The following is a 144,179-nucleotide window of genomic DNA, read 5'->3' as shown; positions in this document are numbered from 1 at the left end:
GAATCCTGAAGAATGATGGCAGCAGCTAGACCACAAAAAAGGCGATACTTAATTGTTTCCATAACAACTGATGATCCTGCCAGCCGGGAAACAGCAGGTGAGTCAAACACAGGGTACATTAGAGGACAGAGGAAGGACCAGGGCTAATTTATATACTTAGTTGTACAACTGTGTCACTTGACAAGGTACGATTTAGGCTTAAAGAGAAGAGAATGAAAAGAGATCAGATGAGACTGATTGATGTTGTGACTGTTGTACATTTATAGTATAAAATATCAAAGCCATTGGCAGTCCAACTGAGTACAATGACTCAGTTGTTTGGTGAAACTGCATGGTAGATACAGTATAGGTCAATAGCTATCCCAGTAGACCTCTCCACATATGTACGAACATCTTCACAGGGTGTTTAACTTAATACAGATTTAGCAAAAAGTACAGATTTTCAACAGAAAAAAATGTTATATTTCAGACAAGTGACGTGGTCATACAATGAGATATATATATTGAGCTTTCCTGCCTCTAATGATAATGAGGTGTATGTGTCACCACAGGTCTGTGCCCTGGCTCGACTCGAAGGTGTTAGATAGATTGATCATTATTGCACAGTGAGGGAGTGGCCACCACCGTCTTTGCAATGTGGCGAGCCAACTAATAATGACCGAAGTTCCGGTCTACCACCGGATAATAATTGAATTTAATTATCTGTGACCACATGGTCTCTTTTGCGAGAACAAGCTAGTTATGCCGGTGGTGTGAATTCCATGCGAGATGTTAGGAAAAAGTGAGAGGAGAGCGAGAGAGAGCTCATCTCAAGTTAGCTTAAAAAGGGACAAGGCCAATTGGCCTTCGGTGTTGTCAATTCTATGATGTCATAGCATTTGACGTCCACTGCGCTGATCCAAATATGGACGGCCTACACCGTGTCCAAATATGGAGATGATTGACATCACATTGATGACATCAGAGAGCAACCAAATACGTCTACATCACAGCAACATCACGTCTCTATGTCACAGTGACAATGTGAAATGGGAACGGGAAAACCTTCCTTACAGTCCTCAATCCTCACATATTCACCCAATCGTCGGTAGTGTTTTGACTCGATGACCCTGAAGTCATTGTGACAGAATGTCTCCTGTGAACTCTCACATGATTTCAACAGTCAGTGAGACTGTGTAATTAATTGAAACAAATGCATGCCGTGCAGATGCAGTGTATGTGACAGTGATACTGAGCGATTTTCCATATATTTCGTAGAAACAAAGCAACAAAAATAAACAAATGTGTAGCAGCAGTTGGAACCGGCAGCGCTTCTTGCTTGGTCCAACTAAGCAACCAGCCCTGAGTCAGTAAGAGCTTGTGCTTTCTCAAAACTGACTAAAAAGGCTATCACACATTGAAAAACTTGTAACTAAGATATCCACTGCAAACATAATTTATTGTTAATGGACGTACGTTTTTAGCTAATATATTTGTTCATGCATTTGACCCATTTATTAACGGTAGCATCATGCAGCCAACTCGCTGACTGGCTGGATGGGAGTATGGACTTTACATAGAGTATAAATTAGCCTTTAGCCATTCAGCCAATTTCACGATGGCAGTTAATAAGCAGATCAAATTGATCATGACAGAGTTTGTCCCCTGCCACCTCCCACTATAGTGGACATGCGCATGTGCCGTGTTGTTATATCATTTACTGGCTGTAACGTGTGTATGTGTGAGGCAAGGATTGATTATTATCTGCTGTACAGTATGTTTGTGTTCTTCTGAATGTGTACGTGCATGGCCATGTGCCTGTGCCTGTGATTCAGCGTGTGTGTTGGGTATGTGGGTTTAGTATACTGTTGTGTGTATACATTCATGTGTTCTTGAGGGAGACAGCGAGTAAATAGAAAGAACAGCTTGCCTGAAAGAGGTGGAGAGATGATGTGGAGAGGCCCACATGGTAGGCTATTGGAGTTTGTGCTCCATTTCACCTGTCATTTGCTTGGAGAAGACTAGGAATCTTCCTAATGACCGGGGCCAGGGGCCCAGGGTGACACGAGGGGGTTAGACAGCATGTTGATTTCGTCGACTAATACTATGACGAAAAATGTTCGTCGACTACCTTTTTTGACTGACAAAAACTAAATGAAAACTAAGCTATGACGACTAAAACTATAAGACTAAATATATTGACAATTTTGTCAAGAAATAAAACTAGACTAAAATGTTAGGAAGGGACTAGTGGACAAGAAGGGACTAGTGGACAAGAAGGAAAAATATAATTTACTGCCTGTGCTGGTGAACTGCTGGTTCTGCAGGATAGGATATTATAATGCTATACTGTACACTGAAGGATGCGTTTATTTTTATTTCCCTCCTTCATACAATGTTAATTCAGTTAAGTGCTTGAAAACATATTCCCCTGCCTCAATACCAGTATTACAAAATATCACATAAAAGCGGCATTCTTCAAAGGGAAATATTGAACGTCCCCAAAATCACCTAATTACCACACCATGCAAAATGCATGAAGTATGGATTTCATATCACCTTGCTCTTTGGCAACATCAGTCAGTCAGACTAGTCAGTCAGGACTCAGGACCTGTGTTATTAGCATCCCTGCCAGTGGGGTGTGGTGGTGGTGGTGGTGGTGGGGTGGGACGATAATGAGAGGAGGATGTCCCGGGATCACCAGCCGAAAGCTTAGTGGCCCAAACACAGGGCCCCCCGACGGAGGGGAAAGGGGGGGGGGGGATCTAATGTCTGGTGATCACGCAGAAGGTGACAGACATTGATTATGTGCGACCCGACGGTACGTGTAATGACAGAAGAAAGGAAAGGTCAGGGTCAAATGGCGTGAAAGTGCAAGAAATGGCCGAGTATCACGCAATGTCCTAGGGAGAAGGATGCATCCACTTTTGTTTGTGTTTTGTTATTGTATTTGATCTTTGTATGGTGGAAGACAGCCATTAGTGAAAGACAGACAGGAAGGCAGAGCGGTTCCATCTTGGTAGTCTGGCGACTCTGGCTAATAAGCCAGACCAATATCACGGGCCTTGAGCCGGTCCTGGTTTACATGATGTCCGCCTGATGACAGTGAGAACATTGACCAGAGCATGCACTGCTGGTGTGCAAGTGACCCTATACTTTTGAACTATGAGCTAACATTAACAACCCATGTATGTGAGAACTTGAAAATAGATCTGGATTCTTATCAACCTGCCTGTTAAACCTTAATTCTTTGTTCCCTTTTAGACAATATAAGTAACTTCCTCCTCACTCAAGTGACTAGACTCCTTCTTGGAGAACATTCCTATTTTTGTCCGGGTGACAGAGCAGTACACATCAACAAGGGGCGAGAGAGACATAGCTGAGTGTAAACCACTGATTCATCGTTTGTCATTATGTGTCACATCTGTACCTCTTTAAAGCTGCTTTGTGTTTGCTATATCAATATAGCTCTACGTGTGTTTTCTTCTGATCAAATGCAGCTTAATACCACAATCCCAACAACTTCCCTCAGACATTATTGTCTCACTATACAGTACACCTGTTTTCATGTCTTCTGAGAAGCTTGTGAGGCGGTATTGATGAGGTGAAGCTTGTGCTGTCTTGTTTTGAAATGCTTACCTCAAAGGCCTCTGGATCTCTGCAGGATTGAGCTGAGCCATTGGGACTTCATGTGGAAAATCAAATGCCATTTTCAAGCACTTCCAAGGTGTTTGTCAGGAGCTGCTAAAGTTCAAGGCTTCTCCAAAAGGGAAAAGCTCTCCCTGCCAAACCACATCACCTTTCACCCTGCACTTGCAGATGCAGCACAAACATCACACACTGCACACACATCACACACTCTACTGTACATGTCATGTGTCATGTACGCAACTACGCACACATGCGCACTCACAAATATGATTAAAGTTATTCCCAGATACACATTTTGGCCAAATACTTTATGTCTAAGCCATCAATATGGATGAATGCGAACAGAAAGTATTATTAAGAGACTTTTCATTTTATGTGGCTGCTGCCTTATTTTGACCATTGTGAAAAGACATTACTTTAAATGCCCTAAGCGCTTCCAACAAGCGCTTGTTATCATGGAGACCTGATGATTTGGTCAAGGGCCACCTTTTGCAGTTCTGGCAGCTATGCTGTCGCTTTCCACGATATTCGGCAATAATATGGTCATGAGAAACCATCAAGAACTGAAGCTCACAGTCATTTGTCAAAGGACGTCTGACCTTTAGATCTCCCAATTATATGATTGTATGAATTATATGATCCACTACATCCACTCCTGGGATTTTTGTAGCCTGGTTATTGGTTAACCACACCCGAGGAATTGCATTTCCATTAATTTGTGTGGAAGAGTCTGGACCCTGCTAATGGAACAGGGACCCTGAAATATTGCTTTTATGGCTTGGCCCGTCTTATCGCTGCTTGCAGCTAGATTTATGTATTGTAATTCATTTTGCAGTAGTGTGCTGTATGCATTGCACTTCAGATGGTACCCGTCATTGAAACCATTACGGACCCTTTTCCACCGGGGTCGAACCAGTTCAGTTATTTTTTCCCGCCTAATATTGAACCAGTTAGTGTATCCAACTATCCACTGAAAATGGAATTGGTTCAGAACCTTAACAGTTGGTTCGGAACTGGAACCAAAAGATGACCGCCGGTTCAGTGAAAGCCCCAAGGTTCCAAGAATCTGGAACAGAACCAGTTCTAGAACCAATGTTATTTTGGTGGAAAAGGGGCCTACATGGAGGCAGTGGTAATGTGTTATTAACTTTTCAGTTGAATAAAAGACAGCTTGACTCTGTGTGAGGCAGATATGGGTCTGGAGGAGTTCCCTGAGAAAGAGAACTATGTACCCAGCCACGGTGAGCATGGCCACTCAGGAAAATCCTTGTTGTGTAAAAAGAATGGCATCCTCATTGGAGGTGAACCATCTACACTCTAATTAGGCCTGAAAGCTAACGGTAATTTCATCCGGAGTGTCAGGGCTCTATGGCCTGCATGAGAAGACTCCCTTCACAGAGGACGGTGATGGAGAATGGCGTGCATTAATGAGGGGAAGCACAGCAGGCAAGAGCAAAGAAACTATCACTTAAAGAGCCAAGATGGCGGCTAATATCCATTACCTACAGAATAAAAGTGATGAGGTGACACATTATAATAATGATGCATAAGTGCATGGTAAGCATTTTAAGACAAAGTCCATTTGTTCACAAAGAATTTGTGGGGACATAAATTAAGTAGTGTTCTCTGAAGCAGAGTTTGAAACTCAGCCGGGCTGCCAAATATGTCAGAAGTAATTTTTTGTACTTCATAGTTTTCAGAGAGATGCTGCGCCCAATTGCACATTCCAATATGTTATTTCCTCACTAAAGCAGGAAGAGAAGGTTTTTAAACCGTGCATGACTGCAACATGTCTGTCTGTCTGTCTGTGTTTCAGCTGCAGTTTTTGCTCAATGAACCTTGGGGCTGTGCTCAAAACAATGCAAACGTGTGCCCATTACAGTAGACCAATCTGTGTTGTGTAACTTTATGATTATACAAGAAGTCAGAATCTGAATTTATTTAACTTCATTGCACAATTACAGGTGTAAAAGAGGGGATGAGATCATTGTTTTGGAGGAGTTAAAATAGGTTAGAATAGGTGGCACTATGGAGGGCAGAAATGCTTCTCATGCAGGTGAAAAACATATCCAGCATATAAAAATCACTTGTGGGAAGTGAGGGGCGTCTTTTGCTTTGGTGCATGAATAAAGAAAGTCTATAGACGTCACAAGTAAAACAAATATTAAAAGTCCATAGACTTGGCTGCCACATGACGTCACAAGAGGCACACATAACGCCAGGCGTTGGAAGGCAGAGCGCTCTCAAAAATAGCATCTATCTATCTATCTATCTATCTATCTATCTATCTATGGCATGTCTCTGTGTGTGTGTGTGTGTGTGTGTGTGTGTGTGTGTATGTGTGTGTGTGTGTGTTGGCGTGTGTACGTCTGTAATCCACGTAACTCGAGAACCGTTCGCCCCACCGACTTCAAATTCGACACACACGTTCCACACCACCACCACAGGGAGCGCAGTGCTTGAGTCGGTCGGACCCACGGTTGTCCAGAACCGCCACAAGAGGCCTCTGCCCGGGCTCTGGACAGGGCCCCCTGCCCAGGTTCCATATATGGAGCTGGCCTGTTCTGACATCACATCTGTCCTTACATCTGCATATACTCCATATTTGGGCATGCCTGACAAAAACAAAACTCCATATATGGGCATAAAAGGGACACAGGCATAATAACTGGGTGGGGCATTAATTTCCAACTTGCATCGTTCCATGTAGGCCAGTGCCCAACGGACACCGCTCTATTCATATCAAATCAAGTTTCCTCTGCATGGTTAAAGTGACATGGATAATAAAACATAGCACATCTGGTATAAACTCACCGTTTCATGTATGTTTAAGTTGCAATACAGCATGACGACAGGGCCCAGTGCTTGTTCAGCAGGCTGACCAGGTGGAAGCTGTTCAGAGGTCTTGTTGAATAATGCCTGCATGTGCCACGATAAAGAAACAATTACCAATACTCACTGTGAAATGTAAGGATATTGAGGGAAGAACGCATCTTCCCTCAATATCCTTATAGTCCACAGTCAACACGGACAGTTAAGACACAAACATACTCTTGTCTGTTGACGATGACGATCTTGACAAAGTTGTGAGGAAACACATTAGCAGTGTGCCGTGGAAGTATTAATCTGTAGCAGGATTAATAGATATATTCATGAAATCTGCATGAAATTGATTTGAACCCTTCTCTGTGCTGTGAGACATACACAGTAACTTAATGTGTACTGTGTGCGTGCGTGCGTGCGCTTCAGATAGCTTGCGGTGAAAGGACTCTCTTCTTCTCAACAGGAGGTCGAAGGACAGCCACGTGGGGAGGGTGATCCTCTCTGATAAGGGCCTCCACATCAAGATAGGGACCCAGGAGACTGAAGTCTGGAGTCACCAGCGAGAACCTCTGCAGGCCTCTATTCTTATCACATTTACATTCTGCTTTGATGGCACTGCCACTCATTTGTGCTGAGTGCAGTGCTCTACAGATTAAGCCGTGTGGCCTGTGCTTTATCCACGTCCACACGTTGGCTGTGTCCTCATAGGAGTGACCACTGACCACAAAGCATGTCACTTCCACACAAAATCTATTTTGTTGATGCTAAAAAATGACATGTCGTAGTCAAACTGCGGTAGGGTAAACACAATTTCACACTATACGTTGATTTCTTTAAAAGAGAAAATCATTCATGATGTTCCATTTTCTTTGCTTGTGCATTTGTCTTCTGCTATCAGGGAACTGACAATCTAGTCCTCCACCTAACACCAGCCATGTCCTTGGAAACACTCCAATAAGAGAAGAATAATAGCACTAGAACAATGGCATCTCGATATTTGAACACAAAAATCAATCAGATTCTGAGGGCTGAGATTAACACTCGTCGGATGTACTGTACTGTATACTGTATATGTCCGCGCCACAAAGTATTCAAGTTCCAGTGAAGACTAACACTGCAATACTTCAGCAGTGATCATCTCAGCGGTCAGCAACAGCGCACTAGCTCTCCCCAGTCTGCCAAGGCAGCCAAGTGTTGTCTGTGCGTCCCAGAGAGTGAAGGAGGCATCACAACACATCATGGCTGCTGGGTGGCAGAGTGGCAGCGCACAGCCTGTGCCAGCTCCACAGTACAGGCCCCCATGGGCATGCAGACGGGACGGACACTTAGATCACTCTCTTATGGGAATGGCGAGGGGGGGGGACTTTGTCTGCGTGTCGGACTCCTTGGGGAGGCACTGTGAGAGTGGAGTGGTTGTGCAGGTTGCCTGCCCAGAGGGTTGTTTTGCTGAGAGAAGCAGGGGTAAACTATACAGTAAGTGTGGGCCAGTGTTTTGGGATAATTTAGTCGTGTGGTACATTCCCCGCTGCTGCTGCTGCCGCCTTCTCCCTGGTGCGGAGCGCAAAAAGCAGTCCGCTGAAAACCCCCCCTCTCATCGCCATGGCACCCCAGGCCCTGGCGTGATTGACACCCTGTCACATTACAGTACTGGTGGAGAGATCGCGCCAAGGACTGATACTGGGAAGTGGCTGGGGATGTATGAACAAACTGACACAAACACGCACACACACCCTGAGGAGCTCCAACACACACCAGCTGCATAATACGAGTATATTTCAGCCTTGGTGTGAGTGTGTGTGTGTGTGAGTGAGTGAGTGAGTGAGTGAGTGAGTGAGTGAGTGAGTGAGTGAGTGAGTGAGTGAGTGAGTGAGTGAGTGAGTGAGTGAGTGAGTGAGTGAGTGTGTGTGTGTGTGTGTGTGTGTGTGTGTGTGTGTGTGTGTGTGTGTGTGTGTGTGTGTGTGTGTGTGTGTGTGTGCATCCTAGCGCGACAGGCAAAATATTTCCAGACACTGGGTAAGGTGCACAGAGGGGCGCAGATGTTTCACACATCATGTACTGTACATGTGCTTCAGACACCTGCTATTTTAGGCAGAGGGGTACTGTACAGCAGTAACCACTCCAATGACTCCTCCAGAGACTGAACATCCTTCTCCATACAGAGTAAGATGACTATAACCGATCGTTCCCCCCCAAGGGACAACTCTGTATAAGAACACGGCTAAGGTTCATGTACTGCCGAACGATAAGGCGGCAAAGAGGATTAAAAATAGATAAAAAGAAGTCCTCTGAAAAGAGTTAAATGTTGACATCATCCATTTGATCTCAACGTCGTGTTTAATAAAAGCAGCAGGGGGAGGTCCCATTGCTTTTCTCTCCGTTAGGGTTTTAATAAAAGATTGGGAAAAGAATGATCCGTCTTCGTCAGGGGGGGATGACTGCAGCACAGCTTGCAGCTTTAGATATCAGTACTGCTGAAATCGTGTGCAATGTCCTACTGTACATTACACAAATGTATTATTTTCCCAGTGTATATCCAATGTGTTCAATCTCTCTACCACCACCCAGACCACCACCAAGTGCCCTGGCCACCACTTCACCGCTGTGGGGACATCATTGCTGGCTTTCAGATACACCTGGCTGGGACTGATGCGAGAAGCCCTCATCCGAGCTCGGTCGTTTCCACAACCTTGAGTAGGTTACGGTAAGATACACTATACTTAGTCAAATCAGACCAGACCCTGTCCCCGAACTACACCCGAACTGAGCTCATGCTTCCTTTAATGCATGACGCCGCTTCGCATCACCTGGCGTAGGTAGGGCGCAGCGCGTGGAAGGAACCCGGTGTTGGTGTATTGTAGGGTGTAGTTTAAAATAATTATGCCAATTGTTACTTTTCACAAGATAACTTATCACGGCTGATATACAGCTAGTCTATTTATAGTGTGATGGTGTCGCTCACTGAGAACCACTCAAAAAGCTTGTACACTTGTACATCAGCTATTCTCAGCGAGCGACACTGTCGTATGACAGAGTTATAAGTTTAGCATTAGGTGGATGTCCGTTGGGCTCCGAGCCATACTCCAAGTAGAGCTTACTGTAAATGGAACTGTCACAGGGAACTGCTGCCAGCAGTGGACTGCCAATGTTTGACCACATGGGTGACTGTGACTGTGACCCAAGTGAAGGGACCGGGGCAGGGTCGGCATGCCAATAACATCTCAGTGTGGATGCCACACCACAACACATGTCAAATCCCATTCCCAACGGGCACCTGTCGGTCAAGGCCAACGGCCAACGGAAGATATGCTTGCCCTCCCAGAGAGCTATTTTCTTCTTGGTGGATGTCTTGATAATTAAAATAACCTTAGTTTTTTATAGGATTATTTGTTAGGTATTATATTTGAAAGTGTAACAATTATGACTATTTCACACACACACACACACACACACACACACACACACACACACACACACACACACAGTCAACCCAGTTTATATATACAGTCAATGAGAGCAACCCGTTACCATGATTTTCTTTATTTGTTCCCCTCAATTATCTGGCAGCTATACGTTTTGTGTAGGGTCAGGTCTGACGTCAAATCCCCATTAGAAAGCATCTGGGGTCCACTTTAAGGATTGATATTCATCCACCTCCATCTCTCATACTGAGAAGTGGTGGCTAATCTCTCAAGAGTTCACCCCCCCCAACCCCCTATTGGCCTTCTTTCCTTTTCCTTAACACCGCCCCCCCTCCCTCCCCCTCTCTTCCTGCCTTTCTTCCCTCCATTCCCCACTGGAGGCCTGCATTAAACATAAAGACCCTGCATGGATGAGTGCGTCAACAAATTACCACAGCCAATAAATGGGAGAAAATGATCTGGCCCTTCTATATGGCCATGTCTCTCTCATTTTTCCCTCTCTCTCTCGCTTCTTCCCCCCCCCCCCCCCCCTCCTCCACCTCTCTTTCCGTCCCCCGGCTCTGCAACACCCCACACCCTCTTCTCACTTACCTTTGGTGTCTTCCATAAGGTTATTGTCCAGCCTTTTAAATAAACATGATTTTAGCATTGGAATGAATGTCTCCTTATTGCATTTAGTTAGGGTGTCTCTCCTCATGCTTCACTGGTTGTATCAATCAACTCTGGGGGCCTCTGCGGGGAAAAAAAAGAAAAAGAAAAGGAGGGGGGGGGGGGGGGGGGGGGGAGAACCTCAGCTAATACACATTAAACCACTGCTGCTGTTGACCTAACCTTTGAGAGCGTCTCCTAAGGAGACACAGTGATATTTGCACTTAATAAAATTATGCCTACCAGGAGAATATGCCGCTGACATTTGCCATTTGTCAAGTTGAGGTGGCAGCAACGCTTTATGAGTCATTAGCTCTACAGTCAAGAGTCTCTCTGGCCTGTAGTCATCTGCCTTATCATTACATGAGAGGGCATTCATCTGTTTGGGCCACATTTCACTATTACATTGCACGAGCACACCATAGGAGCGTGCGTGTAGTGTATATAAGCCCCGGTTCTATCTTTTGTCTTGTACTGTATTCACTAGAGTTCAATGCATTCCTCTGTTATAATGGAGCCTTGCCAAACCACATTAGGGCTCAAGTGTTAACATTTGTAATTTTACACTCTGCAGAGACCTGGAGTGCATAAGACCTTTGGAGCCATAGAGGGCCTATAGCGGGGTGCATACGTGATACGTTGGTTAGACCGCTTCCGACATGCGCCGCCCACACACACACACACACACACACACACACACACACACACACACACACACACACACACACACACACACACACACACACACACACACACACACACACACACACACACACACACACACACACACACACACACACACACACACACACACACACACACACACACACACACACACCAAAAAATACAGAAACATCCACTTGAAATCTCCGTTTGTCCATGTCAAACAACAGAAGGCCTTGATCAGTAAGTCATTAATTCTGTTAAGACCTGCCAGTCTACAGTGCAGCTCGACCACCTGCAGCTGTCCTCGTCATACCGAAAAGCTGACACGCAACTTTATCTCAATACAACATCTTACCCTCATTACTGTGCACATGACAGCACTATGTTCATACAGTACAGTCTTTGCTAAACAGGGGATTGTTGGCACAATATCCTTGGATATTATCTATACATCTACTGTTTATAATTGCGGTTTTTTCTATCCTGTCAGTAAATGTCCAACTTGCATTGCTTCTGCTTAGAGTTGTGCATGTGCTCATTGCTCAGCACTTTTGTTGAAAACACACATAATCAGGTGTGTGAAGAGATCAATGCTTCTGAAACTTTGTGAACTATCCCACTGAGCAATTGTCTGCTTTTAGACGGTTAAATGAAAATGGGGTAAAAATAGTCTAAAAATGAATGTTTTTTAGCGGTCTAGGCTTATGTCGTTTCAACAGACGGTCTATATTTAGACCTTGATTAGCCAGGCTAATCAAGGTCTAAATATAGACCCAGGTGCGGGGGCAGCATGAAGGTTGGGTGGGGACGGACCAGGGCTCTTCCATAATGGATACAAATCATGCATGTTATGGTTATATTCTTGAAAATTGCAGCCAATCATGAAAAAAAGCCTATTACTTTAAATTGGACTACTATAGGGCAAATAGCCTACACATACTGTATAGCCTACAGAGCATATCAATAAGCAAATGATGTCATGTCCATTGTTCTGTCGTAGTAAACAACCAAATAAACCGGCTGTCGAGCCAGCCAATGGAGTGAGGCGCTCGGGGAGGGAGGAGCTCCTGCCTGAGCCGTTCACACAGGATGCGCATGCAGGGGCGTGCACACATAGACATCAAAGGGGGCTTCAGCCCCTGCCCTTTTACCCGTCTGTAAAACAACTTGCCCTTTCCAGACCCCGAATGCAGCGTTTACCGTTTACTACATGGTGAAAAGAAATGCAAATGCCACTCCTCTCCATGCCATACCGGAAGGCAGCATGAACCGTCTCCTGAACTGGAACACAGTATTTTTTTTTAAAATTAGTTTAGAAATCCATGTCTTATACACCGCATCTCCACTATAGCTAAAGCGTGCTGGGTTCCGCCCCGAAAATAGCTGATCTACGAGCTCTCAACGCGTCGCAGCGCGACGCGTTGTGAGCTTGTAGATCTGCTATTTTCGATATTTTTGTCCAAAAGTGCCCTCTTATACGGGATTTCAGCCCCTGCCCCTCTAACACTCTCTGCACGTCCCTGAGGAGGCGGATAGGCGGCGTCTTGCCGCTCAGCTTGGCGTCACCATCAGCGCAAGCGGCGAGCAAACGGGGCCAAAAATATAAACATATTGGCAACTATTTTCGTTTATATACTATTGTAATGGCCAACGCATTGCTTATAAGAACAAGCCAATGCGAACGGCTGGACAAGGAATTTTACTTTTAATGGCAGGTGCATACGTATGTACAACACGACCACAAATTAACTCAACATCAATGAGAAAAGCGAGAAGGGGTTCTCATAACAAACTAGTGCAAACTAGTGGCATCACAGTCATGTCACAGTGGGTTTTTTTTTTACCAAAACACACAATGTATCAACGTAAAATCTCAAATTAACACCATGACACATCACTACATCTAAAGTCTGATAACATAATCCCCAACATATTGTCATCATACTCAAATAACAACATAAACCACACATTTATACACTTTGAGCACAAGTCTGACAAGCAGTAAACCATGATGGCATTGTTTGCCACACGTCTGCAGAATGGCCTGTAACACTCCAGATCAACAGACCGATCAGCATGAGAAGCAGCTCACAAAACCCAAACATGTAAACTTGTAAAGCCATTCTAATGCAGCTGACTGATTTTGTTTGCGCCTGATGCCATGATGACACATTGAGGTTAGACAAACACACTCAATATTTGCGAGTCATGGTGACATGAGGGTGATGACCCCTGCAGCTGATGCTGATTGCGGTCGTAGGTATTCAGGTCACACACACACACACACACACACACGGGAGGACGACTGCAGTACGACGTGTTAGATGTGAGCGCACCAAAGGCACGCAAGCTTCTAGTGTTATATATAGGGGATAAGAGAGTCTGGGAACTCACCTTCTAGAAGAACCATGGAAATGTATGACAAGCAACATGGTAGCCATCATGTCTTAAGTTGCGCTCAGGCCAGGGACACTCGACTATAGAGAGGCTGCCTGGGAAACAGAAGGTTCAACAGTCTCCCCTAAGCAAGACACTTAATCCCTAACTGCTCCCCGAGGCGCTGCGCCCATACTACACACTGCTCCATGTTACTTAGGATGCAGGGTACCACATTTCACTGCATGCTGTATGCAAATAAATAAACAGTGACAAATATCACAAAGACCATATCTTAATAACTAACAATTCTAGATGTTGCGTCCTCAAAATGTGAGGTCGAAATGTGTGGCCGGAGCGCGTCTTCAGATATTGCGCGCTGCGATTGGCTGGAAGGTGTGTCATTCTGCGCTGTGATTGGCTGGAAGGTGTGTCAATTGTGACACATGAGACAATATAATTGGGGGGAGAGAAAGAGAGGGAGAGAGAGAGGTATGGGGGAGAGATAGAGAGAAAGGGGGGAGAGAGAGTGGAGCTGAGAGAGAGAGAAGGGGGACAGAGAGAGGGAGCAGACAGAGAGAGAGAGATAGGGATTGGATATGTCATATCCCCAAATGGGTATGGACTAGTTATTTCTAATTACAATAATGACGACAAGCGTTGATGCAGCGTTGAAATAGGCCTACCTATAATTAGGCCTTTTGTAGTACATAATCAGAAGTGACACAACTGACTCAACTCCTCGCAACCAAACGGTTGCGAGTAGACGCATGTAGATTGGAACTTGGATCGACTTGCGTCGACATGCGCCACGATGCGCCAACGTGCAACAGGACATGTCACACCGCTGGGACGAATGCTAAAACCGCTCTGTTGCGTCTCGCCCGATTGCTGTGGTTTGGGCTTTACAAGACAACGAAAAAAGCACGAGCAGGCCCAGTTGATCTTCATTTTGGATCAAGAAGCAAGCAAGAGGAAAGATCTATGCAACTATGGAGGAGGGTTAATTATTGGGACAGACAGGAGCAGGGCCAGATTTACAGACAGACAGACAGACACTAGTCACTGTGCATGGTGGGCTTTAGACTGGATTATTTCCACAGCTCCCCCACAACACAGCAGGCACTGTCTGCAGTGCACACAGCAGAGCAGAAGCTCTCAATGTTTTAACCATAATACAACTAAATATACAACAACTAAACACAAATGAAATGGCGCAAATGATGTGCGAACATTTGAGCTGTGGACGACGGTTTATAGAACACACCATGTGACAACAGCGTTCTCTTTTAATTTAATTAACAACGACACTCTGAAATCAAACGATGTGTAAGGGGGTGGGGGGAAGAACCTCACAAACTGTAAGTCGTCCGTTTGTAGTGTATAGTTGTAACAAGTTATGCCATTCTGCGGCCAGTGGGGGTTACTGTATCCCTGCATCTCCATCCCCCAATCCAGGGCTTTTATATGGCTTTGGGTCCGAGGCTCCCACTGTAATAACTAGGTAGGACACAGCGGGAAGGGGTGGGGGGGGGGCGATGACAGATACATACATTAAAATCTTCCGCCATTTCCAGAGGCAGGGGAGGGAAACACGAGCAGGCAGGGAATGACTGAGATTAAAGGCAATCTTTGATCTCCCCAATAGGATGAGGGGCCATGTTTGGATGCTCATTGAGTTGGGGAGGAGGGTGGTGCATGGCGGTGTGTGTGTGTGTGTGTGTGTGTGGGGCGGTTGTTCTTTTGTGTGCATTCACAATGTCCCATAGCACACAATGAGGGGGTCCCAGGAAGGAGACTACTCAAACTTGAGATTGACCTTTTGTAGTGTGTGTGATGTTTTTTTCTTTTCTTCCCATTTGTTGGTGTTTGTGTTTTTTGAAGATTCTATTGACAGGTACAAACTCCCAGAATGCCATGGCATGATATCAGGGTGTTGCTGCATGGACAGGCAAGCGCACCCCTTTCATGCCAACAGTATGCAAAGTAGTTATAATATATTTCTCACCTCACTCATTTCTTTTCCATTTGTATTTTTGAGGGGCGCTAGCCCCTCCAACATCCAGCTTTTAGTTACCGTCCAGAAATGACGTCTTAAACAAACATTAAATTCCCATTGACAATGAATAATGGGGAATTTTACGTCATATAGTGTCTGAGCAAGTAGGCATAGTGGCTATTTCACGTCATGATGATGTACGATGATAAGAGTGCCCCTCTTCACACGGTCTGACTACATTGCCTATACTCATAATGCCACAGCCATTTATGTCCCTTCTCACACACACAACCACAATTCTTCTATACATTTGACATAATGACAGACTTGCGAAACATGACATTATAAACTAAATGTCTCCCTGAGTGCTACAGTCACATATATGGGTCAGAAAAAATTAGCTCCCTGTGTGACCTATGAGATTACAGTTTGTCTTTCCTTCCTCTCTTATTAGTCATTCTGTACTACAGTATTGTTTATTAGTTTGAGCTCAGCACCCCCTGCAGGCGGCCTTTGCGCCCTGCGTATAATGTCCTTGCCCCTCTCACATAAAATGCCTCTCACTCGAAACCCTTTTTGCCGCAATTAGAGGCCTTTCTACTTTGATTGTTGGGTAATTGAATTGGTTTGAGCTCTTATGATTTCCTTTTCGAATATGCCACTCGTATTCCATGCTTGGCTCCAGATCAGAGAGAGCCCGTCTCCCCAGTAATTAAAGAAGGCAAAGCCAGGTGTAGATCTGGGACAGCTAGGCAACCATAGCCACAGATGAATGGAACTGATTAGGTGTTTAGTGAAAATGAGAATTTCTGGCTCAGAGACAAAGTGCAATCTCATTGGTAACAAAGCCTGAGAATTATTTTTTCCGCATTCTCTTTCACAAACAAAGCCCGGTCTCAAAAGTCAAGTGGCAAAAAGAAAACGGAGCTTGAATAGACAGCGATTTGAGAAATATCTCAACCACAAAACAGGCAGTATAGTTTTAACCATTTGGAACTAGTTGATCAATCACAATGCGACACTCTGCAACATGTTGTGAGCTTGTAGATCAGTGTTTTTCAACCAGTGGTCCTTGAGAGGATTCCTGGTCCCCAGCTAAAGGATGGAGAGTTGGTAACCAAATGGACCCTTATAGATCTTTAACTCTTGAGTGAAAAAATGTCTACACAATTAGAAAATGTAGAAGAATTGTTATTTTCGTTTGCCTGTTATCTCTCCTAAATACAGCATATGTGGACAAAAACAAAAAACTCTTTCGTTTTGGTTCTGAGAGACTAAACCTCATCAAATGGTGGTCCGTGGCTAAAGTTCTGAATAAATAGTGGGCCCTGGTATCAAAATGGTTGAAAACCACTGTTGTAGATGAACGTTTGCCTATTATAACATACCTAGAATACAGTTCATGTGGTCAATACAGTACAATTCTCTGTGGCAAATCAATATATCCTAAATAGTTTATTAGATCCCAAAGCATTTTAAATAAACACAGACGTACAGTATGTGACGTGTGTTGGCTAATTGGAAGGGTGGTGAAGTGGTGGATTGGCACATTGGTTTTATTTTTGTTTCCTTTGTTGAGTGACAGCTGTGCTCAGGTCAAGGTCACTGTACTCAAGCCAAGAGACTGAGTGGGAAATTAGACTTTTTCTCTCTTCGTTGAGACCAAATGGATTTTAATCAACACATAATGCCAGTTGTTAATTGCTTTAGCTGCCTGCTGCTAAAATAATTTGCTATTTTTTTATTGTAGTAGTAGCCATCTGTTTCAAAACATGGGGACAAGATTAGGCCCCGGTCCTGGGGCGGATGTTGACATGAGATACAGGCGGCTAATTTGCACCGGCACCACCTTATTTATGAGGCCAACAATGTGTGGGAATGGTGGGGAAAGATGTTATGTTAACCCATTTTGACCTGAGATCAGATTTTAAAAATGTCTTCTACATCCTGACAGTTTTCTGAAAAAGCTATGTTTCAGTCGTTCTTTGATTCTTCAAAAATAGCAGACCTACAAGCTCGTAGCGCGCCACTGAGCTTGTAGATCTGCTATTTGTCAATAGCTAAAGCATAACATAATGCTAACACCAAAAGGGGTTCCCGCCCCAAAATGGATTAAGGGTTGAAAATGTGTAGATTCTTATTAACATTTAATAATGTCAAACAGAATACACTTAGATACAAGGACTAAAATGAGTTGCCTTAGTTAAAAACACAATATAAAAATATATTATTGTATCCACATAGAATGTGCAACTGTGCAACTGTACATCCCCCCCCCCCCCCCCCCCACACACACACACACACACCACCACCACCACCATTTATTTTGAAAATGAATAGAAGACAGTCATGGTATCTTTGAGACAGTTGATTGGCCTCAAGGAACAATGACACCCCTTATGAGGTAGAGCTGGTAGACCCTTCTCTAACCCCTGTGTGCATTCAAGGCAGCAGCAGACACTCTCTAAATTATGTCTGTAAGAGGCAGTAGGATCTTCAGTGTGAGAATAGACCTTGCCTTCCCTTCAACCCCTACATTCAATCTAATCAGTCCCACTGTTAGGACTCACATTAGAGGCTGAAGAATTTGACTCTGTTCTTGCTGGGACCCCATCGGAGCAGAGTCATGAGGGCCAGTGTCAAGAGGCCAAAATGTTCTCTCCCTGTAATTAATGGTCTTCTAGTGTTCCCTTCACTCAGCACTCTATTGTGGTATGTATTTGTCTTCTTGACTTAACATTAATTCTCGTGTGTGTGTGTGTGTGTGTGTGTGTGTGTGTGTGTGTGTGTGTGTGTGTGTGTGTGTGTGTGTGTGTGTGTGTGTGTGTGTGTGTGTGTGTGTGTGTGTGTGTGTGCGTGTGTGTGCGTGTGGCTTGCTTTTGCTGCTGGTGAAAAAGAGTCTCAGGTTGTATATGACAGTGCCTCTGTTGCTAGGGTTTGGAGGAGACATCTCATCAGGAGGGTGGCCAAGCCCATATAAAAGCCATCATGTGCTTTAATTACAGGTAATGTCCGCTCGCACCCCACTCTCATGCTCTCCCTCTGCTCTCAAACACTTCTTCCCTAATTACCAAAGTGCCTCAATTAGGCCCTAAATAAGCATCGGACACGCACGCAAGTGAGAGATGGGCAAATTACAATGGGCGAGGGTAAAAACAACAGGCCCCTGCAAGAGCCACGCGATGCCGAGGCAATTAAAAGACAAAAAAAGTGTTCCGCCATGCAGGGCAAAAATGAGAAAGGACAGAAAAAAGCCCTTTGATGAGCCAGTTCGGAGCTAAGTGAAGCTGAAGAGGGGACAGTCCAGGGGAAGGACGAAGGAGAAAAGGGGAATTAAAGGCAGTTGATTGGCAAGAGTGCAAGACAAGAGGACTGATGTCACACTGTTTCCCTACAGGACTGTGCGCCGAGTGGGGGCCCGGGGGCCGGGGTGTGCTTGGACACTATTGTCAAGAGACAGAAATGTGTGAGTAAGTAGATGTCCTACAGGCAGCCAATTCTCTGAGCCCCCCCCCCCCCCCCCCCCCCCCCCCCCCCCCCCTCATTAAGGGTGACCAAAACCGGCTGCAGCCCTAGTCCATTAGTAAATTCTAATATAAACCAAACGACACTGTCAAACTACAAAGATGGGCAACATTGAAGAACACATGGTATTACAATGAGGGAGATCTTACAGTGCAACAGTATGTGTATCTAGCATAATGTGCACTGCACCTGTCCTGTCCTGTGTGTGTCAGTGGCAGCGCCTGCCAAATGTTTCGTGGGCGTGGGGAAATTTGCGACGATGACTGACGTGACCCAAGTAAAGAATAAATCATATACACACAGTCACACACCTAACCATATACTACATTATAAACTACACTATACAATGGCAAGTTGGGTGACAGCTGACTGTCAGCCTCCCTCCCTCCCCCAAATAAATATACAATCAAATTAAAATACAAATTATATAAAAACACAAATATCCACACAAATAATCTTCTGCATCTCTGTCTGTCTCCACAGCAGTGGGTGACTGCAGTATCAACTGAAGTATATCATGTTCATCTTGTCCTATGGGCTGTGGACTCACACTGACCTCACGGCTATAAGCCACTTGAGCTCATCAATATCCACAGCTGGCGCCTCGCAGACCACAAGGACTGTCAATGTCAATCAGGACGGGCAACTCACAGCGGGACCGCTCTCTCCTGTAGGAGAGCATGTTAAACAAGCAAAATATTATTGGTGAAAAGAAACGTATTAAACAAAAGCCAAAATACTACAACATTGACTAAACTTAAATGAATTGCACCACACTGTAAGTTGGCTACTGCAGTAGTCAACAGCAGTGAGTAAAAGCAGAGGTTGGGCAGAGCAACGCATCGAGTTCTCCAATCTCATTTAATGTGTAAAGGTAACTACCGGTATTAAGCATTGTCCAGGAGATGGCAGTATCGTCCAGGGTAGTAACCGCAATGATGAGGGTTGTTTATATAGAATTCAATGATTAGTAACACCTGCCCATCCAATTACCTCCTTTGTTAGCTTTCTGAAAATCTTGTGTCTAATGCACAGGAAACATCAGAAACAAAGCAGCCTGTAGACTACACTTGAAACCGTGGAGAGGTTGATGCCAAGTTCACCCCGCATCAGTGACAGAGGCATGCTGGGAAAGTGGGACAGGGAGATTGAGATGGTGGTGATGATGGATGGGGACACCTACCTAGACCTGGAAGTGCACCCTGTCCCTAAAAAGGGAAAAGTGTTTTTCAGGTAGGACAGTCTACTGATCAGCAGTGGTGTATACAGAAACAATGTACATTGATCATACACTGTACTGTACACTGTACAATAAACACTTATTAGAAAGGACAGACATTATTGACACAATAAACAAAGAGAATACAAGAGAACAAAGGCAAACCTTTTTTTATATATAAGCAGCTGTAGAAACTATACTTTCGAGTTGTTAAAATAGCTTCTGCTCAGTATATTGGAACTCCCATCTGTTTTTCATGGTTTATGGTCTTTCATTGAATGCTCTCCAAACGAGATGTAAACAGTATAAAATTAGTAATGGTAGCAGCTTCCCGCCTTCCCCTGCAACGAAGAAAAGCATCCCTCCCTCTCATGGCCATAAAATCACAAAGATAATCAGCTCCATGAACACCAAAAGTGCCTGCATAGAAAGTCTTCCCGCTGCAGTAAAATGCCTGGGTTCTTCTGTACGCAAAAACAAACTTCTCAAAAAGAAATGTCTGAAATCACTCCCTCACTATGGATTTATAGGAGGGGAACATTGGAGGAAATCTTCCTTATTGGGCTTTTCTACTTTTATTTGGATAGTACAGTGTACAAGGGTGACAAGAAACAGGTAGAGATGGGGGGTGACAGGCAGCAAATGTCGTCAGGCTGAGGAATCAAACCCACGACTCGTCAGGCTGCATGTGGGATGCGCCAGTGACATGCAGAGTCTGTCGACGGTTTTAAGAAAATTGTTAAAAACGTATTTATTTCGTCAGCACTTTATTTTATGATATATTTTTACTTGATTTATTTGCATCTCAATGTTTTACCTTCTATTGTTTGTTTCATGCCCCGTTTTACCTTGTTGTACAGCACTTTGTAACATTGTTTCGAAAGTTGCTCTATAAATAACATTTACTTACTTACTTACTTACATAGCCGCTCTGTACAAAACGGAACCTTACGGGTGCATTTGGTTACATTTGTATAAACTCTTGAGTTATTCTGCCGAGTGTGAATGTGAATGAGTCGCAAAACCCGGCCCAACAGATGCAAATATCAACCTCTGTGACTGTGAGGTGTGATGACAAGTAACAGTTTAGGACAGGTTTCCACAGGGCAGCGACAATATAATATTACGGGCCTGCTGTACCTCATGCTATGACTGCGTCTACTGACACTGTGTGTGTGTGTGTGTGTGTGTGTGTGTGTGTGTGTGTGTGTGTGTGTGTGTGTGTGTGTGTGTGTGTGTGTGTGTGCGTGCGTGTGCGCGTGGCAGCATGGAGCCTTTACCTCCGGCTGAGGGGGGTTTTCCTGGTTGTTAGTGTTGTGGTCTTCGCTGGGCATGGTGGTCTCTATGCTGGGAGGGTTGAGGACGCGACTGAGCTCCTGCTGCTGGCTCTTCTTCAGGCCTTCGATGATGCTGCACGGCTGCTGCTGTTTCTACAAGTGCATGCAAGAGCCTCTCGAACGCACCTTCTTCACACAGTGTGAAGAAGTATGAAGAAGGTGCGTTCCGACTGAAAGATAAAATATTTGTTCGAGCAGCGGTGTGTTTACACATAAAGTCAAAGCAAAAAACACGCCTTGGCGCGATGTTGCATTGAGTGGCAGGAACGCAGCGTTCCATCACCTCGGTGTCTTCACTCCAGCTGGAACATCCCACCTGAGGCGATGTTCGCTTCCCTCCATCAACGTTGACATTTTTGGTCTTCGGTGGGAACACACCTTGAGTGTTTGGCATAAAAACCTCCCTGTCTGCCCCAGACAGGGAGGTCAGGAGGTCATGCCAGACACTTCACAGGGATCGATAATAGTTTAGTAAATAATTACATAATGGGACAAAAATTGCAGCCAATGCACTTTTTGTCCAACATCCTTGGAAAAGCTTCCAAAGTAGTAAGACCATAAGTTGAACTACTTCTGTTTCTGTAACAGCACATCTCCTGAGGCAGCGAGGGCCGTTAACCTCTTCATCATGAGTTCAAGTCATTAAAATATAATTGAACTTGTGTCCCATAGTGGAGATTTACTTTTAAACGACTAAACCCTATAGGCTATACTTTGTTGACTGCGGTCCCCCAGGATTATAAACTAAATTAATTGCACCACATACTGTGGCTGCTGCTGAAGTCGACAGCAGTGAGTCAAAGCAGAAGTTGGGCAGAGCAACGCATCGAGTTCTCCAATCTCCATTTATTTAAATGGTTGATGTGGGGGAAAATAATAATAAATTAGAACGGCACTCTGTCGAGTGCCTACTTGCTTGTTGCACACTAGTAGGCCATTTATGGCCTACTAGTGCGTAAGCAGAGCGTGCAAGTACTGTCGACCGCTACAAACTGTCAAATATCAGCTTCTCTGTGAAGGAACTTTTGAAATGTTGAATTAGCTATTTGCTATATTAGCTATTTGCTACCTACGTACTTTATGCAAGTAAAAAAGTAGTATTATGAAGTATGGTACAAGTTTCTATCTATAAAAGAAATAGTTTTATCGATTTAGAATTATTCTGGATCCCTTTTTAGTTTCTCAAAGAAAAATAGGTATATAAGGTATATAAACTGAAATAAAATATGTTATCACGTATACAGTATAATTATTTATTTTAAATTGTCAATGGCTTTAAATTGACTTAATCTTGGACTATAGTGATATTAATACTAAATGCCTCTGTGTATGTATGTAATTTGTAAGTTGATTAGCGGTATACTGTGGTTACTTTGCGCCACTTTTGATGCGTATGCACCGTCCCAGCATACGTCAGGGTATAACTGGTATAACTAGCTCTCAATGATGACGTAATAAAGATGTGGATTAAAGGACCCAATGCCAGAGTGTAATTGGTTTTCGATGGTGACGTATTGACGATATGTTTTAGTGTCGGGAGGATTAAAGGTAATGCTCCCTATGTATACATGTATGTAATCTGGCACCACTGCCGTATCAGGCATTAGTCATTACATAATTTGCTGGGACGGTGCATACGCATCGAATATCGTCCTGGGTGAAACTAGTACTTGCCCGCTCTGCTTGCACAAGTAATAATAAAAGAGATATCTGTAAATGTAACTATTAAGCATTTGTCCAGGAGATGGCAGTAGCATCCAGGGTAGTAGAAGGACATTGACGCAATGATGAGGGAGGCCCTCCTGTTTCTGTAGTGTGAGGAAGCACGATGAACAAGTACACCCCCTGGACATGACGCTGGTATGTCGCAGAGACTTACCCCAATCCAACCCTTGAGCCAAGCAGGGGGGCACTGAGTCTTTGGTATGACCCAGCCGGGTGATCAAACTGGGCTGAAATTCTAAACACAAGGCCACTAACACTGTATGTAAACGATGCTACCTCTTAAGCACCCAATGTCTATTTTATACTTTCAACGGTGTTGGACAAAAATAGCAGCGCAATTACAAAAATAAAGAATCAAATACAAAATGAACATTTCTGAAAATCTTTCAAAATGTTTGACAAATGACATAGGGCCGCCAAGTTGAAAGTTAACTGACAGATTTAAAGTGAACATAAGGAAACATCAGAAACATCAAACAAAGTAGCCTGTAGACATCACTAGAAACTATGGAGAGGTTGATCCCAAGTTCATCGTACACCAGTGAAGAGAAAGTTCACCCTGTAAGTGCAACCTGTACTTAAATTGAGTATTTGTATTTCTGGATACTTACTTTCACTCCACTATGTTTCAAAGACAGTCCACAACATTTCTAAGGGGAGAAAACAAAAAAACAAAAAACATATGAATTGACCGCTTTTCAAATCTTGTAGGGGAAATAGCAGATCGATGAGTTGTGAGCTTGTCGAAGTATTGTTATTTCTTGAATATGTCTGTAGTAATATTTCCAGTAATTTGTATCTAGTATAATTATACTCTGACTCAAATCCTGGAGTTGAGTTCTTTGTCGACCACTGCTGCTCAGAGAATCCCCATTTTGAGCAGGGTTCATGTTTGTGTTAACTAGGCAAAAATGCAGACCTGACTTTACTTTTCCTTGTTTCGTCAGTAATAAATAGACAATGTCAAATACCGGTTGTTGACAAATGGAAGTGCAGATGTTGACTGCTGCTTGCCAATATTTTTGTCTGAAAAATATACACATATTCATGTTGATTTAGATGCCTAGACACCGTAGGCCTTTATTAGAATAAGTCAATACTTTATATAAAGGAAATACTTTATGTATATTTTACAAAATATATCATGTATGGTTTTTTTCCACCTCATAAGATAGATGCAACATATAACCTTTAATTACATTCACAGTCATGATTTGAATCTATATCTTGCTTTCATTTGCTTGGTCCAAAGAACAAGACTAAAGATTAGATTAAAGATTAAAGTATAAAGTGTGTACAGTATATGAATATATAAATTATACAATAAACACTTAACATTAGAACAGACAGATATTATTGGCACAATAAACAAAGTGAATACGAGAACAAAGACAAAGTTTAGATATCTGAAATAAAAGCAGCTGTAGAAACTATACCTTTGACCTGTTAAAATAGCTTCTGCTCAGTATATTGGAACCATGTTTTATGACAAACATGGTTTATGTTCCTTCATTTAATCCTCTCCAAGCGAGATGTAAACAGTATAAATGTGTATTGGTAGCAGCTTCTTAGTTCATTCCTTCCCTGCAAAATATTAAAGCATCCCTCCCTCTCATGGCTATAAAAATCACAAAGCAAATCAGCTCCATGAACACCAAAAGTGCCCGCATAGAAAGTCTTACCCACCGCTGTAAATGGGTTCTTACGGTATGTACGCAAAAAACAAACTTTGCTAAAAATCTCCTCTGCCGTGTCTGAAACCACTCCCCACTCACTATATACAGTACAGTAGTGCACTATAGTGATTAGGGACCACTCTGTATTTATGAAGAGGATCATTGGAGAAAATCTTCTTTATATATTTTTTAATATATATTTTGGGCTTTCCTGTGTTTATTTGGATAGATGGTGAGACAGTGAGTGACACGCAGCAGAGGTCGTCAGACTCGGGAATCGAACCTACGACTCGTCAGGCTGCATGTGGGATGCGCCAGTGACAGAGCCGCTCTGTAAAAAACTGACAACCTTACTGGTCCATTTGGTTACATTTGTAACTCTTCGTGTTCAGTGTGAATGTGAATGAGTTGTTGATTTCGGAATTCGGACACAGCCCTAAAGTATTCTCTCTCTCTCTCTCTCTCTCTCTCTCTAAACCCCGACAGATACAAACATCAACTCTGAGAGGTGTGGCACGCCTCCCTCTCTAATTGCAATTGACATCCTCGCCACTTTCGTCGCTCTCCACGGTCAGCTGACGCGTCCACCACTTCTTCACCTCCGACCCCGAAGACGCCTCGTCGTTGACCGTTGGGTTCATCTTACACACAATCGATTTGACACTGGCCCGACCTGCACCGAACACACATAGGCACGCACGCACACACAAAAACATGCACGCACGCAGAAATAGACCATATATAGATTTACAATTATAATTACAACACAGGAGAAACAATCCTGGCTGCAAGGATAGAAGTGGGCCCCCAAATAATTTAATATAAATATGTATTATAATAAAAAATATATTTAAATAAAATTATATAATAAAAATTATGGCAAAACTAAACAAACGACATGGTATGTTTTCTGCAAAACCTTGGGAAATTAGTTTTCCTTCTGCTTGTGATAAATAGGAACTTAAAGAATATTGATAAGGGACAGAACACAATCGATTGATTTATCATTCAAAATAACATGCTCTGACAACACCCATCTGACAACAAATGGCTGTAGTGTTAAGTGGTCAGATGGGTGTGCCGTGAACCGATTTTCAAGTGGACCCAGATCCAGAAAAGGTTATGATGAACCACTGTACATTCATTTTGTTCTTTTGATTCGGTGAACGGGAACAAACTTGGTCACTTCCTCAAAAGCTACAATATCATTCCTGGAGTCATTTAGTTTCCTCCATGTGGAATGCATGGTGTCACGAGCTTCAGTCAGTGAGTTGCACAAATACAAACGTATTGACTGACTGGCTGAAGAGAGACGTTCCTCTTTCATCATTGGAATGAACTACGTGAGGAGAGCGGAATCGAAAGTACTGAATGGTGAACAAATTATTGGAACAGTCTTCATTTTCACAGCAAATATACATTTTATTGTGACGGTAGGTCGCAGATTACTATGAAAACCTGCAAAACCTGTCAATCAGTCACGCCTCGTGACACGCTCCATATATGGCTGTCTCCATACTGTCTTAAGGCCTATTCATAGTCTGGATTTTCGGTGGTAAGGTGACCACCGCTCCGGTGGTGAGCTGACCACCGGATCTGAAATAACGTTGAGCGGTGGTGAGTAAAAAAAGAGAGCAGGGCTGGAGCGGTGGTTTGCTCTTCACCGCGGCTCGTGACGTCATGTTGTAGTTCGGTGGTCACCCCACCACCGTAAATCCAGACTATGTATGAGCCTTTACTGGTTTAGTTTTAGTCATAGACTTCTGAATAAAACAATTGATCTACATTTGATTTAGTCGACTAAAATGTATTTTCGCAGGCAAATAATGCCAGATTTTTGGATCGGCTACCAAGAATAGCCGATCTACAAGCTATTTTCAGAGCGTGACACCCAAGCGCAACCAAGTGTAGAGATGCGCAGGAGCTGGGATTGATCCACAGTCTCCCACTCGCCAGATCGACAAACAGCCTGTCGTGGCAGTAGGGCTGAGCCCGATTGGCAGGGCTGTTGTGGGCCGGGTCTTGGCTGAGTGCTACAATCAACCCCCCCAGTCTTTGGAGCACGTCCTCGCCCTTCACACTAAATGCCGCACACAACGTCCCTCATGTCCCTCACGCAAGGATCCCCATGCTCCAAGTCCTGCCGACTACGCCAGATTGTGGTGATGCGCAGGAGTGGGGATTGAACCCCAGTGTCCCATGCACTCACCAGACCTGTCTTGCCAATAGTGGACTGTGTCTTGGCTGGGTGCTACACAAGCATACTGTAACTTGTCTCAGTCCTACTGAATCACTTCTCCACTCTCTTCTCCCTCTCTAACATTTTCGCCTAGCTATTATTTGTCCCCATCCATTACCGCAGCACTGACCTGCTGGCAGCCGCCACTGTCCCAGCTTCCTCTGTGGTCGGCCCAGGTCTGAGGAGTCCTGCCGGTAGCCTCCTCTGTCAGACAGCGTTGGGCTCAGCAGCTGCTGGAGGCCGCTCAGCTAAACACAACGGAAAGAAAGGCGGTTCACTACTTACACCTGCGGGTTATTATATCGTTGCTGTCGGGCAGAAACCTCATATCTCTGTACCATTTCAACGTTTTTTTTCTCTCTGTAAACTAATGTCCTACTTTGTCATACTATAAAAAAAAATCAAAAAAAAGATCTACAAGCTCAAGTTAAAGTGGAAATGGTTATGGTTAATAAATATTTAAGCAATGAAAAATATTAACAGAGAGCGTGACTAAACTACATTGGATCCATTGGAACATGGGTTATTTTTTCCATTTCCTGAAAAGTAACAGTTTTGACAGGTTTCCTTTCCACCCGACAGGGACAATATCACACGCCTGCTGTACTGTACATCAAGCTGTGAGTAACGGTCTACTGGCTGTGTGTGTGTGTGTGTGTGTGTGTGTGTTCGTGCGTGCTTGGCAGCATGGAGCCTTTACCTCCGGCTGAGGGGGGTTTTCCTGGTTGTTAGTGTTGTGGTCTTCGCTGGGTATGGTGGTCTCTATGCTGGGAGGGTTGAGGAGGCGACTGAGCTCCTGCTGCTGGCTCTTCTTCAGGCCTTCGATGATGCTGCACGGCTGCTGCTGTTTCTACAAGTGCATGCAAGAGGCATGCGGTGTGTGAAGAAAGGTGCGTTCCGACCCGAAAGATAAAATATTTGTTCGAGCGGTGTCGTTACACATGAAGTCAATGCTTCGGTGGGAACACACCTTGAGCGTTTGTCATAAAAAAACTCCAGACGTTTAGACAGGAAAGGTTTTACAAATTCAAGTTTGAGAGAACGTGTAGGAAGTGTATAGTATTGTTTCAGCATTGTCATTTAGAGCAGGGGTAGGCAACCTTAGGCACGGGTGCCAACATTGGCACAGGGGAGGGTGGTCACTGGCACAAGTGTGAGTCTAGAGAGCTAATTTATTTTCAAATTAAATAGTAGTCAGTTAAACTGCATCTATATACACATTACGTCCTGCACATACTTCTACATTCATTCAGACTCCTCTCACTCTGACTGGGGAGAGACTGCGTTTGGGAGATTACTTCTCTCAGAGTCCAATGACCATTACATCCTAATGTATTAACAAAAGACAATAATACGGCAAAATGAAAACTTTATGTCAAAAAGGTTGCCGACCCCGCTGGTTTAGAGGCTTTGAACGTAACAATTTCATTGTGCAGACTACTGATTGCGGACACCACACGTGTTTCCAGGAATGCGTTTGTAGACCGTGTGTGGCATGTGTGTGTGTGTGTAATACACGTGCATGTTGTCATGAGGAGATATTATGTGCAAAGTGTACCTGTGGGTGGGTGTTTGTGTGTGGAGGGAGGCTCCTACCGTACGGATGCGTTTTAGGGTGTTTGTGTGTGGTGGAGGATCCTACCGTCCGGATGCGTTTTAGGGTGTCTGTGTGTGGAGGATCCTACCGTACGGATGCGTTTTAGGGTGTCTGTGTGTGGAGGATCCTACCGTACGGATGCGTTTTAGGGTGTCTGTGTGTGGAGGATCCTACCGTACGGATGCGTTTTAGGGTGTTTGTGTGTGGTGGAGGATCCTACCGTCCGGATGCGTTTTAGGGTGTCTGTGTGTGGAGGATCCTACCGTACGGATGCGTTTTAGGGTGTCTGTGTGTGGTGGATCCTACCGTACGGATGGGTTTTAGGGTGTCTGTGTGTGGTGGATCCTACCGTACGGATGCGTTTTAGGGTGTTTGTGTGTGGTGGAGGATCCTACCGTACGGATGCGTTTTAGGGTGTTTGTGTGTGGTGGAGGATCCTACCGTCCGGATGCGTTTTAGGGTGTCTGTGTGTGGTGGAGGATCCTACCGTCCGGATGCGTTTCAGGCACTTCTTGAGCCACATGCGAATGGTCTGTTTAGCCACCTCTTCTTCTATGGTGTACTCCAGCTGTTCCCTGGCCAGCAGCTCCTCCACCTGGAGAGACTTCCTGATGTCCACCGAGCGGTACGACAGCATACTGCGGAACGCAAAGCAACGCACAGTTAACCCATTCTCACCTGAGATCAGATTCTAAAAAGGTCTTCTACATCCTGACAGTTTTCTGAAAAAGCCGTGTTTCTATGTCAGTCGTTCTTCGATTTTTCAAAAATAGCAGACCTACAAGATCGTAGCGCGCCACTCGGTGGCGCGCTATGAGCTTGTAGATCTGCTATTTTTCAATAGCTAAAGTATAACATAATGCTATTTAGTATGCCCTTTTGGTCAAAACCATGGACAACTCCCTAGATTAGAAGATACGAGGCATTCTTTCTGAGCCGTAAAAAAGGAAGAATCAGAATTTCCATTTTTTTGTTTGATATCAATAAAAAAGCGCTACGACGTGTGTGTACACGTCCCCCGGAACCAACGGTTGGATTAGATATGACGTTGCGGTTTGTACGCGGTCCTACGGTCTGAATGGGTTAAAATGATGATGGAATTATAAAAATTTCTTTGCCATCCCGTATATATTTCCTACGCTCAGATGAACGCACACCTGAGCACATCGTGGAAGGTGACATCAGCTCCGTTGTGTAGTCTCTCCATCTCGTAGCACATGTGTTTGAACAACAACTTGTCCTTGTCCAGATCCACCTCTAGCCGACCTCTGAGTAGACGGAGCAGGAACTTCACTTTCGACGTTGGGATCAGACCCTGGTCATGAAAGGGTCACAGGCACGAATGATGATTGAATGATGATTGACTCTGCTGCCCGTCTACTGTGACTTGGCCAGAACTGAAGAAAAGATTCAACACGGCAGGACACCGCCAATTAACATTTTATTGAACCAGCAGATGAAAAGTGGCTCTGAGTGAGATTAGGGTCTTTCACCACTCCACTCATCCTTTTGAGCTGTGACTGTAGGCCAGGGCTATTACATCCCGATGATAATTATAGACGTGGTGCGTGGATAAGTCGTCATTTCCCCCATTTCCTTCCATTACGACTAATTCCTTTTCACCTCTTATTTTGACTCCTTTTTGTGTCTAGTCTAGACCTTCCCTTTACATGCAACGTCTTGTCCCGTTACACCTCTCTCCCTCTGCTCTCACCTCTCGTTTGTCGTCGACCATGTTCCAGATGATCTGGAAGTGTCTCAGGTCATTGTAGCTCAGCAGCTGGTCCTCCTCCGTTGAGTAGAACAGAGAGAAGTTCTCCACAATGATGGCTGTCACAACCCGGGGAAGAAAAGGATACGCATAAAAACACTCTTTAATTAGTAGCACATACTGCAGGAATGCCAGCTGTAGTCAATTGTCGCACAAACCATCTGGAGGCGTACTAGATGATTAGCGCTCATGTCAGACTCTGCATGAGACTGTTCTGAGACTTCTGACTATAATCGTGCCATACCGGGATAAATAATCGTCTGGCACGATGACAAATGTGATATGAGTTAGTGGCCAGGCTAATGGTGTTCTGGATGAGAGCTCCCAATAAAGTGCTCATATTGAAATGATTTGTTCCAGCTAAAATTAAAAACATTAGATGTAAAGTACAGTAACCCTTAGGGTACCCTTAGAATACCCTTGGTACTGTCATGACGCTCACCTCATCATCCAGTGCAGTCACCTACATCGACAGACACGGTCCATATAGAAACACTGATGATCACATTCAGATTTCTTTTTTTAAAGATTGTCTTGGCTCACACCCAAAACCGATATATTTAGTGTCTCTCTCTTCCTGTCTTTCCCCTTCCCCTGCAGTGGGAGGGAGATCATAATGTCTGCATGGTAATTGCCCACAATGATAAGTGGTAATAGCAGTGTTAAATTCAGCCCAGGGAGCAATGGCAAGGCTTGTGCTTTATGAGCTTCCAGGGGTTTATGGCACGTTACAGCCGGAAATGAAATAACGGTCTTACAGATGACATGGAATAGTGCCCTGTATTTGAATGGCTTTTGTGCACACACACACACACTCACGCACCTACAGTACAGCAGCATGTTTATAGATACACACACACAAACTCACCCACGAGCAAGTTGAGCATAATGTAGGCAATGATGACGTAGAATGAGCAGAAGTAGATGAGGGCCCCGGCGTAGTTCCCGCAGTCCGTCTCCCAGTAGCGGTGTTGATCTGGGGTGCAGAACGGTGCCTGCACCTGGGCCATGACAAGACAACGCAAAACACATTTCACTGCAACGTTCTGGGCTATAATAATAGTAGATAATAGTTTAGTAAAGACTCTCGTGTGGCTGTGTACAACGCCACACGTAAATTACATACAGTATGGTGCAAAACATTGCAGCCATTGCACTTTTTGTGCCACATCCGTGGCAAAGCTTACAAAGTATAAAGACAATAAGTTGAACTACTCGTTTCTGTAACGGCACGTATCCTGAGGCAGGATATCATCAGTTAAAAACTTTAAAAAATAATTGAAGTTGTGTCGAACTATATTTGACTGGGGTCCCCCAGGATTCTATACTAGGCACTGGCAGGTCCCCTCCTTTTCACCTCTACACCAAGTCTCTTTTCAACAAAATGAATGTTCCCATAGTATTTTAGATAAATTGTCGAGAATGTCGACAATTAGGGAATTTAAGGTCCATGTTGGTATACACATGGACCTAATAAGTCGTTTTTTAAGTCATTTCTTTATAATTTTTTGTACTGTTTTGTCAACCATGCCTAATTTAAATAGTAATCAGAACAAACAAAGAGGTAGGAGCGCAGTAAGCGCAAACAATAGTGGGGAGGTGCTGACCACGCGAGACAAAAGGAAGGAGAGGTCGCACAGCTCGTAGTCACAATGCAAAAAAAAAAACGTTTTTATTGAAAGACCAACATTTCGGCAAACAATATGCCTTCTTCAGGGTATGTTATACCCTGAAGGCATATATTGTTTGCCGAAACGTTATAATTAGTAATAACATAATATGATTCTTGAATCTATCTGTCACTGATGTGTCAGTGACGTATGCTCGCAGTCAATCAATGTTGTGTGGCAGACCTGCTGTCCTGTCTTACCATGCAGTCATGCATGATTTTATTCCAATCTTCCCCCGTGACAATACGGAAGAGGACAGTGATGGCCTTGCCCGCTGTAGAGAAATTAGCATGTCTGTCAATGGGGAGAAACATATACAGTACCAGGTCAGACAGTGTTATAGGAAAGATCTTTTACACAGTGATGTAATTGTGCTATATCCTTGCTGCTAGTGCTCAAATGACGACGTATAGGCATACTAGAACTCTGTGTGTTCGCGGCTAATCTCGCAACTCACTAGACTGATCCTATAGCCAGCTTTCTGTGTCTGTGTGTACCATGGATTTGAGGATGAAAAGTGAGGACGCAAATTGTGATTTGTCGGAATGTGATGTACTGTATGATGATAAGAGTGCCCCGTGGTGTGGAGCAACACCATTACTAGACGCCGTTTGTTGCATTGTTGGAGTGAACAGTCTTAAATTGAAAGGCATAATGTAAATCGATAACCCTACGATGGGAAAACTGTATTGGGAAGCCATGGCTAATGCACTTCTGGGATTCAGGACTACAAACTGTAACACTATAGGCATACATGCGACGTGCGTTTAGGACCACAAACTAAACTAATAGATTAGCAGGATTCAACTTTACTGACAACAATACCAACCACAAAGTAAAAGGCAAAAAGAGAACTTAACACAAACTTTAACACAGCATAGGCAAAAAGTGCATAAAGTGTCGAAGCGGTCAGGCTAACCTATTGATGTTCTCTCCGTATTTGACTGTTCCAAAGAGAACAACCCCGGCAAACGCATAGCAGAGGAGGAGGAGGAACATGCCCACGATGATGAAGAAGCTCTTATACATGCTGACCACCACAGTCAGCAGAAGCATCTTCAATGTCACCTACACGCACAACGTGCATACGTGTGCACGCACGCACGCACACACACACACACACACACACACACACACACACACACACACACACACACACACACACACACACACACACACACACACACACACACACACACACACACACACACACACACACACACACACACACACACACAAACACACACACACACGCAAATGTGATTTATTGCTACAATGCACATTGTACCTTTGACACGATGATGACAAGATGATGGATTGAGAATGGGGTCGCTCAGGTAAAAATATACTCACGTGCTTTCCACATATTGTGAAGAACCTGAAGACAATCACACATGTACCCATCATGTAGGTGTAGGCATTCTGTGGGAGGAAAGGATACACAGAGGAGGGAGCACTCATTACACATCATGAGAGAAGCATAAGCAAACGACTGATATCAACCCATAGAAAGGAACCGAACTGTCATCAGTGCCCATACCCGAGGCGGGGTTGGCGAAAGGGCCTTTCTGTGTGTGACAGTGTGAGGGTAGGTACCCTCACAAAAAACATGCCGTAATCCTGGTCTCTAAACTACCTCCCCCTGGCCAGCCGTGGCGCCTGATGGAGGGGAAAGGAACTGGTCGGAATAACATGTTCCTTCCACGCGCTACGTCCGGGCTGGGGAAACTGAAAAGAAGCAGCTTGGACTCCTTATGCATAGAAGGAAGCATGAGGTCAGTCCGCTGCCCCCCCCAGGTTGGCAGAGGAAGTGTAGCGCCCAGGATTACATTATAGATAATTGACACTGGGTGAAAAAATGGGTTGCGAAATCGTGGGATAAAAAAATAAAAGAAAAAAATAAAGGAACGAACTGTAATACAACTGTGCTTGCATGCGAGTGTGATTCTGTGCAATGCTATGACATTCTTTATTATAGAATTCTAATGGGAATATTATTTTTTTACTTCTTACTTTATTTGTTATATATTATGTTTTAATGGATCTTTCTATGTCAATTTTCCAGCGACTTCCGTTAGGCTTTCTCTGATATGAATATGCATTAGCTAGAGTGAGTAACACCATCCCCCTGAGCCCCTCGTTGGCTGCATGCAAAATGTCAGGTGAGCCAATCACTACGACTGGCACTATTTCAACGTATACAGTAGTATAGTATACCGTACGAATCATCAGTTCAAACTCCATACATTCTCTGGTGCCAGTTTCTCCCCACCCACACAGGAACAGGTATTCTCAATTAATTTGTTCCCGTTGAATGCTTTGCGTGGGTCGCAGAAACATTAGCTGGCATCGTAAATAAACAACTTGCGGCACTTCAGATGAAGATCTGTGTTTAATCTTTGGGAATTAAAGGACAACTTTAGTTTTTTTCAACCAAGGTTCATGTTTTAGGTTGTTATTAGAGAAACTAAAAGGTGAATGTTAATTTTCTTTCATTTGCTGCTTTCTTTCGTTTTAGGGATTTTCGCCGTTTTTGACAGGGGGGCGGGGGCATTCGAGCATGGGGCTAAATATTTATTTCTTTACAATTTTTTATGCCGATTTATTATTTTATAATTTACTATAGTCCTACTAGACACCAAGAAATTACATCTGGCCACAAAAGATCACAGGATCTATTGAATGTGACAAACTGACATATTGAGCACACAGTATAAGCCTTCCCCCAGTAGGCTACCTTCATATTCAGTAGATCCTGTGATCTTCTGTGGTCAGATGTAATTTCCTGGGGTTTATTAGGACTATAGTAAATAATAAAAAAAGAAATCGCCATAACATTTTGTAAAAAAATACATATTTAGCCCCATGCTCGAATGCCCCCGCCCCCCTTTCAAAAATAGCTAAAATCCCCAAAACGAAAGAAAGCAGCAAATGAAAGAAAATTAACACTCACCTTTTAGTTTCTCTAATAACAACCTAAAACATGAACCTTGGTTGAAAAAAACTAAAGTTGTCCTTTAAAGAAAGACAAAGTGGATGCCGGCCAATCGGAATTGACCAAAGCATTCAAATTAGGGTGAAGCGGGTTTTGTTTCTGTAAATATGATTGATTCTGGTTGTCTATGTATTGTATTGATCACCTAACCATTAAGGCAAAGTGCAGCACTATCCAGATGACTCCCAGTGATGTGACCAGCAGGTCATAACGATTCCGTCGACTCTGCCAGTATCCAGCTGGAGACATGGCTATCAGCTTCATGGTCACCTACAGTAGGTGGAAAAACCACCATCAGAACATCAGGCATACAGTACATCCAGAAGAATATTTCCAAACCCAGATGGGTGTTTGAGAAAAAAGGTCGCTCGCATTCACACCAGGATGCTATACTGCGATTAAAACGAATCCCGTTTGTCGGAAAGTGCGCTGGCAGGTGTGACTGTGAAGGCTCATTGGAATGCTGGTGCGGATCAAACAATCCCATTCTAGTTCGCCAAAAAGCCGGGGGTTTCGCTTCGCTTCCAAGCGCACCTGACTTCGATTCGCTGCATACATTTTATTGTGTAGTTTATGAATTAAACATAAGTTCCTTGCTGCGGTTGACACAGCACAGTGTAAACGCAAACGCGGCAAATAAAAAAATGCAATAATGATGCTACTTCACCCCCCCCAATCACACCGAGTCTAACAAAGTACAGGTGAGATCTTCTAAATCTTAACAGTTTTCAGAAAATACCTACGTTTCAGTGGTTCTCAAACTTTTCCATAACAAGGACCCCCAACATGATATGTATTTGGCCATGGACCCCAATCCGAAAATGATTTGTTCCAAGGCCCCCAGAGGCAAAATAAGAATGTTTGCTTTAAAATATATAAAAAAGCTGATCTACAAGCTCATGGCGAATTACGCCAACCAATGTGATATATATATACTGTACTAGAGATATATACAGTAGGTAGCTAAAATCTAAAATGACACAGATGCTATTTCTCGGTCTTAATGGGTTAAGTTGAGTAAGGACAAGGAAATGGGCTTACCTCCAACACAAAGATTAAGGTCATGACAACTGACATGGTGGCTAAAGGAACCGTCTCCGCATGTTTCTTCTCCGCATCCCACTGGAGAAGACATGCATGTACACAGGCTCAAACATCAGTAGGAACGCGACAGTGATGTTACTGTCTTCAATAGGCGTATATCTCGTTTTTGTGTCCGAGCATAGGCATGGTAACTGCCCGTCTTGTCTTGACTGTCCTCCGAGCTCTGCTGGATAGTCTGATGCGAGGTTACTCCGTGTAAGTACGGTATGATACAAGAGAACTGTAACTTGTAACTTTTATTTTTGTAGAAGAGGCAAACTAATATTGTGTATGCCGTTTGCTTTGATGGAATAATTGATTGAACATGTGTGTTCTAAATAAAGTATTTGTGTTGATTATTGTGTCATTTATTTGTATACAGTGTAAACTTGAAACATTATTGTACTGTAAAAAGGCATATAGTGCACCGTACGTGTTCAATCAATTATTCAATCAAAGCCAACAATATTAGTTTGCCTCTTCTACAGAAAAACGTACAAGTTAGTTACAAGGCTGCATTCTGTCATTCTCTTGTATTATTTCTCATCGCGGAGGACAGTCAAGACGGGCAGTTGTCGATAGGCCAATCAGAGGCAGGCGGGGCGTTACCATGCCTATGCTCGGACACAAACGAGACATATACGCATTCAATAGGGATCAGAGTTGTGTACCTTGACAGACAGCAGTACGGACTGGGCCAACACCAGCACAGCGATGCCCCGCTTGAAGAAGGGGTGCTGGGTGATGTCATACATCTTGGCCCGGAAACCCCCAGTTTCTATCAGTGATACAAGGAACCATCTTAAAATAAAGGCCTAAGTAATATTTTCAAGTTTAAAAAAAAAAAACAGAATAAACTGAACCAAATGATATTTGATAATCATTTCACACAAAAAGGTTATGCCAATACAACATATACACGCGCACGCACACACGCACACACACACACACACACACACACACACACACACTTCTGCCAATTATTACATTACATATTCTGCCAATTATTTTTTTATTAAGAAGGCAGACTAATACATGGTTTTCTGCCAAGGAATTTAAAATGGTCCAAACAGCCATTCAAAACAAGGACAATAGCTCTGGGAACATGTTTCTTCAGTGATAATTCATCATGACTTTATGAGCCAAACACACAGTACCTGGTTTTCCCCTTACGTAAGGGCATTTCCCCTGAAAGGACCACGAGCAATTGTCACATTTTACAGCCGGCGATAACGTTGCAGCTTTATGGGGACATTATCTTCTCCCAACGACATCTTCAATGGACATTTAACCACTGCACATGCATGTGGCACGGTTATGCCTTGAATGCAGACCGAAAGATGTTCCCATTTGCAAGACACAGCACGGCTAAACATTCCAGAACAGGCTTTCCGATACCAAAATCAATATCCAATACTGGAACTCGAGAGCTCCGTCGTTTATATCATGCACATCTCATGTTGTCATGAGAGCCAGTTCTGTCTGTGCTGTGATGATTTGCCAGCAGCGATTGGGTGATGTGGATGCTGGATGTGGATCAGAGTCAGGTTGATAGTATAATATAGTATAGTTATGGTTATCAGCTGACTAAGGGACATTGGTTTTCTGTTAGTTCTGTACCAACTGGCCGTGTAGAGGGGGCTGTTCCCCCATACTGCCATATACCTGCCTGGGACTCCTCCAGCTCTACTCAACTGCTCCAGTGGTAGGTGGAAAGAACGAAAATGGTATCAATGTATTCTCTTATATGTATTTATTTTATTTATAGTATAACTTATCGTAACTCCCCAGTCCCCACACACTTGTATGTGTACTATTGTCACTGATCTTTTATTTATGTTTCCACCTACTGGTTCACCTGCCCGTAAGGAGCTTCTGATGCAGCGTGAGCTGGAGAGCACTCCTCGTTCAGTAATAATGGTGACCAAGCTGCATGAAGTGCAGGCACTGCAGAGGACTGGAACCCACAGTGCCCGCGGTGTAGGACAGGGCCATTACCCCTGTGCCACCCAAGCACCTGTACCAACTTATATCCTCACACTGAAACATGATTGATTTAACGCTACAAACCGAGAAGGTCCTATCAAACTATCCTTGGTGTTCATTTGGCGTCACTCCATAAACTCAGTGTATAAAATGCCATGGGAGGATTGTGGCATGCATGCACAAATCACTGTCTGAGCTATTCACGTTGATCACCACCTGTCCTTCTATTCAGACATTCTTTCTTTACCGCTGTCAGGCATTGTTTAATTTAATGTGCATGATGAACCCACTGCTGTCAATTAATCTGCCAGCTCTGCCCAATGAAGAAACAGGCCTCATCAAATGGCGATTAATCACTGCATGCGGGTTCTGCGTAACTGCGTGCAAATTTACACATGTACATCCGTGCACAAATGCCCACCTTCCCACCCAGACATACAAACGCAGTGCATGATTAATCGAGAAATAGAGCAAAAATACTTGCAGTGCTTTAGGGCAAAAAGTATAATTGTCATAATCATTCATTTCTGCTGCTGTAATGGAGGCCATTAGACTTGCAGACTGCATTTTCAGAATTCTGCATGTTACAAATACCAGACTGTACTGTACCTCGGAACTCTGTGCCAACTGCATATAGGTGGACTCGTGTGTGTGTGTGTGTGTGTGTGTGTGTGTGTGTGTGTGTGTGTGTGTGTGTGTGTGTGTGTGAATCCAAATAAAATACTTCAAATGATCAGACCTGGGCGTGGGGGCAGATGGAGAGGCTGGGCTATCTTCAACCGGCTCTTCAGATCCTCCCACCTCCTCTGGTCCACCGTAAGCAGAGCGGTTCCCTTGTAATAAAAACAATAAACAGTACATCAATGACCCGCGCTGCTCTAAAAACACACAGGCCATTGAGACATCTGTGGAGGATCGGAACCTTGTTCTCATTGAAGTTGGCGATGACGACGCCCACGAACAGCGTGAGTCCGATCATGCAGCCAAGGAACACAAAGACGTGGATGTAGATGCCATGGATCTGCAAGACACACACACAGATGGAAGACAAGGTCGCGTTTGAATAACCCATTCTGACCTGAGATCAGATTCTAAAAATGTCTTCTATACAGTACATCCTGACAGTTTTCTGAAAAAGCTATGTTTCTATGTCAGTGGTTCTTCGATTTTTCAAAAATAGCAGATCTACAAGCTCATAGCGCGCCACCGAGTGTCGCGCTATGAGCTTGTAGATCTGCTATTTTTCAATAGCTAAAGCATAACGTAATGCTAACACCAAAAAGGGGTTCCCGCCCAAAATGGGATAACATAGCAATCTCGCCGGCAGACGGTATGAGTCAGTACATGAAAAAACCCCGAAAGAGAACAGATTGATGGGAGAGATAGATAGGGCCAATGCTTGGTACCGGTCCAACGCGGTGAATGATGACGTCTCGGACTTCCACCCAGCCTTTGAGTGACAGCACCTCGAACAGGGCCAGCATGGCGTTTCCCACGTTGTCGAAGTTAAAGTTACGGGGGTTGGCCCTGGCATGGGACGGCATGGGAGAGCACAAATCATTAAGCTGTTTTTACAAAAGGGGAAATGTCAACTGTAATGTCAAAATAGATTCGGTCACAAAAACAAAAAAGAATAAGAACATAAATCTTTACCAGACTCTTGGTACCCAGAAGCCTGGCTTCTTCTCCCCGGGCTTGAGTTTCAGGTTGAGGTTTTTGGAAACGCTGACGTTGATTCTGAATATACCGTGGCAATCCTTCTACAATAATTGAAAAAAAGAAGGTAGTGAGTGAGATGCACATCCTTGTGGTACAGGACAGGTATAAGTTGTAAAGAAAAGAAGCAGTCCGCACAGACAGCTTAAAAGTAAAAAAAACAAAACAAAAATCAACTGGCGCAATGCAAAGCAAAGGCACAAACAACAGACGTTAACGAGGCTCATTGGATTATTGATCTTACTTGGCACAAACGCCAGAATGACATGGCTCATTGGACCATTGATCTTTACAGTGACTGTAATTCTACGGCCACTTTTCCACTTCTACTGTACCCGTTCCGTGATGTGGGGGTCATTGCACTTGGCGAGCTTTCCGGCAAACAGTTGAACCCCAAAGCTTGCAAACACCAGCATCAGCGTGCAGAGCAGAATGGAGACCTGTGTGTGACATAGGAGATCGACTGAGAGTTAAAGTAGTAAGTAAGTAGCCTTGCCGAGCCATGGGGCCCATAGGGCAGGAGCCTATGTCCTGTTTCTGTAGCGTGAGGCAGCTTGATGTACAAGTACACCCCCTGGACATGACGCTAGTATGTCGCAGGGACTTACCCCCAATTCAACCCTTGATGCTGAGTGTCAAGCAGGGAGGTACTGGGTCCCATTTTTAGAGTCTTTGGTATGACCTGGCCCGGGATTGACAAAGGAAATAGAGCATGCACCTCCACTCTAGCCCAGGTGCTAGACAAAAGGCAGTACAAGAGAAAAAATAGAGTCTGCAACACTGGTATGAAAAACTCAGCTCCACTGGTTTATTTGATTCAACGTTTCGATCCCTTAGGATCTTCTTCAGGAATAGTGTGACAGGGAATGGGTGTGTGCCTATATACAGGAAGGGGTACAACTGATTGAACTGGCCCGGGATTGAACCCCGAACTCCCAGTCTCAGGGCGGACACTCTAACCACAAGGCCACTGAGTTGGTGAGAGTTAAAGGCACATGGTCCACAGCGGGACGCCCGGAATGCCTGGGCCTGAACGGGAGGCATGGGAAATCTCAGACACATCTGGGGGGAAAGTCCAGCAATCACTGCATTAACCAGGGGAATCTCAAGCGTTATTCAATAGTCTGGATTTTCAGTGGTGGGGTGACCACCGAACTACAACATGATGTCACGAGCCGCGGTGAAGAGCAAACCACTGCCACCGCCGCCCCAGCCCTTCTCTCTGTTTTTACTCACCACCGCTCAACGTTATTTCAGCTCCGGTGGTCACCTCACCACCGGAGCGCTGGTCAACTCACCACCGAAAATCCAGACTATGAATGAGCCTTCAGGCGCTACATCTCAGCTCCAGAATGTAAATGTAAAGTTATAATGAGTGAGTCAGTGTATCACTCTATTTATTATTGTAATTTATTACACAGCTTGAATGCTTGATTCTGATCAAATTCAGCAGGGTGTTATTTCTGGATAATGACCGCTCCGCTCTATAATGATGGCTAATCAACGCCAGCTTTGATCAAGTGCCTGCCTCAGAGCACTCAGCTCATATCAATGCGCACTTCCGCATCAGCGCCGAAAAAGTGGTACAGGCCCGGAACAACTTTTAAAAGGAACTAAAGGACATATTTTGTATGCTAAATAAAACCCATGTTACTTATAGCCCTTTTGTGTAATGTCAACTGTCTATTTATTATTTTATGTAAGTAGCCGTGTAATAAGTGGGATAATGTCCGGCTAGCTGGTCATTGTTGGGATATAATTCACCTTCAGGGTGATTAACCATGTACGCTTCGTGTCGGTGGTTACTCACCCCGTCAGTGAATTATCTCCCAACATGTGTGAAGCCTCAGTTGAGGTACTAACCAAGACACAGCAGACATCAATCATGGAAAAAGGAAATGACGACTGCTCCAAATTGAATTGCTTCCTAGAATAGCCGATACTGAGCAGTACCTTAACTGCTAACTGTTTGGCCCTCCTTTTAGAGAGGCAGGCGATTTGAAGGCCTCTCGCAACCAACTTGCGCACGTGCCCTTGGCTACCAAAGATAAGAACTGAAAGTTTACATCTGTAGCCTAACTGTGAGATGGTCTGCGCTCTTGCTGGTGATAGTTAGCACTTTGGCTTCCTCCCTATGGTTTTCATTAACAACAATGACATCAGGGGTGTTAGCTGTAATGTTAGAGAACACAGGATCATCATTACACATGCTACACATTATGCTTGGCTTCACAGTAGAATGCAAGTTCCATTTGTTTCAGAGAAGGGCTGCACTGACCAGGAAGATCTCCTTGAAGCCCTTGAGGACCTCTCGCACCACCTTCCTCATTTGAGGGACCAGCTTGAAGATCCGCAGCGGTCGCAGGCAGCGCAGCATCATCAGCAGCTGAGCCCCCGACTCTGGTGGGACGTTGGCAGGCAGCCAGCACAGGAAGAGCAGGCTCACCTACAGGATGGGAGGGAGATCGCCAAAGGTAAAGAAGGTTCAAGGTTAAAGTTTATTTAGTGTCCCCGAAGGGCAAATTGGGCTGCAGCATAGACAGTACATTAAACAATGAATGAAACAGTACAAACAAACAAACAGTTCACATACTGTAGCAGAGTACAAAGGTGCACACAACCATTAAAGTGCAGGCGTTAAAGTGCTATGTGATAGGTCATAAAACGTGCATGTGCATAGACGTAGGCACGAGATAATACAGTAAAAAGTGAAATGTGCTTATCATAAGGTTATCTCCTAGATCTACCCACAGCAATCCCAATGTCCCTTTAACCTGTACCGTAAATATGTAGCATCTGACTGGTGCTAAAGTGTAGTGTTATTTGCTCACGTTGGCAGACTAGAAATAGCCTTTATCGGCCAAACAAAAAACTAAATCAAACAGATGCGGGGCGGCACTGTTCTTTTTGCAGTGCCACTGCGACACGATCTGAACTACACCCGGGGGAGCAGCCATGCATCGACTCTCATCCCGAGGCTAGACAGCAAGAGATGCCAGCTCAGGCTCAAATCCCTGTTTGAATCATCATTTATATGCAAATAACAATCACACTAGGAAAATGGGGTTATTTTGGAAGGCGCTGATGCAGAGGAAACGCTGGCAGAACACAAACAATGAGAGCGATGATGAGTCTGAACCAAATTAAGTTGTTTACAGTCATTAAAAGGGGATCTTCGTGAGCTTTGCAACACGCGCTCATTATCCCGCAAATGTAATCAAGCAGCGCTCTTGTATTCCCCGTCTGATCTGCCTTAGCCCATTTTGGGTCGGGAACCCCTTTTGGTGTTTTAAACATCATGTTATAATTTAGCTATTGAAAAATAGCAGATCCACAAGCTCATAGAGCGCCACCGATTGGCGCGCTACGAGCTTGTAGGTCTGCTATTTTTGAAAAATCGTAAAAATGTGGCACAAATCTTTGAATATAATATACTCTTTCAAAGTGAATGTTTTTAACTCAGTCCAAAATGGGTTAGGAGACTGTCCATAGTGTATTTAGTAAAAAAAAAGAAAAGTCTAAGATCAAAGCACTCTCACTCTCTAAACAATTCCATTTCAGAACCCGCAGCCTGCATGCTTCACGTTCCCGTTTCCACTGCGGGAGGACTGTGGATAACTCACCAGGTAAATGAAGATGTCCATGACTCCTCCAAAGTCTCTGATGACCGCCGTCGGGGTGAAGAACAGACCGTCGGCCATTATCTTTAGATTCAGCTCGAGGCTCATGAAGATCACAAACACGTACTCTCCGATCTGTAAACATACACAAAGCATCATTCATAATGTCATGGTGACGGCTAATGAGACATTCTCATCTCATATTCTCATCGGATATGAACACTAGGGCATTCACTTATAGTCATTTTTACTAGTTTACTAGTCGACTATAGTTGTTTAACTATTTTTTTTTCATAAATATTTGTACAAAACTTTTGTGTCTTTAACTATAATCTAGTACCTGATCTTGAGGTCTACAAAATCGGGAAATAAACAGGATTTTTCTTATCAACTAGTCAACTAGTACCAACAAGGTCGACTAGTGGATTTACTAGTTGAATAGTCGACTAGTTGCTTAATGCCCTAATGCAGGGGTTTTCAACTGGTTTTGATCCAGGGACCACCATTCTGACTAGCAGCAGCCTGGGGACCACCACTGTTGTGTCGGGTGGCACCCGACACAATAGTGGTGGGGCATTCATGCACCATGGGTTAAGATTGTTTTTGTTTTCTTCTTACTTGTTACTCACTAATCACACTATCACAGGCTACATTCATGAGCTGGACAAAAATGTATTTGTATATGTAATGTAAAGTATTTTATTATCAAAAGTTTTACTAAAGTGCCATTTCACATTTGACACTTGGTGCATTTGACAGTCACAGTAGGTTTGTTTCTGACAACCCCCCCCCACACACACACACACACACACACACACACACACACACACACACACACACACACACACACACACACACACACACACACACACACACACACACACACACACACACACACACACACACACACACACACACAGAAACAGAATATATATTTTTATCTTATTCTATTTTAATAATCTTCTCTTTATTTTAACCAACCTACAACCTGCACTACATTTTACTAGGGCCTTATACAGTACCTTTCTAACATACAGAGGGAACTGTTCATTGTGTACCGTCACTTTAAAAGCGTAATGTATACATCATCGTACGACGGTGTCACAACCTCACACCGGGGCTCCACCGGGCGTGTTGCGTCGTGTGCGTCAAAAAACGAACCAGCCAACCGGGGCAATTTTAATGCAGTCACGCAACGCAACACAACGTGTTTAACTCTATGGCAGGGAGATTTGACTTTCCCAAACGTATTATTATGTGCTTGCCTTGGGCAGCAAGCACGGTAAGCATGCATGCGTTGGGTGGAAGAGCAGGATGGTTGTTCCGCTGCAGCAGCTGATGACTCCGTCAGCTTTTCTTTTGGTTTATTTGACACCTTGAGCACTTGACTTTTTGAAATGTTAGATTCGACTTAAGTTATTATTATTATTTACAAGTAAAAAGAGTGCAAATAAGTTTTATATTATATATTAGAAAGGTAAAAAAAAAAAGTAAAGAAAAAAAAGGCAAAAATATAACTTTTCTGAATGCCTGGCTGCGGACCACCAGCAGTACCTCCACGGACCACCAGGGGGCCGCGGACCACCAGTTGAAAACCCCTGCCCTAATGCATACTATATATGCAGATCGCAACTCGCACATAAGACGCTCCAGACTTCATGCGACAGCAAACAAAACTACTTTTCTTCTACTTTTTGTCTTTTTTGCAGCAAGCTTATTTTCCCCCTTTATATTTTTGCTGCTCTTGCAGTTTGGCTCAGCACCGAAGTTGGAGGATGTGCGTGCGTTATTTTGGAGCTATACATAAATACATGCATTGATCATCTATCAATTTCCATGCATCAAATGTGACCAAATTTGACTGAGAGTCTGCCATCGCGCAAATTCCAGCTTTTCAGGAGATTATTATAAAAAAAAATCAAAATGAGTTTATAGCACAGGCAGACTTTTCACATACTAGAGCATGTCTGAAATAAGTGTCAGAGCTGAAATCGACATGTAAATATGAAATAAATGCTTAAACATGTAGCTACAAGTGAACCTTTCAAGCCTGTTTTCTCAACTCGTTGTTTTCTGCAAGACATTATACTCTATAACTTAGCCATATCTCCAAAACTGGTGGGCCAAACTGAACAACCAATATGTCAATTTGAAGCTATGATTCCCTGCTTTCATATGACATGAAAACGAAAATTCAAAGAAATCCATCCATCCGCCTGTCCATCCAGTTGTATTACCTGTAATGAAGGTGCCTGCATGACCCTCGTGAAAGGAGACTCAAACAACATAGATATACAGGAGCAAATGGTCACGAGAATCATCACCCAGTCCAGGTAGGTCACCAGACCCAGAAGATCACTGCAGGAACACACACACACACACACAAACAAACACACACACACACACACACACACACACACACACACACACAGACACGCACACACACACACACCCTTCAAATCAGACTGAGCAACACACCAATGCTGTTATAATTTTAAGTAGAGCAAGCCAGCCTGCATAACTCCAAAGTATTCTTAGCCTGGCTAATAAGCCAGACCGAATCAGCCGTTGGCAAAAAAAATTGCCTGCCGGCGGATTACGGTCTGGAGAGGCTCAATTGTATGCCCATTTCCTACGCCAGAGAACTGGTGTGGCCAATCGGGGCACGGTATGACCTTTGACTGACAGTAGCTCTGACCAATTGCGTCAAAGAGAAAATGTTTGAACCCGCCCCTCGGGAAACAAGATCCATACACAGCATCTCCAGACTCAAATACCACACGACAGTGTGATTTGAGTCTGGCTTATTAGCCAGGCTAAAGTATTCTAGCATATAAGTGATTTTTTTAGGAAGAATGGATCAAAGTAGTGGACCTTGGACGAATCGACAATTCATCACACTTACTAAAGTTGGTAGTATTTGGTGTTCTTCATTGCACCCGTTATTGGGTCTGTTTTGGACCTGAGTAGATAGAAATATACATGAGTTTAAAGTGTACAAACATCGGTTGCATGTTGGCTGACGTAGTATGATAAGAAATGTCAAGTTTAAGCCATACAGTATGTTATACTCATGAATCATGTTATACGCATCATAATATGGTGTTGCTCGCTGATCTAGAATACTGTAGATTAGCTATTTTCGCTATTTTGGAAAGGGAAAATGTTTGCCTATAATTATGTTTACGATAATATCTCTATGCGGTGTGTTACGGATAATATATACAATTTAGAAAAATGAAAATAACATAAAACTTTCAGTGGAACAGTTTAAGAGCCATAAACGACAAGACGTCTAATTGCCAATTATGGACGACAAGACGTGCTCCCTTGGGAAAATCCATATTTTGTTCCTCTAATATGGTGTACAGGTGACGACATGCACATTACATGCATAATAGAATTACAATTTTCGGAATAACGTGTTCCTTCCACGCGCTACGTCCAACCAGGGAAACTCCCCCCTGTCAGGTGTAAAGGAGCAACTTGGACACTCAGGCATGAAGGAAGCATGAGTTCAAGTCCGTTGCTCTCCCCTTGTCCCCCATATATGGGGACTATAGGTTGACAGAGGGTGTGTAGAGTCCAGGATCACATTAGATGATTGACACAGGGGTGAAAAATGGGTTACAAAATCGTGGGATAAAAAATATATTAGAAAAAGAAAATAAATTGTAATTTATTTTCTTTTTCTAATATATTTTTTTATAATGGGCGAATTGGCAACCAAAGCCCAAACTGGTGACCACCAGGTGGCACTGAATTAAGGCAAGCGGGACATATCAAAGGGATCATGGGGAGGCCCCCGGCCTTACGCGTTGAAGCGAGCGCGGACCACCGTCCGGCAGAAGGTCCTGAAGCGGTGCTCTCGGCCCACGATGAACAGAGGCTTGTCAAAGTACGGATGGTTCTCCCTGAGCTCCTCCTCCTGGACCTTCCTTCTCAAACACAACACAACATGGGCCACAAACCCTGTGTAAATGCTTTATGTTTCGTTACGCTGACTTTGAAACTTCAAATGCCACGAAATTAGATACATTCGTTAAACCCATTTTGACCCGAGATCAGATTCAAAAAATGTCTTCTACATCCTGACGGTTTTCTGAAAAAGCTGTGTTTCTGTGTCAGTCGTTCTTCGATTTTTCAAAAATAGCAGACCTACAAGCTCTTAGCGCGCCACTCGGTGGCGCACTATGAGCTTGTAGATCTGCTATTTTTCAATAGCTAAAGCATAACATAATGATAACACCTTAGCATTATTTATTTAGCCCAAAATGGGTTAAATAAAGACTGATTGATTTTGAAGAGTGTAGAACGTAGATTTGAACCGATGAACGCGATAAAACCATAATTCACATGATAACACAATAGTCTGTAGAGACTTAAACACGGCTGGCAAACTTAGTACATTAAAAAAAAATGCTTTTTTTTATTTCCGCACAACATTCTATTATTAGTTCACACTGTATTAGCATGTGTGTGGGTGTGCACACCGTTTCATCTCGGCCTGTTCCTTCTTCTCTTGGATCATCTTGATCTCGCTGTCTTCCCTCTGTGCGTTGCGATAGCGTACTGTACTGGAGTGCTAGAGTTTGGAGAACAACAGACTGGCGTTTTACAACAATGCTCCAACTCTATTGAATTACCTTGGACGTTATACAAAGCAAACTGCAGTACATGTTCGTGACCGTGGGGGGTGCACACGTGCTTACTCACATCCTGCGTAAGTGTCTCCAGTGACTTTCCTCGGCTGATCCTCTGACTGGTAGAGCCGTGTCTCAGAGACCTGCCAGATGAATGGCAAAGATAGACAGAGAGAGAGAGAGAGAGAGAGAGAGAGAGAGAGAGGGATAGAGAGAGAGGGATAGAAAGAGAGAGATGAGCCTACAAGTGTCTTGTCAATGCGTATGGATCTTAGAGTATATATGAATAGAGATGACATCCGAGTTCTCCTTCCATCCACTTGCATTAAGTTGCTCAAAAGCGCATGAGGCGATTTCACTCCTCCTTCCGGGTAGGAACAGATTGCATTCTGGGATGGATTTGCCCCAAACACATGAACGCGCTGCCGTTGAACGTGCTCGAACGCGCACGAACGCGCACGAGCGTGCTGCCGTCGTGAACGTGCACAATGATAGTCAACAGACCAGCGCGTTCATGTGTTTGGGGCCAGGCTGCAATACCTTCCTTCGGCCACTATGTCCATTTCATGTTCATGCCTTCTCTATTCATATGTACTCTAAGGTATGGATGTGCATGTTGATCCGCTGGTCTCAGACCTGCGTTCCTGTCGGATGTGGTGCTGGACACTCAGTATGGAGCGCTCCTTGGCAGGCTGGCCCTCAATAGATCCACTGAGCATCCGCTGTCTGGTACAGGCCCTGGGAAAGGCACACACACACAAAAACACTGTTTTCTCTCGCTCACACATCATGAAAACCAATCCGATGTATACGGTATCTATAGATCTAAATGTCAACATGACGTTCTTATTGAACCTATAACTACTTCCTAATGACCGCTCTGAGATTGGGAGGTCAGGGCTCAATTTCCTGGCCGGATAATACTAAAGAATAAGATCCAGTGCCCTTAATTAATGGTACATTTATTGCATATTGTGCAGCAACGGACAATCACAACACAATCGGCATAAAGCCTTCCTCAGCGTGTATCGATACACGCCGAGGAAGGCTTCACGCCAAAACGCAATAAATGTACCGTCAAAGGACTTTGGAGTGCTGGCTATCTCTCTCTTCAATAGTGATTATTTGTGAGCCGTGCACCCGGTAATCTGCATTTTTTTGAGTGGTGCAACCACTCCTACAAGCGGCAATGTCCGTGTACCTGTGTGTGTATGTACCTGTGTGTGTACCTGTTTGTTTGTATGTATGTATAAGTGAGCACGAGTATGTGACTTAATAATAGCAGTAGGGGGCGCCAGAAACAGTGAGAGGGGTAGTGCTGTGTCTCTAATGAGAGAGAGTGAGAGAGAGAGAGAGACGTACTTGCATATCAAGCCAGCTCACACTACGGAAACAAATAAGCTCCACATTACTACTTCCTAATGACAGAACACGCCATGGTTGATCGTCACAAACCCAAAATAAACCATTTTGGCCTTCTGTATGCAGAACTGTTCTACAACAATTTTACGATTTTTCAAAAATAGCAGATCTACAAGCTCAGTGGCGCGCTACGAGCTTGTAGGTCTGCTATTTAAAAAAAATCGTACAATCTTTCAATATATATTCTCGCCTGCCTATACGCAAGTATAGGCAAGTATAGGCAGGCATATATCATGCGTATATGCGTGCGTGTGTAAGAAACACAGGAAAACAACACGTCGTAGCAGAACCAAGCTGTTTTGTGAGGAGATCGCTGTGTCGTGTGACTTATTTATGGATATACTCGTGTTGTTGTTGTGTTGTTTATTGGCATCGAGCACCCATGCATGATTGATGGCATTGTGTGTGCGTGTGCGACCGTGCGTGCGTGTGTGGTGATGTGGATGTGCATGTACATGCGCGTGCCATGTGCGTGCGTGTGTGTGTGACTGAGACAGGGCCAGGTGACTCAACGGAGCTGTCGTTCAGATTAGACGAATGAAGGGTTGATGAGAACCAGATTGGACACGGTGCAGTCAAGCTAATCTGCAGTCAGTGCCAGCGTCTCCGTGCCAAACGGCAAATTATCCATTTTGCTTAATCGCACCGACAAATGAGTCTGAAGTGGGCGAGTGTGTGTGATGTCTGTAAGAGATTTGGCTGCGTGTCACTCCCCGTCTCTCTCTTCTCTCTCTCTCTCTCTGCCTGTTTCCTGTCATTCTCTAATTTATAATATCAATAAAAGCAGAAAAGCCCAATAAAATATCTTGGGGAAAAAAAGAAAAAGAATTGCAAAGTGGACCTCAAAGAATACTGATCAGTCTAGATCTAGAACATCATACAACTCTCCTGGCCGCCCACCTAATAAAACAAAAGCACAACAACCATGACACCAGTATATGAGTGAAGATTGGATGTAGTCTTACCGCAGGATTTTATTGACGGTGTTCTCTTTTTCCAGGAGATTGCGTGCGCGTATACTGAATATTGACCTGCGGAGCTAATAAACAACACATGTGTTACGAGGATTAACTAAATGAACACTGTAAGTACATTTTGGTTTTGCTACTGTATTTGAAAGGGATTTGTCAACATCATGTCTGTCTCTCTCTCTCATATATACATATATCTCTCATACATAATATATATATATATATATATATATTAGGGTTGTCCAGATACACATTTTTCTCTTCCGATCCCGATACCTCATTTTCTGTGTTAGCCGATACCAATACTGAATACCGATACCAGTGTTGTGATCTCGTGTTGTGTTTATCTAGCTATATATATATATATATATATCGTGTTGTGTTTATAGCAGACTCCTCACTCAAATGTGCACTTGCAGTTTGGGCAACTCGAAAGCAAACTCCACATGCCCCAACATTTCATTTACCTGCCATAGGGCTGTATTTTGCGTGTCTTAAGTACCAGGTCTTATTACCTAACTTGAGTAAACTAAAGACCTGGAGGCGTGATCAATGCCATTTGGCTATTCTGAGTGGCCAAAGAGCATTGATCACGCCTCCAGGTCTTTAGTTTACTCAAGTTAGGTAATAAGACCTGGTACTTAAGACACGCAAAATACAGCCCATAGTGTCGACCCCTTAGCCCTGTGTCGGATCGCTGGTTAGACTGGCATATTCGCCGATATGACAAATAAGGGCCAATACTGATACTTTTCCGATACTTCTTTAATAGATACACATAAAATGTACCTTCTGGTCGATGTACTTGTTGTCTTCAATGGCTGAGCGTTTGGAGTGGTCGCACGAGGATGATGAGGCCGATGGGAGACGGCGGAACAAACAGCTAGTGTCCTGCTGTTGACGATCAATAAACTGCTTCATAAAGCTTTCCCTGGAACGCACGCACGCACACGCACACACACACACACACACACACACAGTCACACACACACAAATCAACCAATTTGTGCTGACATACCTACAGTACAGACACCGCCAATAATATGTACAGGCAGAAAACGTGCCACTTTACAGCGTCAGTATAAGCTTGCTGTGCTCACAATACATCACAATAAAGCAAAGTTCAAGGTTTGTGATCAGGGTAATTTGTTTTGTTTTGTTTTTATCACATCCCAGACGAAACACTAGACCTGTGCCCATACAGTAACAGTCATAACTACTCCCAGGTTTAACCCATGCTGGGCGGAAACCCATTTTGGTGTTAACACTATATGTTATGCTTTAGCTATTGAAAAATAGCAGATCTACAAGCTCATAGCGCGCCACCGAGTGGCGCGCTACGAGCTTGTAGGTCTGCTATTTTTTTTAAATCGAAGAGCGACTGACATAGAAGACATTTTTAGAATCTGATCTCAGGTCAGAATGGAAAACTGTCAGGATGTAGAAGACATTTTTAGAATCTGAACTCAGGTCAGAATGGGTTAAGCTTAGCTGGGGCTGCTGAAGCCGCAGCAGATGGGCTGCTGTATGTGGACTAGGATGTCTGTAGGGGTTGAAGGCCCCAGCTGTGCACTAATCAGCCTCTAAAATTTGATCATCTGAGTGGGACACACTTCAGCTCTGCTGCTAATCATCACTGCATATCAAAATGATAAGACCACCCCTCGAACATATTGATGGTTTCAATCTGCCTTGGACAAGTCGGACGCCATTTTCTCATCTTCATTCTGAACACAAGCACTGACCGTGCGAAAGCAGACATGGCTGCTCGCTCAGTGCAACGCTTAAGAGATAATGATCTCAGAGACTTGTAAAAGATCTGTAAAAGTATCGGACTGGGTGAGCTTCCCCCGTGTTGAGTCAAATTAAGCCGCAGGCTCCACTCTCCTGGTGGTGACCCTTCCGTCAATTCCTTTAAGTTTCAGCTTTGCAATCATACTCCCCCCCCCCCGGAAACCAAAGACTTTGCTTTCCCGGGCACTGCATGTCGTCCTCGCCTGTGTGGCTTACTTACCTGATCCTGGGTACAGTGAAGTCAGATGGGAGCTTGGAGACCTTGACCATTTGTGGTCTGTTGGGGAACTTCTCAAAGATACGGAGTCTGAGAGGAAGCTTTTCTTTGGTGTCAGCATTTGCTTCACTTTGCTTCAGCTAACGTATGAGAAAGAAAGAAAGAAAGAAAGAAAGAAAGAAGGAAAGAAGGAAAGAAGGAAAGAAGGAAAGAAAGAAAGAAAAAGTATATGTATTAGTTAATGTACAGCACTACACAATAGGCCAAAAAGACTCAAGTAAACATGTTGCAGGTGTGGGGAGGGAGAAAAGAATACAGGTAAAGTAGGTGGAGAAAAGTCAGGGCTGGTAACTGGGAGAGTAGTAAGACGATGACCTTGGAGCTGTGTGTGCGTGCGTGTGCGTGTGCATGTGTGCGGATGTGTGCGTGCGGGCGTGTGTGTGTGCTCTCCAGGAAACACAGCCAGAACAGATCTCTGACTGACGCTTTGGGGGAGGCAGACATAGGGTTGGCCTGAGGATGGCAGCAACACACTTACCTACAGCAACACACACGGCACACTACAGCACAGACAAGGCAGTCCTGAGGTCCCACTTACTTTCATAAAAGAAGGATGAAGGATGCAACAAAAGGAGGGAAGAAAAGAACAGATTATGCTGGAATGGTTAATGCAAAAAAAAAAAAGAAACAAGTAAATGGTTAGAAATAATATGCATGCATGCATGGCAGGCCGGGGAAAGCTAGCACAGACTGGCGTGGGGCGGTGACCTGGCAGAGCAAATTAAACCAATTGTTTATGTTTAATAAGATCTAGTAGGAAGGGGTGTGTGGGCGGATGAATATTTCCTGGCATGCATTCTCTTTCTGGGAGCCTTGGGAGATAACCCTGATAATGCGATTCAGATTAGGCCAGGAGGTGAACCGAGTTTTGGGCCCAGACGGTGAACGAACGAGGGCTTATCATAAAGATCAGGCGACCCCGCGGTCCGCCATATTGATTGGGCCGTCTCTCTCTCTCTCCGTCACTCCGTCTGTTTGTCTGCTTGTGCATCTACCATCCATTTCTATGTGTGTGTGCGTACATCTGTGCGCGTGTGCATGTCTGTCTGTGTGCGTGCGTGTGTGTGTGTGTGTGTGTGTGTGTGTGTGTGTGTGTGTGTGTGTGTGTGTGTGCTGCACACTGGTATTTCTATTCCTGGTTGTCTGACTCCCTTAGTTCCTGACTGTCTGAAATCACCCTTCTGTTTTTAAGGGATAATGGGTTTCACTCGGTCTATTTGTGCATCTACCAATGTATCCCCTCCATTTCTGTGTGTGTGTGTGTGTGTGTGTGTGTGTGTGTGTGTGTGTGTGTACATCTGTGCGAGTGTGCGTGCGCGCGTGCAGGGTGTGTGAGGGGGCATGACAAAGGACAAACGATAATCTCCCTATCCATTCCCCCTCTCTAGCAAACTAACATGAAGGCTATGTGGATTTCATCTGCCTCGAGCAGATGATAGATGTGAAAAATGGAATTACGTCGTCCACCTTTCCCCAGACAGGCTTTTCTGTCTTCTCCTCTCTGTACCCAGACAGGCTTTTCTGTCTTCTCCTCTCTGCATACAGAGAGGAGACAGTCAGAAAAAATAAATGGCAGAAAACTGGCTTTCTAACATTGACATTATGAAACAAAGTTGTGGAGGAGATTGCAGGTATTAAAACTAGTAGAGTTGGGATAGCTTGGGACGCAGCAGTCTAAGTGGAATCAGTGAGGCTAACGTGGCTAGGAAAGTTAATAAAACATCTTTTCATCTTCTCTTCTACTGCGACATTGCGGCTATATAAAATAATTCCACAAAAAAAGAGTTGAGGCGACCTCTTTGGCATAAGGTCAGAGACGGAATATAAAGCGAGGCTTCTCCTCTAACGGCGCAGTTTGCTGGAGGAAACTTTGCTGCAGAAAGAGTGATGAAGTAATCTCAAACGGCATAGCTTGACGTTTGTATGTTGAATTGAATGCCCCACAACCGCCGTGCTCGAGTCAAAAGGTGTCACCTCTAATACTAGCCATGTCTTGTATATGGAGAGTATAGGTCGCTGCCTTCAGGAAGGAGATATGGCGTTCCAGCGCGTACAATAAGGTCAGACTGAAGAGGTCTTTTGTTCATCAATCAACTCAAATGTGTATGTGTGTTGCATACAAGGCCGCTGGGTGCGCAAAACGAATTTCACAGTGAGAACTGACAATAAAGTACTATATCATATCGTATCATATAAAACCCCCGGACAGTCGGACACGCATGTGCACTGCGCACACCCACAAAGACACACCCACCCACACAGTGCGCCGATAACGTCGACCGACCCTGCCTGTCCCGCGGGGCCCTAATCAATTGAGGCCAAGTCAGCGAGAGATGTACAGTGTGGCTCCGGTTCAGCAGCCTTCTCTGCAGCAGTATCCCATTACTGTTAAGCTTACAGTAGGCTACCATAACCCAGAGGCGGTGGGGGGTGGGCTGGGGGGGGGGGGGGGGGGCTCTCTCTATCACACATTCTTTCTCTGCATTTCTCTCATGGTTGGTTTGCTTCATGCTCACTTTCTCTGTCTCCCTCTCATCCTGTCTCCGTTAATGAATACTGTAACCTATCCGATGCCGCTCGGTGTTAGGCCTGCCTCCGATCACACTGTCACATTCTGTGAGCTGCTTCCCTGTTCCCTTATCCCCGCTCTCTCCCCTTTAATGAACAAAGTAGACAGTGTCTCTATAATACTTAACTTATTATTTCAGTGCAGTTTATCTATCCCTTCATTTATATGGGTCTCTGGGAAGCCACATGCATGCCATGAGAATGAATTTAATTTCGATTTACCGTCGGAATACAAAACTTTTATCCACTCGACCGTGGGATCATTTAGTAGCCCCCCCCCCCCCCCCCCCCATATGTAGGTGCATGTCTGTCATACGCCTTGGGGCCGTTAATGTCCTGAGATATAGACTGTAATTATGGGAGATAGCGGGGTAGTCGGCGGCAGTCCAAATGTAATACAGTCCCTCGAGTATTGATATTATGTAACGTTGTTTGCACAGCGAGCGGGGGCACAGCACGGTGTCCTTATGAACCTGTATCTGCTAAAGGTATCATCAGGGCCCTAAAGCCTCGTCGATATGCTGGGATCAATAATACAAACATGTATTAGTAAGAGCTTATGGCATAGAGCACATGCACAGCACAAGCCACTCGCTATGGATTACTTTACGGCTTTAGGTAATTTCAAAACGGGGAGGAATCACTTTCTTATGAAGGAAAACTGGGCAGATATGAACAGCATAATGATGTGGAAGCACAGCGATGTTTAAAACCGTGGTGCGAGACTGTGAGTACAGTATGTTTCTGCCTTTGCAAGCGTGTGTGTGCGAGTGTGTGTGCGTGCGTGTGCGTGAAATAATGGCATTCTTTTCTTTGAATTTGAGAGTCTGTTCATATTACACACACACAAGTGTGCATAATTTGCATGTGCACAAGAGAAAACATGTCATGTTTCTTTGTATTAGTGTGAGTGGTTAATAAATCAAAGACTGCCATATAGCTCAAGCAGTGTAGCCTAGCAGTACTAAAGTACTTACTGTACTTTAGTACATTCTATCCGTGTGTGATTTTATGTAGGCTTTACTTGAGAATGTGTGGATACTTACAGTATGACTTTCACTCTACTACTGTACATTCCTATAAGGGAAGATTACATATCTCTGCTGTCGGGAAGAAACTCCAAAAACTTTCAGGATATGAAAAATATAACTTTTTCAGGAAATTCAGAAAACCATATTTTTTTAAAACAAAGCAATACTGCCTCATCAAAGTTGGTGTTGTGACTATTCACACTTTCTTGCATGAGAGGGGGAGAGGTGGTGGAGTTAGCTAACAGGCGCTCCCAGCCTGTGGAGCGGTGCGCTCCACAGGCTGGGAGCTGATATCATTAATCCATTCTGACCTGAGATCAGATTCATACGAGGTTTCCACTGGACACACACTGGTCTGATTAACCCATTCTGACCTGAGATCAGATTCTAAAAATGTCAGTCGTTCTTCGATTTTTCAAAAATAGCAGACCTACAAGCTCGTAGCGCGCCACTCGGTGGCGTCCTGTGATTAATCTCTGTCCTGGGCGACGAGCGGAGTTATTTGATAGGACGGAGACCTCCGCTTATGCCGCTCGGCGTGTTAACGTTTTTTGGAAAGAAAAATATAAATTCCAATATTATTAAATATTATAAAACTCCTTCAGTGCCACATGACACCCTTGGACGCCTTTATGGAAAAATAAAATAAAATATATAAAAAATATTTTCAATTTTCAATTCTTTTTTTTTTTTTACTTCATCCAGATTTAGAAAATTCCTCTAATCTGGTGTTCAGGTGATGATATGCACATTACATGCACAATAGAATTACAATTTCTTTCTTTTATTTATAATGGGCTTCGGTGGCAACGAGGGCCAAAACTGGTATCCACCTGGTGGCACTGGATGAGTTGTTAAAAAGAAAACGTAAGTTTGTAATTTAAAATTTGGATAGTAGTTTTAAACGCATGTACTTAGAAGCAAGTACTCCCTCAAGTACAAATTTAACAGAGCTTTCTTTCTGAAATAATAGCAATATTTGACCAGGAGTATCTATACTTTGACTCAAGTACTGGGGTGGGGAGTACTTCCACGCTGCCTATAGCAGCGGGGCTGAGACTAATGTGTTTTGCCTTCAGAGCCATTCAGGTGTCAGGCCTGGGCTTTCTTCTCCCAATTCAGACCAATTTCAAGCTTGGTTGAGCTGGGAGATTTACATTAAGGGATTCCAGAGCTTTGTTAGCCCAGGGACCAGAGGTGCAGATTGAGCACCTGTGCTGGTCTTCGGTATAAAAGAACAGCTACCTTGCCTTTGCGACATGGAGGATCCATGTATGGGTGGGTCTAATAATATGTGTGTATATGACACGTACAGAAATAAATGATCTGTATCAATACATCTTTAAGATTCTAAAAATGTCTTCTACATCCTGACAGTTTTCTGAAAAATCTATGTTTCTATGTCAGTCGTTCTTCGATTTAAAAAAATAGCAGACCTACAAGCTCGTAGCGCGCCACTCGGTGGCGCGCTACGAGCTTGTAGATCTGCTATTTTTCAATAGCTAAAGCATAACATAATGCTAACACCAAAAGGGGTTCCCGCCCCAAAATGGGTTAAATGAGGAAATATTAAGCAAAAAGGAGTGAGAGTGAACGCCAGGCTGAAAAAAACGAACAGAGAAGAGACCCTTTTAGAACTATTATTGACAAAAGCAACATGCGGAAAACATTCCATTTACATTATTGTTAAGTCACCCGTCTCAATCAGTGTTTAGATGTGAACATTCAGAGCTGCTGCCAGGGGGGAGCTCGCTCTTGCACGGACGGGGGATACCTGGCAGACAGGCATGCTGAATTGGCAGAATGACAAAACCACTTCTGTCCATCTTGAAGGCAGACGCCACTTAGTATCGGTTGTGTAACGCAGCACTATGGGTTCTTTTTGTGAGGCAGCTGCATCCTTCACTGATTCCACCAGGGGTATGAAAAGCCTTTGGGAAAGGCTGGCTTGTCAGTACCATAACGCTTTCACAAATTATCTTGCTGTTGTCGGCAAATAACCACAGAGCCAGAGAGGTAACAATGTGGGGGGAAGAAGGAATTCCAGAGAGGACATCATTTGATCTGAAGAAGGGTTTTTTGAATGTGCCCTGGATGGTGTTATCAAAGCCGAATCATTTTAGCTGTGAAGCCTTTCATCACAGTGAGTATTGACTATTGCATTGAGTGTGAATGCAACACTCTACTGCTATATACTGGCCAGTTAACGAGTCCTCCGAAAAAGTGCCTCGGAGGCGTGTGAATAATATAATGTGTGATATCTGTCAGAATGGACAATGAGACAATGGGGATCTGATGAATGGTCGCCCACGGAGCCATGCTGCCCACCCGCTACCGAGATATGGAGCTGGTGGGAGGACATTAATTCAACACAATTTCAACCATGCAAACACTGACACCTGCTGTTCTCGGCTACAGCTATCCCGCTCTGCTCTGTGTGTGTTGTGTGATCATGGAACAAGCAAAGTACCAAAGAAAAGTATCAAAGTGTGTGTTTATGTGTTTACAGAAATGCAGTGGAACAGCAACACATCATGCATTTGGGTGACAACACACAAACATGCCAAGATGGCCTCCGTTCATTTTTCATTGTTGGTTGGGCTCAGGGCCAGCCACTGGACCAATGGGGGAGGAAGGAGGGAGGGAGGGTCGCCCCCTTGCTCTCATTAGCCGGGCAATGAGCCGTCCTCCGGGAGTACATGTACTCCCCAGACCACGTTACTGAACCACACCTCGGACACCTCACAACACAAAGGCTCACCTTGCTTAACCTGGGACCAAATACAAGGTAATACTAGGTGGTCTAGAACCTGAATTGGTCAAACTATAGTCCTTCTTACCCGTTTTGAATATATGAACAGCAAATGATGTTCACCAGATGGGGCAGTATAGAGAGTACTCTGTACTGCCCCGTCTGGCGGAGTCCATTCTGACCTGAGATCAGATTCTAAAAATGTCTTCCACATCCTGACGGTTTTCTGAAAAAGCCATGTTTCTATGTCGGTCGTTCTTCGATTTTTCAAAAATAGCAGATCTACAAGCTCATAGCGCGCCACCGAGTGGCGCGCTATGAGCTTGTAGATCTGCTATTTTTCAATAGCTAAAGCATAGCATAATGCTAACACCAAAAGGGGTTCCCGCCCAAAATGGGTTAAGGAAGTGTAGGCTACAGACAGAAGGACAGACAGAATGACTGAGTGACAGACATTTTTCGGTGCATTTCTAGATAGATAACAGCATGTGGAAAATGTGGAAAAATTTGAAAAATGGCAGCCATGGTTACCACGGGACAAATCTGTGATGGCCCTCTATAGCCAAAAATGTTCCTTATGGCATGTTCCAACTGTGTGCCAAAGTTCATGCTTTTATCATGAAGTGCACAATTCCATCAAAATACTGCACGTAGATGTTGGATTACTTGCTATTGTGGATATACACCAATACTACCAATACTGGGGGGGAGGGGGGGTATATTATATGTGTAATATGGTCTAAATGCTGCTCCTGGTTGTGAATTTATACATATGTTCAGATTGGATAATTCATTCAAAAGGATTACACACATGGAGATGGAACCCCACTACGTGTCATTCTTGTTTTCGGGTGGGAGCTAGTGTTCGTCCGTCCGTCCGTCCGTCCGTCCGCCCGCCTGTCCTTTGGATATCTTGCGAACCACACATCCTGACATCACACTTGGCAGGTGTATTGCTTGGGGGACGCCAAGGAATGCAGTGTCAAGATGATCCATGCTGCGGCCATGCCCAGAACAGGCACTGCACCACTTTGAGTCATTCTCAATTTGAATTAAGCAACTGCGGCCCACTGTGAATCGTTTTAATTGTATATTTTTCAAACCAGCCCAGTGGCAATTTTTCTTCTTGTTGTGTCTCTGGAGTGTCAGAATCCTCCGGTGGAAACAGTGAACTGAAGGTGACATTCAAGTGCTATAAGAACACATTGTCCAGGGGAATCTCTCAAGGCTATGCTATTTTCTTCTCTCTTCACAGCACTCTCTTCTCCTCCTCCTCCGTCGCCTTTCTCCTTCTCCTCTTAAATCTCCAAAATGAATGCTTGGTCCAATAAATCACACAAAATGTATAGGAACGGGGCTTTCACTGTTAATTCATAAATAATGGTGGAACATTCAGCTGGGGGCTGTAATACAATCACGTTGAAAACACATTTGACCTGGCTGCTTTGTCAGACACACTAAGTGGAGTGTACGGTGGAAATAACCAGCCAGAGCCCACACACTGGCATGTTAGACAGACTGACTGAGCGCGCACGCACACACGCACACGGACACACACACACACACACGCACACACACACACACACAGTAATGGGATCAGATGTTATTTGGGGGAGAAGAGCGATCTATCTATTGTTGCCAGGGTGACTCGGTATGAGCCTGTCACCGCCGACTCCTGACTATACCCCTCCCAAACCTCATTCACATGCTGGACTGCACCTCCTCGTCCCTCCTCTATAGGCCCCTCCACATCTCTGCTCCTCTTCCACCTGAAATCACTCTTGCGCCGCTCTGTCTTCTCTGTTTATCTCCCTCACTAGTCAACAGCAGAATGTCCTCGGCCTCCACTGACAAATTAGGGACAAGAGGAAGACGCAGGACTGGCTGGCAGCCTGGCGGCAACGGCAAACTCGTGTTCAGTCTCTGCTTACTTGCTTAAGGTTGTCCATCATGTCCGATGATACATCATGTGACTGTGTGTAGTCCAATCCGTGACCCCACACTGTCTGCCACACACAGAACAGGTATAAGGCACTGACTGGGGGTGTGGGGTGTGGTACTGGCTCCATGTCTCCTTTGGCGTTTCCTGGTCCGTCGATGGCCTCGGTCCTCCTCATGCTGGTGCACTCCTTGTTGGAGGAGGTGGCGCCAGATGGAGCGTCGTTGAGCTGCAATGTCCTCCAGCTGGGTCGGGTCGGGTTCAGGCCGCCTTTCCTCATGGCTTTAGTCTTTAGTCGGTCTCTATAAAGCACCGAAGTCCTGACGTCACTGTCGGTAGAGGGCGTCAGTCCCCAGGTTCATGCATTTTCTATTTGCATTGAAATCCCCATAGGGGGGTTTTAGATCTCTTCATATAAGAACTGCGTTTGAAAAATAAACCGATCACCCCGGCCTTTTCACTCATATGGATATGAAGCATCGACTGAAGGTGGAAATGTACAAATATACCCAAAGAGTAACAAAATAAGCGTTAGAAACGAGTCAAACAACCCAGAGACTACATTTCTGGGTAGGCGGGTGGCTGCATCTGCCCGTCGCACAACAGAAACTGAATGTTAATTACGTTTATTTTTATTTTTATTTTATTAATATTTAATGTTTCGTGGTTAGTACGAGTCGAGTCACCACCAGCTGAGCTTACGTCAACGAGGAATCTCAGGAACGCAATGTGTTTGACAGCTGGGCGTGACGTATATTAGCAGCGACATTGCCTTCATATGTAGTTTCAAGGCTTTTGCGGCCACATTAATTCCATTTTCTCCAGAAACTGGCTGTATCAAATATGAATGGACATCATTAACGACGCACAGCCACCCCCCTGACAGAAAGGCAGAGATGATCGGTTTATTTTTCAAACACAGTTCTTATATGAAGCGATCTAAAATCCCCCTATGGGGATTTCAATGCAACTAAAGAAATACATGAACCTGTGTACTGGCGCCCTCTACTGAAAGTGACGTCAGACTTCGGTGCTCTATAGTGCTTTTTCGGGCCTCCTGGCGAGCGACGGCAAAGATGAAGCTGGCCATAGAGCACTTCGTGTGGTAGGCGTTCTTCCGGCATCCTAATGATGTGGCCTAGCCAGCGAAGTTGATGCTGGGTGACTTTAGTTATCCTCCACACTGCTGCAGTTGGTCTTGCAAGAGTATTTCAGTGTGGGGGACTCGGTCCTGCTAGGATAGCTGACGTGGAAGGCCTCAAGCATCGTGGGGTGGTGGCTGTACAGGGTCCACGCTTCACAGCTGTAGAGGAGGGCCTGCAGGTAAACTGCTACCTTAGTATGGAGCTTAAGGTCTTTGTTCTGGTCTCTGGAAGACCCTTCTCCTGAGTCTGCCAAAATTCAAGTCAGGTTCTGGGATATAGTCTCACTGGTCAGCCAGTTGGCCTAACAATGAACTAGCCAATCACAGGACAATAGTTCCTCAGGGCTATGGGATGTATATCCTAATAACTGAGGGACATCTCAGTTAGTTATTGGATACTGCAGATGACTGACTGATCATCAGGCTATGGGATCTAAACTCTAGCTTTCCCTCACACACTGCAAAAGGATGATAGAGCCAGCAACATATTTGTGTTCATATTTCAATAATGTGAAATTGTTTTCTTTTTAAGTTTTAGTTCTCCCACAAGAACTATGACTTTTGGTTTAAGACCAACCAACAATGCATACCTTTATTTTATAGCCATACTCCCCCTCTGAATTTGAATATTACACCGGTCATTGCTGCTCTATGGTGCTATACAATACTGTATCTACTTGAGTCACACACACTCAATGCTTATAAACCACACGTACAGAACACAGAAACGCACACATCTACATAGTCTTAGCCATGACGTCCACAAGTGAATCCAGTGTGTCCTTGAGCCAGACATGGATTCCTAACGAGGTGTGTCCGCTTTTCCGACCAGTCATTGTTCCAACAAGCGGAAAACGACCGGATTAAGGTTGGCGAACATGCGCTGCTCCGTGCTTGCGGTTATGGTTAGGGTTAGGGTTTGAGGTAGGTTGTCGTTGTCGGACCAATGACTGGTCGGCCCACTGCAGAGGGGAAATGTCACGTATGTGCAAATGTACTGAGCGCACACACACACACACACACACACACACACACACACACACACACACACACACAGGAGTGCCACTGCATCAAATATTAAATTCCATTACAATATTCCTATGGTAGTTTATGCTGAAGAGACCTTTACTGGACACTGTGTGTCTCGTCGTATGACAGAGAATGCCACAGGCCATCCTGTCTGTGTGTCCGTGCGTGCGTGCGTGTTATTTGTAATTTATAATTTCATGTATTCAAAATACAGGCTTATGCATGTTTATATTATTTTATTTGTCTGAAAGCATTATTCCAGTTTTCTCTTAAGAAAACTATCACTCAGATGTCTGATGGGAATCGAGTTGTGTTGCTGGAAGGGGGTTCTGGGCAGTTCAGCACTATTCCTCAATAGTGTCCGTTAGTGTTGACCATTATTTCCAGACTCGGAATAGTCACCTTTCAATTCAATTTTTTCCGATTACGAGCATATAGACTAGAAATTACCATTTGAATACGATATGTCTGTCCCTATTTATTTGAGCCGGAGAGTGCATCTCCATGGAGGAATGCAGCCATTGTTGTTGTTGCATATTTTGTTTATTACAAGGGAGACTAAAAAGAACAATGGGTACCCTTCTAAATATGCTGTACTTCATCTTTACTACCTTTGAAGGATTTATGCTTCGACACTGGCTGCATCTGCGATACAGCCTGTCCTGTATTATCTCTCCACTCTCGGAATGGCATTTTTCTTTAGGAGAAGCTGCTTTTTCTTTCAGCTACCCTTTTTGGCTAGCAGTAATTATTGTAGTAGTTATTGCTGTCATCATTGTTACTATGCTGCTGCAATGTCTGCGCTATAAGTATAAACTATAAACCACCCGTAGAAACTGAAATCAGTTGTTGATTCAGCTCAATTAGTTAATTCAAACAACTAGAAATGTGATAGGTCAGATAGACAGACAGACACACAGACAGACATCAGCTTATGTAATAGAATCTTTGTGCACTTGACCAGTGCCCGGCTGTAACGATGGAAGTTGGAGGCCCATGCCCCACCCCGGCTATGCAAAACCCATTGTACCCGTGTCAGAGTACCCGTTCCACCCATCTGTCTGTGTCCCTTTTATGCCCATATATCCTCCTAATCACTCCCAGCAACATGGTCCCATTTCCCGTCCTTATAAAGTTATTCTTAAGTTTCCAGACGATCGGAGAGCTCCACCAACTGATGCATCTGGTGACATCTAAATTCAATGTCGTTGTTGAACAGTGGCGAGAATGACCACTAACAAACCTACGCCCACAAATCATATCAGCGACCCAATATGAACGACCGTCCTAACGACTTTGGAATGGTTCTAATGCACTTTTTAAGAACTCCCGTACTGTTTCCACCCAGTTTTAGCAACAAAAGCGGTTTGATTGTCATTGTCTCCCCGTTTGAGAGGATTTAGAGAGTTCAGTAAATGAAAATCAGGCGCAGAGAAAGAGATAGCTAGCAAGAGAGAAAAAGAAAAGACAGAGAGATTTCCCACGAGATACCTCCATGGTATGTTGTTCAAACGTGCGTCTGTCTGCCTGGATGAAGGACAATGGAATGGTGACGAAAGCAACATCATCTTTCCTTCTCTCTCTCCTATTCCTCCATCTTTCCCCTTTCTAACTTGTTTCATCCTCCCCATTTGAACAGTCTCTCCAACCTGTTCCACATGACTCAACTGGTTAACCTGAGGACCCGTTGGATTGCCAAACATGCAGTAACATGCAAGCAAACAGATCGACAAAAGAGAAGACAATACACTGTCCCCCCAGACACTAAGGCCCTCATTTATCAATTGAGTGTAAAATCTGCCCCAAATTCGAGTGTAGGTTTCGTAGTACACCCACGTCGCCACAGCATTTATAAAGTGATCGCAAACAGCTGATCCGTCCTTAATTTCGTTCCGACGTTAATAAATGTGACGGCTGAAATCTATCTGGCACGCCCTATGAAATCAAGCTTTGCCCTCGTTTTTGCGATACGATCTGGAAACCATGGTTACAGGGGGAAAAAAGTCATACACTCACTCATACACACACACACACACACACACACACACACACACACAGATGCACGCACGCACACGCAACTTGCAAGCTCAACTAACTGTTGTGTTGTATCTTAAATAAATAAATAACAAACACCTGCATGAATTAAATAAAGCTGTAGGCCTAACCTGTCTGTTTCCCTCTCACCTCGCTTGACTGGCTGTCATGTCCACGCACACACGCACACACGCACGCACGCAAGCACGCACGCACGCACCTCAAGGCTACATCAAGGTTCAAGTTTATTTAGTGTCCCCGAAGGGCAAATTGGGTTGCAGCATAGACAGTACAATAAACAATGAATGAAACAGTACAAACAAACAAACAGTTCACATAGCAGATACCAGAGTACAAAGGTGCACACAACCATTAAAGTGCAGGCGTTAAAGTGCTATGTGATAGGTCATAAAAGTGCATGTGCATAGACGTAGGCACCAGATAATACAGTAAAAAGTGAAAAGTGCTCATCATAAGGTTATCTCCTAGATCTACCCACAGCAGCATTCAGTGTGCGAATAGAGTTTGCACACTGTTTTTTGTGGCACAATAAGGGGCCCACTACACACTGTAGTGGGTGGGCAGCATCAGATCGGATACACAGGGCTTTGTTAAGTACCTGTTTCTTAAAGATCTGGTCTAGGCTGTGAGCCAATAATTTTAGAGGGCACTTTTACAATTTTCCCTAGGGATTTTTTGTCTCTGATGCAGAGATTACCATACCAACAGTAACAGATAATGGAGAAAGAAATGACGGACTCGATGTAGGCACTGTAAAACAGTTTCATCAGAGTCTTGTCGACATTGAACTTAGCCAATTTTCTTAGGCAATACAGGCGTTGTTGACCGTTTTTATGCATCACATCAGTATTTAGGTCATCAATAATTGTGCCTAGATATTTGTAGCTGGGTACATTATCTACAGTCTCTCCGTTGACAACACTCTTCTGGGGGGATTGTGGGGAACGTCTAAAATCTATGCATACAGTAGCTCTTTTGTTTTTGAAACATTAAGCTGCAAGAAGGCGTTGTCACACCAGAATAGAAAGTAGTCTACCACTTGCCCGTGACAGTTCTCATCATTGTCAAGCAGGCTGACGATGACCGAGTCGTCAGCGTATTTAATGATGAATCTATTTTGGAAATGGCTAACACAATCGTTGGTAAAGAATGTAAAGAAAGGCAGATAAAACACAACCCTGGGGCGAGCCAGTAGAAGATGTCAGGAAGCTAGACAGTATCTCATTAACCCTTACACGTTGAGATCAGTTGGTTAAGAAGTCAAGAATCCAGCCCACAAGACAAGGATCTACACCAAAGGAGTTAACCAGTTTATCAACCAAGACATGGGGCTGTATGGTATTAAATGCTGAGGAAAAATCAATAAAGAGCAGCCTAGCATGGGTTTTACTACCTTCAAGGTGTGCAGGAGATTAATTAAGGTGGCAAGTGCATATTGAACACCCCTTCCAGCCCTATACGCAGACTGGAGGGGGTCCAGTAAGCGCTCAGTTTTTGCCACGAGCTCGGACTTGATTCGTTTTTCAAATTGTTTCATGATCAAGGAAGTTAGAGCAACAGGCCTGAAATCATTGAGCGTTTGGGGCTTTTTGCTCTTGGCCACCGGAACTATAGTGGACTGTTTCCAGAGGGATGGCACCTTCTGCTGGAAAAGAGATAGATTAAATATATAATAAAAGATAGGGCCTAGTTGTTCAGCGCAGGTCTTTATCAGGTGACCCCCAATATTGTCTGGGCCGGGACTTTTCCCAGGGATTTTGTGGATTTTGTGTGCAGTGCACGGCGAAGGTGATCAGTGAGACTGCGCACCGCTGTGATAAGTCCTGTGGGTGAGTGATGCCTGCATGAGAGATAGGCTGCCATATCGTCAAGGCAGTCATAATCAACATTCATGAAGTGATTCGATAATTGATGAAGGAATCATAAACATAATGGATGAAGGCTTGCATGTGTGCTGGTATGTGTTGGCGACGCACGCCGCGGTCCCGTCCTCCCGACCCCCGAAAATGATCTCGCTTTTATCTGAACTGCCAAAGCACTTATTTAAATGGTGAATGATTAAGCCCCTTACGCCTATAGCCTGCTACAATTGCAAATAGGCAAGCTGTATGCTTGTCATTGCCACTTGGAAATAAAGGCGTGCAGTCCATTTATGCCTTTTTTAATAATATCACAGTGATTATATAGGCATCTGATGTCATGTTATATTGTTTTTAATTGCACGATTTTAATTACTTTTTTTTACATCGTTTTATAATTCATATTAGGAGTGAAAACATATATGTTTAGATGCCTGTGACAGCGTGTCAGCAGTTCAGACAATGCTGCTCCGCTTGTGTATGACAGAAAAACAGCCGAGGACAAAGCGTACGACAGCTCCCGAACACCCATATTTTGGCGTACGCACGGTTGAATGAGGGCCTAAGGCTGGAGGCACCTTGCGACCCATGACGCCATAGATGAAGGCTTTAACAGGCTGGGGTGCGCAATAGTTTGGGTCCTGAGGGGGACTGGGGCTGTGGAGGGAGGTTAGGAGTGGCAACGTCTGCTTGGCTACAACATCCAGTAGACAAACTACCTCTCGAACAATTCAAGGAGATTAGAATTTCTTTTATCCACTTGTGGGAACAATTGTCGGAAAATGGCGCTTTGGTTTGGTGTCCCAAGTTACTCTGCACAAAGCAAATAAACAGACAGAGCCCCCCCAAAAAAGAGGAAAGCAAAGAAACGAAAAGAAAGGCAATCTTATCATTTGCCAGGAAAATCTAATAGCTGGTGCATAGAAGGTGAACACATACACATGTATTGGTATGAAGATTTCATTTCTTCAGTTAGGTAGCTGATGATGCGGAACAGTTCAGAGAGTATGCTTACAATAATGTCTAAAACAGAATTACACCTGGGGAGGGTGTGTGTGGGTGTGTGTGACTGTGTGTTCTACTGTATGCTTCCCTCATAACTTCCATTAACCTCAGCTGCCTTTCTTTCTGTCGCCCTCGCATCATCTCATTAAAACGTCCCGAACAAACCTCATTTCTCACAATAAATACATTATCCTAATCAGCACTGATGAGTTTACCATGGCCTGGTACTGTGTGTGTGTGTGTGTGTGTGTGTGTGTGTGTGTGTGTGTGTGTGTGTGTGTCATTAGGTTCTTCCTGTTACCCCTGGTTCCTGAATAAACTGGCTGTTCATTAGCTTCACCCCGACTTACACTTGCTCCCCTAATTAGTAATGATCCCTGGGTGTGTGTGTGTGTGTGTGTGTGTGTTTTGAATGCAAATGCTAAATTAACGTTGCTTTCTAAGTAGGTGATTTGCAAAGCACAGATTCCTGACTATGTTTTGCCTGGGCGACAGCCCACACATCACACGTCCTGGACTAAAGTGCAGGAGCAACAATGCATTTCAACGAGGAGGCCAGTAAGCGCACTGATCTGCTTGATAACTGTGAGATTAGCCCAAATAGCCCCCATCACATCCCCCTGTCATCTTCTGGCCTCGACTCCAATATGAAAGCCAAATCAAGACGAATGGTCTGTCAGGGTTGACAGATAAAGTCCTTCCCCTGTAAGGCTGTGCCGTAATCGTCAAATGAAATGATGACAGATGGCTTTCAGCTGCATTGCCTTATTGATGATGTCATTATCAAATAAACAACGTAGTGCATGCCGTTGCTACTGTAGCCATATACACACCTGGCCATGGCCAATCAGAGGCAGCATAATTATCCCATTTAGACCTATGTTTGTATACTGTATCAGTGGTGCTCAATATTTAATGTCAAGGAGCCTTGATTATTACATGTAATTGGCCGCCGACCCCCATCTGAAAATGTGTTGTTCCAGGGACCACAACCCCCCAGAAGCAAAGATTTTAGTTCAAAAGATTCGCTCTGAAAGAATATATATATATATTCAAAGATTTGCGCAACATTTTCACGATTTAAAAAAATTGGGTTATAATTCTACAAGCTCGTAGCTACGAGCTTGTAGAATTATAACCTAATGTTTAAAACACAAAAAGGGGTTCCCGCCCAAAATGGGTTATACATGGTTGAGGATGTTGTGGATGTTTAAATCCTCGTTTTTAAGATGTGTTGGAATCAGTGTTGCCTGGTAACCGCACCCCACTGTTCGGCTTCATTAGCACGTTGCTAAGCATCCTAAAACCAAGTTATACTGTATTATACAGCGTTATGTTGTACTGTATGGAGAGAGTAATTATGGAGGTGGAGCCATACTGTATATATTGGGAATGGGGCATATCAGTACTTCAACTACTGTACGTCAAGTATAGCGTAACCTCTGTGGTACAATAATGTTTTCTTAATATGGCTCAGCCACCTGCTTATCCTTTTACTGACCTTATCAGTATACTCATGCTGTTTTAAATGGTTTGCATTGCTATAGCGCCTTTTACAAAGTGCCTCGAATCTACCTGTTTTGATTTCAGCATGGGACACGGATCAATTACAATTGATATTTCCAAATGTGTAAAAGACATTTTAACTTTTAGTAACAACTACTTTTAGTAACAATTACTTTTTATGGGGTTTCTTTTTCTGAATCACTCATTAATTCATCCTTTCTTTCTTTGATTCAGCAAAGCAACCTTTTAATTGGTCAAATTGACTAGACAATAGAGGAATTGATAATAAACTGAAGGTGTAGATGAGTTTTACACTGTGGCATATAGAACTGGCTTGAGTAATGCAAGAGACTATAAGCAAAGGTTAAAGTACAACTCTCCCTTGGCTTAAACAATACAATGTTGCTTGGTTATAACAGGTTGTGTGAGTGTGCCTGGGTAGCAGCTTGAAAGGTAGAGCTCTTTACTTTGAATCACAAGGTTCTGGGTACCAGAACCAGACACCAGACACTTCCAACACAGTGCATGAGTAGCACTAACAAAACCCGACACATGGATCCAGACTGGTGCTCAAATTGCCCGACCCCGTCCGTCTGCAGACGAAATGAATGCCCAGAGACACGAAGCGACACGTTTGATGTCAGGTAGTTATTTTACAGATGGAAGAGAAAGGCAAAGTGGGTCTCAGAGGACATTACATGTTTGACTGGTCGCAGTGTTAATATTTCCGACACACGTGGACCGTGAGGGGGAAATGGAATGCTCAAGCATGATACGCCGTCAACATTGATTTTCAAAGACGTATCACCCTTCCCACAGTGGCTCCCATATCAGAGCCCAGTCTGTCAGGGTCCTGCCATGCACTCCCCTTGAGGGCAATGAGCTACACCACCATGTACGTACCTAGCATTTCTATGCTGCATCCTGTTTACCAGCGTCGCTCGAGTGGCTTCCTGGCTCCAAACTCTTTAATAATACTTTGAGAGAAAATAAATTCTCTGATTTGCATGAACAGACTTTTTGAATAGATTATTCACCTTCAATTTGTTGTTCCATTATTTCCGACTCATTAGAACGTAGCAATTGTCTGTAGGCTCGACCGACTGTGAAAAGGAAAGGATTAAAAATGCCAGGAGGAACATAATAACATAATGTTATGGCTTCTTATGTTCAGTCAAACGTTCAGTCAAAATAATGACGAATATCCCCCGATATCCACAAAATGGCACAGCTTTAGAGCAGAGGATGGAATGTGTCCTGCAGAATGGTTTGGGTTTTACTTATTGCTTTTTACTTTTGGCTATTAATAAATACTTTTTTATTCAATTTCCCTTAACCATCCCTCCATCATTGATCTGTACCTGTCCCCTTCCTTTTTTCCATCTACACCAAATATTACTAGGGCTGAACAACAAGTGACACGGAGAGTGGACGTTTCGGTATTCAGACCATCACAAACAGTTCATTTCACCATGTCAGTTTTCACCTCGTCCCTTTGTAAGAAAAATACTATTTTATTTTTGCATCCAAAGAGCCTCAATGTTCATTTTCCAGTGTGCGAGGCCATCTTGTTATTAGCCATGCGGGATTGGGCTGTTGCCAAATGTTTGTAGAATCCCTGACTTCCAGGAGGGCGATCACCATCTATGCTCTATTTATAGTCACCCTCTGCATTTGTGATTGAGGCGGCCGTAAAATAGGCAATTTTACACTCACTGCTCCAATCACTCATCTGTGGAAGGGAAATAACCAGTGCTGGAAAAACCCACATTCCTTTTACTTAACCCTCTTACTGCCAACATTGATTCAGTCACTCCGTCACTCACTGTCTCCGGATGCAGTGAGTGCATAACTTTTATTTTGAAGACCCCATGTGGCTATCAGCCACGATTTAGTAATGAGCCACCAACATCGACGTTCTGTTGGTGGCGGGGGGGTGGGTATGTTAATGCACGTCCGGGCAGGGACCCAAGTGGGAATTATCATTATTGGTAATGGTAGATCATGGTAGATCAATGGTAATGGTAAATCAACAACCCAATTTATCACTGAGCAGTCACGGGTGTCCAGGAGCAGACACCCTAAATTTTCAATTTAGGCATTTAGCAGACGCTCTTAATCCAGAGTGATTTATATTAAGCAAGAACAAAAAGCATGGCAATACATCACATACATAAAAAGTAGTTATCATGAAACATGCGTAAGCTAATAACATAACAGTGGAATATCTATATAATGAAACTATACATATAAACTATACATACTATACTATACTATTCATATACTATAAAGTGCTATGACTACATAAAATCACTTCCGGGAGAGGTGGGATGTCTGGCAACGTATATGTGTGAGGGCCACGTACTGTAGCAGATCTCTACATCTGCAAAGTAACTTGTAACTCAAGTTTTCAAAGTACAAAGTTCACCTCTGAGATGTAGCGGAGTACAAGTATAATTGTACAGAAAATTGGAAATACTCAAAATGCATAATACCTCAAAATGGTACTGTACTTAAAATATATTTTCCACTACTGTGCACTTTCACTATCGAAATATGTGTCTGCAACAGCACGCCATTTGCATTTAACTCTATATCTACCGCTAGCTGTTAGCATGAACCCCAGTTCCCAGTGCCAGCATACGCGTTGCCGTTCACTTTAAAAGACGTGCGTGCATGCATGCGTGCGTGCGTGCATGCGTGTGTGTGCGTGCGTGTTGTGGCAGCTTTTTCACACAGCAAGGTCTTGCTTTTAACGCTAATTGTTTGATGACTCATCCTTGTAAAGAAAAGCCCCACAAAATGAAAATGAAGAAATCACTCAAAAAGTAAAGAGTGCCTGCCTACATGTGGGCGTTGCCACTCTCCCACAGAGAACTAGGGGGGCTTTGTGTTTGAATCAAAAAACTGTGACAAAGAACCAAGCAGCAATGTATGAAAAGTGACTTGAAAAACACACATGCCTCCATGCGTGTGCGTTTCTGTATGGCACTTTTCACAGAGCATGCAAGGTCATTTTTTTAACACAAATTGTCTGATGACTCACTTTAAAGTGAAAATGTAATAGGGCTGCATGATTCTTGCTAAAATGTGAATCACATACACAGTTCTTTTAAGGTGAGACACTACAGGTGAATAGGGAAAGAAAGTTAACTAATTGCTATCACAATGAAACTTCTCCAGTTGATTACTTATATTAAGACTAAGGCCCTCATTTATCAACCGTGCGTACGCCAAAATATGGGTGCACGCCGAAATTACCGCAATTGTCGGCATTTACCATTTCCTCTAAAGCTTGAAATTGCACGTGTGCCAGGACAAAAATCACGTCGGGAGCTGTCGTACGCTTTGTCCTCGGCTGTTTTTCAGTCGTACACAATCGGAGCAGCATTGTCTGAATTGCTGACACGCTGTCACAGGCATCTAAGTTCTAAGCACTCCTGTTTTCACTCCTAAAATGTTAATATAAAACTATGTATATACATGTAAAAAAAAGAAAAAGAAAAAGAAAAAGAGAGATTTCCAACTTTACAAGTAATTAAAATTGCGCAATTAAAAACAATATAACATGTTTACAATGTATTAGTTTGTGCTTAATCAAGCAGTGCTTTACTGGCCTTGTTATGCGAGCGCACTTGTGAGATGATTTAGGAGCGCATGCGGCATGACATCAGATGCCTATATTATCACTGTGATATTATAAAAAAAAGGCATAAATGGACTGCACGCCTTTATTTCCAAGTGACAATGACAAGCATACAGCTTGCCTATTTGCTATAGGCGTAAGGGGCTTAATCATTCACCATTTAAATAAGTGCTTTGACAGTTCAGATAAAAGCGAGATCATTTTCGGGGGTCGGGAGGACGGGACTGCACATACCAGCACACCATGCAAGCCTTCATCCATATGTTTATGATTCGTTCATCAATGATCAAATCACTCCATAAACGTTGATTATGACTGCCTTGACTACATGGCAGCCTATCTCTCATGCAGGCATCACTCACCCACAAGACTTATCACAGCAGTCTCAATGATCGCCTTCGCCGTGCACTGCGCACGAATGGGTAAAATTAATATAGGCCAGCCTACAAACGTATTCCATTCATGGCGATGCGATGTGTCATGTAGCCTTGAGGTGCGTGCATGGACATGACAGCCAGGCAAGCGAGGTGAGAGGGAAACAGACAGGGGAGGCCAGAGGCCTACAGCTTTATTTAATTCATGCAGGTGTTCTTTATTTATTTATTTAAGATACAAGTTGGGCTTGCAAGTTGCATGTGCGTGCGTGCGTCTGTGTGTGTGTGTGTGTGTGTGTGTGTGTGTGTGTGTGTGTGTGTGTGTGTGTGTGTGTGTGTGTGTGTGTGTATGAGAGAGGGGGGTGAGGCTTGTCGCAAAAACGAGGGCGAGGCTTGATTTCATAGGGCGTGGCAGATAGATTTCAGCCGTCACATTTATTAACGTCGGAACGAAATTACTAAAATAATCATCTACATCTGTATTTTGAATGTTAATTTTGCTTTAGTTTGAATGCTGCATGCTTTATTTAGTTCTGTCCCGATTGTCATTCAAAACAGAAAAGGTTATGTAACATTAGCTGTGAGATGGCATATATTATCATTATCACTAGTTGTGAGAAGGCATATATTATCTTTATCACTTTCTTAAATGCCTAATTTTGAACAGTGTTGACATGTAGCCGTGTATATTCTTGCATTGCTAAATTATTTCATGATAACATTCAGGGTGGTTGTATAGTTGTATTTTATCTTGCATTGCTTCGATGTTTTTCAAACCACTGCTTGCAAATGATGACATTTGGTAAATCCAGACTGGATTGTACTCCTTTTTAAGTACAGTATAAGCAAAATTTTTATCTCTCACCACAGAGATACCCCCAAGTCGCTCATTTCTTTAGCTCTTTGTCATATGCTACACTCTGTAAGACGCAGTCTAAGTAGGCTAAATCAATGCTTAAGCATCAAGCCTACCCTTTGTGATTGAATGTGCCAAGTACCATGCAGTGGACACTGAGGAAAGAAACTAAAACTATAATCTCTCAAAGTCTGGCATATCAGCCCACTGACCATGACCATACTAGTGCCAGGGGTCTGGCATGTTTAGTCCATTCACTTTACAGCCATTTTACAAAACAATGATGGCAGAATTACAGTATTTATATAAAAAAGGAAAAACAAAAAAATATATATATAGACACACACAGCAACTAGAATTTTACACTGAAAATGAAAACACAGCCATTCTCTCTTTTCATTCACTAATCTCTGACTAAAAAGTGTCAGAATACATTATATATATATTGTATCTGAATACTGAAGGTGTTAAATTCCTTTCATTGTCTAATATGCATCATCTCGAGCCAGTAGGCTGTGTTCCACTCGTATCTGGATTATCATCACAGAGAAGACGACCAAAACAGATATTTCTTGCTTAATACTGTGTGTGTGTGTGTGTGTGCGTGCGTGTGTGCGTGCGTTAGAGCACCTCTAACACCCAGACTGTCACAATGGCAGAATTGCCATGAAACATACTGACCACTTCCATGCTCCCCAGAGGTTGAGACCTTAGCATTACAGCAAAGCTCCACTGTCACGTCAGCGTCAACACAGGGGATGTTCCCTTTCTAAACAATGAATGTTGCGTTGCGTTGCGTTGCGTTGCGTTGCATTGCGCTGCGCTGCGTTGCAATGCAGCGCAATGGCTGCCCTGGTTCTTTTTTACGCCGGTCCGAATGCAACACAACATAGTAGGTGGACCTTTGGCATTAGAGTAACCCCATGACTTTTCTTCATCTACCACCCACAGGAAAAAATATAATTTTGCACATATACAGTAAGATTTCAAAAAAACGAATGGGTTGATTACACAAAAACTAGTACGAGTATAGGGTCTAAGGAACAGAGCAATGTCTAGTGGTGGCTAATTTCTGAACTAAAAGTAAATTAACTACCCAGAGTTCCACAGACACTAATGAAATGTCCCCTCAGTGCTGAGATTAGTATTGTGAGCCAGTGAAGATAGGAGGAGGTGGTATGTGTGCGGCACTCACTGCTTGGCACAATTCCATGGAAGTCAAAAGGCAATTAGCTTCAGTCATTTGGGGTATGTTGCTAGGCAACAGGGTAGTGGGACCTTCAAATAATAAGTGACATAATAGGCCTGTACAGTACATTTCGTATAAGTGAACACAGCTGATTAATAATAGGAGGAGTAAGTACCTCTTTCAAAGTAAAGACGGTATGGATATGCATTTTACTCATTAAAAGTATGTATTGTGTAAATGGAATAGCCAGTTTATTTGCATCACAAATCTCCACTTCATTTAACCTGGTATGGAATCCCTAGCATTACTTAATTATATAATAGAGCTTCAAACTATACCTCAAAGACAGAGTTTGGGGAAATCAGAAACATAACTTGCATTTTTCCACAGTTCCCTTGACTTCTTGTTTATATTAGACCAGAGGGGGCAAAACTCCAGAAATAGTTTTCTTTACTTCCACAGGCTGACAGCCGCCGCGAGCAGGGTTGAGGCGTATTGGAGGGTAATCCCTCCTGGACGCTATTGGTGAAACGCCTAAATTAAGGGGTCCCCCCCATGTAGCCCACCCTGACCACTACTCATTGGTCAGGGGCATTACAGTCACATCTAGCTTGGTGACTCCCTCAATGACCCCATGAGGTCAAAGGGAATTACATGTGTATTCCATGTGAATAACACAGTTATGCAGTGTGATGTGTTGTGAGCTTGCAGATCACTTGTTTAGTGTAGATGGAAAAATAAAATGCGTTCATTATCTGAAGGTTAAAAAGCATTTATCTTATTTCAATTGACTTTTCATATTTGCCATTTCATTTGAATTGTGGCAATATTGTGAAAATAGCCAATCTACAAGCTCGTTGTGAACTTGTAGATCGGCTATTTTCACAATTGTTGCCTCTTTCTTTATCATTTAATAATCTGGCCAACCAGTTTTTTATAGCATGGTTTGCTGATTACTTTTGAATGTTTTATAAAAGTCTTAAAAGTCCTTAAATTGTCACTGACAGTGAAGTGACACCGCCAAATCATGTGGGGACCCACATGTTGAGAACGACTGGTAGCCTATATGAATTCTCAATATTGCTTGGGGGGCATGAGAAAACGGAAATTATTTATTGGGACATCGTAGGGTGACCAGATCCAAACTGTTCATTTGAGGGACAGAAGTATCACATGTGTGGGATAAGTGGGACGGGGACCCCGTCCCACTTATCCCACACAAGCCATACTGGAGTACCGGGTTAGCAACTTATTACATGAGTTGCTATTAATAGCCTTGATATCATAAAATCATGCTTTATTTTTAAGCTATTTTAACATGCTTAAAACACTTGCAGGGAGAGACAATGAGAGAGCAGAAGGCCAACTATTATGGGACTAACTATTAGGGCATTTGAACATTGTGATGTAATCCCATGCTTTTTGTTCTTGCTTAATGTAAATCGCTCTGGATTAAGAGCGTCTGCTAAATGCCTAAATTGTAAATTGTAAATTGTAATTAATGCAATTGCCTGCCAGTCACAATGTGGGACAGGGTCTCAACTTGTGGGACGCCTGAAAAGTCTTGGAAATGAGGGACTGTCCCACGCAAAGAGGGACATCTGGTCACCCTAGGACAGAGCCAAAGAGTTTGATCAACCCTCAAGCCCCCCCCCCCCCCCCCCCCCCGCAGCCCCACCTTATCTTAGTTTTACCAACATTGTTAATGTGAAATAGTTTCAATATGCTTATTTATTTAAATTGTGATAATTGCTATAGCTATTGGAGCTCTGATGGTCCCAGACAGACAGGGGACGTAAAGAGGACATTATGCCCGGGTAGAAGGCATGCTCGCTGGGGGTGACTGGGAGGAGTGACTGGTGTTGACATCGCGGATCGTCTGACTCTGCCAAAACGGAACAGTTACCCTTTAAAAAAAACACCTCCATTCAGTTTCATTGTAACTGAGATTTTAGATCATAATTCATAATTTTTTAATACCGTATTTAGCTATAACGAGCACAAATGATCGATGCTAATTGACAGTGCTAGTCTGCTACTACCATAGACCGCAGGGGAAACAATGGCTACTCTCAGCCGCACAAGAGGAGATTAGACCCCATCCCTCCCAGAGAAAATCCCATAGCCTGGAAGGACGATCGGCCTGGCTCGGCCAATGATTGAACGACTCGTTCGAGTGACTGGTGGCCCGCAGCACGGGCGTGGAGAAATGAGAATACTAGGTGGAATAGTCCTCGGGCCGATTGGCTTGCATTTAATGATAGACTGGGGCCGAGGCCAATCCGCTGCGGGGGAGGGCCCGGAGCCAGCCAATCACGGGACCGGTCGTAGACCTGTCTACCTAGAAATCTCCCTCCCCTAGTTCTCGCTCCATTATCCACGTCTGACTCTGTTTCCACAGGGAGCCATCAGGTTACATTGCCAACTACAGTATGTGATTGCTACATTATTAGCCACATGCAGAATTCAGGAAATAACAAACATTGTGCAACAGAAGTGATGTGTTAATGTGTAGATGCGAACTCTAGTAAATCATACTAGACTACACAGAATATCTCCATCTCCAGAGCCTCATCACAGTTCAACGTCCCTGATGACAGGGCAGGGAGTCGCTGGTGCAGAGAAAAACATTACCCTGCTCGTTTCAATATGTGGTCTGTGGTCAAGCTGCCGAGGTCTGTTTCTATGTGGTCTGTGGTCTGGCTGCTGAGGCTTGAGTTAAAAGGTCAAGTGGGTCAATACGTATACGGAGTGAGGGAGTGTGTTCCCTAAACCTCTGAAATCAATGAAAGCACATAATCTCTCTCATTAATTACACCAATGCTAGTGGGTTCAAGTTGTTTTGCTTTCATCTAAAAGTGGACTGCTGACATGCCCAAAACCAAAAAGGGCTCTACAGTATAGAACAAACAACCAGGTGCTCAAATGAGTACAAAGACTTTGAACAAATTGTCCTTGGAACAATGGGAATGAAACTAAAAACATCTTTCAAAATCATATGTGTTCCTTCCTGGTACTGGAACCTACTTCTTCTACTGTGAGTGTGTGTGTGTGTGTGTGTGTGTGTGTGTGTGTGTGTGTGTGTACTACTAGGAGTGTAATGATAATTTTTTGTATGTTTTTTTTGTGGCTTTCGCCTTTATTTTATTATAGGGGAGGGATATAGATTGAAAGTGGGCTGACAGGAAATGGGGAGAGAGATGGGGGGTGACATGCAGTAAAGTCCGTCGGAATCGGGAGTCGAACCTGCGGCACACTGCCAGACTGGATTACCATTCAAATGTGAATAGTGCAGGTTTTTTAATGGAAACCCTTATATTATTATGGATATTGTGGCATGTCGCTAGGCAACAAGCCGCCAGGTAAGCATGCATCCCGAGAGAGCCAGTGGGAGAGAGGCAGAGTGCAGCCGAGAAGACCACGCCTATACCACTCGGCCAGCTGGTAGACGCTCGCTACGTACCCGCCTACATTCTGTCTCAAGTTCATGCCTACTCATCAAGGCCACCTGTGCGGCCAGACACGCAGACAAAATGCAGACGAGGCTGCCTCTGCCCTCATTTCCTCTCTGACGCTCTGAGGGAACAGGTCGGGCCAGGCTCTGGCGGTAAGCGACTCCACTCGCATTCACACACACACACGACTCACAGCATTGATACAGTATATGTGAAGCAATCACTAATCCCCACGTCTCTCTTCCACATATAGGTAACCTGCTCCCGATTGTGAATCGGAATTTAGACCCCTCCCCTGGCTGGATTGAGACGGGGAACGAAGTACCCGTCATTGTGTCACAGCTAGGAGTAATATTGACATTGTGAGAGACATTCATGTGAGCCTCTTGTAGGGATAGAGCCGGCCAGCGCCACCCGTAGGGACAGACGGGAAAGCGTGGAGCTCCCACAATTGAGTGACATTTGTGTTGAATTTTGTGCGTTTCTGTTTACTCTCATTATCAAACCCATGCCCACGGGTCTGTGAACAATAAACAGCCGATTTGGCGAGATCCTGTACCCATCTGAGTGTCCTGGTGTTGTTCAGTCCCCACAATATAAATAAGCAGTGATTCTCAGGCAAATTCATGGACATTGCATTTGAACCCATGATGGACAAACCCTCACCTTGACATGAACACAGAAATGAGAGAATACACACATGTATTGATAGACAAAGTGTAGCTATATGGAATGGAAAAGTAATTAAACCACTTTTTTTCCTGTTTCTTCTTAAATGTACTTAGTATTGATGCAATCGATTATTTCCATTGCAAAACGATTCGATAGTGATAATTCCGATCGTAAAATACGATACGTTTTTTTCATTAAAATCGTTATTTCGATGCAGTTACTGTATCATTACACCCCTAGTGTGTAGTGTACCATTGGCATGTGAGTGCATTGGATGAGGATCTGGACAGACCTGTTTGAGCTTCTTCAGGTCTTCATCCAATTCCAGATTGTCAAGGATCACGGCCACAAAAAGGCTGAGCAGAATCTGAAAGACAGAATGCAGGAGATTCTGAAACGTAGGAGCGATAACACACATACATTTTTCCCTCTTCCTTTCAGAGCTGATGATGCCGACGGTGTGTTTTGTTGTTTGTTCCATCCTTGAGTTGAATGCGTGACTCATTCCAGAGAGCGCCTGTGCCATGTGACGGCTTCCTGTGCAGTGGTGGACAAATTACTCAACCCCCAGTACTGTATATATACTCATAGAGCATATATCTAGAGAGAGAACCAGCTCAGTGGCCTTGTGGTTAGAGTGTCCGCCCTGAGACTGGGAGGTCGGGGTTCAATCCCTGGCCGGGTCATATCAAAGACTGTAAAAATGGGACCCAATGCCTCCCTGCTTGACACTCAGCATCAAGGGTTGGATTGGGGGTAAGTCCCTGCGACATACTAGCGTCATGTCCAGGGGGTGTACTTGTACATCAAGCTGCCTCACGCTACAGAAACAGGAGATAGGCTCCCCATGGCTCTGCAAGGCTACTTACTTACTATATATCTAGAGAACGGATTGAGGAAGTTGCTCAGTGGCGTTTTGAAGCCACGACGAAATGACTTCCGGGTAGTACCCCTCGAGCGTTACGATATGATTGGTTGGCTCCTATCGTAGTACCTCTCGCGCTGTTCTTGTGGTACCTCTACGTCCGATCCCAGATTCATTCATGAATGTAACCTGGGCCTGCAGTACCACTTTTGACCAGTAGGGACTGCGGCTTCAACATTGCCCAGCCATTCTGCAGGCTTGATATTACTCCACTAACTGTGGGCAGATCTTCGTCTCGTCTGGAATACTCAGATAATGAATACAAAAACTAATCATTATGTGATTTTGTAAAAACAACAAATACAAATAAATAAAAAACTACTATCCCAACTTATTTGCAACTAAATGGACCTGGGAGGACCTCAGAATGATGATGGTCATTGTAAAACTCACCAGGGTGGCAAACAGGTGGTAAAGGATGAAGTAGATTGCGACGACAGGAGCCCACATGTGACCCACGGCTACTAGTGTCTGGTCCATCACATCGATCCAGCCTTCCTGCGTTAGGATCTGGAACATGGACATGAATGCCTGCAAGGGAGAAGGAGAAGTTAGAGAAAGTAATGGAATAGATGGATGGACGGACAAACGGACGGGCGGGATAGACAGGCAGATATAGATGAGAGAAAGCGCATGAGAGACCATGTAAAGAAGAGACAGACAGAGAGAGAGAGAGAGAGAGAGAGAGACAGAGGGTGAAGGGAACAGGGAGGCACTCTGTTTTAACAAATGCCACACATCCGATGTACATAATGACCATCTTGACCTTCGGCGTTCAAGATGTTTATGAGTGAGTGACTGTGACAGGAGCCTGTGGAGCAAGGCTCGTTAATTGTCTCTCTCTCTCTCTCTCTCTCTCTCTCTCTCTATTGAAATGCACACATACATACACACACATCAGTAGAGGTCAGATGAAGGAGTGTGGTGCAGCCAGCTGAGACTTGGAAGGCCATGGAGTGATAGTTCTAACTTCCAGACAGACCCCAGACTTTTCCCAAACCCAACTTCCTTCACCTCCTTGCCCTCCCGGCATATAGAAGATAAAACCCAGCAACAGGTCTGCCTGTGACTGCCAAACATCATTAACTGTGATGTGTGTGTACATGCATGTGTGCGTGCGTGCGCGTCTGTGAATGCAAGACACAGTGAAAGAGATTTAGAGTAAAGAGTAAAGCCTGATTTCAGTTGGAGATCTACAAGCTCAGATCTGCCACTGTGTGAGCTGGTAGATCGGCTATTTTCGCCGCGTGTGGCGAATGAGAAGCATAATAATTATATTAAAAAAAAAACATATATATATATATATATATATTATTTCATACTGTTCAGCAGGTGAGCAACATCTGTTTACGAGCGATCTCCCTCATTCTGCTCCAGCAGAATGAGGGAAGAGGAGAGAAATGGGGGTTTGGAACGACAAGGCTAATGAGAGAGAAATGAGCTTGTTGTGAGCCCTTAGAAATCAAAGGAAGGTGGTGGACGGGCTCCACATCTGTTGACACGTTAAGTACCCCATCGTCAGAATCTGCAGGTCTCCCATAGCTTGACTGAGGGAGGGTGTGTGAGTGTGCGTGTGTGTGCAGCATATGAATTTCCGATGCTTCTTGCATTCTGTGTGTTGGTATAAATCTGTCTAGAACCATTTTTTCGCCTTCATGAGGGCGAAAAAAAAACCTGAGGGTTTTGTCTGAGGTCCTCATGAAGCTGCAATCAGTATTATTGTCCTATACCCACATTTCTACTGATGAGCTAAAACGGAAAACCTTTTGAGCTTCATGCAATACCTCTTTCTCAACCTAACTTTCTCCTGGCACAAAATATGTTCAGATGGTGGTCTGCTGACGGGCACAGAGCACTGTGGTCAATGGGGAGCGAGACGTACTGTAACATTCGCTCTGGATTACGAGCGTTTGCTAAATGTCTAAATTGCAGCCTCACATTTTGACGCGAAGCATTGACTATTTTAGAAATATTTTGAACTTTGAACTTTGTATATTTTAATGCAAATATATATATATATATTTTTTTAAGATATTTTTTTGCGGCTTACGCCTTTTATTGATTTTTGAAGGGACAGACAGTAGGCTGACAGGAAACGGGAGAGAGATGGGGGGATGACATGCAGTAAAGGCCGTGTCGGGTCCGGGAGTCGAACCCGCGGCACACTGCGACTGGATTACCAGTCCGGTGCCCAGACCGTTACGCTACGGCCTGGGCCGCAAATACTTTTGTATTTTTACTTTTACATTTTTGAATAGAGGACTTTCACTTACCTAACGTGGCATTTCTACATTGTGGCATTGCTACTTTTGCTCAAGTCAATAACCAAGAGTTCTTCTTCCACCACTGGACATTACCCTGGGGAACGTGGTGAAGCGGTCCAGGTCCTCCACGAAGCAGAACATCTGCAGACTGATGGCCGACATGACGATGAGCAGGCTGGCCGTGAACACCACCAGGCTGCCCAGCTTCTTCCCCGGGCCAAAGATCTTATAGACAAAGTCCTCCAGAGCCGGAGAGATCTTTATCAGGCGCACCACGCGTAGCACCTGTAGGGGGAGGGGGAACAGAAGATCCATTCACTTTTTGAGCGGTGCCTAACCACTCCAATGACTGGCCTGTGTCCGTCCGTCCCTCCGTCCGTCCCTGGTACGAACAGACATGGGTGGGTGGCTGGGTGACCTAAAGTGGCACTGTTGAGCAGCCTAAAGGCCTATTCATATAGTCTGGATTTTCGGTGGTGAGGTGACCACCGGAGCTGAAATAACGTTGAAAAACAAAGAGAAGAGCTGGAGCGGTGGCGGTGGTTTGCTCTTCACCGCGGCTTGTGACTTCATGTTGTAGTTCGGTGGTCACCTCACCGCCGAAAATCCAGACTATGTATGAGCCTTAAAGGGCCATTCACACAGAGCACTACCAGCTCAGTTCGCACGGTTGTGATTTTTCCAAGTGCAGATAGTCAAAGAGTCAAAGTGAGGGGCGTTCTTATCAGCGTACATCATCATGACGTAGCAAGTCTATTTGCTCAGACACAGTATGACGTAAATTCTCCATTCATTGCCAATGGGAATTTCATCTGTGTGCATAGGACAAAAATAGCCGATTTGCTTGTCCACATATGAAAATTCTCGATTAATTGTCAATGGCAATTTAATGTTTGTGTAAGATGAAAATCTACACTAATAGCTGAATAGCGCCCCTCAAAACCTAAGCAGCCCTGAAGAGGGTGTTAATGTTGTTGTAATAGCTTTCATCAACTACTGGGAATCTGATTTATGTGATTTAAGCACACATTAAAATCGGAGAGACCCTATTGAAACGGATCGAATGACTGTGAATGAGTATTTGTTATATAGAAAACAATCTCACCTATACACCCATAAGCAACTCAATCAATAGAGCACGTACTGATCTGGAAGGAGAGTGCATTGATCTTTACCCCCAAAGTAGTCTCTCGAGACAGACGGTTGACTCTCGTCAAAAAGAGGGCGCTGCTTTTCCTTCGTTTTGCCAATGGCTTTCCAGATTGCCCCAAAAGTAATAACACAGTGATGCTTTGTTTTTTTTCTATTTATTTCACTATTTGTCCTCTTTGCCCAGTCCCCAAAATTGCTTGTGGTGACAACATCCATCCTTAGGTGATGAATCTTTGTCAGATTTTGCTCAGCGAGGCAGAGTTGCCATCGATTTAGCAATCCCTACCTGGAAGAACCCTAGCCCAAGATTTATCTTTACAATCCCATAGAAGGACAATAGGCCCATCTGTGATCGCCACCATCTATTTCACATCAGAGACTTCTGCTCTGCAACTAAAGGTCAAACCGGCTAGCTTGTCAAAGAGTTTGTTCAAGTTAACCAACCTCAGTCGACGACAAACTTTGCGAAAGTTTGTTTTACAAAATACAACCCAAATAAGTAATCTCGTCTGACTCTCCACATTACATAACCTTGTGTATGCTGTGTCTGCCTATTGAGGCTGTCGGCCGGGGGCACATGGATGGCTCCGATTACTGTACTCATAGTAGTCTGAACCTGTCCGCCATGTCATTATACGGTGTCCTGCATCTCTCTTTGGGTCACAGACTCACCGCCTTAGAATAATTATGAGGACCATTTAGATCATTAGGATTCTAAACACACACGGAAGAAGAGGGAGAATGAAGAGAATGGGCGTGCTCCAGGGTTATAAATAATGCTGCCATGTTGTGAATGTGTGAGAGAGTACACACATAGTACGGTACACGATTGCGTGTGTGCGTGTGCGTGTGCGTGTGCGTGTGTGTGTGCGTGTGGATGACAATCGTTATAAAGGCTGACCTTTATCAGTGAAACACCCCTTGGATGGATACAAATAAAAACCAGTAACACGTCTTAACCGTTTCCCCTGCGGCCAGGGCATTTTCCAGTCAATGACAGTTTTTTAATCCTATCCTCTATCATGTTTTGAAATCAAAAGCAATGGAATTGTAAGTGACAGCGACATCTCAGTGCTGTGACCCACTGAAAGCATCACAGACGCATGTGAAAAGAAAAAGAAAACACTAAAATGAGGTTACCTTTCTTTTTCAGATCTGTACCAACGATCCCAAATAGAAGTGAGCTCTGAGAGGTTTTGACACGTCCAGCTGTCGCCTCCAGTGTGGCTTAGATAACGGAGGTGGACGATTACTTTACTCCAGCAATAAAATAAAATATAAAATCCAAAATGGGAAAACCTGAAGTAGACATGACAATATCTTTGTCATCACTTGTTTGCGATTGCCTCTACGGGCGATGTGATAGTATAATAGTTTTAGCCAACTTTAAGAGGACTCACTCAACACTCAAAAATGCACTCAATTGGCAAACATGGTCTATTATAGTCCCTCTGGAATCAATGTAGCACTGAAGGTCCGTATTGGAAAACGTTAAACAGCTGAAAAACATCTTTAAGGAATAAATACTAGCCACACTTCTGTCGTGCGTGCGTTAGGCCGTGCGTGCGTGCGTGCGCTCTTGCACACGCGTGTGTGTGTGTTTGTTTCAAGCAATAAAAAGAAAGCTGCTGTTGGCAGTATGACACCATACCAAAACCCATTATGGTGTCAAAGCAAAGAGCACTATCAAAGTATCATAAAAGGACCAGGATGTGCTAACCATAATATCTGACCCTGTGACCTTGATGTAGGCAGCACTGTGGAGAGCCTGTTCTTTAATGAGCACTGTCCACAAGTGCTGCCCTGACTGACACTGCTTGGCTCTCTCAGCAGCTGCCACCCACACGCGCGCGCACACACACACACACACACACACACACCCCACCCAACACACACTGTTCACATAGTAACTAGGCTTCACACATTATTAACCCCACTTAGAGAATGATTAGGACCAGAGAACAACAGGGGCCGACTTGTCGCTGCTCGACTCATTTCCAAAGACTCTGGTGAAGAAGAGCGCAGCACTCAGGCATGGTGTTCCGTTAAATAATGAAACAAGAGGGCCGCACAGCGAGCTTCCTCATAATGAACACGTTCAAATGTATAAAGCAAAGGCCTGCACATAAATACGCCGAAGTCGAACATGAAAATCAATCAGGGTTTCAACTTTAATCTCCCTGTTAGCCATTCTCTCAGCACAGTCCTTTGGAAGAGGCGTGGAGATTGAACGAAGGGCAGATTAACCACAGGCGGCTGATATGATTGATTTGTATTCATTAATGCATGGCCACAAGAGTCAGTGCAGGGAAATGCCACTAAATGATTCAAAGCATCGGCTCTTGACTGGAGAAAAAAAATCACTTGGGAATCGGGATGTGGATGATTCAACTCATTAGGCATACTGTGAAATTTAAGCACAGTAACTTTGTGCCATGTCCCATGTGTGAGTCCGTTGCACATCTTAGGCCGTTTTCACACGCAAAGTCCGGATCAAGGACCAAGGACCAAATATTTGCATTTAGATTTTGGTCCGTTTGGTGTTCACACTGGACTTTGTAAAGCGTACCAAATATGTAAACAAATGACACGTGGACATGTTAAGCGAACCAAATACGGTAGTAGAAAAGAGGTCATTTTACGATGGAGGGAAAAAGAACATGAGGGGGTGCGGGAAATCACGGTCTACCCGACGGCTATTTTGGCTATCATCCTGTATTTGGTCCTCTATAAAGTCCGAATGCGTTCACACCAGTAACGAACCGCACCGTGGTTCGTTTGGAAGTGAACCGAGTCCGGCCTTTTTTGGCGGACCATGGTTCGTTTCTTTGATCCGCACCAGAGTTTGGATGCACGTTCACACCAACCGAACCAAAGGGGTGTCCGGTGTGAAAGTGCCCTTAGTCTGTGTTTGCTTTGCATCAGTGTTGTTTTTGGCAGCATAGTCTCTTGAATAGTTTATTTAGTTTTAGTCACATTTTAGTCACCTGGAATGTTTTAGTGTTAGTCTAGTTTTAGTCGACTAAATATCATAAGATTTTAGTCGACTAAGTCTACAGTTGATTTAGTCGACTAAAATGTATTTTGGCGGGCCTTGATTAACTTAAAATGACAGTAAAATGACTTATACTGGATCTCTTGTCCACTAGTCCCTTCCTAACATTTTAGTCTAGTTTTGATCTGTTGACGAAATTGTCAATATTAGTCTTAGTTTTAGTCATCATAGCTTAGTTTTCATTTAGTTTTCGTCAGTGAAAAAAAAGGTAGTCGATGAACATTTTTCGTCTTAGTTTTAGTCGACGAAAACAACACTGCTTTGTATGTGGGTGCATGCGTGTATCTATGTGTCCACACCTGAAAGTAGGTGAACTGGGAGTGATAGAGGTACGGGTAGATGTGCATGGTGGTGCCGACCACCAGCAGGGACTCGAACTTGTGCAGAGATGAGCTGATGTAGCCTGTGAAGCCCAGACACCAGATCTTCAGCAGAGCTTCCAGGTCAAACAGCACAGTGAAGGCAACCTGCAGGGGGGTACAGAACAGACATATACAATTTACCTTAACCCATTTTGACCTGAGGACGATTCTACAAATGTCTTCTAAATCCTGACATTTTTCTGAAGACATATTTAATGTCAAGGACCCCAAAAATATATGTAATTGGTCACCGACCAATGTTGTTTCAGGGACCCCACAGCAGCAAAAATATGAGTTAAAAACGTTTGCCGTGAAAGAACATATATATTCAAAGATTTGTGCCACATTTTTAAAAAATCACACCAGTGTGAACCAAGTGGTGCAACTCCCGTCTATTGGTTCTCTGTATCGTTCCAATTTGTATCGTTCCAATTTCTTCTCTGTATCGTTCCAATTTCTTCTCTGTATCGTTTGCGTCCAGCAGGTGGCAGCCATGTCACATACTTCTCTCGTTCCAATTTCACGCATGCGCACACCACTCGTGCTCACGACGGATACATGATACATACGGACATTGCTGGATGTAGAAGTGGTTGCACCACTTAAAAATAGCAGACCTACAAGCTCGTAGCCGAGCTATGAGCTTGTATTTCTGCTATTTCCCGCCCCAAAATGTGTTAATCCAGAGAGATTTACAGTAAGCAAGGACAACACAAGGCAATACATCAAATGCATAGAAATGGTAATCTAAGATCCTAAGTAAACCATACCAGTTGGGATCTCCACAATAATTTCTATTCGTTCAATTCTAGTCCGTTTCATTCTATTCTATTTCTAATTTTCAGACACCTGCTTGATAAAATGCTGCTGCAAGTATGGATGGAAGCTTGGTGACAAAGGCTATGAGCCTGTACCGTCAACAGACCCCATCACACCAGACTATCTTCTGCAGTTGCAGTCAGTTGCGACTGTGAGGAGGACTGTACACACTTATTCATATTTTACAAAATCATGCTTTCTTTTTAGCACCTTAGTTTTTTATTGAGTTGATATTTTTTTATATAGTGATTATCATATATAATTTCACCCTTATTTTACTGTTAATTATTTTTAAGGTGTGAAAAAAGTCTGATTCTCATTCAGTTACATCAGTTAAAGATTGTTCCATCTACTTTTTATATTTTAATATGACCCCCCCATCCATTGAGATGGGGGGGTCATAAAATGGCTTATTAGTTATTACACAAAAGCAGGCATGGCCGATTTTATGGCCAGTGAGTCATTTTTACTGAAGACGAATGGTTGGAACAGATTCAGCACCCCCCCCCCCCCCCCCCCCCCGCCAAAAAAACCCTATTTACACATCACAAGCTTATATTGGCCAATTTTAAAATGTCCTACTTTTAGCCTAGGCCCTCCGGGTACCCCAACTTTGATTGAATCCCACAACGTTTCCCAAGGGAGTTGGCTTGGAACAAATTGATATGTGATAGTATAGACACCTTTATGAACACATCTGTGAAGAAAGCTAGTGGTATGCATTTTCTTTGCAGATTTGCAACAAAAAATTGCTAACTTTACCTAACTAAAATGGAAGAAAAGGGAATGAGGACCCCTCATGCCTAAACTAGTTTGCCTTTTTTACCATTTTGAAAAACATTTTTGAATAGTTGAAATAGCCGATCTACAAGCTCACAACGTGTTGATGTAGATCGGCTAGTTGAACAATTTTAATGTTTTTCAAAATAGTAAAAAAAAAGGCAAAGAAGATTAGAGTGTGTGCGATGGTGCGTGGCAGAGCTGCTGGACGCGCTGTGGGTGTGTTTGTGTTTGCTAACAAGACTGTCATGGTGGCGGCGGCAAATGGATATATTCTCACTACTTCACCTTTGTCGAGTACAAAGAAAAGAAGGTTTCAATGTACGTTGTGGGACTACCTAGAAGACTGACTGCATACCCAGACGTATCCAACGGCAGTCCACCTCCTCCCCTGGCACAGCGAATGGGACGTAAAACCTGTGCGTGCGTGCGTTTGTGTCGGTCCCGTGTGATTGCGTCCGTGAGGTGCAGCGTGTGTGTGTGTGTGAGAGAGAGACGGACAGACAGACACAGGGAGAGGCTGCACACACATAGACGGACAGACAGACACAGGGAGAGGCTGCACACACATAGACGGACAGACAGACACAGGGAGAGGCTGCACACACATGCATGTGTGTGTGTGTGTGTCTGTGTAATAATCAAACCTATTAATTAATTGCCTGGTTTTGGTCTTACTTTGTTTATGAATACAGACTCAGAGCATAGTATAATGGATGTCTTATTTTTATTTATTTTAAAGATATTTTTTTGCGGCTTACGCCTATTATTGATTTTTGAAGGGACAGACAGTAGGCTGACAGGAAACGGGAGAGAGATGGGGGGATGACATGCAGTAAAGGCCGTGTCGGGTCCGGGAGTCGAACCCGCGGCACACTGCGACTGGATTACCAGTCCGGTGCCCAGACCGTTACGCTACGGCCTGGGCCATGGATGTCTTATTTTACTTAGTTATTTTTTTACTTAGTTATTTTACTTATTATTTTAGTACTTTTTCCACCACTGTATAACTGTCAATAACTAAAGAACGGAACATCGCGGTGACACACCTGCTGGCAGTGTGGGCAGACTGTTCTAGAGAAACGCTGGCAGTGAATTGGGGAGAAATTTTAAACAACAAAAATAACTTTTCTTTTCTTTACTTTTCAATTGGTGCAGGCAGCTGATAATAAACAAATTCTAAAATGCAGAGCTATAGAGCAGCACACAGCAGGAAACGGGCACTAATTCAACATTTTACTGACACCAATGCGAAAAGCAAGTGACACAACATTCCCAAGCTCTGCTTCACTTTCTCTATGTTATAAAAGCTGTCAACCTTCAACGTCTCTCAATAGAAGGCAAGTCTGAGCATTTACTTGATGGGCGTTTACTTGATTTAATTTCTAAATTGATTTAAGGACTTGCCCAGTAAAAATGAAATGTCTGCACATCACTAGCCGTGGGATAATGGATATCAGGAGATGCATACATTTCTGTGAAAAATTAATGGGGAAAGCAGAAGGGTAATAGGATTCCTGTATCACTGTACTCTGCAGGGAGTTTGTTATTGTTAAGTCAGTTATCCCTATTCACTATTTTAAGCCAGCCCCCCTGGGTCCGTCAAAACATGCTGTACTCCATTTCATTTGAAAACCGATACCTGCACTTATTATAATTTCCCCTTCACAGTATTCCTGCAGGTTGGTACACATCCAGGGAGCCGGATGGCTGGATGATATGGATGGAGTTAGTGAGACAAGATAATATTGTGATTGTGTGCGTGTGTGTGCGTGTGCGTGTGTGTGCATGCGTTTTAACACCTCCACACTTTTTCTTATCTCCTCCTTTCAGAGGGATGGAAGGTAGGAGGTGGATGAGGGGAGACTCTTCTCCCCGTGTTTGTTCTTCCTCTACCACCTGCATACTGATGACTTTCACAGGAAGGGAAACGGTTGTCTCCTGCGAGCATGCACATATGTCTGCGTGCGTCTGCGTGTGAGACCAATGTGTGTACGAGTATGTGATATGCAAGTGTTTCTATGGGCATGCAGGTGTGAAGCCATTGACTGGAATGAAATTCACCAACAGATAATGAATCGATCTATCAATCATTCCATTAATCAATCCAGCCATCCATCCATCCATCCATTTATACTGCACAAACATGAATAATAATAATATCCAGTATATCAAAGGATAAGACAGACAGACAGACAGACAGACAGACAGACAGACGTTCCAGTTCATATTTAGATTTTAGTTTTAATCATAGTCTTGAATAGTTTTCATTTAGTTTTAGTCACATTTTAGTCACCTGGAATTTTAGTGTTAGATCTAGTTTTAGTCGACTAAATGTCATAAGATTTTAGTCGACTAAGTCCACAGTTGATTTAGTCGACTAAAATGTATTTTGGCGGGCCTTGATGTCATTGTAATGACTGATTTTACACTTGCTGAAAATAGCCGATCTACAAGCCTACAAGTACTTTTAGGGATCTGAACCAATTAACCCATTTTGGTGTTATGTCATGCTTTAGCTATTGATAAAAATAGCAGATCTTTTTTTGATTTTGAAAAATCGAAGAACGACTGACATAGAAACATAGCTTTTTCAGAAAACTGTCTGGATGTAGAAGACATTTTTAGAATCTGATCTCAGGTCAAAATGGGTTAAGGAAAAGAGAACAGAACCAGTTCAACCCCAGTGGAATCGGGGCCACTGACAGCCCGGTGGAACCACACATCAACCAGAAGAGCGCCTGGTCCCTTCATTGCCAGAGATGTGCAGTATGTGCTTTTGAGATGTTACGTTTCTTTAGTTGTGTAAATGTGGAGGAAAAGAAGAAAGAATAATATGTGAGGATAAAAACAGAACTGTGTCTTACCTCCGCCAGGTAAAACTCATCGTAGCCGTTGCGGTGGTTGTCACCTTTGTAATAGTTGCTAGCGGCAACAATGACGTCCACGGCTACCATGCTCAGAATGAACATGTGGAACACGGAGGACCGCATCAGTTGCTGGTGTGGAAACAGAGAGATCATCCAATTACAATACAAATACAATACACTAGCATTAAACAAGAGGGTGTTGAGAATTAGCAGTGATTTTTTTCCATCGGTTTAATGTTTCAAAGTCTTCCTTATGTTCAACATCTTAATACTGTCCAATACATGATAGGGAGGGGGTGAAATTATGACAGGCAGTTATTGCCATCAAAATATGATGCCCCAGTCAAAACACACTTTGTATAGACACTCGTGCTTTCTACGGTGTGATTATGTATTTCCTGTAGGCGGAGCAGACATAGCTGCAGGATAAACCTGCACCTCTTCTACTACAGTGAAATGGTAGAGTGACTGATGTTAGTCTGCCTCAAACGTTACCTGCTTTTTACTAACACTAACATTACAAAGATGCCCAGAACATCGGGATGAACCTGTGTAGTTTATGGCTCCATGGCTGGTTTATGTTCCAACAGTAGTGGCAACATAAAAAATAAACGGAAAGTCAAAATATCCACCGCGGTGGCTGAGACCAGAGCCATAGAGTAATTGTTTAGACAAAGCAGTGAAAGGTCCTGAAAGATACATAAGGTCAGTCTTACCCAATACCCAATCTTTCCGTTTTATGAACACAAGGCTGCTGTACTTTATACCTCATACTATAAATGCCTAGTATGAGGTATAAAATACAGCAGCCTTGTGTTCATAAAACAGAAAGATTGGGTAATGGGTAAGACTGACGTTATGTATTTTTCAGTATAGCTACGACCATGAGACCCGTTTCTGAATTCGTCTATAGACACTTGTGCTTTCTAAGGTGTGATTTGGGGCCCTAAAGAGGAGTACAAAATGTATATCAAGTTTAGACCATAATTGGCAAAGAAGGGTAACCTGAGAGATCTGGATGGTTCATGATAAGATCAGAAATATTTGGCCCTAAACCATTCAGAGCTTTATAAACAACAGTAATATTTTGAAACTAGAAAGAAACAATTTATGGAAATTGCTAGCATGGTTGTCCTGGGAGGAATATCGGCGGAGGGCATGTGATGTGCAAATCACTTGGATCCTCCATTTGTGATTATGGTATTTTGCAAGCCAATTACATTGTCACATCACTCCTGAGATCATGAGTATTGTGTACTTCGTTTTGAGGGGATTGATCACCTCCAAAATCACGTTTTTGCATCAGAATTGATTCTACACATATGAAAATGCAAAAAGAGAGGTGTTACACAAGATTCTAGGGCAAAAAGTTGCATTTTTACCATAGTGTTAAGTGGCCAGAGTTTACCAGTTTGGGCAACCAAGCTAAACATTTCTAGGTTTAGAATTAGAATTGAACATATAGAAGTGTCAAATGGATAGAAGGTGTTTTTCATGTATGTAATGATAAACAGAAATTATATGCATTATTTACACACTCTCACACATTTAGTTTATTGCATTTCAGAAGATGTTAAAAAAAAAAAGCTGGTGTTAAATCTTTAGGTTATTTACAGAGGAAAACCATTGTGTTACATCTTTAACTGTAACAGCCTGTAATAGCAAACTAAATATCCCCCAAATTGACATTTGAGTCAACAAACGGTTCCATTTACAGACCAAGATGTCACGTCACCAAGTGGAAAAGATCATTCTCACAGACACTAGACAGACAACCAGACCGTTACCAACAGCTGCTGCCGTTGGTAAAAACGACACGATCGGTGGCCAAAGAAAAAAATCGAGAGCTGCATCCAGTGGTTCTAGCAACACATTTTTGGCTAAATGCTTCAGTTTACAAATGTGTTTCCCTCATAATATGGGGTTGTGATACAGAAATGTTTGAGAACCCCTGCTTTAGACCATTATTTTGTCCTTGGGTTTGATATGAATGTTCAAAACACCAACAATAGTGGTCAGGAGGTACACACACATCCCAGTAAATTATCTGAAAAAGAAGGAGGTCTGCACACCGTTTTAAAAGCTCTAAAAATGACCAGAGCGGAAAGAACATATACAATGTTTCGGGCTCTGTAGCCTTTGTCAGGTATACTGACCAATTGATACATATCACAAACAATAACAGTCTAAATCAATACAGACTTTAGATAATAGTTCAGAAAAGAATGTGGCACAGTATTTCTGTGGCCTGTAGATGTTTAGCAAAGTGGCGCCGAGGGGAGGAAATCAATAATAGACCTACAAAATGTCCATGCAATATCCGCCAGCATTGGAATAAATCTTTACACAAAATGTTTTCTCAACCCGCTTCAATTTCAATGAACCCAGTTTAATATGCATTAGGCCATGGATGTGCCTGGGACCTCAATCTAAACTGTAAAATCATCAGTTTAATTTAACTCTGACCCGTTGGGGTCCAATTAGTTTCATACTTACATTTCGAGTTACAGTCCCATAAGAAAAAAAAATAGTTCTGAATGTCTCAACTAATGACTGCAGGGTGTACGTGAAGAGAGAACAGAGTGGTTGAACCACCATAGATAGGCTAGATTGAATTATTCTAAATAAGAGTTAAGGGAGCTCCCAAAATGAGATTCCACAGCTCAAATCTGCTTTTAACTGGCTGTGGATTTGTTCTCCCCCTATCTCTGTGAGTGTGAATTAATCAACCATTTTCCCTCTCCCACCTCCCCGCCTCAGTGGACACGGAACAGCAAGGCGAGGACCATCCTCGCTGATCAGATCAGAGAGAATTTTCATCGGGAATTATATGTAACTAAATGGTAACAGAGTGGTCAAGTCTGGCGGCAACAGGTAGCCACTATGACGGAGGCTTGGTGCAATGACCCCAAACCCTGTTCGGTTTTTAAAAATTTAAATTTAAATGAAATAACAAGGTTGTCTTATACGGTCTTTGGGGATATATATACACACACAGCTTTCCTGCACATGGGGAGGTGCAAACCAAAGGCTTGGTCAGGTGCTTTGCAAAGGACGTGACAAAGCCATGTCACCAAAGCCATGGCGAAACAGAGGGCGGTGTGTGTGTGTGTGTGTGCGCGCAAGGGCATGCATATATGATGCATGTGTGAAAGAGAGCTGCAGAGAAATCACACAAGGGAAAGAAGTGTGTGTGTGTGTGTGTGTGTGTGTGTGTGTGTGTGTGTGTGTGTGTGACGTGTGTGTGTGTGTACCAGGGTATAATTTACAATGGCATGTACGTATCAGAAGCTCTTAATACATTGGATCCCTAGGACCGGTATACTCGTCCTATAAATTTTCCACAGCCATTAGCTTCTGTTTTAGTCGCATGAGAGAGAGTGCATGAGACTAGTCACCTGATCAGGTAGGCACACTCACGAGTTGTCTGCCTGAACTAGCTATGCAGGCTGCACATCATTAAAACTTTAGAAATCTATCTGGTGAGGGCTGAGAACGTTTTTCCTGGAAGCCAAATGCATTTCTTTCATAGATACTGTCACAAGCCTGTATGCCAACGAGTGAGTGAGTCAGTGAGTCTATCAGTGAGTCAGTCAGTGTGTGTGTGTGTGAGGTTAGCAGAGGCAAGCGTAAGAGGTATTTCTTATTGAATGTTGCAGCAGAGATGGCCGGCAGCTAAACTGCGGGGAATGAGAAGCAATCAGGCATCCTTTCAGTGAGCAGCAGGATAGACAGCCACGAGACAGCAGCATCCGTGTGTATTCAGGATGGCCAGTAACAAGAGTGGAGCAGGGAAATGAATGGGTGCTACTGTCTATTTCCTGTGGGGAAAAAGGCGATGCTGCTGAATGTCTAAAACAACATCACTGGAAGGGCACAGACATGAGAGCGCGCGCACGCACGCACGCACGCACGCACGCACGCACGCACGCACACACACACACACACACACACACACACACACACACACACACACACACACACACACACACACACACACACACACACACACACACACACACACACACACACACACACACACACACACACACACACACACACACACACACACACACACACACACACACACACACACACACACACACACACACACACACACACACACACACACACACACACACACACACACACACACACACACACACAGCTAAAACTGATGCTGTCCTAATTCTTAAATGTTTTTAATTATCATTAACCCAGCCTGTTCCTTCCTGTATGAATGCATTCTATTTGTTAAGAGAAATATAACAACCAAGTACAGTATGTCTCTGCAGATATAATAATAATCTGTAAACAAGCCCCTGTATTGGTATTTGATTTGGAGTCAACTAAACTGCGTTCTATTCACTCTCAACCTGACATCTCACCAGGCGGGGGAGTTGCTGCTCAGTCAACCCCGGGCAGTACAGCTGTTGGCTGGGACGGAGACAAACACACAGTCGGTGTGTGTGTGTTTTGGACAGCTTGAAATAGAAACGTGCAGTTTCTCAATCATTCTTATTTTCACACATGCAACTGCTAGATTAAAAACGTTGTGGTTAGAATTCGGTCATTGGAATTAGTTGGAACTTGTGAATTAATACTATTGCCCCATCGCAAAACACCCAGCGACCGAAATGACATGACCATTCTGAACGCGCGTTAGGCCCGTCTTTCCGTCATATTGTTGCAGATGTGATCACATTCATCACATACTGTAATCAGATATCCATGGCAGAACAAACAGCTTGTGAGTGGGTAGATTCTCTCACAGTAAAGTGGAGGTGTTAGTGGAGATGGATGGATTTGGAGAGATGGGTGAGCGCAAGAAAACTGAGTGGTGCAACTCCCCCCCCCCCCCCTTCTCTCTCTCTCTCATTAGCAGGCAACAGTGCAGCACTCTCTCTCTCTGTTTCTGGCACAACAGCGCCCCTACTGGTACTCATTAACCAACACATAGGTAGTCACATAGGTGAACCAACACATAGGCGGACACATAGGTGAACACGGACATTGCTGTTCCTTGGAGTGGTTGCACCACTCAAAAAAGACACGCATAACTTTAACTGCCAGGTGAAACAAGCGCTCTCCGTTGTGCATCTGTCGCCCTGTTTTTAGTTGTTGTTGTTTTTTACGTGTCTGTGACAACCTCCCGGTCGTGTGTTTTGTTGTGTAGCTCCAGTTATAATCATATAATATTAGCCGCTGTTGTGAGGCGCCCCGCGCTGCGGCCATAGTTATACTGCGGCGTTGCAGAGTCTGGGTTAACACCTCCGCGTTACGGCCTTTCAGGGCTTAGGAGGCACTCCCATTGGCTTAGGTGGCGTTTCAAAGTATGGGTTCAGACACGAGGCAGGACTAGGATGTCAAAGCCAACCCGACCGAAAATAGGCCAGGCTTTACCTGGCAAAAAAGAGGTAAGACATGAGAAGAATAGAGGATGTCGCTACTTCTCCAAAGGAGCTGCATGGGATGACTGCCACACACAGCCTCAACGCACACACGCACGCACACTCCTTTAATCAGTGGAGTCTATATCGCGTGGCGAAACTGTTAAAGATGTAATAAACGTACTGATATGAACTCCAAACCTGTATCGATACATTAAATATTGTTGACCCATGGACGAAGCATAAAGTAAAAATAAAAGACAGATGAGACATGAGAGAGAGAGATTGATTTTCTTCAGGGAGAAAAAAGGAAAGAGGTTGTCCATCATTCTGTAAGTCTCCACTGCTAGACCAGAGGCTGGACACTTTTGCACAATACTGTATGTACATAGGCACTTGTGACACACACACACACACACACACACACACACACACACACACACACACACACACACACACACACACACACACACACACACACACACACACACACACACACACACACACACACACACACACACACACACACACACACACACACACACACACACACACACAGAGCGAGAGAGAGAGTGGGTAGTCCTCCCTGACTGAGATTGGACGTGACAAAGCAGTTTGACATTTCCAGTCACCAGACGCTCTCCCCCAAGGGTGTTATGGCTGAAAGGAGCTGTGTGAGATTGTGTGTGTGCATGTGCATGTGTCGCGCACGTGCGTGTGTGGGGGGGGGCATGTGTGAAAGAGAGCAGCAGAGAAATCATACAAGGGAAAGAATGAGTGCACAATCGCACACGACAAAGAAAGGAAAGGACCAGACGGCATGCTTCGGAGTCTGAGATGCACAGCACAGCACTTTGGGGGTGTCATGATGCTAAGAACAAAAGGAAAAATGCCAGTATACTGTATATCTGTAACCTCTCACTTCTTCGCCAAAAAGAAAGAAAGAAAGAAAACCTCCTGCAGGAAAGAAAAACAAATCCCCGTCACACCATTCTGCCGGCAGCATGACCCAGTTTGTCTGAGGCAACCGATGGCACCAGGTGCGTGGCATATACAGCATACTGAGGTGTTGGGATGTCGAAATCAATTTAACGGCTCAATTTAGGAGACAGTTGGCTTTCCCCTGCTGCGTTCAATGTTTCTTAGCTTGTGCCAATGAAATGCTCCCTCACCCGTTTGATGGATGCTGCTTATTAGTGCTATACTGCACCTCCGGCTGGGTCGTTGAGACGGCAGGTGCTCACACACACTCATCTCCACGGCATACAATATGCATGGACACAAACAGTCAAGTGTACATGATGTGCATGGATACAAATATTGACGTGTCAAATTTGCCAAGCAAAAGTGTTGACTTTGGCAGATAGATATAGATAGCGGAGAAAACCCAGGAGTAGTTTCAGATTCACAGGTGGTTGTTCTGCATTTCTAGTAGGTCTGATGCTGCCAGCTGATCATAGCGTGCACCGCAAGTTGCTTCACTGCAAAGCTATAGCCTGGCTGAGCCAGCGTAATTTCTGGTCTAGCCCTGGTCAAGCTCGTAGCGCGCCACCAAGTGGCGCGCTACGAGCTTGTAGGTCTGCTATTTTTGAAAAAACGAAGAACGACTGACATTTTTAGAATCGGATCTCAGGTCAGAATGGGTTAATCAGACCAGTGTGTGTCCAGTGGAAACCTCGTATGAATCTGATCTCAGGTCAGAATGGGCTAGAGGGGCGGGTGCTGTGTTCATGATTTGCAGCATTTTGTTCAAAACGGGCCACTCCTGCAAACTTTGGATGTGAATCTTAGCCAATCATGATGGAATATGAATAATCAAACGGAGCCGACTTAATCACATGACTATAGAGATCATGTGCACCGAGTTGGATAAAAACTGGAGTAATGTCGAAGAATGTGGCCTGCCGGTGGCGTCTCCTTGAGTGCATGACTGCATGTGCATAGGCTACAAAAGTTTGACCCAGATCGGTGAAGTTACAGTATAGGTAAAATCACAAATCAGCCTGTTTTAGTGCCACCATCAGGCTAATATGGGCAAAGAATACAACTTATCAAGCAACTGAAATGACACATGAATCTGTATTTCGGGGAAGTGCACTACTGTATCTCGGGGGGGACATAATCACGCGTGAAGCATCATCACTCAGCAAACTGATCGTCTTTGGTGCACTGGCCTGGAAATGTGCCACACCTTTTTGAGCTTTTCAAATGACTGCAAAGCTACAAACGAGCAAGATGGACAGGCCGGCAGACGGCCGTGCATTCCTAAATACATCCTCACGCTCCGTCTGTTCACTCAGACTGCCAAGGCGGACAAGAAGTCCTTCAACTGGCACAAGAGACCAGTGTAGTACACGTGCAGATGTCTGGCAGGCTGTATTCACACAGGAACTGTCACCAACAGGCTGGCCTGTGTTCTGGCACCGACGTCTGCTACAGTTTTCTCTATCCCGTTTACTTTGAGATTGAAACAAGAAAGTGTTACAGAACGATGGATCACAGACTGCTCCATTTGATTGCCCGCTCCATTTGATTTCGTTTCTACGAACGGTTCATGTGGTGACAATTAAATAAAAACATCCATTTGTGATGAGATTTCTGGGAGATGCTTGTCTGCCTGTCTTGTAATTAATAATACTGAAGTGAGAAGATATAGAATTAGAGAAAATGTGCTCCTTGGAGCACAGGTCTCTGCCAGGGCTATTGTGGGCCAGCAATGTTTCACGGCAACCGGACGCTGCATTCATGATTTGAGACAGCTTTGTCCGTCTGTCTGAGCACGGCATGTGCTCATATGATTGGATCATTGTGCTGAAAGGCACCGCTCACTTCACATAAGTGTGATTTTTCAAAATCTGTAATATCATACAATGGATATGGGCACTGATGATACGGAGGAGAGAACACGCCCCCAGCACCCACAACGTCCCCTGACAGATTTGCAAAAATGGACAAAACCTTTATAAAAAATATTTTGTAAAATAAACGGCTTCCTGGCAAGGTTATAATAGTTTTGGTTTTTTCATTATAGTTTAGTTTTAGTTAGTTTTGATTCAGTTCAGATTCAGTTAGTTTTAGTTAGTTTTTAGAGCGGGTTTGCTAGTTTTAGTTTAGTTTTTATTTTGTGAAAATGCTTAGTTTTAGTTTAGTTTTAGTTTAGTTTTAGTTTAGTTTTAGTTTAGTTTTAGTTTTTTCGTACTTTGGTTTATTTGTAACGAAGTATAGGATTAAAAAAGATCAGAGCAAGTATTGTGTAATAAAAACTCAACAAAAGATACCATTTAAAAGTATATATATTCAGTCTCTGTTGGACAATCAACCATGACATACTTCGCATATTTTCCCATCCTCATCCACAAGGCACTTGCTTGCATCTCCCACACAGTCATATTCGAAGAAATCCCATATTGGGCTGTGGTGGCCACCTGCAAGACCTCAGAAAGGAGGACACTTTTGCGGGGCTCTCTCCCCAGCCCCCCCCCCCCCCCCCCCCCCCCCAAACAGACACACACAGTGTTTAGAAAAGCGCTATAAAATTCCAGATATTATTATTATTACTATACTATTGCACGCACCTGATTTTCACCACCATCATCTCCAGCAGTATGTCCACAGAGAACATATATTTGCTAATTCAATTAACCTTTTTAAATTATAGGGTACCACAAAGGTCATTCCTTTTATAATCAATTTATTTTATTTCATGTTTAGATATGTTTTATTGTCTCCACCAGGCCGAAGGCATGTGGGGAGAGTATGTTTTGCACTCCGTCCGTCCGTTTGTGTGTTTGTGTGTCCGTCCGTCCGTGTGTCCGTGACAGGCTAATCTCGGCCACCGTTAACCCGGTCGATGCCAAATTTTGCACACACACTCCCTGGATGCCAACGATGAACCTCTGCCCCAAACTTTCCAGAACGGCCTGTTATAGCGCCACCAAGAGGCCGCTTTGTGCAAAAACTTCACCGTTAACCCGGTCGATGCCAAATTTTGCACACACACTCCCTGGATGCCAACGATGAACCTCTGCCCCAAACTTTCCAGAACGGCCTGTTATAGCGCCACCAAGAGGCCGCTTTGTGCAAAACAAGTTTTTGCACAGTACACCTACAGATTTTGTCCAAACATCACGCAAATTGGTACACAGTCTCTCTAGAGCCATTCAACGAAACGGGTCTTTCAGATTTATCACACTCCATCCTGATTGGTTAAGATTGGCTTCCAAAGTTCACAGGAGTGCTCAGTTTCAAACAAAATGCTGCAAATCATGAACACATCGCGTGATTTCCGTGAAATTGTGCACCCACATTCCCACTAGGCCGAGGACGAAATGCCACATGAACAATTTCAACTCAGCCTCAAGGTGGCGCTATAACTGGCCGAAAAGTGTTTTTACCTCTAACTGCACGGATCTGTGGATAACCTGGTGGAGACCTGTGCCCGGAAGGGCACTTTTTCTAGTGTTGAATCTCTTTCTTGTGGGGTTTTTTATACAGTCTTATGGTCATCGGTGTGGGACATAGAATGAAGCCAGTAGCCTATGTTCACAGTGCTTTAGCCTCCCTTTCTTTATGATGTCGAGCCATATTGCTCATTAAATGTAGTTTTTCATTTTTCATTTTTGGTTTATTTATCCCTGCATTAACTATACTAAAGTGATTGTGAGAACACACATTCCACAAAAAACAAACAGACCATCCCACTGGCAGTGTTGACAGGTTTTGGAAGAGAAACAAGCAACCATGTCTATGAAAACAAGCCCAAAAGAAGCCTGACTAGGCTTAGTAGGCTATTTTATAAGACAGAGGGAGTGTGGCTGGCTCGCTGCGGAGCTGAGCAGCTCTGCGGAGATTTTAATACAGAGACAACGTAAATGACAGTTATGACACAAGCACTGTATATCACACAAAACCGGACAATTATGTGTCCGGCCAGAGGTTGAGTTGGGAGGAGGACAGGTGGTTCTAAAACCGGACTGTCCGGCGTGAAACCGGACGTCTGGCCACTCTTTCTGCCAACTTTTGCCATTTTTGCGAGATGCAAGCAGCAGCATTAAAACTTGAAGCGACCACGGGGCTGCACTGCAGAATGTAAACACGGGTCGTAAAGCGTTGTGACATGCTGCCTTACGGTGCTGAAAAGTGCTGTAAAAACGGCTCGGGAAATAAGGAAAAGAACCGAATTCATTTAAAAGGTTTATATTCTAAATGTCCGTAAGGCATATAAATATTGATAAAAAAACGATAACGAATGCCATTTTGTCTATCATTTCAGTTCGTTTTAGTTAGTTTTGTGAACACACAATACAGTTTTAGTTTAGTTATCGTTTTTTAATTTATTTTAGTTTCAGTTTAGTTTCAGTTAACTAAAATGTTTTTTTAATTCTAGTTTTCGTTTTTTCGTTAGTTATAGTTAACTATAATAACCTTGCTTCCTGGTATGGCAGTCTGCAATAGAGAGTGACATTTTGTCGGGATTCCTGTGGGTCACGTGATTCCCGCGGGAATCCCGTGGGATGGGATTAACATTTTTATTAATCCCGTGATCGGGACGGGACGGGAATGAAAGTCAACGGGAGCGTGGAATGACATCTATCTAGAATCATAATGATCATTTTCAGCTGGTCGTGGCGCCAACCAAAAGAACAGAAGCACCCATATTTGTAGTCATCTTTCAGCGAGACAACGCTCTTTTGACTTGCGTTAGCACTCTATAATCAGCACAATGCGGTATTAAAAGAACAGGAGCGGGATGGGAGTGGGAGTCATCTCGAGTGGGAGCGGGATGGGATCAGGAGTCATTCAACAGGAGTGGGACAGGACAGGATTTTTTTTTTTACCCTGGTCCAGGATTGGGACAGGACAGGATTTTTTCTGTGGGAGTGGGACAGGACAGGAGTGGAAATCCAATCCCGTGTCAGTCTCTAGTCTGCAACAGGCGGCGGCTCCCTGTAGCATTACAAAAGAATCGATTTTTTTTCCAGTTATGGATTCTGTAGGAAGCCAAACGTGACAAACATTCTTAAGTTTTCCAATTTTGTAAAAATGTGTATAAATATTAAGTTTCAACACACGTGTCAACTAAAATTTGCGTCATAGCATGTGACACACCAGCTGAGAAGGAGAGAGTGCTGTTGCAGAACTGCTGAAGAAAGTAGAAGAGAGCAAACAATCAATTAAAAAGTGGATCGCATCTTCAAACTCCACCACTGCCGCTAGTTTCGTTGCAACCCGGGAGATAATAAAGCTAATTGGCAAGACGCATTATAATGTGTAATTGTTTTGCGGCTCCAGATAGATTTTGAATTCATTTTTGGTCGAAAATGGCTCTTTCAACATCTTGGGTTGCCGACCCCTGTGGTATAGGGGAACTATGACAGGCCGGTGTGAAAGATTTGAAGCAGAGGTTCTTCCTTGGCCTCCAGGGAGTGTACTGTATATAGCCCGTAAAATAGCAAGCACATCCATGAAGAAGCCGTGTGTGGAGGGCTGACTCTGCTATCAGTGCAGTTTAATGAAAGGCTCTAAGCAGAAGTAGTGTGTGTGTGTGTGTGTGTGTGTGTGTGTGTGTGTGTGTGTGTGTGTGTGTGTGTGTGTGTGTGTGTGTGCGTGCGCACGCACGCACAATCTCGCTGGGGTTGGGAATATAGCCGGGTGGGAGTCCCTAGGCTTATTATGGTCGGGCCTGAAGCAGACTGACTCATGTTTCTGGCTGGGAAATAGGTTCTTAATAAAACATCACGGGTCTGTCTGTCTGTAACCTCCTACCGTTTCTCATTGAGCCCTATATACGGCTCAGCCATCGCTGGCGCTTGCTCTCCCTAGTGGCACTCAAGAGACGGCCCTGGGGGTTTCATTTCGTTTCGTTTCTATACGGCTTCGCCCCGACAGCTGCTGGCAGGATTAGTATAGTCATCTTTTGCCTAGTCATCTCGACTTTTTCCTAATGTCTCTTTTTTAATAAGATTTGATGTTGCTCGCTCTGTGGCATTGCCGTCATTTGTCGCCGCTGTTTCCAGCCCTTCTCTTTTCATTAGCCCCCAGTCTATGCTAATATTCACCTTGCTGTGACTTTCGCCATCTCATTTTCTTGTTGCGCCAATTTCCTTTTCCTCTGCACTCATTCTCCTTCTGCTCAAAGGCAAACTGACCTTAACCCTGAAACACCTCGTGTGTGTGTGTATGTGTGTATGTGTGCAGTGTGCGCACGTGTGTGCGTGTGCGAGTACAGGTTAGGTTAGTCCCTAGGGACAGTCAGGTGGCTGGGGTGGCGGCGGCAGAGGGACAAAGGTGGCTCTAAAGAATCAATAAGCGCTGGTTGGAATTGGGAGTCGGGTCATGAAGGTGTTCCCACCCGGGATATAAGACCCGTAGCTCTCGTCCCCCCGGTATAGCTTTGTGTTATCCATCACACTGTATTTATCTAACAGGCTATACTGCTTGGGGGGGGGGGGGGGGGGGGGGTGGTTGGTGGACGGTATCCTCTGCTCAGCCAAAAACACGTGGTCTAAAATAATCATGTGCCCCACATATGGTGTTTGTGGGTTGCATTTATACAATGACTTCCCATATTTCCCTCGGTAAATACTATATAAGGGATGCAGTTAATGAAACTAGTCAATTTAATTGATTATGAAGAAATGACTACAGAAAATAGCAGATGTACTGTATAAGTTCAAATCGCATCAGCTATTTTGACTAATCGGTTAAAAAAAATGGTTCTCGCTAAGAAAATTATGTATTTTTGCAGCCCTATCATGTATTCTGTAGGTCAATTATTAGTAAAGCCAGTGGTGAGCCCACCTCATGGTCCGCAATGCTTGCGCACAAGTAGGCCATACATTGGCACAGGTTGGCACCTCGACAAGAGTGCATTTCTACACAAGCTTGGCACATGGTTGGCATATGATTGTTATTTTAACGGCACATTGTGCAATGTCAATCCATGTTTGTAAATGTTTAGGAGGTTTTAAGAGAAACAGTTGGAAGACTTTCCTTGAATTTTATTTCTCCAGAAGAGAAAACCGTACGAGTGCCGTATATGGTGTGTTTTTTTAGGGGGGGGTTTTCAGCACAGCTTGAGTTCTAATCTGTAAAGTAATTATGGTATGGTGAACACCAGGGGCTAATTAGTCGAGCAGGCCTTTAGGGGATGAAACAGGAAGCCTCATTAACCTCCATTGGTCTATATTGTTGTCTGGAGAGTAACACTGGGAAAACTACAGTAGCAACGACAAAGGTACTTTATGACTCTTGGCTGTGCAGTGTGAACATTCAGAGCACACGAAGGAAACAAAAATAGATTAACAACGCCATTGGTACTTGGTACATACCATACAATATACATGAATTATTTGTAGTGGGGTAAATGTGGCCCTTTAATTTATTATCTGTCAAAAGGGTTAATGTTCAAATGTGCCACTGACACTGTAGCCTATGGTGTGAGATTCTGGAATAATATTAACAGTAATGAAATGCAATTGGGCTGATTGGGAGAGTAGAGTGGGGACCCTGCCTGTTATGAAGGCTATTTTAGTTCCTGGCACCTCAGGATGGGAGACTGCATTTCCCTCTGACTTCAAGAGCAGCAGGTGGTTCATCTAGTATGCGTTATCTCTACACGTGCTGCAGTTTGCTGGACCCATGGGCAGAAAGCCAGACAGAAAGCCAGGCAGACACAGACAGACAGACAGACAGACAGACAGACAGAAAACAGGAAGGCTACAGCAGGAAAGACAGTGGTGCAGCTAGTAGAAAGACAGGTTGGGGTGAAACACAGGATTGTCTGTCTGTTGTAGGTAGTGCCCACCTGCTCGCCCTGAAACATTTTAATCATCTGATGGCCAATTACTCCGGTGTCTGGCAGTGCAGAACAGAACCTTCACACTTCACTTCCCGCACACAGGCAGATGGCTCAGACCCACATGATGTATATCCACTGCCTGCTTGTCTGTCTCTCTAACTGCCCACTTGACAAGCATAGTAGCATACTGTCTTGTAGGGATGCAACAGTTAATCCAATTTAATTGATTATTGGAAGAAGAAAAAAAAGATTAGTAGTGAAAAAAGCTGATTTACAAGCTCACAGTGTGTCGCAATGCGTTGTGAGCTTAATGCTAGTGTACAGTAAGTGACATTCTGTGGTTAATGCTGCATTCACATGGGCTCAGGCAAGCGGTAGACACCGATTTGCTTGGCCTCAATTTAAAGAGGGTTGTACTGCATGTTTGAAGTGTGCTCTATACGAGGCATTGGGAGTTAACCACTGTCAAGCTGGAGTCCCCATTTTGGGCTTTTATTATGCTTTCATTATACTTTTAGAGAATAAGATTTTATTTTATCCACTATGTTAGAGTATCATACAACATAACCATCACAGCTGCAGTGGATAGAGGTGGTCTCCCTGCTCTTCTATTGAGACATGAGACATAAATGTTGAGACATAAATGTCCTAAATTGTTTGAACTCCTGGTTAGGACAGACACCAATGTGACTGTCCAAGTGTCCATTGACGAATAAGGTGGAATTATTATTGAGAGAGAGAGAGAGAGAGATGATAGGCTTTGGGACTGTGCAAAGTGAGTTTCCGGTGTGCTTCCAAGGCTATAGGAATAGTGACTTTGGCAGCGGAATTGTTTATGTGAAATGAAGATATCCCTCATATAATCGACTGATTGTGTTTCTGCCTGCAGACCGTGTCACATAATCAATTACAGCGCTTTGAGCCTTTTTAAGAGGGGGTCATTTGGCCTGCCAAGGTGGGAAGAAATGAATACAAGATTAATGAGATATGAAAAATCTTTTTCATCAATAGCATCAACTTAATGAATGTATGTGTATGAAAAAAATTAAAGATGAAATCATCATTATGGAGCAACACTCGACATGACCTTGTACTAGTGTATATAGGCACAGCATGTACACCAATGTCTTGGCTTGTGCAGTATCAACGTATGATTTTCAATACTGTCAAAAACACCGGTGTCATAGATATGGAGTCAACTGTATCTTGCGATGACTTCTTACAACTACAGAGGAGTTTATTAGCCATGTAATTATATTCCACTGTCTCCACCACCCACACATCCTCTCTGTTCTGTTCAACTAATTGGCATCTGCCGTCATTGGCTCCTGCATGTGGCAATGTATGCTGAATCTATGGAAGAAGGGAGCTTATTGTCTCCACCAGGCTGAAGGCATGGGGGGAGAGTATGTTTTGCACTCTGTCCGTCCGTGTGTCCGTCCGTGTGTGTGTCTGTGAGCAGCTAATCTCGGCCACCGTTAACCCGGTCGATGCCAAATTTTGCACACACTCCCTGGATGCCAACGATGAACCTCTGCCCCAAACTTTCCAGAACGGCCTGTTATAGCGCCACCAGGAGGCCGCTTTGTGCAAAACAAGTTTTTGCACAGTACACCTACAGATTTTGTCCAAACATCACGCAAATTGGTACACAGTCTCTCTAGAGCCATTCAACGAAACCGGCCTTTCAGATTTCTCAGACTCCATCCTGATTTACTTTTGTTGCCCTTTTATCCAACCACCAGATGAAGGCAAGCTGCAATGTCCTACATTCCTATCCTGGTGGAGACCTGTGCCCAGAAGGGCACTTTTTCTAGTTCCATATCTATTCATTATTCTACTGGCCATAAGTATTGAAATTCAGCAAGACTTGTCTAAGGCTAACTACAGAAGAACTAACTACATATTAAACACTACTAAACATTCAGCAGCAACAATGTCATGCTACAATTACTTCTACCACCAGCAGTTCAGCTTTTAGATGTTTTTGTTTGGTTTTTAATTATTTTACTGCGAAGTACATACAGTATATATTCGTACCCCCCCCAGGTATGGGACGTCATCAGCCAGGTACGTATATATTCGTAGTCGTACCCCCCTGTATACTCTGTGTATATAGTAGTTGAGCCCCAGAGCAGATTTTAACATTGATCCTGTTGCTATGCAACACCGTCACCACCAGCTATGGGATGTTACAACTCATCTCCATTTACCAGGATTTTTTAACCTCCATAACTCTGAATCTACCGAGTGCTGTCCTTGGTGATCGTCAGCCATCCAAAGTTCGGATGTCATTTGTGACTTTGTCTCGCATCGCTCCGGACATGTAAACGTTTGTGGCGACAGGTAAACAGTGTGCGCTAATGCTAATGATAGCCAATGGTTACAGTGAGTGTGTGCATGGGGCTACAGCGGGGAGGAAACTGATTCTCTTTAAGTGGACGCAGGTGCTGGCATAGGTTAACTACATTTATGCTACCAGCACAGAAAGAGTTGCAAATGCCATCATATACTGCAGTGAAATGTCAGCAAGGTATGAAGGAATGAAAAATTAGATCACGCCCAACACTAGTTTATTTCGCCCCCAAATTGGTTTTACCCAAAAAACAACTTCATGTTATTGCCTTCACCTCATTAATCGCCTGTAGGAGGATACTTTTACAGTGGAAGGCAGAGTCCCCTCCCTCGACTAAATCATGGTTGATTGAGGTCATGTCCTTTCTAAAACTTTAAAAAATCTAATTCATGATTCGAGGATCCTCTGATAAATGTTATAGCCATTGGCAACCTTTAAAATCGTATGATAAGCAGATTCAAATGACTTTCACCTGACTGAAGTGGTGCTTGGTGCGCTCTGGTGGTGCAGATCTCTACTTGGTGCAAGATATATAGCCTAATATATCAGAAATCATTACACATGAGGGTCAAGAAATGAGCCAATTAAGCTCTTACAAGCTTTATGTCTATATATACTGTATATATACATATTTTTAATTATTATTATTTTACGCTTTTTATTAGTTTTTAGTTTTTTGTCTCTCCTCTTATACCCCCCTTTTAAGTTGTTTATTAATTATTTCTGTGAACATAACCTTGTGATCCCTTTCTTCGTATCGTAGTTATGTACTCAATCTATTGTTTTATACCTGTATTTATGTTGTTTGTATTTCTGGCCTCGTGGGGAAAGATGGGGGGTGGATGGGGAGGATTGGGAAGGGAGTTGTGGGAGAAAATATAAAAACAAAGAGTTGTATTTTCTTATCTTTTTGTGAAACTTGCATATGATGTCATGCTCATACTCTTTGGATAAAGTTTCTTTCTTGCTTTAATTTCTTTAAATGTATTTGTTTTTCTTCCGTCACAGTTTTCATCCTATTATATGGTCACACTTGCCGGGAGGCTGTTTGCCATGCAGGGCTGGGTGCCTCGGTGTGAGTCGTTCCCGATACGCGTTGACCCACTGAAATTCCATCCATGGTCTCGCAGGCGGCCAGTTCGCCCTGCAAGTGTCTTTCCCCCCCGAAGCCCTTTCTCATCTCCCTCCATTAACCCAATAAGTGCACTATGACTGATGGAGAGAGACGATGGTAATACAAGCTATTCTGGCAGTAGTCAAATGAAGGAGATGCTAGCAGTAAGGTTAGCACAGGGCAGTCAGCCCTGACAGGGAGGTTAGCTGTGTTTATCCCTCTGGTTATCCTCCGTCTCTGTCATGTGTTTCAACATCCTTTCTTCTTTTTGCATCGTTTCTTTATTAGGGGTTCAAGCAGGGGTGAAAGTAGGCCAGTAAAAGATTCAGCGCAGGAATGACGTTCCGTTAAGAAAAAAGGGGTTGCAGCTGTCAACATCCCATATTAAATAACCTGTCACTGTGACACAAATGCATATCCAGTAACTAGAAAGATGCAATTCTGGGAAAAGTGCAAAGTGTGGTTGCTGCAATCGCTAATATAGGCCCCTCTCACTAATTTAGCTAGTCAATTACAATGTCAAGTCACCCCTGTGATCATTTGTAAGTAATTGGGGTAAAGGTTAAATCTTTTGCATTCATGATGCCCCCTATGGATGAAAATACAATTGCTTTTAGCTCTGTGTTGATGCCATCACCCACGACATGTGATTCAAATTTGGGTTGTATTGGACATATTATGGCTCATGATTTGTGTTTTTTTTGTTGTAAAAATCAAATCAATCAAAATTCTGCCTATGGTGTTTTAATCGGATAGGTCCGGAGATAATCTGTGCCGATTTTTGTGAGATTTTGACAAACTCTGTAGGAGGAGGAGCAAAAAGTGTGTTTTGAAGAAAATTAAAAACGGCGGAAAATCTATCCTGACGCAAATGGGCGTAGTAGCCTATATGGGGAGATGTGACACGAGCCAGGGAATCCAGGGAAAGGGAAATTTAGATTTTACGACCTACTGTTCAAGAGTTTTAGGCCAAAACGTAAAGTTGGCTGTTGTAGCGCCACCATGAGGCTTTTATTTCTATTAATCCAGAAAAGCCTCTCTTTGTGGTAGTTATTAATTATTTGACACCCAGACACAATAGGCCTATGTCATTCTTGTGGAATATTGCTAATTAATTTATACAGTCATAAAATCTAAATCACAGTGAGGGAATCAGTGCGCTCTCCGTGTACTTCCTTGTCGTTAAATAAGCAAACTGCACTGTGGAAGTGCTCTCAGAATAAATGTTCAGAATGCACACCAGATTCTGGGAGAATGTCGGAGAATCATAGCTGATTGAACTGAACGCACACAAAGTGCGCATCGTCATAAATGTCCATTTACGGCAAGTCATTCTGAGATACAAAACTATCACCTTCAACACAATCTTATAAAATATATTACTACATGTTATTTGAAAGTAACATTGCCATTTATATTCTTCCACGTTGCTGTCTAGAAAATTGTCTCTAACCCCATGGCAATAAGGTTTCTGTTTTTGGTCTTGACACTAACCAATTGCCTTAGGTAAATTGCAAAAATAATAATGCTGTGCTCTGCCATGGTCTGATGACAGCGCTGTGTCTCCACAGTGGATTTACAAAAACGCACCCATAACGTTCACTTTCCATATCACATGTTTGGACATTATCTGGTGCGTGTATAAGTGTACACAGTATGCAATGCCGTACAGCCACAGCACATTATGTACATACCTGGAGGCATGCGGGTGCACGGCCATGTGGCTTGTTGACGTCCACTGCTACAAGCTGCCATCCTCCAGCAGCGTCTTCATGGAACATCTGTGACACAGACACACAGCACAGCATGAGGGGCAGCACACAAACAAAACAAGCAACAGACTTAACTCAAGCGCAAACACACCCTCCGGCTGCATCTTCATGACACATCTGTGGCTAAAGAAATAAAGCCAAGGCAATCACACGCCAGTCACTCAAAGCCAGACACTCCACTCAAGCACACACACATTCACCAGCACTACATCAGTAAATTGCTTGACCAAGCAGTGACTTGGAGTGGTGCAACCACTCCAAGGAACAGCAATGTCCGTGTTCACCTATGTGTTGGTTCATGAGCACCAGTATGACTAACTACCAGTAGGGGCGCTGTTGTGCCAGAAACAGAGAGAGAGAGATAGTATTAGTGCTGCACTGTTGCCTGCTGAGAGAGAGAGAGAGAGAGAGAGAGAGAGAGGAGGGGGGGGGGGGGGGGGAGGGGAGTTGCACCACTCAGTTCACACGGGTGTGATTTTTTGGTTATGCAGTAGTTTCCTATATTTTTCTCTATTTAGTGAAACAAAGAAATTGGTTTACATTTGATGTACGATTACTGCAACTTGTCTCTTTTTATTATAGCCTACATATATTTTCACTTGAGGTCAATGATCAGTCAATGATCAGTATTACGAGCAAGACCTTGCCAAAATGCCAGCATTATAAAAGACAAAATACAGGACACAAAAAGACATAAACACAAAAGGTTGAGAAGATGGGGGGTAGAGGGTAACGTATAGCCAGCCTTCATCTGCCTTTGCACAAATATATTTTAAATGTAGCATTGGGGAATTTCAAATCACTAACCGGTGTCTCTAACTATCTCTACAGTTAAGTTTTTTAAGCTAATCTGCTAAACGAATCTTTGCCAAGTCTGTAGTCTATCCAGAAACAATAGAGCAGAGCCGAGGACAGTGGTATGGGCTTCGTTTGTCTTCCAGGATCATGTCCTGTCAGCCTTAATCCTCCACAAGCAACCAGGGAAATGAAGTACAGTATATTGTTCCCGCCTTCGTGACTGACAGTTAAGTGTTGCGCAGCAGCTAATTACTTTTTACCCCTCCAAGATAAAGATTGGGGCATGACGATGTGATTATACATTTATTTTATCGCAACAGAAAATGCTAATTGTATTCAAGGTCATAATGTTGTCTTCATGCTTGTGGCATCAGCCTGTATCCCAGGACCAGCTAGGACTTCATTATTGGAAAACATGATTGTTTCTGCAGGCGACTCAAGTCTCAACAGCCACGAAGGACTGTAGTTACAAGACACACTGAGGGTGGGGGAAATTGATCATACAGCATTATAAATCTATGGACAAATTAGTGAATTTGGTGAATAGTTGAACAGTATAATTCTAGGCTATACAGTAGATGGAAAACCACATCATCAAAAAACTATGGATTTGAAAAGAAGGAAACAAAGCTGAGAGTGCTGGTTATATAAAAGGACTAAAAACTGATGTATCTTAAAGGAGAATTTCACCACTGGAAGAAGTTGCAGTAACTCAGTTACCACTATTTGTAGAGAGAATCCAAATCATGGATTAAAGCAAAAGTCCGAATGTACGATTTGTGAAACATTATTCTTTTGGAATATAAACACTTCTAGAGAGACTTTAGATGTGACAGCGCGAGGTAGTAATGGGAGATTATGCCTCCCGGTTTTGGGGGGGTAATGGAAGGCGGGGCTTTTCAGAGTAAAATCTGCCTCATCTGCTTGGCACTCTAGTGCCTTTATTATTGAAAGAATCCCTGGCAAAAGTGTTAAAAAACGAATAACCAAAAATAGCCAATCTACATGCTCAATGTGACGCATTGAGAGCTTGTAGACCGGCTATTTTCGCTGTATATGGAATCCAAATGCCTGAAATCCATGCCAACCACAAGCATGACTTGCTTCTCAAAATGTGCTCAAAGTTGCCTACAGGCTTACACACTAACCAACACAACGCGTAGCATTGTAGCAACAGTTACTAGTTTAATCAAATTTATCCAAAGTGGTGAATGTAATGGAGGAGAACACGTTTTTCAAAGCGTGTGTCGGATAGTCTGATAGTCTCTTGGGGGTGAGAACAAGACTCCTGAGGCTGAAAAGCCTCTGCACGGGTTCCACTGGGCGGTGTTGGGTTATTGAGTCGAAGAAAGATCTTCTTGATCATGGGGAAGTTATTCAATATTCTATCTGGTCTCACGTTCGTGGCCGTTTTGCCTGAATCATGAATGAGTCAGCTGGCCAGTGGCTGCAGCTGCGGCACGTTGCTTTGCTGCACATGCGCAAACAGCCACACCACACCACACACCCCTCCAGGACGCGCTGCGGATGGACGCTCTGGGAGCAAAATCACACAGAAGGAAGGAGAAGGAGTCAGGGCTTTATTCATCTTTTAACCGATTTAGGCCTGACGTCGAAATGTATAAAATGTCTTCTAAATCCTGACAGTTTTCTGTCTGGATTTGCTCCACATTTTCACGATAAATAAAAAAATAAAAAGCAGACCTACAAGCTCGTAGCGCGCCACTCGGTGGCGCGCTATGAGCTTGTAGATCTGCTATTTTTCAATAGCTAAATTATAACATAATGTTTAAAACACCAAAAGGGGTTCCCGCCCAAAATGGGTTAATCTTGCCAACAAAACGGAAGAGGACACATTATAGTAACGGGATTACTTTTTTGGAAACATAACTAAGTAACTAACAACTAAATTGCACTCAATGTCAGGCTGCATCAGAACCTATATTTGGTACACACCTTAAACCTTACCAAAGACTATGAGACCCAATCGCTCTCTGTTTAGCACTCAGCAACAAGGGCACATCATGTTTATTACGTATGTCCTCAACTTCATAAAAACAGGTTTTGGGTTCAAAATGGGCAAAATGGTCCTTTTATGGCAATCAAACAAAATAGGTAATAAAAATCATAATAGATGCATATGGCTGGGGCAGATGTCTGACGATTACCCGGCAATCGAGTTACAAGTCTTACACTTATTGTGAATTATAAAGCAAAAAGTATGGGGAGATAAACACAATGCTGTAAAATGAGACATTAAACGTATAATGGCACATTCTTTGAAAGCTTTATGACAGCAACATCAAAGAGATTTTTTCCCCCTTTCATTTCCTTCTATTAGGCCTACTTTTAAAAGAGAGGCCAGCTCATGTCAGGCCAACTCTATTAGATAACTAACCATTAAAATGGCAGAGAATAGCAGCAGGCTATTTAAAGGGGAATACCACTCATTTTCAACATTGAACTATGTCATTATGTAACTTAGAGTTGTTGTGTGGAAATAATACAAAGGTCTCCCCCCTTCTGTTTAGCCTAGAACTGGAGGTCTAGAACGTCATGTCATCACAAAGGTGTACTCTACAGGCCAAATAGTACATATTTGTGATGTCACTGATCACATGACCCAAGTTCTAGACCTCCAATTCTAGGCTAAACCAAGCCCCGGCCCAGGAAAGTGAAATGGACATGGGGGCCGGACAGCAGTTGGGCCATCTACTGTACGTCACTATGGCTGCGTATGTGACGCACGCACGCGCGACTCGCGGTGCTCGTTCATGCTTTCGGCCCGGCGCGTTCATGAAAGCTCTGTTGAATTGAATGTAATTCTGTGACGTAGATAGGCCCCAAATGGGCGGAGCCAACCACTTTTCCCACCCGGAAGAAGGGGAGGAAACGCCTCATGCGGGTGAGAGCAACTTAATGCAAGTGGATGGGAGGGGAATTCCGGTGCCGTCTCTATTATTTATAACTCTATGGGCTAAACAGAAGGAGGGGACTTTTTTTTGATCATTTCCACACAACAACGCTAATGTATATTAATTACATAGTTCAATGTTGAAAATGAGTGGTATTCCCCTTAAATAAGAGCAATTCAATCTTATTCTCACAGAACACTACTTCCTTCAGTGTCGTAAAGAGACTTCACCTTCAAAGTCGAACCATTGCTCAGCTAAATTCTAGAAGATGTGACGAGACAAATGCATGTAGAAAATGTAAATGTCAAATGTAAAAAGGTGTCTTCCTGGCATTTAGCAGAATAACAAGCCAGCCCATTACGATTCACTGCCGTAGTGCTAACATCCTAGTTCTCCTTTTAAAACACTTCAAAGTGCTTCCTCATCATTTCTCCCCTTGAAACCTACAGTAGATCTCAATTCCCAATCAGCCTATGCAGTCTTGAGTTGTATTCTACAAGATTGCAAATGGGGCAAGCAAGTGCTTGTCCAATCACTGGAAAAATAGCTGTGGTTCGAAAATAGTCTGACACTCTGAAACTCTGCCATGTTGAATGGGCGTGGTATAAAGTGTGAATGCAAAGTGTGACAAGACAAGAGTCTGAAGTGACCAATCACTAAAAACCCAGTATATTCTCTATGATTGAGTCCTGTATGGGAAAATTGTGTGAAATTGTGGGCAATTTTCCAGTGGGACCGTCTATAAGGTCTATAATTCCTGGATATGAAATCATGCCCTAGTGCCAAGGACGCCCTTTCATGTTGATGACGTAATGATCTTAACAGATTCCAACCCTATTGGTATACAACTCGGACAGCAATGGTGTGCCTGCCTTGTTGTCAGTGTTTTTTGTGTTTACCCGTTTTCAAGGTCTTGAATAGCAAGCCAATTCTCTCTAGGTCGTCCTCAGACGAGCCCTCCATCGTCGTTTCCAGTCATCCCGGTTCTCCATACATCCGGCCAGTTCGTTGGTACTTTGTGATCCTGCGTCGTTCTTGTGTACATCCACGTATGTTAGCGTGGGACGTCCTCGTGACCGGTGGCCGTGTGTTGGATCCCACAGCACTAGTTTACTGGCTGGCAGCTCTTGGTGTCTTTGGCAGTGTCCTGCTAGTCTCATTCTCCTGGCTGCTATTTTCTGGCTCACCCTTGGCATTCCATTATACAGATTTGTGTTGGTAACATGTGTGCTCTTGTTGATGTTGAGTACTGCACGCAATATTCTGGTGTAGCACCCATTGAGAGACTTCTGCAGGGTTGGCTTCAAGGTCCAGCATTCACTGCCGTATAGGAGAACAGACTCTACCGTTGCGTAGAAGAAGCAGAGTTTGGTTTGACAGGGGAGGTTGGAGTTCCATACACTGGCCATGCCAATTGCTTTGGTTTCTATTGGTGTATATTCATGTTCTGACTGCATTCTGTCATGTTAAAGTGTAGGCTATTGAAGCAGCATATCACATGACATTAACATGACAGTAATTATTAACCACAATGTTTTAGAAAATTGTATAAACTAGTCCTTAACCGTTTGAATATAAGATCATAGCCTATTATTGATATATGCATTTCGACTCGAGGCAGTGGTCCACGAAGCAAGCAAAGCATTGTCTCTGCCTCTCCATCACACACACACACACACACAGTTGAGAGAGAGGCTTGCCTCTCCTCGTTCTGAATAGATCGTGCATTAGTAATTAGCACGCGACACACACACACGTTCTGCGCGCGACCCGTCGTTGCACACACTCGTGTTCTCAAGAGCGTTAGAATCATGACGCAGTTAGCACGCGACCAGTCAGCGGACACACCCGTGTCCCAAATACTGCTCCATAGTCCATTTGTAAACAGAGGCACGGAAGTTATTAACAAAATTTGATAGGAAACTGATACTGGTGTAACGCAACAGGCATTCGATGCTAATAACAGTGTACAATTTGATGAAGTGAAAAAGGGCCTTGTCAAGACCTCCATAATGTAATCGTCAATGCCTGTGCGGAAATTCAGAGCGATTGGTGCAGTGAGGAGGAGCGACATTGATTCGTACAGACAAACACACAGGCAGACATTCCCTTAATTATATTTAGATGTAGTAAGAGCATTACTTTCAGGTAATCTCTTGTGATGTTTGATTTAAAAGACAATTAAACAATATGTCACCTTATTAACACATTTGATCCTGAGGACGGGTATACTTGTCCTGATCAACTCTATCCATGCCCATCCCCCTGCTGGCGCTTATTTGTCTTTACCTGCCACGTTTTTTTTTTTTTAAGATATTTTTTTGCGGCTTACGCCTTTTATTGATTTTTTTTTGAAGGGACAGACAGTAGGCTGACAGGAAACGGGAGAGAGATGGGGGGATGACATGCAGTAAAGGCCGTGTCGGGTCCGGGAGTCGAACCCGCGGCACACTGCGACTGGATTACCAGTCCAGTGCCCAGACCGTTACGCTACGGCCTGGGACCTGCCACGTTTTAAGCCGGCGCGGCGTCTTTAAGAGGCCGGAACCATCGAAATTGAGGCACTTGCACACACACAGAAGCATATCAGTGCCACTGTGGTGCACCCTACATCTGTGTGTTACCATCAAAACAGCTGGAAGGCATCAGCACGGTAGTTTCGTAGGATCACCTCAATCTGAGGGCAATTTCAATGGATTGAGTTTTTTTTTATCGTGTCCTGCCCGGGATCCGTTGATGTAATATAGATGACGACATCATCACCAACATGGAAGCTAAGGGTTGCTTATAGTGACGATGGACGCCATAACCGTTTATAATAACCATTATTTTTCATCCTAGGCGATATTTAATCACATTTAATAGTCGTCCTCCTCGTCTTAGGCCCGGAAAGAGTTTCAATTGCGCGGGCGCTCATGACGAGTGGGCTTGTCTTGAGGCATTTGATATCGCTATAAGATTGCCTTGCTATTTTCCATTTTTGGAACTGCTCCAGTTGCTATGCACGGTTGCTAGGGCCCCGCCGTACTGTTTCTGTACGACCCACCACATTAGATTCTGTTTTAGCCACGGCCTTTGCACGCTCTTATCTCGGAAACTACGGCACTATCCGTGCTTTTGAACAAATCCCCGATGTTTGGAGGTCTTTTCTGATTATTCTGTGAGTACGATGGGAACATTGTGGTTTTCTAGATCAAGGATGGACCTCATTGTAGCTTGTTAGCATTAATGCTATGCTTTAGCATCTAAGATGGCACCCAAAATGGAATTGCTTCTCATCACCTGGAACCCAAGCACCACCACTTTCGTCCACCAGGTGGCACTCACCGTCTTGGCCCAAGTTACTTTTTGAGGAAATTGTTTTTTGGCCTAAGTCAGCTCCTCATGACACTGGCCACCTCTGGTAAAATCGCCAAAGTCCTAATTGAAAAGGATCATCATGCTGATCCCACCCCTTTTAGTTAATTAGTATGACTTAGGCCAAAATAAGAGTGTGACATCAAACATATAGAATGGATGTGTATACACGCTGCGATCAAGATGGCGCGCTCCAGTGTTATTGACCACACCAGCTAGCAACCCAATGCTAATGTGAATAGCATCTCGACTTGATCGATCAAAAGCACTATAAAAGACCAATTCACGTAGATCTACGGGATTGGCGCTGGGCCAGATTAATGTGAAAGGTGGCTAACGGTTAAAGGGGCCCCACCACGAATTTGAACATTTTCACCCTCTTTACCCATGGTAGAGCGACGTGTCGCTGCCTTGGAATACATTTATATTTCATACAGAATAGGGATGCCGCCGATTAATAGATTTTAAGATTAATCGTCGGAGTCTCCAAAATCAATTTTAATATTTCATAAACGGAAATCGTTATGTTCCCCAGTATATTTTTACGGCTTGGAATAGCATCTTGAGAGAGGATGGAAATGAATGATCTGAATGGTTGGATCTTCAGTGGGTATAAAGAGGTATTAAAAGGGGCAACATTTATAATACATTTGATTTGAAATTCATGGTGGAGCCCCTTTAAGAAGGTGACGCTGTTCGATCCTTCGGTTCATTCAAATTATGATTGGGTGGAAAATCACGATGTGTTTGTGACAGGTGCAGCTCAACAACCTTGTTACGCAATGTGCCTCAGCCCTTCTGTTCCAGAAGGGGAAAAAAATAAGGTGACGCTATTGAAATTATATGACTCACCCTGCTCTTTCCTTTGTTTTCATCTGCAGAGGTGTTGTTTTCAGAGACTCATCAGTCTGTATTGATTGTTTTGGCAGAGTGATTGTTATTTGGGGGTGCTTTGACTATGTGCTCTGTCATGCCTCCCGGCATACGGAGAGACGTGTTCTCTCCTACTCTGTCTGTGAGATAGATTGTTGCCATGCCTAAACCCAATGTTTATTTGAAAGATCATTATACCGAGGAAATGACTATACAGTAATAGCAAATGGTAAAATGTTATGAATTATTTTGTGGAGTCAAGTCAAAGTAATTGTATTTGTATTGCAGCTAATCACAACAGAAGTTATCTCACGGTATTTTTCATGTAGAGTACAGTAGGTGTGTATAGAGAGTAGTCTTTATAGGAGGGCATACCGCATATACTGTTACAGGAAAGTCCTGGTGTATTATACAGTACCATGATATTCCTTTTGGGGCAAACTTCATCGGCACTCCTCCTAACGGTAACATCTGATTTGAGTTTGGTCAAAAGATATAGTTGCTGTCAAGCAGAACTTTGTGTTTTGTCGTAAACTAAGGCCCTACTTCATCATATCATCATATACTACAGTACAGTGTCAGACAAAAGCATCAAAAGTAGCAGATCAACAAGCTTGCAATTCTGCAATTTGAATCCTGAAGAGTAACAGTTTTGGACATGAGGTTACTACCCGAGAGAGACGATATAATAAGATCCAAGTCAACATTTCAGCTGTGCTCAACACTAAACACTATGCACACATGTGGCTGAGCAAAACAGCCTAATATGCCATTAGTCAGAACTGATCATGTAAGCCATTGATTAGAAATACACGTTTTAAAATCCATTTTGTGTGAAAATGCAATAATCAGTATGACATTGCTCGCCATTAATCCTTAATAGCAATTCCCTCCAAATGCCCGCTCTTCTCCAAGACACTGTAGCAACTATGTCAGTAGCCCAGAGGCTCACTCTGCATTTCCAGTCTGTCCCTGACAGGTTGTTGCGTCAAATCACTGTGCCATTTCACTCGCTGACATGGATGCATGCATACAGCAGGCACTGGTGTACTCTGGATCTTTACATGTGCACGACACTGCACGTGCACTGTAAATACTCACGCATGCACATGCGCGATCAGCTATTGAAATAACCTACTTACATTATACAGTATATCAAACGTTATTTTATCTACTTTCATAATGGGACCCAGCAGGGATCAGTACTAACAAGGACATGCCGGTTTCCCTAAAAGCGAACACTGGATTTGTGTTCGCTGAAGCACTCTGCCAAGTTGGCGGCACGCCTGCCCTGCACCCCTGTCGCTGGGAAGCGAACCCTGCGGTATAGTGGCCGCATGATGCCATCAACATGCTCTGGAATGCTCCCTCCTCCGCGTCATCATCAGTGCCCATACCCGAGGCGTGGTTGGCAAAAGGGCCTTTCTGTGTGGAGTTTGCATGTTCTCCTCGTGTCCCCTAGGGTAGGTATACCCTCACAAAAAACATGGGGGGTTTTGTTGTTGGCTCAGAGCACTGCCGACGATGCGTTCACGGATCACAACAAACTAAAACAGTGGCAACGCTTAAAATTTAACTATAAAAGTTTAAAGAGAATATTTTGTCCAGCACTGCAGTCAGAGTCAGTTAGTGCCCTTCAAATCTTCCTCCTGTGTGAATAGGATGGGATAGTTTAGGTGTACGCTACTGTATTTGTTTGATGTATTTTAATGTCATAATGGTGGTACCCGGAGAGCCAAATATTTTCCGAGGTGGTACTTGGTGAAAAAAGGTTGAGACCACGTCATGGACGCAAAACAAATTTCAGTGAAAGCTGACAATAAAGTTCTATCGTATCGTATCGTACTTGGTGAAAAAAGGTTGCATTAGATAATTGACACTGGGTGAAAAAATCGCAAAATCGCAAAATAATAATTATTAAAAAAAACATGCTCTGGAATATTTTATTCATTTTATAAATAAGACTTATTACAGGTCTCATTCTCTCCCAATTCTCCACGAATGATTGTCAGCAGAAGTGAGATTGTCAATTCCTTGTGTTTATATAAGATAATAGACTATTCAAAGGAGATGATATTTGTTCTGTGTGTAGTGCGCAATTGCATTCGGTCTGTTCAGTTTCATCCTTTCATTGTGCATAATATAACATTATATATGATCAGTAACATGTACGTGATATGTATCACTATAAAATATAGTTTTATTGAAAGGCAAACAAAGGCTAGAGAGTAACTAACCGGGTTGTCCAATGCCTCAGTGAGGCTGCAGAGTGGATAGAGACTCTAGCAACTGGACACACAAAACAACCTTCTTTATGAAATATTAATTTATACCAAGGCAGCAATGCGTCGCTCTACCATGGGTAAATAGGGTGAGAGCCAAGATTGCACTGGGGACATTGTATGCGCAGTCTTCTCTGAAAGGCAATGGCATGTGGCACGCCCAAACCACACCTATGCATAATGTAACGGGTAGTGGAGGTGTTTTAGGGATTTAGGCTGGTGTCCAAAGACCAAGATAGCCTAACTTACACAATGCTAAATCCCCAAATTACGGATTTAGGGACTCTGATCTTCGTTCCTACTCTCACCTATATGGTCATGAAGTGTTGGTCGAAATTAGTTTTCTTGGCTGGCATCTCCCTTAAAGATAGGGCGAGAATAGAACCATCTAGCACCTATATAGGTGCTAGTACGTAGGTGCCACCTACTGTATGCCTTGCTCTCTCCTTCCTCAACCAAGAAAGGACATATTAGTATGACCACCTGTTACTGACTGTCTATTCTATTGTTGTAAATGTGGTTGGGAGGGAATAAATGGGGATGGTTGTCATTGATGTAGAGAGAGTAACGGGACGCAGTGATGCTGTCTATTTGCTGTATTGACTAAGAACTTGTGAATAAAGATGATGATGCCTGAATCTTGAGCCGGAGTCCTGTTTCTGATGCTTCGTTCTGCTTGCTGATTTTGAGACCATTTCATGCTACAACAGAGGAGACCCCGGGGCAGACCAAGGCACACTTGGAGGAAACACATCGACTCACTAGCCTTGGAACGTCTCGGGATCCCCCAGGAGGAAGTCACTAATGTTGCTCTGGAGAGGGAAGTCTGGAGCTCTCTGGTGGAGCTGTTGTTGGATGGATGGATGGGACTCTGACGCAAGATAGAGCCCATAGTGCTTGGTGTACTGTGAAAGACTATAAAAGCCCAGCTTGCGGCCCCTAGTCGACGGCCTATACCCTGGAAAGTGTGTCAGGCATAAGTAAGTAAGTTGCGGCCTCTAGAGGTTATGCTGATCTTAATCCCGTTTCTACAATTGACTATTTCTCCTTTCATGTCGGTTGTGTTGGGGAATAACGTGATGCAGCTGGCCTTTTCCAAATGTCCGGCCACAACATGGAGCCATCAGTGTGACCTCCTCAAGACCAGGGTTAAGGGTCAAGGGACAGACAAGAGCTTGTCATGGGGTTACAGTATCAACAGGCAGTGTACTAGTCTTGTCAATGCTGTGAGCGTGTGTCTGTGTGAGCACATATTGTGTGGTACGTGGTACCTGTGTTGTAGCTGTAGAGGTGGTGCTGCTCCTGGACCCCCACATCTGCTGGAACTGCACTCTGATCTCAGCAAACGTCTCAATGATCACAGCAATGAACACATTCTGGCAGAGAGACAGAGAGAGAGACGGGTCAGGGATGGAGATGGACAGAGAAACTAATAATTGGGAGTGAAAATTAACCAGTGGAGATTAGTCGTTATGTCTAGCCTAAGACCAGTGGTGATTAGATTATTGAGAGTCCATTTCCCCCAATTTGAGCAATGCCAGGTGAAAGAGGACATTAGAGTCGGGTCGGGTGGGAGGGGGCGGGGTGGGGACGGGGTGGAGTGGGGGTTTTCCATTGTTCCTAACCTTGACGAGCCAGGCGAGGAAGAAGATGAGGGTGATAAAGTAGAAGTAGGAGCGCCAGCGAGGGAAGCTGTCGATGGCTCTGTACATGAGGAACACCCAGCCCTCCTGGGATGCAGCCTCGTACACTGTAAAAATACTGGTACCTGAGGAGAGAGAGAGAGAGACAGACAGAGAGACAAAGACAGAGCGAGAGAGAGATCCACATTCAAAAAACAGTCTTAGCAATCAATCACTTAGCAAAAATAGTGCCTGTAAGGCCAAAGGTGCCGGGGGGGGGGGGGGGGGGGTTAGGGGGGTCAGAAGGGTCTATATGTCCCCGGCTCCCCGCACTATTGGGAGATGACTGGTCTAATTATTATTATTTTTCCCGACCCGGGCACTGGTCGCACCATTCCCATTTTGTTGCGCAATCGTCGTTGAATTGGCTGCACGACCATTCTGCAGTTGCTCTCTCTCTCTCTCTCTCTCAAGGTGTCAACAATCATCGTTCTTTGTATATGCTGGCTGAGGTAATTGTGAAAACAGCAGGGGCTCGGGCTGCTAGGAATGATCAAGGGGTGCTGTTATGTGACTGGGGAGCATGAGGTCAGTCCGCTTAAAACTAAATTAAAAAAATAAAGTTTCTTTCATTGCGATCAGCCTGCAAGTTGGGAGGAGTGCAGGATTGTGAGAAAGGCAGTGTCAAGTGCCTGCCATAAAGTTCTTCCATTTTGAGTTCCCAAAAGAGGGAACCACAGTTGGTCAATTTTGGTTCCTCAAAGTAGAGCATGTGTATTTGAGGAGTCTGATCATCTAAAAGAGTTTTAAGTATCACTAGCTTGTCTGCAACTATAATACATTCTTTGTATGCTTGGAAATGGGGTCATAGAGAGATCTATGAACCCACTCATATGAAACATGCCTGAGGAGGAAAAAGACTCATAATAACAATACTTTAAACAGACACGAACAACCTAGTTTTCCCACTAATAGAAATATATTTTTGTTTAGAGACCAGGATTTGGTTGGTGGTGGTTGTCATTTATTATGGTTCCAGTGCCTGAAGGTAAAATGCACGATACGGCAATTAACAATAAATGTAATCACAATAAAAGCATTTATGCCTCATGCATGCATAGCAGGTCGATTTTGGGGTGAAAACTCAATTAACCTAGTTCTGAGTGAATGTTGCGTCGCGTTATCGCAGTGTTGTATTAAAGCTGCTATAGGCAATAATATGTCAACATCTTAATGACCTTTTTATTTATATATTTTTTGGTATTCAGACAGCCAGCATTGGGTAAAAACTTCCCCAAAAGAATGTAGTCTCTGTCACACATCTAGGGGCCACAATCGGCATTCAAATATTTTCCTAGAAGCTTTGTCATTGGTCGATTTGCCTGTCTACTTCCTGATTGGTTAGTCATTTCGACCGGGTTTTTTTTCCCGACCAATGACAAAAGCTTCTGGGAACATCTTTGCTTGCAGATTGTGGGCCCTAGATCACAGAGACTACATTGTTTTGGGAGTGTTTTACTCATTGCTGGCTGTCTGAATACCAAAAAAGAAATAAAATACAAAGTCATTAAAATTCTGACATATTATTGATTATAGCCGCTTTAATGCTCTGTGTGGAAAAAAAAAGAAGAACAAAGGTTCTTTTAGAAGACCAAAGGTCACTCATTGAGTCGTTGTTCGAGCAAACCAAGCAATGGGACATACTGTATCTGACCAGTCACAACATGCTACTAGACAAAAATGTCTACGTCTGAACATCCTTCATATAAACACCATTTGTGAAATAACATAAATACTGTATGCCTATCGTCTATGCTCGACAAACTCCAACTCAACGTCAGCAAAGGATATTTCAACCATAACACTGATATACTGTATATCTATGAACCCATTCTGGACAGGAAGCATTATGTTATACTTTAGCTATTGAAATTGAATTAAAAAAATAGTAGATCTACAAGCTCATAGCGCGGCACAGAGTGCCGCCCTACGAGCTTGTAGATCTGCTATTTTTTTTAAATCGTGAAAATGTGGCGAAAATCTTTGATTATATATTCTATCACAGTGTACGTTTTTAACTCTAATCTTTGCTTCTGGGGGAGTCCCTGGATTCCTTTCTTAGCTTACGCATGTTTCATGATAAATGCTTTTATGTGATGTATTCCCATACTTTTTTGTTCTTGCTTTATGTAAGTCGCTCTGGATTAAGAGCGTCTGCTAAATGCCTAAATTGTAAATTGTAATTCCCTGGAATCAGATGGGGATCAGCTGCCAATTTCATCGTTTTTGGGGTCCTTGACATGAAAAACCTAGGGAACCACTGACATAGAAACACAGGTTTTTCATGATTTAGAAGACATTTGTAGAATCTGGCCGGTGTCAGGTCTACAAAAGCAATGATATGTATACTATTATAATAATCAGTCCAACACACCGGTATGTCTGAGTCTGTATCAAGATGTGTGCTGTGCTGCTCCGCTAAGCTCTCTCACTCTCCTTCACAGCAATTTAAAGATTAGAGCCACTGTGCTGTCACTGCTGTATACCGACACAGGATTTAGGCCCCATTCAGCCGACAGGAATGGAGCATGCTGCTAAGTGGCACAGCTTCACGCTAAAGCTGGTGTAAACACGCATACGTACTGTACATACGTACGCACGCACGCACGCAAAAACAAACATACAGACGCAAGCTTTACATCCACCACCATTCTTCTTGATGAAGTACAGAGCTGCACAATACAGGTAATAATAGAGGCCACTTTGCCACTGGTGCAGGTGTGGTATATGGTGAATCATATAGCATGATATTTCATAACTACTTGAGTATGTAATGTTGAAACTAAACAAGAAGTTCTCTCTGACAAAATCTGTTGACTCATGCGAAAATGTTCCTTCTGTTAGAGACCTGCTGTAGACTCAAAGACTCCTTATTTGCACCTGGACCCAAAAGGCCTATTGTGCCAACCGTTTGAAGCTTGCTCCCCTGTTGAGAAACTAGAATCTTCCGGTGACGATTTGGCTAGGGACTTTTTCACTGAGTAGCTGTTTCACATTTAACTTAAAGAATGACTTTTAACAATCTTCTGTCATTATAGAATAATGAGAAACGCTATGAAACTATTACTAGTGAGAGCATTATGTAATGATTTAAAATGTACTATAACACAGGGTATTTTAATGATTATGGTTTTCTTTACTGGGTTAAACTGTTTATATTAAGAAATGAATTAAACAGTTTAACCCAGTAAAGAAAACCATAATCATTAATGAAACTGAACAGACTATATTAAGAAATGAATTAGTCTGTTCAGTTTAATTTACTTCCGTTGTATTTTAACTACGTTCTCATTGTACCTTTTAATTCATCATTATTGTTATATAAGTCCAAACTCTGTCAAAGGTCTACATATCAAGACAGGACATGTTCTCCATCTAGAAGGCCCACCTCTCTCTGTAACCGGAAGCAGCTACTGACCCAGATCTCATTGGTCAAAAGTCAGGAAGCGCTTATTTCATGTCCGGTGAGAGGAGGGACCTGGAGGGATATCATTCCTTGTATATAACACCTTGGATTCTTTGTGAAGGGGGCTGTTCAACTGAGACTCACATTGACTACGGAGGCTTGGTTGAAACAGACAACTCGCGTGTACTTTTTCACACGCTATTGCTTTGTAACGATTTCATCTCGTGTTTTACCAAATAAATGCTGAGATTCTGATCACATTATCACTTGAATCCTCCTTCCTTCCTTTCCTACACTTCCTTCCGAGGCGACACACATCGGGATACTGCAGGTGTTTTTGCTATTTTTTTATTATTACATACATACACTGTCTAGCAAATACAGTACGTGTGTGAATATGTGTGCGTGTGTGTGTCCTACCCAGCTCGTTGAAGCCGCTGTAGCCCAGCTCCTGCCTGCTGAGGCCCATATCCTCCATGAGGTCCACGCATTTGAAGCCTGCAGGACACTGGTAGCCCTCCGAGTCATTGGAACAGTGGGTGTCTGGGATGGCCAGGCTGTTCCATGTCACATTGCTAACCATAGTGGAAAACACACATGTCACTATAGGACTTTTCGACTTATGGTGCAATAAAAATAGGTAAATGAGATAATGTTACGAAATACATAACAATACAGGTGAAAGCCGGTAAGTAGTAAGATATACAGTAAGTCAAAGTATGGCTTTTGTTTGTCACGGTCATATGTAAGTCATGCCTATATACTGTATTTGAATTGATCATTTCAAAGGTAATTGTGTAATTAACGTTTGTTGAGGATTAGCCAACAGTTGAGACAGAGACTGATGGGAATTACAAACATTAAAATTTGATCTAATAACTTGCAATGTGCCCACATGCAATATTCACAAACACTCTCTTTCTTGCGCACACACACACACACACACACACCTCTTTTCCCTATCGCCGTGTCTTTTAGCCACAGGTGTTATTCCAAGAGCTGCTTGATTTGTCTAATGAAAATTAATGCCTTCAAATTGGCCAGCCAGACATTCATCCAAATTGTTTATTAAGGGGTATGCAGGAGAAGGGATAATTTATTGCAGTATCACAAAGGGCAATCACAGGCATAGTGGTGAATCCTGATACAGCTAATTATACTGGGCTGGTTAATGGCTAATGTCACTGTGCCTTATCACAGAAATCAACTTGGTTCATAACAAAGTGGGGATAAATTAAGCCCCAAATGAGAGGTGGACGGTCCACCAATACCATGAAACGGACACTTTTCCACCAATACCATGAAATGGACACTTTTCCACCAATACCATGAAACGGACAAAAGCAAAAGCAAACATAATAGCTTAGTAGCCAAAAAGTGAACCCGGACATGTTGAGTACACCAAAGTTTTATGTTAGAGATGTTGAGTATGGGTCCCAACTCCCCAGGATGTAGAAACTGCCGGATGCTAACTTTTAGCATATGTTGAGAAATTTTCATAATTGGCATAATATGTGACCATACCATTAACAACCTATAGAAGGCAAAATATTCAAAATTTCATCATGCTTTATCTAGCATGTGACATGTCAAACTAGGGGGTTTCATGATGCTGAATCCATTCCAAGCATTAGTTTAGCAAAACACTCATTGGGCTAAAAACGGCCATGCCCCAAATGTGCTGACATCATTGTGATTGATTTTTCTGGCCCAATGACTGTTTTTGAAATGTTTGAATGGATTCAGCATCATGAAAAACTCCTAGTTTGACACATCACATGCTACATAAAGCATGATGAAACTTTTAATAGTTTGCCTTCTATAGGTTGTAATTGGTATGGTCACATATTATGCCAATTATGAAAATTGCTCAACATATGCAAGTTAGCATCCGGCAGTTTCTACATGCTGGGGACCCATACTCAACATCTCTAACATAAAACTTTGGTGTACTCAACATGTCCGGGTTCACAATTGGGCTCTATGGGCTGGCTACTAGACATTATTAATAAGAGTATTAATCATTATTTGTTTACTTGTTCAGAGAATCTGATAGAAATTCATTGTCACATGACAGTGAGTTGCAGTCAGTCAGTCAAGATTTACCATGTTAGCAAATGCCACATCTATAAAGATGTGTTTTTTTTTTTTTCTCCATGGGAACAAAGATTCAAGAGGCTGTGATCAAACACAATGTGGAGCTGAAGAAAATGGCATCACCCATGGATGGACTACTTGTATAATTCCTATGAATCTACAGGTGCGTCTTTTGTCACACAGTTTCAAAGCGTAACAACTAGCAAGGTCAATTGGAATCATCTTGACATGTGGAAATGTGCAGAGACACCACTTTATTCATAATGTCCTTCTCATCTCATGGAAATACCCGCAACAGTCTCACACTCCCCTGCCATTTCACTCTCAATCTCAATCAAATTCGCCGGGTGTGTGTGAGACAGTGAGAGGCGGCAGAACTGTGACTTTGAACCAAGGGCGAATGGCTGATAGAGATTAGACATACCACGTTTATACTGTGACATCTTTCTAAAATGCCTCACTAAAAGCATAGTGGGGTGGGGTGGGTTTTACGGAAAAAAGGAGAAGGCAGCAAACAAATCACAGCCACGCCACCTTTGGGAGAATGTTTGCAGACGACTGTGAAATGTGAAAATGTCTCCTCTGCTATCTTTCTTTCCCGGCAAAAGGTCAATGTATGCCGTGTCCCTGAGGCACTCGTCAATGGGAGCAGAGACAGATGGGGGCTATGGGGGGGGGGGGGGGGCACGCAGCGTACAGCGGGAATGAGCATCGTAACACATAGCAAGGAAAACGTAGGAGATGTTGATTATTATGATTAACACACACGCTCGTGGCAGCTCGCGGCTCGAGCGGTGATGGCTGTACCAAGTCTATCCCCCCTCCTCCTAACGCCCCGTCCCACCCATCATCACCACCACCCCTTCTTTTGTCTCCCCGAGGGCTCCCGCTATCATCATCACTCCCATCTGCATAATAACCTCCTTTACGCGGATGCAACGGTGCACGCGTACATGCACACCATTCACGCAAGCACTGTTGTTCTTGCGAAATATTCTCAGATAATGGGGGGGGGGGGTAGGGGAGGGGGGGATTTTCATGAGAAAATATGAACTATAGAGTGACTATAGCTAGGAACAAATAGAGCTGAATATGATCTGCATTCATGAAGTGACATTTTCCAAATCGTTTTACAAATTATACATCACCGATTCACGCAAACATACACCCATCCGAGCAGCTACAGCACCATTATACTTCTACCGAAGATGGTAAATCTACATCGCAGTGCGATGCATAGTAAGCTTGTAAATCGACAGTCAGTATACTGCACAACATTGGTGTGCGACTCCTAACAGCACATACAGTACAGTGACCGAACTGTATGCTGCAAAGGTAAGGTAATGCAAGGTAATTACAAATGCGTGGATACATTCTACCGTTATCTATCTTCTGTTTTGTGCAGTGCAGTGCATGTTTCATAACTTTTGCATCACAAAATATTACAAACTCTAAAAAAAAGAAAACAACTCTGAAAACAGCATTATTACCCAAACTCTGTGTCATTAGTAACACAGTGATGGTTGAATGTTCCAAACATTTGAACACCCAGAATCCCATAGAGGAGAAGAAAGAAGAGCAGGAATATCGACACGCTCCAGATCTGCTCCCCCGATCGCCTGGAGGAAGTGTGAAAAGGGACAGAGAGAGACAGACAGCAAGAGAGACAGACAGCAAGAGAGACAGCGAGAGAGAGAGAGATAGAGATAGAGATAGAGATAGAGATAGAGATAGAGAGAGAGAGATGGCAGGGAAGAAAGGATGTCTCAATGTCAGCTCTAATGGCATTATGATGATATTACATCTGTACATGTACAACTATTAATGTGCTATGGTCGCTGTATTTAACCCATTTTGACCTGAGGATGCCTACAAATGCCGCCGACCCCATCTGAAAATAATGGTGTTCCAGGGACACCCCAGAAGCAAAGATCAGAGTTAAAAACGTTTAAAAAAAAATAATAAAACGTTCGCTCTGAAAGAATATATATTCAAAGATTTCTGACACATTTTCACGATTTTTCAAAAATAGCAGATCTACAAGCTACCGCGCTACGAGCTTGTAGATCTGCTATTTTTCAATAGCAAAAAGTATAACATGAGGCTTTAAAACACCAAAAAGGGGTTCCCGTTCAGAATGGCTTAAGGAGTGCGATGGCCAAGCACAATAATTGCATTATATACTTGAGGATGTTGGTGATGCGTGAGCGGGGAAGCTCGAAGCGGAAGTAGATCCTGAAGGCGCGGATCATAATGAGCGCTCTGGGGATCCTCAGCATCCCCCAAGGAGACATCTGATCCACCAGCTCCGCTATCTCAAACACCTAAGACAAAGAGAAAAATGGGATGATTAATAAGGCAGCAGAAATGCCTCGCAGCAAGCCCGTGCAAACGCAGCAGCAGCAGCACTATAGGGATAGATACTGTACGACAGCACATTTTTATTTTAGTTTGTCAGTGTCTCTTGAATAGTGTCGTAATGACTGATTTTACACTTGCTGAAAATAGCCGCTGCGACGCGCTTTGAGCTTGAAGATACAACCAAGTGAAAAATGACTTCTACTGGATCTCTCCACTAGTGACTTGCTAACATTTTAGTCTAGTTTTTATTTGTTGACGAAATTGTGAATAGTCTTAGTTTTAGTCATCATACGTAGGTTGGTTTTCAATTAGTTTCGATTTGTTTTTTGTCAGTGAAAAAGGGCAGTCGACGAACATCGTTTGTCATAGTATTAGTCGACAAAATCAACATTGATACCTGCAGCACCAAGGATACCCAGATGAAGAACACCATGATTCCGTCAAACATACACCAGCGGTCCTTCATATAGGAGTTATCCCCCTAAGTGGAGGGGAAAGGCACAGAGAGAGGAGAGAGAGAGAGATTCATTACCCTGTACCAACAAAAGGAAATAATGACCACGCAAATGAGTGGATACAGTACATGGGTAAAATGCTATGTAACCACTTACACATAATTATTAAAGGAATTATTAAAAAAGCACTGTGTGTTCTGTCAAGTAAAGCACTGTAATTTGGCCAACCGTTGGGTGTGAGCACAGAGAGCCTCTTCGCTGAATTTGTTTCGAGGTGGTGGCACGCCAATAAAAGACTGACGGGCTATGTTGGGGAAAGTACAGCCGATAACACTGCAATGGCAGTGAAGGAAAATAAATTGTTTAAAACACTAACACCAACCCCAAACAGCCCACATTTGCATGATGGTAAACAAGACAAATAATTATGAAACCATAGAAGCGAGAACCAATTAAAATGCCATGGGGCCAACAGAGGTAATCATAATTACCACTTAAGGAGGTGTGTTAACAGCTCTAAGGGGTTGAGCGACCACCGGCTCAATGGCTCCACGCATAAGGGAACACGGTATATACTGTATATCGAATCCAATCCACTTTATTTACAGAGCACAACTGCACTGAACCAAAGACCAGTGTGTGACTGTCTTATACTTTCTTTCATGTCTGTATGTTCAGGAGTAGGAAGACTAGGTGATCCTTTAAAATAAAATAAACAAACCTAAAACACATCATAAAGTAAGTACTATAGCGTTAGCTAATACATGGATCCGTGAGGGGTGAATTGAATCTCTTGGATACACTCAGTGTTTGACATCAGTGCTCAAGGTCCATGCTGCTGGCACACTTGGAAGCTTCTTCAAGCAATATTGACTAATCACCCCAATTACACATGTCGACACGTGTTGAATTTCATTGCGCATTCCCACATAAAAAGGGGAAATTATTACAGATCCTCCTTTTCACATTACACGGGACTGATTATAGTTAAAATGCGGGTTCAAGGCAACAGCAGGAAATGCCGAAATTACTCCAGTGTTTTCTCTCGTTCCTTTTGTGCCTGCCATATGCCTCGCTGTCAGTCTGTGTGAGTATTATCCTTGATTTGCCAATTAAACAGTCCGCACTTTCCATGGCAATAATTATGGGACTTTCATGTGCCAGATGCCTTTTTATTCTCTGTATTTCTTTAAGAAAACTCTGCTGTCTAATTACATCTGCGTCGATTGATCCCGAACCTGCAGCTCCATATAAGAAGATGATAAGGGCACCACTTAAGTCCTATTTATCATCTTCGCCAGGTTGGGCAGCCGAAGGCCGGAGATTATGTTTTTGCCCCCGTTAGTTTTTTTGTCTGTGTGACTGTGAACAGCTAATCTCTGGCACCGCTGGACCAATTCCCTTGAACATAACAGCCTTCCTATAGTTAAAAAATAAATCCTATGGGAAATACTGTGGTGGTGCTATAACTGCATGCTTCGTTCACACTTTGACATGACTATAGAGCGCATCTCCAAAAGCCACAAACGGCAATAGTAGGCACCATCTGTCATACAAACTCCTCAATGCATCAACTTTTAACCATTTCCATACACGTTAGCAGTAGTAGTTAGGCATGTAACGATTCACTCAACTCACGATACGATTCGTATCACGATACGATTTTTCACGATATTAAGATATATTTTAAAGAAGAATTGCCATTTATTTTATTTTATATAATTTATCTTCCCCCCTGAGATTTCTTATTTAACTACATTGCAAAAGAAGTACTGTAGCATTACTTTTACTCTCTCTCTGTTTCTGGCACAACAACGCACAACAGCGCCCCTACTGGTACTCATTCGCATGCTCATTAACCAACACATAGGTGAACACACACGGACATTGCTGGTTGTAGGAGTGGTTGCACCACTCAAAAAGGGGGGGGTTTTTAAAATATTTTTCAAAGATTAAAAAAAAATATATTATTTCAATGAATCGATTCATATCGTCGGGATTAATATCGATATATGATATATCGTTACATGCCTAGTAGTAGTATTAGTGAGAACAACCTTGACGATTCCTCTGATGTGCATCTTGGCGATCATCTCGGCTGTGTAGAGGAACATGAGCATGGTGTCCAGCGTGAAGGTCAGGTATTGCAGTGGGGGGTAATGTTCGAACGTCATGGGGGTGTTCATACACACGGAAATGACACTGATGATGGCACAGGCCCGCAGCAGAGTGTGCACCCACTGAAAGAATATGGGGGAGGGGTTGCAGGTATGGGGGGGGGGGGGGGGGGGGGAGGGAACAAAAATTACTGAATTGCTTTGAAAAGTTAAATCCTCAGTTATAAATAATAATAATAATAATAATAATAAAACTTTATTTGTATAGCACCTTTCATGACATGAAATGCAGCTCAAAGTGCTTTACAGAACAATGGAGAATAAAAGAAAAGCAAGGCAACGACAGTAATGCAATACAGTGAGGACATGAATAACAAAAACTAAAATAAAAACGATCAATTAAAAGCAATGTTGTAGAAGTGGGTCTTGAGCTGAGCTTTAAAAATGTCTACAGAGGCTGCCTGACGAAGGTACAGAGGGAGCTTGTTCCATGCCGACAGCCCGTAGAAGCAAAAAGCTGCTTCCCCGTATTTTTTAGTTGCCATTTTTTTTGGCAAAGCGAGCAGGCCAGCAGTGGAAGACCTTAGCGGGCGGTTTGGGACATATTTAGGCAGGCAGTCATGTAGGTAGGAAGGTGCGAGACCATTGAGAGCTTTATAGACAAGTAAAATAATTTTAAAATCAATCCTAAAAACAACCGGAAGCCAGTGCAGTGATGCCAAAACTGGAGTAATATGTTCTCTCATCTTAGTTCTAGTTAAAACTCTGGCTGCTGCATTTTGGTAGTTGTAATCTGTCAGTTGTAGATATAATAGAAGGTAACCCTCCAAAACAACCTTCACCCGCACCCTCAGATCTGCAAACAAACTCCTACTCCAGGTTCCTGACACCAAACTGCGCACCATGGGGGGCCGGGCCTTTTGCTTGGCAAATCTGAATCCCCCCCACCCCACCCCCCCCCCCCCTATTTCCCCTCACTGTATAATGTATCTTTTCCCTTTTTTGCTTCCTATATGATGAATTCCTGTTCTGTTCTTTAGCTACATAGAAATGTCTATTTGTATGTCTCTAAATGTTTGTATGTCTCTAAATGTTTTGATGAATTGAACAATGTGGACCCTATTGTAAACAAGTGTAATGCTTAATTGGGTCGTCCACTCACAGTTAACAGTCTTTGTATTGAGTTTGTGCTTAAAATGTACTGTAAATTCTACAAACTGTTAATAAATCTTTCAATAAAAAAAAAAAAGCACCACGCCTGTGGAATAGCCTCCCCATGGACTTGAGAGTGCCGCAGACTATTGACTCTTTTAAAGCAGGCCTGAAAACGTTCCTGTTTCGGAAGGCGTTCTCGTGTTAAATTGTTGTTTTTGCACTCGATTCTTTTTATTTTTGATAACCCTATTTTAACCTGTGATTGATTATATGTTTTAACCATGTAGCACTCTGAAACCAATAAGAAACCACCGTTTTTACATAAACATACTGTACATAGTTACGTCATCAACCAATCCCTGATTGACCGAGGGGCATATGTCGGTGTTGTCCCTCAGGCCAATTAGGAACCACCCTTTTTACATAGACATACATAGTTACATCATCAGCCAATCCCTGATTGGCCGAAGGTGCCACCAAAAATACACAACATGTATACATATGTGGATGACGTAACCAATTTGAGTTTCAAACACATACTGTATATATAGAGGACACTTAACACATTTAGAACCCGTTGTAGTGGATATCTGCAACGGGTTTTATATAGACATATAACTCAGATGTTTTCAATAACTTACGTTGAAGTAAGTTGCGCGCTATGCTCGCACACAAGTAGGCCATTCATGGCCAACTTGTGTGCGAAGCGCAAGTTGGCAGCTCGTCATTCTAGTTTATTCTGCATTTGAGGCACGGACCACCATTTGATGACATTTAGCCTCTCAGACCCATAAATAAAGATTATTTAGTTATTGTTGGAGAAGATTTTGCCCACAATTCCATGTGGTATTGATGTTGTACCGTAGATAGGAGAGACAACAGGCAAACACGACTTCTTGTAAATTAAGATTTTTAACCATAATTAACTCTTGACTCAATTTGGTTAAGTCCAACACTGCATCATTTAGCTGGGGACCACCTGGAACCTCCTCAAGGACCACTAGTGGTCATCGGACCACTGGTTGAAAACCACTGGTCTATACAAACACAATTGGCCTGTGTTCAGGAAGGGAAGCAGGGAGGGGGAAAGAATTAATTGGCATAACATCTAAATTCGGCAGAAAAGGGCCAAAGAGGAAAAATCACACCCATGTGAAGCGAGCGGTGCCTTTCAGCATGATGATTATGTATGATGATGACTTATAGACCCACATGATCTCACATGACGGTATCCACACCACAGCAGTGGTTACCGTCACAATAATATATTAGAGAGAGTGGTGACACGCTTTGATCTCACCACAAAGTGGGGTGCTGTGGGCTATAGTTCCAAACATTGGAACTATTCCATTGAGATATAATGAGCACTTCCGCATTCCATTTTGTTACAATGGGAGTCAACGCTAGTGTCGTCACATTCATACTAGCGACTAATCGACAAACACACAAAGTCGGTTAGCACTGCTCAAATAAAGAAAAAATAAATAGATTTAATTATAAACATGAGGATTTTACTGTGGACAGTATTATCATTTATTGATTTTGCCCTCCAATCCTGAATATGCCGTTACTGTGAGACTAAACTACACCAATCATCCAACACAAATGGACCAGTAAGCACAGTGCCTGAATCACACGCTTAATACTTTCCCCGCCGAAACACGTAACCTACGTTAATCATTAGTCTCGGCAAGCGCCAATAAAAGGTAAGTTACGTTTATTCAGTTGTATAAATGTTTTGATCCGAACTAGTCGAAAAGCTACTCACATTAGCCTCGGATTGCTATATGTTGTCATAACACTGGACTGCGCCATCTTGTGCACCCACACACACGTGCCCACAGTCGCTTTTATCTCCAATTCCCCGTCCCAGGCGGTATTTCTAGTCAAAACAACGCTTATTGCACGGAGCATAGCGGTCGCTGTAATGGCGCTGCCTGTACTTCTCATCAGCTAGTGAGAGATCAACACCTTATCCGACAACACACACACACACCATTCAGTCAACATCCGGTTCCGGTCGCAGTGTTTTGGATCTTCAAAATAAGGGTTGAACGGGGGGGGGGGGGGGGGGGGGGGGGGGATATCCTGAGATATAGTAATCATTCCTTAATTAATACGGTTAAAGGCAAACTCACTGCTTTGTTGATCCAGAAGATGTCTGTGCTGTCGGCGAGGGTTTCGTCTGGCCCAAAGTCGGTCATGGCCTGAGCCTCGACCCGCGAGCTCTGTTTCCTCTTCAGCATGCTGGGACTAGCCGTGCTATACAGAGAGTGGATCTGACAAACAAGAGGGTCACAGACCACACACAGTGACCCAAGCTAAGAGAAGAGCAAAAAGCTGCATCCAGATTGGCTACATCCAAGTCTGAGTATCCGCAGGACCACAAGGGTAACAATTACAGTCTGTTTAAGCTTTCTGTGCACTTAAACGTAAACATGGTTTGAAAAACAAAAGGCCACATATTATGCTTTTTTCCCCCCTATAAGTTAACACATACATGTACTAAGAGCCACTAACAGATCCCTGCAGCGCTTCCATTCCTCTATTTCTACATACATGTACTATGTTGTGTGTCCTGCACAATATGTTACCCGGACTTGAATTGCCAGAGCAGGTACACTTCAACTAAACGACGAGTTGGATTGTTGAATGGCCACTGTGATACACAATGTTGCACACATGGGACACCAAAAAATGTGTATATTCACACTGTACTTACCATCACAAAAGATCAAACATGATCTTCCCCAAAAATAAGGCATTATGTAGGAAAATATGCAAAATAATCAAAAATATGAAAAAGCTACTACTGTGGAAGGGTTATCATGTATTCATTTACTTGTATTGATCCTATAAACAATTTAATATAGGGTATAGTTTGACCACCAATTTTGGAGCTCTGGCTCATGGACTAAAAACCTAAAAGAACTGAACCGGTTCAACCGGTGGAAAAGGGGTCAATGTGTCTTATGTGTGCGTGTGTGTGCGCATGTGTGCGCGTGTGTGTGTGTGTGTGTGTGTGTGTGTGTGTGTGTGTGTGTGTGTGTGTGTGTGTGTGTGTGTGTGTGTGTGTGTGTGTGTGCATGTGTGCGTGTGTGCGTGTGTGTGTTCCTCTGCATGTACAAGAGAGAAAAAAGAGCTGTAAGGTCATTTCAACATAAGAACACAGAAAGAAATGACCCTGAATGGAGACAAAGCGCACATACCAAAGGGAAAAGTAAAGCTGAAATTGCTCCAGCACTGCACATAACATGCGATCAGGCATACCCTGTAAATGACACACACCACAGTTAGTCAACAGTATGGCATATATGGTGAACAGTACACTACCAACATCTACAGTGTCGTCAAGGCATATATGCAACACACTCTGTAATGACTGAGTGACTGAGGTGTTGTGGGATAGGATGGAGTAGAGAAGGACCACATGACTCACTGTGAGGCTCCTCATTGGTGCGTTCATCCCCAGGTCACGGAGGGGTGGTGAGACCAACCAGAGAGAGAGAGACTAAAGAGTCAAAAGGGAGAGGGTGTCCCGGGCACTGGGGTCCTCCTCCTGGTGCAGCATTCATTGAACGAGAAGTCAGAAAAGCAGTGAAAACTGGTGCAGAGAGTAGGGTTGAGCAATATATCTGTATAATATTTGTATTGCGATATGAGGCATCTGGGATTTTGGATTCTCGTATTGTGATGTGTGATATGGCGTACGTCAGGGGTAGGCAATTAAGTTTTGCCTGGGGACAATTTCTGCGTTTGAATGTATGGATGGATGGATGTATGGATGTTAATATTTAATCGTTAATTGATTAATCGCCGTTAAGAAATTAGTCAGTTACATTTAACGGGCCGCCTATTGCCGACCCCTGGTGTACGCGGTGGCTTTTTCCTCCTTTTAATCACTTCAGAAATGTATTTTATTTCTATAAAATGTACAAGATACCATTGAGAGTTATTTTTGAAAAATGTAAAACAGAAATTGATATTAAAAATCACAATACGATAGTATCATCACATATTAGATTTTGTCCATATTGCATAGGCCTAGTGGAGACATGCTGACGATACTGTACATTGATGTTTCAATAGTGACAGGAAGTATGCAGGATTATTATACTGACTCACAGTAAAAGGTAAATATCTATAATTAACATACAATACAGCATAAAGCACATACTGTAACAGAATGTATCAATGCACGCACATACAAAGATCCATGATTGCAAGAAAATACAGTCTGTACTATGTTCATTATGCAATGAATGAATATGGCATAATTATATTTGCATATATAATGCAATATCGTTTTATTTGGGTTTTGGGCCACTTAAAAATTATGATAATTTACCTAAACAAAACTAATTTGCCATCTTTTACTATTTAAAAAAACCTTTTAAAATAGTTCAAATAGCCGATCTACAAGCTCACAATGTCTCGATGTAGATAGGCTAGTTGAACTATTTTAAAATATTTTTCAAAATAGTAAAAAATGGCAAATACGTTTAGGGACAAGGGTGGCGCAAGATGGAGCCCTAAATGTTTTTGAAAATCTTTCTTGGATCCAATGACATTTGACGCCTAAACGAAGAGGAATGCCCTGTTTAAATCTATGTCAAGATTCAAGATTCAAGATTCAAGACTTTATTGCCATGTCAGCAGAGTTGATTGGAATTTGTTTCAGTGCACTAAAAACATACATACGATACATACATATATTCACATCACATAATCAGACAGAACACGATACAAAAGTACAGACATCATATGAGGGGGACCAATAAATAAGAAGAATGCAAAATGTTACAATTCATGTTGAATAAATAAAAAGCAAATTCATCACAGTTCATCGTTTTACAAAGCAGCTTCACGCTGTAAAGTGCGAGTGAAAAGAGGGTCAGCATTCAAGAGGCGAACAGCCTCGGGATAAGTGCTGTTCTTAAAGCGGCAGGTATTGCACTTTAGAGACCGGAGTCTCCTACCTGAGGGCAGGGGTGCGAAAAGAGAGCAGGCAGGGTGGGAGGGGTCAGCGATCACCTTCTGCATTCTGCGCTTAGTGCGTATGGTGTAGATAGAGGAGACGGATGGGAGGTCGAGGCCAATGATTTTTGACGCTGTGCGTACCACCCTTTCCAGCCGTTTCCTCTCTAAGACGGTGGTGTTTCCATACCACACTGTGACTGAGAAGACGAGGACACTCTCCACAGTGGCTCTGTAGAAGTGAACCAACGCCTCCCCAGTCACACCGAACTTCTTTAAGAGGCGTAGGAAGTGAAGCCTCTGGTGGGCTTTACTCAGGATGTTACTAGTGTTAACTTCCCATTTTAGGGAGCAGCATATAGTGGTGCCAAGGAATTTAAAACTGTCGACCCTTTCGACAGGCTGGTCGTCGATAACCAGGGATGGGGGGATGATCCCCTTTTTCCTGAAATCAAAGATAATTTCTTTGGTCTTAGCCAGGTTTAGGATAAGATTATTCGAAGTGCACCAGTCTACGAGGGCTGCCACCTCGGCCCTGTAGGCTGATTCGTCACCATTTTTAATATAGCCAACGACAGTTGTGTCATCTGCATATTTAAAAAAAGAAACAAATTGAGAATGTGAAATAAAGTCATTGGTATAAAGTGCGAAGAGGAGGGCTGAGAGAACACAGCCCTGAGGGGCCCCAGTGTTAAGAGTCCTGGATTGAGAGAGCATGTCTTGCAAAATAAATCAAAAGATAAAGTGCCCATCGGCACAGGTCTCCACCAGGGCGATCTAAAATGCCCTTATGGCGATTTCAATGCAACAAAAAAAATACATGAACCTGGGGACTGACGCCCTCTACTGAAAGTGACGTCAGACTTCGGTGCTCTACAGAGATAGTGTATAAGCCAATCAGTGTAGAATCTGATAAATCCAACAGACTCGTCTTGATCACATGACTACAGAGATCATGTGGACCGATTTGCGTGAGATTTGGATGAAATCTGTGTGACTAACATAAGCAATGTTTTACGGAAATCGGCCTCATGGTGGCGCTATAACCGGCAGATGGAGGGAGGGAGGCTGATTTGGGGGAAAGTTTTGTGGCATATCGGTTTAGTGGAAATGTGCATGTATAATTTCACGGAAATTGCACACTTTGTTTGTGATTTGTGGCATTTTTTAGAAACGGACGTTTCGTGTGAGCTTTGGAAGCCAATCTTAGCCAATCAGGATGGAAGATGGGAAATGGTGCCACTCCGTGTTGATCACATGACTATGGAGATAGTGTATACCGAATTGTGTGATGTATGGATAAAATGTGTACGAGTAATCTACAGAAAAGTGTTTTGGCTAAATCGGCTTCATGGTGGCACTATAACAGACTGTTGAGGAATACTTGGGGCAGAGGTTCGTCGTTGGCATCCAGGGAGTGTGTGCGAAGTTTGGCATGGATCGGGCCAACGGTGCCGGAGATTAGCTGATAACGGACGGACGGAAGGACTAAATCGGCCTCATGTTGGCGCTATAACAGGCCGTTGAGGAATATTTGGGGCAGAGGTTCGTCGTTGGCATCCAGGGAGTGTGTGTGCAAAGTTTGGCATGGATCGGGCCAACGGTGCCTGAGATTAGCTGATAACGGACGGACGGAAGGACACACGGACGGACGGAAGGACACACGGACGGACGGAAGGACGGACGGACAGACGGATGTGCAAAACATACTCTCCCCCCTGGCCTTCGGCCTGGTGGAGACAATAAGTTGAATTCCTTTTAATGGATTAAAAGGAAAAGGATTTTCAAAGGTTAAAAACTGATTTCTATGACCATTTTCAGATAACAATGTAATGGCTTTTTATTTAATTTCATGCTTTTGCCAAGAAAAATAAACTGTCCTGCCTACTCATGTAGTCCCCATGTAGTCAGAAGCAATTTGCGATGTAATTGCTACAGTTGGCATATGCTGGTTGAGATTTGAGAAATAAATTATAGGGTGCAAGTGCTATAATGTGGGAGTAAGACAGCAAAGACTGCAATTAGTTTCCCATTTGGTGAGAGGCTGTAATCCTCCTGGGCAGATTGCAATCACTGGGCAGATTAATTGTAACTGTGTGCATCTTTCTTAGCTTCAGCTAACTTTATTTTGTGCAGTACTACTCTTAAAAGATGCACTCTAGAAAGTATTGCACAATACCTTCAACTTAAGTGTGATAAGAATTGTACCACAATGTTTCCGAGTCATACAGTTTAGCAATTCTCTACCATTCCTTAGTCCTTACAATGGCCAATGGAGAAATCATGTTAGCTTATTCCCCCTGGCCGCACAATACTTTAACTGGGCTACATAAAGGGTGCATTTACATGCAAGCTAGCTGCTTTACAATGCACATTATGCACAATGCACATTACCCCATACACACAGTGGAAACAATTCAAAGCACTAATCTGCTGTCTTGTTCAAGGACACTTCAACACTAACTCTCGGGGAGCCTGGGATCAAACAGGGAACCGTTTGGTTCCCAAGCGGCCACTCTATACCTCCATTGCCACCCCTAGGCCTCTAGGCCAATAATGTTGAAGGCGGGTATAATGTCACACATTTATCATGAATATTATAATGACAACGTGGTTGAATTAAGAGTATATTCTATCCCATGCATCTACAGACAAAGACAAATGGTGCACTTGTTTATAACCCTTACGGCAGTGGCATCCAGAGCTAAAAAAAAGATAATTTAAGGGTTTTGTCTGTGATGATGAACAGCTTGGAACTGGACCAAAAGCAAATCATTGAAGACTAATCATTACAGTACCGGGGCAATGCTTGTGTTGAACCTTAGACAAATTATGAGCCTAACAGCATACTTTTCCACGACAGAAAATAGGAAATTATCTACAGTAGGACACTGTCACAGTCACAGCCACATTTATAGCCGCAATATTTCCGAGAACTTTAGGCATTGCAGTGGCAATGCTTAAATGCAATATACAGTAGCCTACGTACTGTAAATGAATGAATATATATTATACAAATACCGGTATATCTATTTGTGCGACCGTATAGGTCCCAGATTACTATGAAAACCTGCAAACCTGTCAGTCCGTCCGTTAATCCGTCACGCCACCATATATGGCCATCAGTCCAGCCTGCCCCGTGACATGTCACGTCACGTCATCATATATGGCCGTGAGTCCGTCACGCCTCGTGACATGCTCGATATATGGCCATCTGCATTTATGAAGATCACGACACTGACCTCATCAAACCCTGGATAGCCATACATGGAGAAGACTGGATCATCACCTAGATATATATATATATATATATGGAGCCAGCCAGCAACTCTACATCTGACCTCAAACCCTTAGATCTCCATATATGGAGCTAATCGTTTTGACATTCCATATGTTGATCCTTCCCCATCCTTTCTCTTCGATGTCTCCCTTTTGACCGATACCTGTCCATTCAAACTCTAGACGGGCCCGCCGCAAAGTTCTTAGTGCAGTTATATTAGTGCCTCAACAGGCCCGAAGATTAAGGCCCGGCCCTACCTGGGCCATCATCAAACCCTGTACACTGAAGACACTGCCCCGCTGCCACCCTTAGATCTCCATATGGAGCTGACCTTTTCTGACATTCCATATTATGTTAATCTGACCTCATCAAACCCTGTACACTCAAGACACGCTCCATATATGGCTGATTTACATGTACAGAAAAATGCACACGTAGTTATACATCACCATCAAAAGGATTAATGCAAGAAAGCCAACGGCTTTTTTCCATTGCAGTCCCTTAGTTAAAAATGAAACACAGCACACTCATCAACACAGGGGGATGCGTCCACGCGACCTCGCCCTTTACAACCGCTTCTCGCCCTCAGGGCGTCTTACTGGTATATAGATGACACGTGCACGCAAACACACACACACACACACACACACACACAGTGTATATATATATATGGTAAATGGTGCATTTCTAAAATAGCGCTTTTATCCAAAGCTCTTGTGCATTACATTAACGCATTCACACACACACACACACACACACACACACTGATACACCGATGGTGGAGGAAACCATGCAAGGCACCAACCGGCGTTCAGCGTCTTTCTCACCGACAAACTCTGGCACGGTTCACATAGGGGC

General features: G+C 43.5%; 1 protein-coding gene across 1 annotated transcript; it reads right to left on the bottom strand.

The window, feature by feature from the left end:
* Positions 1-25,494: 25,494 nt before the first annotated feature.
* On the bottom strand, positions 25,495-137,337 carry nalcn (sodium leak channel, non-selective). The gene is made up of 43 exons (XM_083776368.1): positions 137,203-137,337; positions 133,850-134,032; positions 131,735-131,818; positions 131,161-131,300; positions 130,467-130,595; positions 127,300-127,454; positions 123,417-123,559; positions 123,063-123,167; positions 111,489-111,575; positions 92,132-92,263; positions 87,603-87,770; positions 83,190-83,381; positions 81,226-81,363; positions 80,200-80,274; positions 52,771-52,907; positions 51,546-51,687; positions 50,751-50,824; positions 49,000-49,101; positions 48,437-48,506; positions 48,214-48,305; positions 47,536-47,658; positions 46,626-46,682; positions 45,958-46,078; positions 43,724-43,855; positions 42,379-42,546; positions 40,436-40,540; positions 40,038-40,144; positions 39,791-39,911; positions 39,307-39,405; positions 39,124-39,217; positions 37,070-37,176; positions 36,357-36,437; positions 35,466-35,585; positions 33,674-33,742; positions 33,240-33,388; positions 32,521-32,614; positions 31,519-31,651; positions 30,594-30,709; positions 30,037-30,194; positions 29,367-29,517; positions 27,983-28,126; positions 27,413-27,530; positions 25,495-25,716 (listed from the first exon to the last, which is right to left on the bottom strand). Exons 1-43 carry the CDS (start codon positions 137,308-137,310, stop codon positions 25,571-25,573), a joined length of 5,169 nt encoding a protein of 1,722 aa, XP_083632494.1. The 5' UTR covers positions 137,311-137,337; the 3' UTR covers positions 25,495-25,570.
* Positions 137,338-144,179: the final 6,842 nt, after the last annotated feature.

This window comes from Protomyctophum parallelum (assembly GCF_964188405.1).
Source record: "Protomyctophum parallelum genome assembly, chromosome: 11".
NCBI classification, from domain to species: Eukaryota; Metazoa; Chordata; class Actinopteri; order Myctophiformes; family Myctophidae; genus Protomyctophum; species Protomyctophum parallelum.
Note: the sequence above shows the minus strand (reverse complement) of the source record. Positions and strands in the feature narration are given on the sequence as shown.

What these genes read in the sequence shown, in the direction of transcription:
- nalcn (XM_083776368.1), bottom strand. Translation starts at nt 137,310, where the DNA reads ATGCTGAAGAGGAAACAGAGCTCGCGGGTCGAGGCTCAGGCCATGACC. An exon ending in TCACAATATGTGGAAAGCAC is followed by an intron (nt 33,389 to 33,673) that starts GTGAGTATATTT and finishes TTGTGCGTGTAG; the next exon opens with GTGACATTGAAGATGCTTCT. An exon ending in AAAACCCCCCTCAGCCGGAG is followed by an intron (nt 27,531 to 27,982) that starts GTAAAGGCTCCA and finishes CGTTGTGTTTAG; the next exon opens with CTGAGCGGCCTCCAGCAGCT.